At 45.0% G+C, this 144,179-nt stretch overlaps 1 protein-coding gene across 3 annotated transcripts; it reads left to right on the top strand.

The window, feature by feature from the left end:
* The first annotated feature begins 15,451 nt into the window (after window positions 1-15,451).
* LOC138303584 (uncharacterized) lies at window positions 15,452-75,226 on the top strand. Of its 3 annotated transcripts, XM_069242849.1 has the most exons (6): window positions 15,574-16,083; window positions 29,925-30,376; window positions 45,134-45,226; window positions 60,672-60,853; window positions 66,214-66,317; window positions 71,018-75,226. In XM_069242849.1, exons 1-6 carry the CDS (start codon window positions 15,650-15,652, stop codon window positions 71,127-71,129), a joined length of 1,377 nt encoding a protein of 458 aa, XP_069098950.1. In that variant the 5' UTR covers window positions 15,574-15,649; the 3' UTR covers window positions 71,130-75,226. The 3 variants fall into 3 exon arrangements, with proteins under 3 accessions (XP_069098952.1, XP_069098951.1, XP_069098950.1); XM_069242851.1 differs by lacking the exons at window positions 66,214-66,317; window positions 71,018-75,226 and adding an exon at window positions 65,742-66,048 and having other exon boundaries at window positions 15,452-16,083; XM_069242850.1 differs by lacking the exon at window positions 45,134-45,226 and having other exon boundaries at window positions 15,561-16,083.
* The last annotated feature ends 68,953 nt before the right edge of the window (window positions 75,227-144,179 follow it).

The following is a 144,179-nucleotide window of genomic DNA, read 5'->3' on the forward strand; positions in this document are numbered from 1 at the left end:
ATCTTTGCTACACCAAGTGGATTGCACTCGGTCTCAGCTTACCTTCAGACTTAGAGGTTTTGAAGGAAAATGTCTGTGACTGTAAAGTTCAGCAGGGCAGTGGTGTCCAAGGAGGAAGTGTCATCACTTTGGAGCCAGTGGACAAGGTTGCAGTGAAGATTTGTTCTTGCGGCCTTTGGTACTTTTTTTGGAAGTTGAAGATCTCAAATGGTATGAGGCTGTAGGCTGTAGCTGACAAGAGCCCTAACCCACTGGAGGTTCTGCTGAATAGGAGAACATAAGCAGAGCTAATGTGGAGTCAGACTGAAAAATAATGCACTGCGGATGGATTTGGGAGCAGGTAGTTTTCGTTGTCCTGTCAGTTCACAGGCCACTTTTTAGCAGGAAATGTCCCAAGCTGAGTTTCTGGCTGTTTGGTCACTTTTATTACAATCTTCAAGGGTCCAGGGCAGGGTGAGCACCAATTGGAGGCCAGACCTCACATCAGGCAGGGTCCAGGTGCAGGGTTTAAGTTGTTGTCCTGGTTTCAAGCAGCAAGGCATGCCTCAAGCAGAAATGCAGTCCTTTCAAGTAAACAACAGGCTTCATGAAGCAGGACAGTCCTCTGAGAGTCCTCCACAGATCCAGAAATAAACTGAATAGTAGTTCTGAAGGTCCTAGTTTTGTACCTGATACCAGTTTTGAAGTGGAAGACAGTTCTGAAGTTTTCCCCCACGTATGGTTCTGGAATTCCCTTCCTCCCTTACCTGGTCCCAAGACATCTGAGCTGACAAAGGGCTACTGTGAAGTCCTTTGTGAGAGTGCTGATGCAGCTCTTTTGAAGTGTAAATGTGACTGTGCACAGCTGCGCCCCTGCCATCCTTGCTACTCCCACTTTCTCTCACTGCCACTGTCTGGGAGAATTACAAAAAGCCCAACTGCCAACTACACTTAGAAATGTGACCCATGACCCATGACAAATGGTTAGGACAAGAAAATTCAATCTTTCTAAAAAATAAAAGTGGCATTTTCAGTATGGTGACTTCAAACCTGACGAATCCATTAAAGAGGATTTTAAATAACAATTATTTAGAGATCAATCAGGATATTTCTACCTGTTATAAAAAAAGGTTGCCACTTACTAAATTTAATAATAAGGTAACCTAATGTTATACTATGGGAGAAGTGGGCCTTGCAGTAGTGAAAAATGAATTTTTGAGTTTTTTTTCACTACCAGGACATGTAGAACTTAAAGGTACATGTTCAACTTTTTGAATACATTGCATCCTGCCCTAAGGGCTGGTTTGGGCCTACCTAAGGGGTGACATATATGTATTAAAAAAGAAGCTTCAGGCTTGGCAAAGGGGATAAGTCAAATTAGCAGTTTAAAACTGCAACAGGCTGCAATGACAGGCCTGAGGCGTGGTTTAAAGGACTACTTAAGTGAGTAGCACAATTAGTGCTGCAGACCCACTAGTAGTTCTTAATTTACAGGCCCTGGGTACATGTAGTACCACTTTACAGGAACGTATAAGTTGAGTACAAAGATGCCCTAAGAAAATGATGAATTGATAATTGTGAAGGGAAGGGGGAGGGAGGGACCAAACAATGGTGTAAATAGTGAGTGGTGCAGACAGCATATCACATTTTTGTCTCTGTGTATATTGATGTTGAGACAGATACACTGGAGCTACATTGTGCCCAAATAAAACAGTATAAGAGTACCATGTTGTCATAATACAATACAGAGCTGCGCCCATACTGCACTTTTATCGAAGCTCTACAACAAAGGCAGTATCCCCTGCGATCAAAATTTACATAGCCAAAGTGCAGGGAGCTGCCTTGTATGGGGCAGAAGTATGGGGATATAGCAATTGCAGCAAGATATCAGTGGGTGTAAAACTTTTGCGAGGGCACTAATTGCATTTCCCCGTAGTACACCTTTGATTCCTCTTTTTTATGATTTGGGGTTAAATCGAGTAGCCGATATAGCTGTTTTAAGACCTCTTTTATACTGGATAAGGATATGGACAACTCCCAAGTTGGAAATATATAAGGTTTCATTACTTGATCTACTAAAAAGCCAAAATGTTGCTATAATTCCATAGATCAGACATGTGTCCCATTGGTTCCGTGTGTGGGGACTGGGTGATTATTGGGAAAATCCGTATAATTTAGAGAGACGTCATGAAAATGTTCTAAAATCAGTTTACTGGTCCTGTGTAAGGGACAACTACATAATCAGCAAATCATATGGTTGTTTGACGAATCTTTATACTGATTTTAAATGGATTCTGCAATATGAACCTTATTTAGATATTATACCAGATCTGCAGGGTTTGGAACTCTACCATTGCAGTCCTTAACCAGTACCTGGGAGCCATCCACTCTTTCTGATACATGCCTTGTATGTGGAGGTGCCTCAGAAACTGTTGCTCATTGTATGTTTTTTACCCCACAGTCAAGATGGATTCATAAAATTTGTCGAGATATGGGATTGAACAATTGTAGTTCTGCATTAAGGATTTTAAATAGTCACAGTTCATATGATCTGATCTTTGCAGTTAGCAAGTTTTTGGTAGCTGCGTGGCATATACGTCGCTGTTTTTTAAAAACCAAGGATTTATGAAGATGACTTAGATGGAATTCTCAGGTGTATCTTGATTTTGTTTAAATGTATTAATGTTTTATACTGATTATAGACAATGGTATTTAATTGTGATTATTTATTGTACTGTGTTGCTTTGATGGTCAAAGGACCGAATAAAGCTTTTCTATTCTAAACAATGCAGCATATCACAGTCTCACTGCACTCTCCAATGAGGCATGAGAACTGCTATTCGTCTCATGACACATATGATTAGAAGTAGGAAGCCATGAGACAAAAACTCAGAAATGCACAGCCAGCGCTGTGTGTTGGGGCACCAGACAGATGTCTGCCCCAAGAGAGACCACTGTGGGTGCTGGAAGGGGTCTGGTATCCAGAGTCATGTTGGACTGGAAGGGATGATACTTCATTACACATGGTGCCTTAGTAGTAATTATCATAAGGGGACTTTGTGTGTCATGGGGACCTTAACAGCCATGCTTCACTGCATCGTAAGGACGATATGCTGGAACTAGGTTCTGCAGTAGAGCTGTGTGCCCTCAGTGTATTATTTAAAAGTGACCAAACCACAGAGGACATGATTACATCATGGTGGTGAACCTTCAGCAGGCCATCACATTATATGTATGAGATATAAGGGGTGTGTCTCACTGTACTCTGCACCTTTCGCATAACTAGGACCAAGGCCTTGAGGTACATCAATTCCCAGTGTCATGTCCAGTCCCTTGGAGAAATGTGTCACAAATATCCTCGGATGCGGACAGTTTATCACTAATCTTGTATATAACAGGGTTATTATCTGCAGTGCTTGCCAGTCATGAGAGCCATTCCTCACTCATTGGGACGGTGATTCCATCTAATTCAGAGGGATGCAAATCTTTGCTGCTGCCAAGGATGTCACCTGTAACATCAGTCCTCAACAGTTCAAGCAACAACAGTAAATCAGTTGATGTTTTTGCTGAAGCGGTTCCCAGACCTCCTTCAACTGTCCCTTATAGATTTATGCTGCATTATGATAGGTTTTGCTCTTTTAGTCCTAGTCACTAAATTGTTTATGTTATCTTTTACTATATTGTTCGATTTTGAAATGTCTTTTAATGTGTTTTAAATATGAGAATATCTCTTTGCTCTTATCTGTATTTATTACCTCTCCTTCTCTGATTTTCCCCAGAAATTTTTTAAGAGACTTTAATTGTATTTTTCAATATTTTCATTTATACTGTTTAATACTAAGATAAATATGTTGCGATTTTCTATGTTCTTCAAAATAATTCAATAAAGTCTTTCAAACACAATGGTAGGTATTGTTTATGTTTAGTGCTCACAAAGTCATGTTTTATAATCTTTCATTTCAGTCCTTTATCTAATTTTATATTGTGCTTCTCCTTCCTACCTCTTCTTTTTCTCTAACAATTATTGTTATGTTTTTTTAAATTCTACCTCACTTATGATACATTTTGTATTTTTTATCTGCTCACTCGAATGACTGCACCATTTTTATATTATCTTTCATGTGTTCAATAGCATTATGTTACCTTGTTACTACTCTTGATTATCTTTTCAATAAAACATGCTTAAACTAAAAAAAGAACATCCTATGAAAGCCTTTGTCCTTCACTGTGGAACATGTTTCACCTTTTTTTCCAGTGAGATGCTGCTCTATTCACGTGGTGTGCTGCACATCACAATCAAAGATGGCGTCTGAGTCTTAGCTGTCTTAAGTTGGCAGAAGCGCACTTTCTACTATCTACATTTATCAAATATTAATAAAACAACTATATCAATCCCCACCCACTCTGTTCTGACCCGGAAGCAGCTGCTGCAGATGGAAGTGAACTGTCACCCATCATCTGCCCACTTTACCAAACAAACCAGGGGCCCATTGCTAGTTCGCTGCCTAACTCTACATCTCCACTTTTGGGTGGGCTCCTTCCCAAGAGCATCTCAGAAGCTTTCCCGGGGAGATTCTCACCAGGAGTGGTCCGGTGATAAGGTGTGGGTGAACTGGACAGAAGCAGAGATGCCTCTGGTTCGCTCATGTAGCTCCCCAGTGATTGGTGGAAATGTGCCCTAAATGAGATACCGCAGGGACCCACTATTACGTCAATTTAGAGAAACACGGAAATACCGCTGACATCAATTAAATACTGTGAATGGTTTCGGAGAAATAAAGGCTGATGGAAACAAAACAAAAAAATGTGCAAATCGGTATTGTATGGCGGGAGGTAATGACAGTTCTTGAAAAGTATGGTTCAGCTTTTTTTGTAAGGTCTGGTGTCAGCCAAGACCTATTGATTTCTCTCAACCATTGATCTGTAGTTGTGACATTCAGATTTGTTTCCACCCACTACAGCAGGAGAGAAAGGGTCAGCCCATTTCTGCAACTGGCTAGCTTTACTGTGAGTAACACCTTTCTACTCTTTCACAAGGAGCTCTTTCACAGGGAGCACTTACACACACACACTCTAGTTCTTCTCAGTGACAAAAGTACTACAATGCATGCTGTTTTAAACTTTTAGCTAATGTTTCCATTTTTTTATAAAGATAAAAGGCCAGCAGGTCCCCCAAAAATAAGGGTTTACAAAAAAAAAAAAAAAAGACAAAACAAGCATTGCCAAAACCAAAAGGTTGGCACCCAAGGCCAAACCTATAGTTGTTTTCAATGCTTGTTTGTTTCTGAACTCTAAAACTAAGGGTTCTATCTCAGCTCCATATTGCAGTATTATATTTAGGTATGACACCCGAGTTAAGCATCCACCCATTGACGAGCACCTAAATCTTGCACCCGAATAGGCCTGTAAGAATAAGCTCAAGAGATTAAGGTCAGCCATGGCTCGATTTATGCCATCACCTAGATAGTTTTCTGTTAGTTTGCATTTTGTTTGTGTCTCAGTGGGCTTGTGAAGCCTATTCTCTGGTTAAAGGTTTCAGTGTGACTTAGTTCACCTTGGCTGTGGCGGGCAGATTTTTTTACTTTCTTATTCTTTGTTTAAAAAGCAAAATTAGCTGAAACAGAACAACGTTTAATTTGATTTGTGCCGTTCGGCAGTATAGCCTGCTTGCCAGCTCCTTTTATTTAACAGAAGTCTGCTTGCTTTTTCTTTCTTTGCCAAACTTCATAGGAAATCTTTTTCTGTTTCTTCTACCAGACAGAGGCCTTCATTACGACCTTGGCGGTTGGTGATAAAGTGGCGGTAATACCCCAAACAGCCCGGCTGTAACTACTGCCAAATTATGACCATGGCGGAAAGATCTCCGAAAGACAGCCAATGTACCAAACTGACCGCCAGGTCAGAACCAACAGGGACCACAGGGGTAGCCGCCTACAGCCAGGCAGAAGTCAAAGTTCCGCCCACCATATTATGACCAGACAATCTGCCACCTTTTCCGGGGTAGTATCAACGGCATCCAAAGCCTGGCGGAAACACTGCACAGAAGGGAAAGGACTCACCATTGGAGACACAGGGAAGAACCACGACGTCATGGAACCAGAACTGTGAGTATTTCTGATGATCTTCTACGTTATGCTCCACCACCAATACCAACGCCGGCGAAGACAACGGTGAGTACAGCCACCTAGCACACAAGGGGGGGGAGAAAAACACACCTGCACCATACACACCCCACACACACACCATACACACAACCAGCTGCACAAGAAAACAAGTTAATCCCCCTAAAACGGCTGAATAGTGCAAGGACAACAGGAATGTACCAAAGTGATTGTAATAAGATCAACACAGTATAAATAATAATTTAGCCAATGCTACAGAAAAAGGGACACTGCCTAGTCCTCAGTTCGGGTGGGCCACAGGGCAAAGTCCAAGGACCCACTTGTCACCTGCATCAACATGGAGAGAACACTGCAGGGGCATCAGTTGGCAAATAGGGAGGCACCTCAAGGGGAGTGGGGGCACCTCAGCAGGAAGCGGAAACACAACCACTGGTTCTAGAGGGGGGCAACATGCCATGTGCTTCATCCTGGGGAGTAATAGGCCACAGTTTCACTCGACTGGGTGTCTTCTCCACTGGCTCTGGAGGGGACAGGCAGCACAGCAGCCGAAGGAGGCTGGATCACATTGCGTCCGCGGGCGGTGACGGCTGCACTGTGGTGGTGCTGACCGTGTGGTGGGAGGCTCCTGCACAGCCCCTGCACTCTCAGATGGCTGCACGGTGGTGGTGCTTGTGGTGGTGGTGAGAGGCTCCTGCACAGCCCCTGCACCCTGTGATAGCTGCACAACCATGGTTGGTGGTGGGGGCTCCATGACAGCTGCTGGTGCAGGCTCCTTCCCCTTCTTGCATGCTGGTGCAGGCTCCTTCCCCTTTTAGGTGGAAGGTGCAGGCACCTTCCCCTTCAGTATATGTGGCCTGGAATCCTTTCCACCATGAGTAGGTGCGGATGGAAGTCGGCCCATGGACTGTGTGGCTGGGGTGCTTGGCTGGATGTGTGATACCCTGGCCATACGCGCAGGACGGGGGGCAGGGGTAGGGAAGAGGTCAATGGTGGAAAGGAAATCCTTTTATGGGACATTGGGGTGGAAAGAGGCAGAAGTAATGGGAGAGGAGGATGAGGGAGCGGTTGTTGGAGGTGTCCGTTGGCTGGATCTGGGTGCAGGTGCATGGGCTGTATGCTGTTGTGAGGTGGATGGCTATTGGGTGTCTGAGTGCATGGATTTGTGTACTTTAGGAGGGGGGCATAGACACAGTGGGAGAGTACACAGGGGACGTGTGCATGGCTGTTGTGGAGGTGTCTGCCAGTGAGATGTGTGTTCTGCTTGTTGTTGTGATGATGCAGGTAGTGGATGATGATGTAGTGCATGCAGGTGTGAGTGTGAACGTAACTAGGTGGGAGGTGGATGAGGAGGAAGAGGGGGAGACAGTGGTATTAGTGGATGTTGTTGTGTCTGCAACTGGATGGTGTTTGTGTGAGTGCCTGTGGGATGAAGTATGGTGCTTGTGTTTCCCTGTGACACTCTTGGGTATTGTCTTGTCTGCATGCTCTTCTGCTGTGTGCTTGGGATGGGTTGGGGTTGAGGGGAAGGGGGTGTGGTAGTTGAAGGGGGGACGGTAGTAACAAGGACAATGGCTGCCATCAGAGAGGAGGCCAGAGCCTGGATCGATCTCTGTTGGGCCGCCAATCCAGTGTGAATGCCCTCCAGGAATGCATTACATTGTTGCATCTTGGCTGCCAGCCCCTGGATGGTATTCACAATGGTTGAGTGCCCTACAAAGATGGATCTCAGGAGGTCTATAGCCTCCTCACTTAGGGCAGCAGGGCTCACTGTGGCAGGGCCTGAGGTGCCTGGGGTGAAGCAGCTGCCCATCCTCCTGGGTGAGCAGGCAAGGATAACTTGGTGAGGGGCTGTTGGGATGGCGGTGCTGGTACGGGGAGAAGCAGTTGTACCTGTAGCTGGGGTGGTCACGGAAGTGTCCGCCACCACCAGGGAGCTTCTGTCAGAGGAGGTACCTGATTCTGAAATGTCCCCTCCAGTCTCCGCCGTGGTGCTCCCCTCGCCCTCCATCCTACTGGTGCCCTTAGTGTCAGTGGACTCTGCCTCCTGGGTCCTGTGGGATGCAGCTCCCTCCGTCGCCAGTGCCTCTGCTTCTCCACCAGATGATGCTAATACACATAAGGACAGGATGACAAAACAAGAAAGGGGGGGGAGAGAGAGAGAGAGAGAGAGAGAGACGAAGGATACACTGGGTCAATGGCTGAACCTACACCACTCTTGGCGTACACAGCACCCTCACACACAGAACAGGCCTACGCACTATGCATTGCACCACCACTGACATTGCTAGCCAGCAAGGCATGAGGAAGGGAACACACCACCAACTGAAGCAAACCTTGGACCCATGCAGCCCTTACCAGTAGTGGATGCTTACAAGCTAGGTAGGCAGGATGATCCCTTCAGAACCCTAGCCACCAGAGGGCCTGTGCTGCTATGTCAGGCCTGGCCTAGGGGCACCCCATAACACACATCCACCACCCGGATACCACCCCACAAGCCGTAATTTGTAATGATAGCCACTGTACTCACCCCCTTGTGGCTGCTGTGATGCCCTCAAGTGCGCATCTAGCTCTCAATAGGCCACTGCCAGAATGCGGGCCATCATGGGGGTCAGGTCCGACAGGCACCCCTTCCTTGTTGGGAGGTCATCCCCAGCTGGGCCTCCGTGGTGTTCCTTCCCCAGAGTCTCAGGTCCTCTCACCGTTTGGGACAGTGGGTGCTCCACCTGCCATATACCCCCAGGGTCCGTACGTCCTTGGTGATGGCACGCCCTATACCTTTTTTTTGATGGGCGCTGGTCCGCAGAGGAAATACACACAGGAAAGCACTGTTATACAAACAGTCCAGCCAGTTACACATATGGCCCACCATACCTGTTTATAGCACTATTGGAACACACATAGCCCAGCACCCAATGTGTACCCAGCCAGGCGGACATCCCCCCCCCTTACACAGAGCCATCACACACACCCCCATACATGAATGCCACATACATCGTGCCCACGAGTACTCACCTATTGGTCTGGAGGCCCATACAGCAGTCCGTACTGGGGTAGGACCCCATCCACCAGTCTCTCCAACACACATGCAGTGTAGGACCTCTACTATGGAAGGTCAAGTAGCAAGTGAGGAATCAGATAGAAAATGGCGGTCACGTCCGTTGTGGTGCATACCATCACCACCGGCGCAGATCACCATTGGCCACTGTAACCGATAGGGCCCAATATTAGCCAATGAGGATTTGCACGGCGGTACCCAACCGCCTCCTGCCACAGCGAACAACATCAGTGGAATTACCTCACTGCCACCTGAAACCTCCACACAGGACCAGAGGACACCATTTCATGGGGGGGCGGGGCAGACCTTTGGAATCATGCTGCGTCACAGGAGAAATAGGCACATACTGGACAAATCACACTGACCCATTACATGTTTACAGAATGCAAACTACTGTTGAAGCGCCAATGTTCAGTTTGTGACAGCCTCCTCACTCTTGTGTCCCATAGATACCTACCACTGTGGATGAATAGGAGATGGAGACACATCCCGGTGAATAGACCCCTGGTGGACTTTCCTATACTGGAGGACAGGCACATTATCCTCACCAATAGACTTGACTGGGCCACAATCACACAGCTGTGTGTCCAATTGGAGCCTGACCTGATATCTGCTATCAGTCAGACCACTGGCATCCCCCCTCTTGTGCAAGTTCTATCTGTACTCCATTTCCTGGCAACTGGTTCTTTCCAAGTGACAGCGGGCTTGGCAGCAGGAATGTCACAGCCAATGTTCTCAATAGTGCTGACAAGAGTGTTGCCTGCTGTGATAAAACACATGTGCAGCTACATTGTTTTCCTCCTGGTTGAGGATTTGGCCACAGTGAAGGCCGAGTTTTATGCAATGGGACATATCCCCAACATAATTGGGGTGATTAATGGTACACATATTGCATTTGTCCCCCCACCGGCAGAATGAACAGGTGTTCAGGAATCGTAAGAGTTTCCACTCCAAGAATGTTCAGATGGTGTGCTTGGCGGACCAGTACATATCCCACATCAATGCTAAGTATCCTGGGGCAGTGCATGATGCCCTTGTCCTGAGGAATAGCAGCATCCCAAATGTGATGGGCCAACTACAGAGGCTTAGGGTGTGACTAATATGTGAGCCCTGGTTCCCACCCAGTATATGTTGGTGTATGCCTGTGGTGTTGGCCATATAGGATAGTGTGTGGCTAAATGTTGTCCCTCCATATTTGCAGGTGACTCTGGTCACCCAAACCTATCATGGCTGTTGACCCCTGTGAGTAATGCCAGGACAAGGGCAGAAGAACGTTATAAAGAGGCACATGTGCGAACCAGATGAATTATTGAGAAAACTTTTGGCCTCTTGAATGCCAGATTCTGGTGCCTCCATCTAAAAGGTGGATCCCTGTGCCACTCACCCAAGAAGGTCTGCCAGATAGTAGTAGCATGCTGCATGTTGCACAACCTGTCCCTCAGACGCCATGTCCCTTTTTTGCAGGAGGGGGAGACTGGAGATGCCCCTGTGGCAGCAGTAGACCCTGTGGACAGTGAGGATGAGGAGGCGGCGGATGAGGATGAGGACAATAGAACATCTGTGATCCGTCAATACTTCCTATGAGACACAGGTAGGACAGTGTAACTTTACATTTCAATGACTTTAGTTATAATCTGCGTGGGAATGGCATGCTGATATTTCCCACTTCTATGCCCACTTACTGTTCCCTCTGGCAATTCATTTTACAGATGTTGGTTATTTGACAAATACTCCTGGTGTGATCAGTACAGCCAGCTACAAGTCATTAATCTATGCTCATTCTATGTAAAGTTCATTTGCAATGTTTTTACCTGTTTAAAAAAATACATATTTGATATACATGACATACTCCAAATGGATTTTTTCATAGGGTGTTTATTGAAGTGCTCCAAAACACTAGCAACCAGGAAGAAAGAACATAGAAATTGGGCGCTCACAATGAATCCACAAGGTAATACATATACATAGCAAATAGGGCACGGTGCTCCTGGCAAGAGGATCCTCCCTAATCCTCTGAGGTTTCCGAAGAGACCGAACATGGATAAATTGGAAGTCAGGGCACTCATGAATCAAAAACAATTACATAAGATGTGTTTAGTGTCCATAGAATCCTGATCGAGAATTTCGTTGTGAGACCGGAAATCGTGAAAAAAGGAATCTTTAATTTATTCTTGAAAGATAGAATACATCACAGTGATGAAAGAACAATCCTTAAGGTCAACAAATCCGTGACCATAGCATCCGAAACGTAATCAGGTAACAAAACGCCGAAAGATAGGTTACATCACAGTGATGGAAGAACAATCCTTAAGGTCAACACATCCGTGACCATAGCATCCGAAAGGTAATCAAGTAACAGAACGCCATCACGTGTTTCGTCTTATGAGATATAAATCTCCAAGACTTCATCAGGGCTGAGCTAAAAATCGATAATTAATCAGTAATGGGACTCCTGAGCCATCCCAGGAATCTGAAACTTGGATAGATAGCGGTAGATTAAAGTAGAGAAATCAGTACCACCGAGAATCCTAATCCAAAACGAAAATAGTAGAGGACGGGAGACCGCGTTCAGATAATTGCGCGGCGTCCCGTAGTGTCCGGACCATGTGTGAGCAACCAAGTTGCTCACCTATAGGGGGGAAAGTGCAATGGGGTGGGGTGATGATGGAGGAAAGTCCAGGGTATTGTTCCAGTCTGTTTGTAGCACAGGTGCAGTGTCTAAGTGGAAATAGGAAGGGGAGCAATGGTAGTTCAAGGTGGACAGGGTGGACAGGGTGACTGAGTGGGACACAAGGGGGACAATCAGGAGAGTCTCATTTCCTGGCGAGGGTCTTGGCATGTGTCTTTGGCTTCTGTCTGGATCACAAGGAATGTTTGCGGGGTGGTTCACCTTCTGTAGGGAGAGGGGTGGTAGTGGCCTGTGAGTCCTGTGGTGGGGCCTCATGGCCACTAGCCGCAGCAAACGTGGAAGGCTGTTCATATGTCTGGCTAGTGGCAGAGGCCCGCTGGTGTGAGACTGCCTCCCTCATAATGTTGGCCATGTCTGCCAGCACTCCTGTTATGGAGATCAGGGTGTTGTTGATGGCCTGCAAGTCCTCCCTGATCCCCTGGTACTGTCCCTCCTGCAGCCGCCTGTTCTCATGCACATTGTCCAGAATCTGGCCCATCGTGTCCTGGGAATGTTGGTAGGCTCCCAGGACCTCGGAAAGTGCCTCCTGGAGAGTCGGTTCTCTGGGCATGTCCTCCCTCTGGAGCACAGCACTCCTCCCAGTTTCCTTGTTGGCCTGTGCCTCTGTCCCCTGAACTGTGTGCCCAGTGCCACTCACCCCAGGTCCCTCATTGTCTTGTGTGTAGAGGTGGACACACTGCTGATTGACTTGACCTAGGGACAGAGGTGTGGGTACGGTGGGTGGGTGCTGTGGTGTTGTTTCCTGATGGGGGAGGCACCGTGGTTTTCTGTGACTGGGCTTGGGTAATCAGCTGTCCAGTGGTCCCTGATGGGCCAGGTAGATCATCCAGATCCTGAAGTCCAGAGTTGGGGGACTGGGTAGTGCTGGCACCTCCTCTCGGGTGACATTGGCTGGGGTACCTCTGGGGATCTAAATGATGTGTTATGGTTTATGTGTATGACATATTGTACATCCCTGGCTTCCCCTCTATGGTTGGATTTGTCCTGCCAGTTTTCACTTTTGTATGTTAGTGTGATGAGTGTCCATGCAGGGCTGTGAGGAGTGTCCATACGTTGGTATAGCATGCAGGGCTTGCCATTGGGATAAGTGTGATGGGATGGTGGAGTGTGTAGGATGGAGTGGAGTGATGGGAGTGAGGGTGAGGATATGTGATGGCATGCAGGTATGGGGGTGGTAATTGTTGAAAGTTGACTTACCAGAGTCCAGTCCTCCTCCAACTCCGGCAAGGCCCTCAGGATGCAGTATTGCCAAGACTTGCTCCTCCCATGCTGTGTGTTGTGGGGGAGAAGTTGGGGGGTCCACCGCCAGTCCTCTGTATTGGGAGCTGGTATCTTTCTACAATGGAACGTACCTTCCCCCGTAGGTCAGTCCACCTCTTCCTGAAGTCATCCCTTGTTTTGGGGTGCTGTCCCATGGTGTTGACCCAGTCCACGATTCTCCGACATAGCTCCATCTTCCTGGCTATTGATCTCTGATGCACCTGTGCTCCAAATAGCTGTGGCTCTACCCTGACAATTTCCTCCACCATGACCCTTAGCTCCTCTGTGAAACGGGGGTGTCTTTGTGGTGCCATGGGTGTTATGTGAGGTGTGTTGGTGAGGGTGTGTTGGGTAATGTGTTAGGGTGTGTGATTTGGAGTGCGTGAGTGGTGTATAGGTGTGAGTAGCGTGTGGCTCTAGTTGTGTAAGTGATCTTGTTGTGTCTCTGGTGGCAATGACTTGTATTTGTAAAGGGTTGTGGGTAATGTGGGTGAGTGTTTTATAGTGGTCTGGGTGTGTGGGTGTGGTTAGTGTATGGGTGTCAGGTGTATGTTGTTTGAATTGTCCAATGTGGTGTTGTTTTGTATGTGGGTGTCCATTGTGAGCATGGCGGTATATACTGCAAATGGTTTACTGCTATTGAATGTCCGCCGTGGTGATTCGTGGGTCATAATGTGGTGGGCATTGTTCTGTTGTCGGAACGGTGTGGGTTTTGATACCACCACTTTTTCACAGACCTTTGGACTGGCGGATTTGTGTATGTGGCTGAATTCTGTCAGATTGGTGTGTGTGTGGACAGATGGTGAACGGATATCCGCCGCCTCGGCAGTAAGTTGGCGGTCATCAGCGTGGCAGTAAATGGGATTTACCGCCAATGTCACAATGAGGGCCAGAGTTTGCCTGTTTGGTTGCGAAAGACCTCTTGTGAACCATAACCAAAACTAACAGTGGGCTTAGACCCCGTCCATGGTTTACCATTGGTTGGTTATATTGTCACTCTCATATTCTTGCTTCTCATTTGATGTCTTGCCTTCCTTGTCTTGTTTTCCCTCCCCGGCTCCATAGCAGCTTTACCATGTTTTGATTGGACACCCTTCATTCTTTCACTACCCACATCCTGGGAACTACTTTCTCTGTTTCTTTGAACTCTCTGTGAGAGTTCATGTGTTTTCTAGATCTCTCCCTTATGCGCTGCTTCCCCCTCCAAATTCACCCTTTCGCCCCCCAAATGTGTGTTATTTCCTACTCCTCCTAGCTTTCCTGTTAAAGTGCAATAACAAGTATATTTTACCTCCCCTCCAGGGCCATCTGTGTTCTATACAGTATTTATTTTCCCCGGGTCCTAGGGTTACTGGGTAGCTCCTGAATTGTTCACAAACATATTACATGAAAGCACATGCCTTGGCAAACAAGGGCTTTTATGATTTGGGGGAGGTGCTGCTCATGCAGTCACTCAGCTGGAGTTTCATGCAGAAGGTGTACTTAGCATGACTAAAAGGGAGATGTCTCTGCTCCTGGATGCCTGTAGATCTGCTCTCTGGGCTAAGGATGGGCAGCAAATGGCTCTTGTCTTAGCTCCACGTCTGAGCCCCATGGAACTTAAATTAGGCATTTGCAAGCGCTTCCCTTTAAATTCAGACAGGGCCTTCCCATTTTTAATATTGTTCAGTTTCCTGAGTGAAAGGTATTTGAATGATAGAATATACCCTTTATGAAGGTTGAACATAATGGATTCCACACATACTTCAGGGATCCCTTAAAATAGGTGCTTGCTTTTCCTCCAGATTTGTTTTTGATTTTTTTTTTATCATTTACTTTTGTGAAACAGTGCTTTACAACAGTGCTTTAAATGGTCCGGAACTGTCCGGTACAGAGTACCTGCGCACCTTTCATTTAAAGGGAAGGTACCTGCACTTCTCAGTACCGCTCCAAAGCATTCAATGAGAGAGTACCAGCACTTCTCGGAGCTAGCAGGGTCTGTGGATAGTGAGTGCTTCCATGTTTCCATTTAAAGCACTCCTTTACAATAAGCATTGGTAAAGCCAATAAATTGGTACTCATGATGAAGGCGAGACCTACTGACTTTGTCAGTGCTTGTCTTCATTCTGATATTTCTTGTCTCGCTGGTTAAGACCCTGAACTGTACCAGATGTTCACAAAAGGAAAGGGAAACTTGAGAGCTCTGCGTGGGCTTTACCAGGGAGTGTCGATTCCTGCAAGAGGCGGTCACTGCTGTGACGTTGTCTGCAGCGGATTCTAAGGGTCGAGGCAGAGCCGAAAAGCTCCTAGATACAGGCACTGTCAGGGGCACGAAATAGTGCACGAAACCGGTCAAATGAACCCCGAACATGAGCAAAAGGCGGTCTTCTTATCCACTGAAATACGAAATAAAAACAGAAAATTCCAATCGAAATTATTTTAGAGCTGTCCAAACTATTCCTAAATAGTTAAAAAAGAATAACCACGCCCCCCGCCAGCACCGCCCCCCGTCCCAGGAGCCATAAGATTGAAAGTTGTTTTCTAGAAACTCGAGTTGCAGCTAAAATGGAAGGCACGGAGTCAAAGTTGGATGGTGGAGCCACTAAAATGGACCCCCCAGAGCCCACCGGTGGGCAGAAGGCGATGCCACGGGCCCCACTGAGGGGGGCTGAAGAGGCGGACAGACAGCGGCGCTTCTGCAGGCTGAAGGATGAGCTGGACAGACAGCAATGGACCGTGTCCTTTAACCTGCTGGCGCTTGCTCTGATGGCCGTGAAGAATGCGCTCTGGCGCAGCACCCACATGTCGGACAGGAAGGCGCTATGGTCGGAGGTGGTGGTTTGGGTGATGGAGAAACTACTCTTCAGAGAACCTCCATTGGAGAATGAGATACAGGAGAAGCTGCTGCCCGGGGGAGAGACGCACTATGGACGGACCATTCCGCACCTCCTTGAAGCGCTGCGCACATTGTCCGCGGTCCTGAAGGACCTCTTCGCCAGGAACTGATAGAGCGGTCCGCACTAATAATTTACCTGTCTTCGGACGCTCTTTAGGCCGATGAATCTTTTGACTAAGTGGAACTCTCTGTACTCTTATATCGATCAATTTCATCAAATCAATAATCAATAACGAACATAAGCAATACCTTGATCAACATAATACTTGACGATTAATCCAGAATACATTTCAGCGAACCCTGACCTTTCAGTCAGGAATAACCACACCAGTTTATTGCAAAGTTAGTGAATTTATTTCCCTATATTAACAAAGCTAGCACAATATAAATGTGTCTCAACACCAAATGATAAACAAATATGAACATTAATAGCTGTCCATAGCGGCGAAACAAGTGCAGTCTATGTAGCATTTGAATCACAAGACATTCGATAATAGCAATGCAAATCACTAATACGATAATCTGTAATGAGCTAATTGCATACATTTAGTCAGCATAACAAGGTCTCAAATTGCATCGTGCAACAGAAGGAATCCTCACCTAACCTCAAATTAGCATCGGCATGTGGGACTTCATGCGAAAACAATTTAGCAACATTAATTTAGAAAAACTCCTAGCTAGGGATCTTGTCAAAAATCAGCAGTTGGTTACCTAAAAGAAACACAATGCAATTGTACAATTTCCTTTCATATTTACCAATTACGATCAGCATACAAGGAAGTCTTCGTCTCACAGGTACCGTTTCTCGATCAGCATGGGTACCGTTTCGATCAGCATGGGACGGCAAAGGGGCAGGGGTGGACGGGGCAATTGCCTCACGGCGGCAAAATAAAACTACTACTTCATGCAAAGGGATCAAAGTTAAAGTCTCTAGGGCAAGAATAATTTAAAGTCTCTTTCTCTCAATTAGAGAAAGCATCAAAGTCTCTTTCAAAATGGCGTCGCAGCAAAGTGTGCCATAATAGCTACGAAGTCTGCAAAATGGCGGGTATCGAGCTGGTAATGGCTGCAAAAGGCTTGTAATGGCAATAATGGCTACTTTCTTCTCGTGCACCTGGTTTTTATAGACAACAGTTCAAATCCAGTAGGGTCTTCCATTGGAGGGTTCATAGGTTAGCTTCAAATTGTCCAATCAAAAACGACAGTTCTCAAGCTTTTACTTAAGCATACATTATCCTTGGAGATGGGTACGCAAGTTGCAACATTTTATACCAATTAGCTCACTTTCAGAGCCTCCATTGTCCGCACCTGCAGATCGACCTTGGAGTAAAGAGAAAATATGCCAGGCTGGCACGAAACCTTAAGATAAGCATGTGAACGATCTCAGTGGAAAAGTACAGCTTCAAGCAAAAATACACGTTTATTAGCACATTGGAAAAATACGAGCATCTAAACCGTGAGACCAGGCAACTAGGCCAAAGCCTCCACTAAAGTAATGCTAAGCTAAAACATTTCAACCAAGCAAATCGTAGCATACGTTTATGATTATGTCGGATTAGTGCAATTCTAATACACCACGTTATATAAAGCACGCTTATAAATGTTGGCAAACTACTCTAAGGGCACATTTTGTCCCCGTACAATCTTCATTAGTTCGGTTAAAGTCACACATGATTATTTCAACACTACATTTAAGCGCTAATAAATGTAAAACCTTCATTTCTGCTTCATCAATCCCTCCTCTGATGACTACTAGTCATCACACAAATCATGCCCACAAATTTTATTCCATTAAAATTCTGTCAGTTCTCTTTTCCTTTTAGTTCCCCTAGTTTTCGCTTTGTATTCTTCTGCCATTCTTTTCATTATTTTCTCTTCCTTTCTTCTTTTAATTCTTTCTATAATCATTATTATTCCCCTTTTTATTCCCCAAATTCCAAATATGCAAATCATTACAATTAATATTCCCTGTATTATTTTTAGTAATATTCCATTCCAAATTCCCCCAAGCCAATGTCCCACTGAAGCAAGTCCTTTTCCAACCTTCTCCCACACTCCTGGTTCTTTCAGTTCCTTCAAATCTGCACTTTCTTTTGTTAGATTAGCAAGCATAGTTTTAATCTTCACACTATTGTCAGGAATATAAGTACAACAGTGTCGTGCACCAAGCATTTTGCAAACGCCGCCATCCTTTGCTAAAAGAATGTCTAAAGCAAGCCTATTTTGAAGAGTCATAGCTCTTTCCGCTGCAAGTTCAGCATCTATCAGGATTATAGCACCTGAAAACTTTGTCATCATGTTATCCACTATAGTAGACAACTTTCTTATTTTGATGGAATTCAGCACAACTCCCAATGAAGGAATCATGGCTCCAAATATATCTCCTACCACAGCAGCTGCGGTCTCTCGTTTCTGGATACGATGGGATCCAGATGTCTTTTGAATCATCGATAGGTCATCCAGCTGATAAACCTTTGGGAACACTATACCCAAATAACATCTCCCCCACCATCCCTTTGGAAGACGATAATAGGCATTATACCCACAAATGTAATATACACCTGGAATGACAGGGTCAAGTCCATTCATCATGAATGTCCATTTGGCCTTAAAGATAAACGTATGTTTACACTCACTCGCTCCTACGAAAATGTTATCATAATAAGATTCACCTCGATATATACAAAATTTCCCTACATGCCAAGCATCTAAAGCAATTCTCCCTTGTGTCTTTATTGCAGCAAAATCATAATTATCTACTGAAGTCCTCTTATGTAGCTCCTTTTCTAATTTTGCATTCATTTGTGCCCTTCTATCATCTGTGCGATCTAAAAAGCTTATTTCTACTGCAGAGAGCGAGCAGGTAAGATTTTCCCTATGAGCGTGAGCCGTTTCAAAAGGTAGCATTGGCTCGAAAAATTCCCTCATTATTTTAGCATCCCAATCTTTAGCAATCTGGCTTAGCTGCGCTATTTTAGGAACATATGCAAAGGTAACATCATAATTTGAATAAAAATACTGTATGTTAGTTTGACCATAAAATCTAGACATTACTATACTACATGTAATCCCGTATGTAAGAGGCATGTGGTGATAAGTCACCCCTTCCTTTACTGATGTCGGTATCTGTGTACACACATAACAATCTTTCGCATCCATAGTCTCAACATATTCTGTTAGCAAGCGATAGAAAACATTATATGAAAGCTCCTTCTTATCATGCAAGTGTCTCTCATCTAATTCTTGTCTTTTCAATGCGGTTAGTTCAGTGATAGTAACAGGAGCAAAAGTAGAAGCGTCAATTTTCTCATTCTCACCCTTTCCATGCATTGCAAGCACTATTGCCATTATTATTAGTACACATGCAATTACCAAGCCTATACACACATATTTACAATATTTCTTTCTACTGTTTTGCGTCATTGATCTGTATAGAATCAGAGAGCTAGAAGCACCTATAAATGAAACTATTTAGCAATTCAGTTACAAAGCTGAACGAGCGCAATGTTCACACAGTTTTCTTCAAGAGGCCAGTCACTTATCGGTTAGCAGCATTTGTCTCAATTCGGCAATAACTCAGTCTTTATCGGTTTAGCAAATATCTCCTCCAGTTTAACAATGTCTCAGCTGGTTTTATCACTCTAAATTTTAGCAGGCAATATAATTTATCACCCTTTCAATCAACAGAGTCCATAAAACTTTTCTTTTCTATTGGTATCTCTTCTTCTTCGTTCTCGATGCTTAGAGATACAAACTCGTCAGTCCAATCCTCATTGACTGCATATGCCCATTCAGGACCGGAATATCTTCTGTTCGGTATCCTTTTCTTTTTCAATTTTGCTTCTCTTTTCGATTCTGCTTCGCTGGTACTCTCCTCTTTTGTCAAGTCTTTTTCTTCACTCGAGGTTGGTACCACGACAGACACTTCCTTTCTTTTCTCTTTCACTTTTGGCCTTTCTCCGTCGTTCAAACCTTCTCCAGTCCTTTGTTTAACTGGTGATATACTTAGTCTCCTCTTTGCACCGTGTCCATTTGATGGACCTGCGACCTTTTCTGTGGAAGCTTGAACTGTTTCGTTCTGTTCTGCCTTGTCCCCTCCTTCTGGGGAATCAATCACGTTCTCTTTTTCTTTTCCTGTATCGTCTGCTTCTGGGAAAGCCCTCCTCTGATCAGGCTCTCCTGCTTTTTCACCTTTTTCGAGCCCTTCGTCACTGTTACTTTCGTCAGGCTCTGTATCACTTTCAGCTGCTTCAGGTTCTTTGTCACCTTCAGCTGCTTCAGGCTTTTTGCTACCCTCAGCTGCTTCAGGCTCTTTGTCACCTTCAGCTTCTTCGTCGCTGTCTGAACTTTCTCCTTGGTCTTCTCCAAGTGAGTCGGACTCTTCGCCCTCCAATAATATCCCTCTCTCTCCTGCTTCTGCCTGTTCTCTTTCAGTTCGGTTTTGTTCTGTCTCAGCACTCAGCACTGTTTTATCAGGCACTGGCAGTTTCAGCGCTTCAACTTCCTCATCTGTGGGACACAACACTTTCTTTGTGTGACTGCCGTGAATCCAGTTGGGAACCCCCGCACACTTCACGGCGGTAGTTGTCGTCAGGATCACTTGGAAAGGGCCTTTCCAACGGGGTTCCAGACACGACTTCCTCACGTGTTTCTTTACCACGACCCAGTCACCTGCTTTCAGTGCGTGTCCTGGACCTTGGATCGGTGGCAAGGTGGTTGCTTCCACCTGGTGAGAGAAAGAGCGAACCACGTCAGCCAGACCCTTGCAGTAGTCTAACACCATATCATCTGTAATATTCAAAAGCGCGTTTGCGGGAACTGCAGGAAGTCTCATAGCCCTGCCCATGAGAATTTCGTGCGGAGACAATCCAGTCTTTCTATCAGGGGTGTTTCTCATTGACATTAGCACCAAGGGCAATGCGTTAGGCCATTTCAAATTTGTCGATGCACATATTTTCGCCATTCTTGATTTCAGTGTACCATTCATCTGCTCTACCAGTCCTGATGCTTCAGGGCGATAGCTACAATGCAGTTTTTGCTCAATGTTCAGCGCTTCGCAAAGTAACTTTATCACCTCGTTATTGAAGTGACTTCCCCTATCTGATTCTAAAGAGATCGGGAATCCGAAACGTGGTATCAACTCTCTCAACAGTAGCTTTGCAACTGTAAGGCTGTCATTTCTACGTGTGGGGTATGCTTCAATCCAGTGAATAAAAATGCACACAATCACCAACACATACTTCAGACCTCCATGCACAGGCATCTCAATGAAATCTATCTGCATTCGACTAAATGGGCCACTGGCTCTGCCAATGTGGCTCGCATTCACAACCGTTCCCTTCCCCGGGTTCATCTGCTGGCAAGTGACACATCGATGGCAAACTGCTTCTGCAGCTTGACGAAATCTGGGGTTAAACCAATCAGTTTTGAACAATCTTATCATGGCATCTCTCCCTAGGTGAGCTTGCCCATGATAGAACCGCGCAAGCTGTGACAAGAGACTGTTTGGCAAAACAAATTTTCCCTCATTTGAAACCCATAACTCATCTGGTCTCTTTATACATTGTGATTTAATCCAGGAATCTCTCTCATCCTCCCTGACGCTATTCTGCAATGTTTTTAGTTCATCTATTGTATCTACGACCTTTAAGGCAAATGCTTCAGCTGGTTCGAGTTCTGGCTCACTTATCGAATTCCATTCATCCCTGAGTAATATACAGTTCAAGGCACAAAATCTTGCGACTTGATCCGCATATGCATTTCCCAGAGAAACATAGTCCTGTCCTTTCGTATGAGCACTACACTTTACCACTGCAACTTCGGCTGGCATTTGAATGGCGTGTAACAATTCCCTTATTCTCTCCCCGTTTTTCACTGGGGATCCTGAAGAAGTCAGGAAACCTCTCTGTGACCATAGTTGTCCAAAGTCGTGCACAATTCCAAACCCGTACTGACTATCAGTGTAAATGGTGACTTTCATCAATGCAGACAGTTGACATGCTCTTGTAAGGGCTACAAGTTCTGCTACTTGTGCGGAATAGACTCCTTGGAGCCAGGATGCTTCCAAGACACCTGTTACAGTACATACAGCATATCCTGCTTTCAAAATTCCCATCCCATCTCTTAGACATGAACCATCAACGAAAACAATTTGGTCATTTTCATCAAGCTTAGTATCCTTAATGTCAGGTCGAGGTTTTGTGCAAAATTCAGTCACCTGAAGGCAGTCATGCTCGACGTCTTCAGCGTTCTCAATTTCAGCATTTTCACCAGGAAGCAAGGTTGCTGGATTCAACGTAGTGCACCTTTTCAGCTGCACGTTCGGTGAGCCCAGAATTATCGTTTCATACCTTGTGAGTCTTGCTCCGGTCATGTGTTGCGTTCGGGAGCGGGTCAAAAGTATCTCAACTGAGTGAGGGACCATGACTGTTACTGGGTGTCCCATCACTATTCCTTCACTCTGAGTGAGGCTGATACCAACTGCTACTACGGCGCGCAAACACCCTGGAAGTGCTGCTGCGACCGGATCCAAAGTAGCTGAAAAATACGCTACTGGTCTGTTTACGCCACCATGGGCTTGAGTCAAGACAGACAAAGAACATGCATCACGTTCATGACAAAACAATGTGAAAGGCTTTGTGTAATCAGGCATACCTAAAGCTGGAGCCCTGCACATGCATTCCTTTAATTCAATAAAAGCATCCATCTCATCTCCTTTCAGCTCAATTTGATCCACGGCATCCTTCTGGGTCAGTTTCAGTAGAGGCTTTGCTAGAGTTGAAAAGTTGGGAATCCACTGGCGACAATAGCCCACCATTCCCAAAAACTTCCTCACCTCCCTCCTTGTCTTGGGTGGACTCATTTGAAGTACACTTGTTATTCTTTCCTTCATTATTCTCCGTGACCCTTTCTCTATTTGGTGACCCAAGTATTTCACTTTCTTCTGACAAAATTGCAATTTGGAAGGAGACACCTTGTGTCCATTCCTTCCCAAATGGTTCAACAGAGCAATGGTATCGGCTGTGCAGCCACTTTCTGTCTTTGATGCAATCAGTAAGTCATCAATGTACTGTACTAGAGTTGACTCGAATGGCAATTCTAATGCTTCTAAATCTTTCTTTAGAATCTGATTGAAGATTGACGGTGACTTTGAAAACCCTTGAGGAATTCGACACCAACTGTACACCCTGTCTAAGAATTTGAAACAAAAGAGGAATTGGCTGTCCTCATGGAGAGGCACCGAAAAGAATGCTTGTGACAAGTCGATGACTGAGAACCACTCGGCATCGCAAGGGACTTGAAACATTATCACAGCTGGATTTGGTACGACAGGGCAACACTTGACTATGATGTCATTTATTTTCCTCAAGTCCTGCACAAGTCGGACCTTTCCACTTGGCTTTATTAGTCCCATTATTGGTGAATTACATGGACTGCTTAACACTTCTTTCAGTACCCCCTGTTTTACAAATTCGTCAATAAGTTGGGCAACCTTCATGAGGGTGTCCTGTGCCATGTGGTATTGTGGGGTCTGGGGAAAGATCGCATTGGGCTTTACAGTCACTTTCACTGGTTCCACTCCTTTCATCAATCCCACCTCTTTCCCTGTCATATCCCACACTTCTTTTCCGACTGTTTCCCGTAATTCGGCTGGAATATCTTCTTCAGTTATCATCGGGAAAAGACAAATCAGAGGATATTCTTCATCGACAGTTTCCATCTCATCCCCCTCTACACTATCCTCTTCTTCCCCATCACTGCTCGTCTGTATTGTTATTCCTTCGTTCGAACACATGATCGAACAACCCAATTTGCACAATAGGTCTCTCCCTAACAGTGCTATCGGGCTTGAGTCACATATCACAAACTGATGCACCCCTTGATAGTTACCGATGCTGACTGGTACCGGATCTGTTATTGGGTTCGTCAGGTGCCTGTTTGCTACTCCCACCACTTGAACTGTCCTCCCTGAGAGTGGCAAATTTGGTACTTCACTGCTCTTAACAGTTGAACGTGTGGCTCCTGTGTCAACCAAGAATGAAACACGATGACCCATTACTCTTCCCTCTACGTACGGACCCTTTTGATCAACTTCCAAGGATGCTGCAAGCACACAATCTCCTTCTTCTTCTGAACTTTCACTCTCCCATACATTGTTTATTCCACTCTCACTGTGTAGTGGGAACTGTTGTACTGTGCCATTTGTACTCATTACCTGACCCGAGACCTGTGGAGGAACCATCACTTGCTGCTGACTCATTGGTGCCAAAGGTATTGGCATTTGCTGATTAGGTACCATGGGTAACTGCTGTTGCATTGGCTGCATTTGCGTCATCTGCATACGAGGCATCTGCATCTGCTGCGGCTGCATAGGTTGTAATCCCTGCAACTGATTTACGGTCTGGAAATTTGGGTTTGGACCTCTCATTTTCGGTCCCCTCATTGTCTGAAATGCATTGACATCATTGTTTTGCTGACCAACACCTGCACCTGCACCTGCACCTTCCTGCACCACCATCGGGCACTCGCGTTTCCAATGACCGACAATTCCGCACACGTGACACGGCATCACCTTCTTCATTGCCTGCACACCAGTCACAACAGTGTTCAAATCCGGACCATTATTCACAAAACCTCCTCTGCCTCTGCCTCTCGCCTGTGGCTGAAACACCATATTTCCCTGCAACTGCGGCTGCGGTTGCGGTACCTGCTGTTGGAACCCTTGCATCCCTTGCAAACCTTGCAGACCTGTCTGAGCTGCTTTAAGTTGCATCATCATCACCTTCTCTTTCAGCCTTTTCTGTTTCACCTCAATTTCGTCGCTACAGTATTTCGCATAATTCAACACCTCATCGATCGGTTTCGACTGCCAACAAATCAAATGCGACTTTATCATCTGACTTATTTCTGGTCTCAGCCCTTCCACAAATCTGAACACAAAATGAAGCATGTCCTTCGCCTCTATTGTTTCTGTGCCACTGTAGTTCTTAAACGCCTTCAACAACCTCTCATAGTAACTATGAATCGACTCTTTAGCCTCTTGGGCAGTTCGATCGATCTTCTGCCAATCCACATTTTTCGCGGCAACTTTCGTCTTCAAATGCTCAATCACCTTGTAGTACAGGCTCATTACCATAGGTGATGGTGCACCCGTCTCCCTGTCTCTCTCTGGTTCACTTGTCGGCCAACCTACAGCTCTTTTGCAATCCTCCCACAAATCCGCTGGAACCACAATCTCAAAGAGAGTATTCAGGTCTTCCCAGAGACATTTTGCAAGCTTCACAAACCTATCAGTCTGTTGATACCATTCAATCGGCTTCTCTCTCAGTTTGGGAAAATCATCCGTAAAGGACTGAATGTCGCTTCTGTGCCATGGTACATGTATTAATTTTCCCCCTGCTGTCTCCCTCATTGGTAACATGGTTACTGCCTCGCTACTCTGCGGTCTTTTCTCGTTGAGTTCCGTAGCACTGTCCCTCCTCTTTTCCTTTCTCTTTACCCACCTGCTTTCCCACTTGTCTAAGCACCTCCACACTTGTGCACTCTGCAGCAATTCTCTAAGGTGCGCCTTCATGCCTGCTGACCTCATGTGTTCAAAATCTGTGGTCCCAAAATCCAATCTGTAGCTCCTGCTCAAGTGTTTTGTCTTGTCTATATCAACCCCGTTTTTGTCAGCTACTTCCTGCAAACTTTTGTGTACCTTGTTCACTTCTTTTGTTATCCTGGGACATAGATACCTCAGCTCTTCTTCCGAGTAGGACTCTAACCTATTCACACCCATAGTCCCTTCCACCAATTCCTGTGCTTCCATGTTCAACCTGACCCTGTTCAGATAATCTTCTCCCTTCCCACTGGCTGAACTTTGTGTGGAATTTAGACTGTTGAACCACTGTGTCAGCTGTTGCGCATTCAACCCCATCAGTGTAGCGTTCACATCGACTGCCATCGACGGTTGCGGCAACTTTTCAATATTCGATGACAGCGGTATCACCAGTGGGGGACTCGACCTCACCAGTGTTGACTGAGCACATATGGGACTAAACTCCATCAAGGTCCCAGATCCAGTTGGCTGAGCCGCTATCGGAGTTATCCCTGGAGTGTTTTCTATGCACCTCCTCTCTGTCCCATTCTGCAGCATTGATCCCTGACCGCTCATACCTAAGTTAGGCTGACTGTACAGAGGTACTGGTGGACCTACGGTAATGGGTAGTGATATCGCATCTGGGTTTTGTCCATTCCCCATGTTCTGAGGCATGTTCATTCCCACACTATGGGTCATCATTGCCGGCATGCCCATCTGACTCCCCGTCATCTGAGCATGTGCATTTCACCCTTGCATCTGCTTTTGAGGCATCAGAAACTGAGTTGATTCAACTTGTGCCAATGTCGGGTTGTGACCATTCTGTACTCCCCTTACGGTTGGATCTAGAATCATTCCTGCACTGTTGTCACTGCTATAGTATCCTGGGATCTGCGGCTGATAATTTTCTGCTGGTTTCAGCATGGGCACATCTGGATATATTCTCCTAACCTGCGGTATCTGCGGGGTGAACAGTAGACTCGGGTCCTTAGATCCCGATGATGCTCCTGAACTCTGAGTTTCACCGTTCTGTACCGATGCCAGAGGGGCAGAACTGGTACTTGGACCTTGTCCACTCTCTGCATAAGGTGGTGGACGGTCGTTCAGCAATTGCATTATTAACTTCTCATCCTCTAACTCCTCTTCTCTTCTCAACTTTTCCTCGTCCTCTCTATCCTTGGAACACCTCCTGTTTGTCTTACAGGTAGCTTTCTTACCTGTCTCCTCATCTTTCTTAGTAATTGCGGGAAACAGTTTTATTCCCTGCAATACATCTGACCTCCACACCTTCTGTGCATTATCCCACCTAGCGTCCGCTAGTGTCTTTTCTACCTTCCTTATCCTGTTCTCGAACTTATTTTGCTGTTGCTGTCTAGCCATCAGTTCCCAAATTGCTAGAGCCTCAAGCTGTGCTGGCCTTGGAGGTACCTTCATGTCGTACATCGTGAATCTCAAATTCTCTAGTATCCTTATATTGAATGTCCCATGGATCGGGAATGCTACGCTCCCATGCTTCTCTGTCAACTTGTGCCATTGCTTTAGCCAAAGGCACGGAGCTACCCCTTTTTCCTCCATTACAATGTAAGCTGGTGTACCTTCGGGCGGCATCTCCTCTCCTACGCTCGCTTTAATGTAAGACTCCCCCTTCATCGCACTCCTTAATGCTTTAAAAAATTTCATTTTCTCGTCTTTTATTTCACAAAATTTGTAATCAATAGGTGACTTTTATTCCCGGAATACTCTTCGCTTGCCTTTCCCCTTCCAATCGAGCCCCACGGACTGCGTCCAATCCGTGCGCGACCCTTCTCTCCAACCAACCTATCCCAGCGCGGCTCCTAGTGACGTCACACTCACACACACTGCGGCTGACAAAGCCTCGCGGCTAGTCCTCCTTCACTCAGCTCCTCTTGTAACAACTCCTTGCATGTATCGCGAGCTACCAAAAAATAAAACAGATCTGTCGGTTTACTACAGGAAGGGTAACACAGTCGCTTCAGGACCTTAGGGATTTTTCACTAGCCTCGGTAGTTATTCCATCTTTCTCGGTCCCCACGTTCGCAAGCAAATCTGACCCGCAGACCTACTCTCAACTTGTCAATGATCTATTCTAGTGCACTTAGAATCTTGTCAAAGCCCGAAGTCGAAGTTCCTTTCACTCCCTAACACACGTACCGACTCGTTGACCACGCCCGATCAACCTACTAAACCGCCCACACCACAACATGGATCAACATACTCCGGAGTCTCTTGACCTCGCATGGCCCGTCTCAACAACAACAACCACGTGGACCTTTTTATGCACAAAGCGCCACACACACATGAAGTTCGACGACTTCCCTACTCTCACACTCGGAGTCGCACCTCCGCTATTTCTATGAAGTTCGACGACTTCTCTACTTCTACACTCGGAGTCGCACCTCCGCTATCCTCTGAAAAAGAAAAAAAAATTCTCGCAACCTTTTCACACATCTGCGGCAGTAAGCTGTGCAAGCGCAAAACCCTAGCTTCACTCATACCATCACTAGTACCGCCAACGCTGATTCCACACCTCCATTCTCTTCATTCGCAAGCTCCGAGATCCCGGGAAAGTCGCGGTGGACCTAGCCCATCATCATTCTGTCAATCTATTTTACCCAAGAAAAATCTAATTCAACTTCTCGAATGGGGTCTCAAAGGGTGTAACCGTTAATTCAACACCATGTACTTTAAGAGTACGGGGTCCCAAAAGACGTAACCGTCCTCTGCTACCATCTACTGATAGAGCGGTCCGCACTAATAATTTACCTGTCTTCGGACGCTCTTTAGGCCGATGAATCTTTTGACTAAGTGGAACTCTCTGTACTCTTATATCGATCAATTTCATCAAATCAATAACGAACATAAGCAATACCTTGATCAACATAACACTTGACGATTAATCCAGAATACATTTCGGCGAACCCTGACCTTTCAGTCAGGAATAACCACACCAGTTTATTGCAAAGTTAGTGAATTTATTTCCCTATATTAACAAAGCTAGCACAATATAAATGTGTCTCAACACCAAATGATAAATATGAACATTAATAGCTGTCCATAGCGGCGAAACAAGTGCAGTCTATGTAGCATTTGAATCACAAGACATTCGATAATAGCAATGCAAATCACTAATACGATAATCTGTAATGAGCTAATTGCATACATTTAGTCAGCACAACAAGGTCTCAAATTGCATCGTGCAACAGAAGGAATCCTCACCTAACCTCAAATTAGCATCGGCATGTGGGACTTCATGCGAAAACAATTTAGCAACATTAATTTAGAAAAAACTCCTAGCTAGGGATCTTGTCAAAAATCAGCAGTTGGTTACCTAAAAGAAACACAATGCAATTGTACAATTTCCTTTCATATTTACCAATTACGATCAGCATACAAGGAAGTCTTCGTCTCACAGGTACCGTTTCTCGATCAGCATGGGTACCGTTTCGATCAGCATGGGACGGCAAAGGGGCAGGGGTGGACGGGGCAATTGCCTCACGGCGGCAAAATAAAACTACTACTTCATGCAAAGGGATCAAAGTTAAAGTCTCTAGGGCAAGAATCATTTAAAGTCTCTTTCTCTCAATTAGAGAAAGCATCAAAGTCTCTTTCAAAATGGCGTCGCAGCAAAGTGGGCCATAATAGCTACGAAGTCTGCAAAATGGCGGGTATCGAGCTGGTAATGGCTGCAAAAGGCTGGTAATGGCAATAATGGCTACTTTCTTCTCGTGCACCTGGTTTTTATAGACAACAGTTCAAATCCAGTAGGGTCTTCCATTGGAGGGTTCATAGGTTAGCTTCAAATTGTCCAATCAAAAACGACAGTTCTCAAGCTTTTACTTAAGCATACATTATCCTTGGAGACGGGTACGCAAGTTGCAACATTTTATACCAATTAACTCACTTTCAGAGCTTCCATTGTCCGCACCTGCAGATCGACCTTGGAGTAAAGAGAAAATATGCCAGGCTGGCACGAAACCTTAAGATAAGCATGTGAACGATCTCAGTGGAAAAGTACAGCTTCAAGCAAAGATACACGTTTAATAGGAAAAATACGAGCATCTAAACCGTGAGACCAGGCAACTAGGCCAAAGCCTCCGCTAAAGTTATGCTAAGCTAAAACATTTCAAACAAGCAAATCATAGCACACGTTTACGATTATGTCGGATTAGTGCAATTCTAATACACCACGTTATATAAAGCACGCTTATAAATGTTGGCAAACTACTCTAAGGGCACATTTTGTCCCCGTACAATCTTCATTAGTTCGGTTAAAGTCACACATGATTATTTCAACACTACATTTAAGCGCTAATAAATGTAAAACCTTCATTTCTGCTTCATCAGAACCCCCCCTTGTCCGCCGCCCCCCGGCTGTCCGACGGGCCCTGGCTGTGGTCTCTGCTGCCCCCGCAGCAGGAGCTAGAATGCGCGTCTTGCCCGCCCGCAGAGGATGATCTCCAAGAGCGCCTCGATCTGTGCGAGGAGCTTTGTGCATTCAGGAAGAAAGCATACGAGGAGCTGCGGGACGGGGTCCTGGGTGACCCCTCCGACCTGTATCAGGAGTTGGAGGGGCTGACACAGCGCTTCAAACTCCAGACCAGAGAAGTGCTGGCCAGGACCAAAGGAGTACTGACGGGCACCCGGGGGGTCCTGGACAAAGTGGATTCAGCCACTGAAGCACCAGAGCGGACCCCGAAAACCCACGGAAATTCTGCCTCGGAAGAACAGATCTCACTGTCGATAGATGGAGAGCGCGGCGCTGAATCCAGGTGTGATCATCCTTCATTCTTGCAAGGTTGGTAAATTAAGGACCATTGCTTTGTGGAAGAATAACACCCATTCTTTACAGCGCATAGAAGCGGCGGAGGCCTATAGAGAAGCGCTACACTTTAGCATTCTTATTAAAGTGTCATGAATTCAGTTTGGATTACTGTTACAATTAGTGGGGTTGATGGAGACGGGCACAGGGCAGACAATGCGAGGAGGCGCTATGAGCATGCGCCGAGAAACTTTTTTTGTGAGTAAAAGTTGGACTCGATAACGCTTTTTTTTTTTTCCCTCCTAGCGCGATTTTGAGTCCCAAATAGGTACTTTCCGAATAATGGCGCTTGTCTCACCCTTGGTTGTTTTCGCACTCACTGAAGAGGTTGCACAACCAGACCATGTCGTCCGGTATCCCCACCTTCGCTCTCCAATCGGAGGGCAGTGACGGGGGTGGTATGACTGGGGGGAGAGCACGACACCCCCCTCACTGGCTGCCATCCCGGACAATAAACAAAGTTATCAGCCGCCCCTTCCGCGACTGACTGGGTTTAAAAGGCGGGGGTGGAAGGCGCTGCTCTAGTCCAGTTATAAATAACATTAAAACGCAGTCTGTTTGTGACAAATTAAGGACGAAGGAATGGCTCTACTCTCACAATTTATGTAGGAGCACTTTCTACAATTAATGTTGAAGTACAGGCAAAGTTTAATTAACTTGGCTGCTCATGACGTCTCCCTCTTTCCACAGGACACAATTAAAAACAAGCATTTGCAAAGCAATAGTTCTCCATTTGCCAGAGTTAGAGCTCTTGGCTTTGGGAAGGACAATGTTTTTTACCCATGCGTTTTGACTGTGCTTTGCATAATGGCATGTTTGAGCCGAGTAAAACTACATGTCCCAGAATGCAACCTAGTGTTGTTTAAGGCGTCAAAATTGGGTGAAGGTGCTGAAATGTTTTCAATTTCAAACATGTTAAACATTGTGATCCAATAGACAACACAGTGAGTACATCTGAACGCCCCGTTTACAATGTCCTTCCCCAAACAGTCAGTGTTCGGTGTGCTTTTGGTAACTCCGAATATGGCCATGTAACATTTCTAAGATCATGGAATTGTCCCCCCATGCCAAATCGGATGTTGGGGTACCACTCCCATGCATCCCCGGGGCTTCATTATGGACCCCGGGTACTGCCAAACCAGCTCTCTGGGGTTTTCTCTGCAGCTACAGCTGCTGCCACCCACAGACACGCTTCTGCCCTCCTGGGGTCTGGGCAGCCCAGTCCCAGGAAGGCAGAACAAAGGATTTCCCCTGAGAGAGGGTGTTACACCCTTTCCCTTTGGAAATAGGTGTGAAGGGCTGGGGAGGAGTAGCCTCCCCCAGCCTCTGGAAATGCTTTGAAGGGCATAGATGGTGCTCTCCTTGCATAAGCCAGCCTACACCGGTTCAGGGTACCCCCAGTCCCTGCTCTGGCGCAATACTGGACAAAGGAAAGGGGAGTGACGACTCCCCTGTCCATCACCACCTCAGGGGTGGTGCCCAGAGCTCCTCCAGTGTGTCCCAGACCTCTGCCATCTAGAATCCAGAGGTGTGAGGGCACAATGGAGGCCTCTGAGTGGCCAGTGCCAGCAGGTGACTTCGCAGACCCCTCCTGATAGGTGCTTACCTGAGTAGGTGGCCAAACCTCCTCTGAAGGCTATTTAGGGTCTCTCCTGTGGGCTTTTCCTCAGATAACGACTTGCACGAATTCACCAGAGTTCCTCTGCATCTCCCTCTTCGACTTCTGCCAAGGATCGACCAGTGACTGCTCCAGGATGCCTGCAAAACTGTAACAAAGTAGCAACGAGACTACCAGCGACATTGTAGCGCCTAATCCAGCCGGCTTTCTCGACTGTTTCCTCGTGGGGCATGCTCTGGTGGCTCTCTGCCTTCACCCTGCACTGAAGCCGAAAATAAATATCCCGTGGGTTGACGGAGTCTTCCCCCTGTTAACGCAGGCACCAAACTTCCCCGTTCTCTGGGTCCCCTCTAATCGTGATGAGCGTGGTCCCTGGAACACATGTGGTAGATCCAAGTAACCCCGACAGTCCAGTGGTCCATCTGTCTAAATTTGGAGAAGGTAAGTCCTTGCCTCCCCCAGCCAGAAAGTAATCCTGTGTACTGCGTGAACTGCAGCTGCTAGGGTTTCTGTGCACTTCTTCAAGGAATCCTTCGTGCACAGCCTAGCCCAGGTCTCCAGCACTTCGTCCTGCATTGCTCAACTCGCTGAGTTGACCACCGGCTTCGTGGAACTCTCCTTTGTAGTGTTGAGATGACCGCGGTGCTCAGTTTTCTTGAACCCGTGTTCAAGTACTTCTGCGGGTGCTGCCTTCTTGTGTGTGGGATCTCTGTGTTGCTGAGGGCCCCCTCTGTCTCCTCTTCCAAGTGTTGACCTCCTGATCCTTCCTGGGCCCAGGCAGCACCCTTTTTCTTCAAATGCGACCTTTGCAGCTAGCAAGGCTTGTTTGTGGTCTTTCTCCAAAGAAACAACTCTGCGTCCTCCAGCACGCCGTGGGACATCTTCTGTGCAAAGGAGAAGTTCCTGGCACCTTCCGTTGTTACAGAATCTTCAGCTTCTTCCACCCGGAGGCAGCCATTTTGCACCTTCATCCGGGGTTTAGTGGGCTCCTGCCCCCCTGGATACTTTCGTGACTCTTGGACTTGGTCCCTTTCCTTTACAGGTCCTCAGGTCCAGGAATCTGTCTTCAGTGCTTTGCAATCTGTTGTGGTCTTTGCCAAATCTCCTATCACAACTTTAGTGTGTTTCTGGGGAAGTAGGGTCACTTTTCTCCTACTTTTCAGGGTCTTGGGTGGAGTATCTTGGACACCCTTAGTGTTTTCTTACCATCCCAGTGACCCTGTACACACTACACTAGGCTAGGAGTCCCTAAGTGGTTCACATTTCACTTTCATAATATATGGTTTGTGTTGCCCCTAGGCATATTGCATCCTATTGTATTCTACAGTGTTTGCACTACTTTTCTAACTGTTTACTTACCCAATTGTGGTTTGTGTGTATAGTTTGTGTATTTTACTTACCTCCTAAGGGAGTATATCTTCTGAGATATTTTTGGCACATTGTCACTAAAATAAAGTGCCTTTATTTTGAGTAACTCTGAGTATTGTGATTCTTAGATATAGTGCTATATGATATAAGTGGGATAGTAGGAGCTTTGCATGTCTCCTAGTTCAGCCTAAGCTGCTCTGCTATAGCTACCTCTATCAGGCTAAGCTGCTAGAACACTACTAATCTACTAGTAAGGGATAACTGGACCTGGCACAAGGTGTAAGTACCATCAGGTACCCACTATAAGCCAGGCCAGCCTCCTACACATATTGGCTGCTCTAGCCAGTGAGGAAGCAGCAAAGAAGAGCGACACTGCAGTTAACCTATGATAAGCAGCAGGCCGATTCAAAGTCATTTAACTGACTACAGCAGGTTTGGCAGACTGCGCATGGACTGCAAAGGCTAAACCTAAAAAAGGCCATACAGGCTTGTGTATTTTATATTTTTTAAGAAACAATAGCTGGGTGAGGCCATTAAAGCTGTCTCAAAGGCCAGACCTAAAAATAAAAATAATTACTACATAGCATACGAAATCCTGTATGCAGCCGAAGGAGTGACATCGCAGAAAATTGTCACAGTCCTAGCAATTACCTCAATTCACAGCGAATAGCCATATTTTATTGTCAAAGTTGAGCTATTTTTATTGTGACATGGGACTGTCAATATAGGCACACAGTAAATTAACTTCTATATTTACACCTCCTTGTCTCATGCACAACACTGAAAGATTTCGCCTGCAGGCAGAGCTCATGCGCTATCGCTTGGCGACAATCTGTTGTGTCTAAAAAAACCACACTAGCATGGCTGCCTTTCAGCATGGATAAAGGTTTGTGGCATAGAGGAGAGTGGAATGGAGTAGCGTGGAGTAGCATAGAGTGGCATAAGGTGATAGAGAGTGTCAGACAGTGAAGTGTTGTAGAGTGGCGTGTCGTAGAGTGTTGTAACATTGTAGAATGCAGTGGCATAGATTCGGAAGGTGCAGAGCAGAATAGAGTGGCCTAGAGAGCAGTGGCAAAGAATGCATTGCAGTAGGGTGCAGTGGTTCACAGTAAAGTAGACTGGCACACAGTGTAATGGCATAAGGTACTGTAGCGCTGAATGCGGTGATGTGGTGTGGAGTGGTGCACAGTGCAGTTTTGTAAATTGGCATGGAGTAGAGTGGAGTCCTGCAAAAAGCATTGATGTAGATTACAATGGCATAAAGTGATGCAGTGCAGTGGCCTGGAGTGTCTTGGTGTGGATGGAAAACAGCCTAAACCACAAACCCCGAACAACGAGGTGCGTTGTCCGTGAAAGCGGAACAACGCTTTTGTGAACAATGACTCTGTTGTTCTCTGTGTTAACCACACATTTCCTGAACAACGAATATGCATGGCTAAGGCAGAGGAAAACAGACTAAGGATCGAAGAGGACGCGGTCAAGTAAGTGGGGCTGGGATAGGGTTTGGGGGGATAGTTTAGGGGCGGGGTGGGGGTAGTTTTAGTTTTTAAGAATGGGGTGGGGGGGGTCGGGGTAAATTTAGTTTTTTAGGGGCCAGGGTTGGGTGTCGGGGTAGTTGTACGTTTTAGGGGTGGGGCATCAAGGTAGTTTTAGGGGCAAAGGTGAGGGGTCAGGGTGGTTTTAGGGGCAGGAGTGGGGAGTTGGGGTGGTTTTAGATTTTAGGGGAAGGGGTGGGGGGTCACGGTAGTTTTAGGGGCGGGGATGGGGGTCAGGGTATTTTTAGTTTTTAGGGGCGGGGATGGGGGGTTGGGGTAGTTTTAGATTTTAGGGGCGGGGTGGGGGATCGCAGTAGTTTTGGGGGTGGGAGGTCAGGGTGATTTTAGGTTTTAGGGGCGGGGTGGTCACAGTAGTTTTAGGGGTGGGGGGTCGGGGTAGTTTTAGGTTTTAGGGATGGGGTCAGGGTAGTTTTAGTTTTATGGGGCAGGGGTGGGGTGTCGGGGTAGGATTGTTTTTAGGTACAGGGGTAGGGGAGTCAAGCGGGGGGTTAGTATGCTGGAACCATGCATGCCGTTCCACGCATGCCTTTACCAGGCATGCCTTAACAATGAAAATTTGGTGTTAAGGTATTCGTGGTAAAGTCATTAGTGGTAACAACGTGGTTGTTGTCCGGACTGCGTTGTTCAGGCATTTTTGGTTCTAGCATGCGTTGTTCCATCCTATATTCGGTGTAGACTACAGTAGAGTGGCGCAGAGTAGAGTGGCGCAGAGTAGAGTGCAGTGGTGTGGTGTAGAGTGACATAAAGTGCAGTGGTGTAGAATAGAATTCTGCAGAGTAGAGTACAGTGGTATAGAGTGCAGTGATGCAGAATAGATTGGCGTAGAGTGCAGTGGCATAGAGTGCATGGATTTTGAGTGCAGTGGAGTGGTGTAGAGTGCATTGACGTTGAGTTCAGTGGTTTAGCGTGGAGGGACATAGAGTGAAGTGGCATAGACTAGAGTGGTGCAGAGCAGAGTAGCATAGAGTGCTGTGCATAGAGTGAAGTGGTGCAGCATAGAGTGGAGTGGTGCAGAGTGGAGTAGAGTGGCGAAGAGTGAAGTGGTATAGTGTGGAGTGGTGCAGGGTACAGTGCAGTGGCGTAGAGTATGCCACTGTACTCTATGCCACTCTGGAACAGAGTAAAGTGGCATAAATTGTAGTGGTGCAGAGTAGATTAGAGTGGCATAAAGTAGAGTGCATTGGCATAGAGCACAATGGCATAGAGTGCTGTGTTGCAGAGTAGTGCAATGTGGGGAGGCATAGAGAAGAGTAATGCGGATGGAGTGGGGTGGCAAAGAGTGGTGTGGCGAAGAGTGGAGTGGTGCAAAGTAGAATGGAGAGGCCTAGCTTGCAGTTCAGTGCAGTGGAGAAGAATGCAGCAGTGCAGAGTGGAGTAGAGTGCATTGGCATAAGGTAGAGTGGTGCACAGTAAAGTGAAGAGGCGTAGAGTGAAGTGGAGCAGAACCCAGTTGCATAGAGTCCAGTGGTGTAAGTCGAGTGGCGCAGACTACTGCACAGTGAAACAGAGCGGTGTAGCATAGAGTCGAGTGATGCAGAGTAGAGTGCAGTGATATGGAGTGGTGTAAAGTGAAGTATGCCTAGTGTGACCGCATACTGCTGTTACAGACAACACATTTCTAATTGAAATTACTATTACATTTGCACAGACACAGTTTTCCTAATAAAAGTATACTGTACACAAATGATAATGGGGGTTATTCTAACTTTGGAGGAGGTGTTAATCCGTCCCAAAAGTGACGGAAAAGTGACGGATTTACCACCAGCCGTATTACGAGTCCATTATATCCTATGGAACTCGTAATACGGCTGGTGGTATATCCGTCACTTTACCGTCACTTTTGGGACGGATTAACACTCCTCCAAAGTTAGAATAACCCCCAATGTGTGGAAATGTCATCACCTAGTGTATCGATTTGTTTCGATCTTATATAAATATTTCTTTCCACCACACTTCAGAATTACAAAAAAAAGTGCTTTATTTGTGTTTTCCTAATTTTGATATATTCTGAAATTTCTGCATAGTTCATTACAGACATTTAGGCTTTGTTGTGTGCTAGAAAAAGCCAGATTGTCACATAACCCCTCTCACTTTGAAGCCCCCAAAAGCAAAGTAAATGCTGAGCGCCCTCGGGAGACAGAGCCTGACATTTGATCTCTGTCTTGGAATGCACAGCAAATGTGACAAGATAAGAACACGATTTAAAGTCTGGTTTACAGAAAGGGAGCACTCAGAAGGATACAGTAAATAAGGGATGCTCTTCGCAAGGGACGAACTCCAGCTGGACAGCCAAAAAGAAATAAAGCCAGCAACTAGAAAGCAAGCACATGTGAGTTACAAACCACAAAGGCAATGATGAGCAATGGGTGATGCATTCCTAGGGAAGCTTTTCAAATGTTCCCAAGATGTCTTTAGCAAACCAGAATGCTTGACTGTCTGGGGGGCTTTGACCTAAAAAACTCTATAAAAAGGAGACTTTAGCCTGCCCATCCTTTAACATTCATTGGTAGATTATTACTCGTCTTTGTGGCTCCCTAATTTGGCAAGGGTCTGAGCAGTGCTTAATTTGTATGAAAATAAGTGCCAGAGCCCTCAAGAGGGCAGTGCAGCCTGCACCACACATTGCCCCTGGCAGCACTGCCAGTCACAGTACCAACACAACTACTAACCCATACACTCCTACAAGTGCAACAATTCGGATTATTCCAGGCAACCAAAAGCCATAAGGATTGCTTGGGCAGCAAATATTCATCATTTTAAATGTATTTTGAATTAATAAAAGCTGTTGTTTCGATCACCTCTAAATTAGGCAAATAGCACCACCATGTGGCAGACAGTCAAAAGTGCCAGTGTTGCCAATTAAGTGCCGGTGCCGAGCACCAGAAACCACTGGCTCAAATTAAGCACTGGGTCCAAGTCATCACTTCCAGCGGTGCATGAACCAACTACAGATTGATTTAGCTCAATTAGTGAGCATCCACTGATCGCACATGTGACTGAGGTTCTACTTATTCTTTTTTGTCATTTTTTTAATATAGTGCAACAACCCAACCCAAAGGTATTGAAGAGCTTTAAATGAACACAAGTTACATTACATAAGTTCAGCTTCATTTTTGACACAGAGATGTTAAGTGATTTGTTCAGGAAGCTGCGCCCACACCCAGACTCAAACCTGGGTTACCAGTTCCGAAGTTGGCAGCTCTGGCCATTATGCCGCATATGTCTTCACCCTCTGCTCCTATTTTGCTTTTTAGGACTTCTTGTGCCTTATCTTCCACAGTGGCTCTCGATCACAGCAGGTGGATTTCAATGCATTGCCTAGCCACCAACAATCCAAGCTGCACTAATTTCTATTGGGGTTTATTAATCCCGGCTTTGGGTATGAGCCTCAGAAGACAGTGTAGGTTTGAATTCTCAACATTGTTCGGTGTGAGTCTTCCATCTGTGAGAATGTACTGTCTTCTTCATCAAATTGAGGGCAAGAGGAGGATATGTCAGGGTCAGTTCTCTTGAGGAGTCATAAATGTTCTGTGTAAAAAGTTAAAAGTGAATTCATTTAAAACTGGTATTGCTTGAGACTTCCTGTAGCATGGAGCACACATTTTCCCCCCATTTTCCATCTGACAAAGGAATTTAAACTTCTCCTCCCCATGATTGGCTGGCCAATATCAGAATTTTAGTTTTCTTTAGTTTTAGGGCTTTATTGAGATTCAAAAACAGCATCCTCTCCTTTCACAATGTTAACACTGGCTTTAGTGTGACTGGGGTGCTAGGAGTTCCAGAAAATCCCACTCACGTCTCCCTTGCTGTCCTTACTAGTTATGCATATTGGATGAACTGCCCTGGTCCCACACTAAATGTTTTGTGCTGCTGTAAGGGTGATACGTTTTTCATCTGGGTACAGATTTCTCAGTGTATTGCATCTCCCTTCTCTCCATTGGACCAAAGACTTGTCAGTACTAATTAGTCTAAAACAGTGGTTCATAATCTTTTTATTTTGTGGACTACCCACTTTATCATTGCTGGAACCTGGGCACCCCCACTGAATCATTATTAGAGTCCAGGGACCCCCCACTGAGTAATTACTGGAAGCCAGGGACCCCGGCCTAAACATTGTCAATTATTTGAACCTAAAAAAATACACAAAAAATACAGCATAAAACATTAATCAAACACATACACAAATGATAACACATTTTTTAAAATTTGCAAACACATATAAATAAAAAAAAAATGAATAGGAAGGTTGGAGCTTTTCTAAATTTAATTAACGCCACACAAACTTTATCAATCTGGGGACACTATTTTAATTTGTATCCTCCAATTTCAAATTCCTTGACATTTCCAGTATGTTTTCAGATTTTCAATTCTGCAAATAGCCTCTTTATTTATATACACTTTATTAATCAGGTAACGTTATTTTATTTTCTAAGCTGTCACAGACCCCCTAAGGTGGCTTCGGGGACTCCGAGAGGTCTCCGGACCACAGTTTGGGAACCACTGGTCTAAAAGGTTGTAGCAACTACATGCCCAGCTTTCTCATGAGAGTTGGGAATCTCTCATCATATTCATGGTTGTCTCACAAGCTGACACCATCATAACGACTGTGTGTGAGTAATGGTCTCCCAGGCTGCTGCCCCTCACCGGCACCTGAGGCAGGGTATCATCCTCCAGCAGGCCACCCACAACTTTCTTTTCCCAATTACTCGCTTTGTTTCACTATTTTGATGTACTCTGTAGTTGCACTGCCAAGTAGTATAATATCAGGTCCGGCATATCAAGACTGCCCTCTTCTCCATATTTTTAAAGATTTCTAATCAGACTCTACTCCTATTACCTTTCTCTAGGGATGTGAATAGCCAGCAGGGAAGAAATAGCTGTTTTGACACTGTTATTTTCCTTGCCATTGACAGGAGAATGGTAATCCAGAATCATACTAATCAGGTCTCACCTACACAGTGCATGCATTGCAAGAGATATTGTTTACAATTCAGCACGCTTACAACCTTCCACAACATAGTAGTAGTTGATTTCCTTGTCACTCTCATTTGCAATCTTTCAATTACTTAGCCCCCATAGGCTTCCATTTCTTTCTTGTGTGAACTCCTCCCTATGTTCTTCCCCGTCTTTTTGCAATGCACTTTTTGTTATTTTTATAAGTGTTTCGGTATTACTCCTGCACATGTAGCATGCTTTCCTACTTTTAACTCAGACATACAGCTTCTTATTTATGTTGCTTTCACCATATCTGCCATCTCTATTGATGATTTAGTTACTTACACCAACAACTGTATTACTCTACGCCACTCTACTCTACTCCATTCTATTCCACTCCACGTCAATCTACACCACTCCATTCTACGCCACTCTCCTCTATTCCACTCCACTCACTTCTGTCACTCTTACTACTCCAATCGGTGCCACTCCACCCCACTCTGTCACTCCACTCCACAAAATGCTACTCTACAGCACCATCTGCCACCGTATCCTACCCTACTCTATGCCCCTTCATTCAGCCCTATGCCACTCTATTCCACTCCACTTCACTCTACTTCCCTCCACTCATCACCCCACTCTACGCCACTCCACTCTGCGCTCCACTCTAAGCCACTTCACTTTATGTCCCTCTCCTCCACCCCACTATACTCCCTGCCATTCTATTCCATGCCAATCTACAACCCTCCACCCCAGGCTATTCCACTCTACTCTATGCCACTTTATTCTACCCCACTCAACGACCCTCTACCACTCTCTATCCCACTATACTCCACTTTACGCCACTATACTTTCCTCTACCTCACTCTAAGCCACTCTACTCTACACCACTGTACCTCACTGCTCTGTACACCATACAGTGTTATTCTATGGTTCTCCATGCCTCTCCACTGTATGCCACTCCACACCACTCCACTCTGCGCCACTCCATTCTGCACTACTCTACTATAAGCCACTCCACTCCAGTCTACTCAGTGCCACTCTCTGCCACTCTACTCTGTGCCACTCTGCTCTATGCCACTCCATTCTACTCTGCGCCGCTCCACTATGCTCCATGCCACTCCACTTTGGAAAACTACTCCACGCCGCTCCACACCATGCCACTTTACTACATGCCACTCAACTTCACGCCCCTCTACTCTATGCCAATCCACTCCATTCCATGCCAGTCCAGTCCATCAGATGCCACTCTATGGCACTCTGTCATTCTACTCTACTCTACTTTCTGCCACTCTACGCCACTCTCCTCTATGTCACTCTTCTGTCACTCTACTCTAAGCAATGTCATTCTATGCAATTCCATCCTACATCACTCTAGTCTAGTCTATAAAGCATTGTTTATTGGATGTCTGACAGGTGCCTCCCTGGCCAGCTCTGTGTAGGGGCCTCCTGAAGGTGACCTGAATAAATCTTTAGGCATCCTGTTGTAACAGTTGAATAAACATTTACACATGATAACTGTGAACACAGTTACACATCTTGGAAACAGCACCGTCCACACAAAACGTTTTGGTAAATGTCGATTGGTATGTATTGGACTTGTGACTTTAGTGAAGCTGTTTATTTTGTCCCATTCGCTGCCTGAGTTAACGTTTTTCTGTGTCATGCTCTAGCGAGTGAAAGTGCAAAGTGTAATAAACAGTAGCAGATTTTTGGAATATCGTGATGCAAAAAATAATTTCTATAAAATAGATAGGTATCTGCTAATAAAGCGATTGTATTCCTGTGATTGGTTTAATGTGGTTTTAGATAAACAAAGAGAGAAAAGCCTGAGTTTCCTATACATTTACTTGGATCCCCACATTGGAACCTACATATTATCCACAGCTATTCGTCTTCAGTCTTCTGTTGTGAATGAGTTGTCCCCAAAATGATCTTCCTCAGCCCACTTAATGCCTTAGAGCAGCTATACATGAGCAGAAGAGATATGGGTTAGACAGGCACAACATGGGTCCCTCTTCCTCAGTCCCACTTCCTCTTGCTGTACTTTAAAAGTATTTATCTTGTGCCTGCCACCCACACCCTGGCCATACTCCACCCTGTTCAAATATTTTTTTTGAAAAAAATACCTGGCATCTTGCCATCTTCTCCACCACCTGTGGTAGTACTCACCCCTCACCTCACACTTAAACAATCCTGGCATTCTGCCATTATCCTTCATCACGGTCTTGCCTTTTTGTACTGCCAGTGTTCGTAGCTACCCCCACACTTTTCCAATAACAAACTAAAGATCTACCACATTGCCACGTTCCCTTACTGCCCTCTGAACCTTTCTTATCTCCCACTTACCATTAGCTGAAGACCAGTTCTTCAGTGACTCGAGGAAAGCCACTGAAACCTCATGACACATATTGGCGCTGTCCTTTGAAACTCTGGAGCGTTATGTTGCTATGAACTTATCCAGTATACACATGGCTCCTCTCTGACTTTTATGAGATTGTAGAGTTGAATACTCCTGATTTACATTTTGAGAGTGGAGTGGGGCAGAACATTTAGTTCAGTTAGTACTCCTATTACTTACAATAATATATTATCAAGGCAGTGCTTTCCAAAGCTGGATGGTGGTGGAATGGGACTGTCCCCTTCAAGGTTATGACCACTGCCCTGAGCGCTGGACAGAATAGTAAATACAGACTTAGTCTAAGCCTCTCACGTTATCTTGTGTCTAACGGTGGAATTAGGTGTTTGTGCCTGCCTATCGCAGTGAATTGTACACCTTGTTGGGGGAGCTTTGTCATGAATTTTTTTTATTGCACTTGCTACCTCAACAGTACCTGTTTCTTGTTGCCCCTAATATTTACAGATAAGAGGCTAAAGGCATAAGGAGATTGTGAAACCTTAGTTTCTATTTCATTCTAATTAAATAATCAAGTTAAGACTTTTGCACTCTTGACTCGCAAACAGTAGCTATAGCAACCAGAGAGTGTGTGGTAAAGGGAAACGACTCATACAGAATAACAGTGTATTGTCAAATATACGACTCTTGTAGTCACTAGAGACTTAATTTAGAAGGCAGTATGGAATAAAACCCTAAAAATAACTCTGCAAATCTCTATGCAGATCATGACGTTATTCACTTCCCCTATGCCCGCCTTCCACCTGCTGGCCCCTGATGAAGCAGAAAAAGAAAGACTAACAAACATTTATATATCATGTAACAAAATCGTATAAGACAATGTGATTTTAGCAAAGAAAAATAATGTATGTAGAAAATGTGCCAACGTAGCAAGTCGCCATTAGTATAAACAAGCTTAATTAATCATGAAAACCGACCAATGTATCAGTGTGTCATAATTGCAGCTATACTCTATGATTTTCTTGTTAAACTGTTATATGCTTAGCTTAAATTTAGCAGAGGCTTTGGCCTAGTCGCCTGGTCTCAATTTTACTGCGTAGTTTTCACTTGTATTAACAAAGACGTGTTTTAAACCTCTATAATCTGTATTTTTCCAGTAAAATGACTAATACACTTATCTTAAAGTTGCGTGCTAGGCAACTTTCATCCCCTTTGAAGCAAGGTCAGTTTCTGAAGGTGCAGACAATGAAGACACTGATGCAGAATTAATTGGCAACTTTGTTGCTACTGTATTCCAAACTCACGGGACACCTTATGCGTAGATGAGGATTAAGAGAAAAGACACTATTTATTGGTCAAAGAGAAACCACCCCATCAACCCTCCAATTGAAGAACCTGAAGAATTTGGAACTTTTCTTACTTAATCCCACTGGACGAAGAGAAGCCAGCCATTTTTCTTTGATGCCATTTTGAAGCCAGATTCGAGAAGCCATTTTGATGACACTGATGCTTTTTCTCTATCCCAGAGAGAAAGACTTTAAAGAATTCACACCCTAGAGACTTTAACTTTAACTTTACCCCATCTTGCCCTTATAAAAACTCTTGTTTCCCCCCCCGATTTTACTTGCCGCTGCAAGGAAAACTTTACTTAAACTCTGCCCCTTGAAGCCTGCCCCATGCTGATCGAACCGGTACCTGAAGGACGAAGACTTACCTTGAATGGTGATTGTATTTGGTAATTATGAAAGGATAATTATATTATGCATTGTATTTTCCTCCTTAGGTACCAATTGCTTATTTTTGACAGAGCCCACGCTAGAAGTTTTCTAAATTTATGTTGATCAAATTCGTTTTGCATGAAGCTCCACATGCCAATGCTAATCTGAGGTTAGTTGAGGTATTCATTTGATGCACCATGCTGAATTGAAATCTTGTTATGCTGACAAATATATGCAATTAGCCAAATTCAGTTACTTTTATTAGTGATTTGCATTGCTATAGCCGAGTGCATTATAATCCAAGTTTTGCGTAGATTGCGTTTCTTTCGTCGTTATGGACAGGCAGTAATGTTCATATATGTGTGCCATTTGATTTTGAGACTTACTTATATTGTGTTAGCTTCATTAATATAGGGAAATAAACTCATTAACTTTTAATAAACAGGTGTGGTTATTCATGACTGAAAGGTCATGGTGTGTCTAATTACTGATTTTCTGTTTAACTAATTTGTTGATTGATTACTAATCTAGTATTGGTTATTGATTATAGATGATTATTGATTTGAGGGATCCGACAATTCTTTGGATGAGGAGAGCTCAACCCGGTCAAAAGGTTCACCGACCTCCGGCCTGTCCAAGCATAAGTAAATTATAAGGACTGGACGCGCTATCACCCCCACTCTGCCTGCATCAGTGTGGCCTTCAATCACACCACAGACCATACTTTTTGGCCCGTGGGAAGATGTCTGAGAGTACCCATGATCTTAACTAAATAATGAGAAACCATAAGACCTGCAAGATGTTTTTGATTTCTTCACAAGCTAAACAAATAAAATGAATGCCAAAGTTGTCCAATCAAACCACAATGCATGTTTGGGTCTTCTTCTGCCTACATGCCTCAACCTTGTGGGATTAATTCTGAGAACTGTATCTAACCCGTTCGTAACAGTGTTGCATCCCAGTGTAGGAGGCTGAGCCTTTTATCTTTTTAAATTTGATCGACTGAATAAAATAGAGTTGGGTAATGGCTACTGCATTGACAAACGGAAGAGGATTTATAAATTATCTACAGTGTTTCCTTTGAGACTGTACCTAAATTAGCCTTGACAAGTCTCTGGAGGCCTTTCTTGCAACCAGTTACCGACCAGACATGCCTGACTGTCTGTCCCTTCTCTTTTTCAGATTTCTGGAAGAGCAGCCTCTTATGGAGAATTCCAACATTTTTTTTCTTTGTTCTTTCTGTTGCCGAATTTATTCTCCTGGCCCATTGCCTTTGTAAGTGTCCGAGAAGATCACCTACCTGCTTACGTAGTTTCAAATATCTGTTATGTAGGAATCTTACGTTTTCTATATATGGGCATTTTCTTCAAAACTTGCAAAGTTAACTTATTTGCATTGGGTACACTTGTAACACTATCACATGTTTATGCATCACTGTAGTGACTTTTACATTCCAACTCTTCTGATGGTAAGAATGCCTCACTCTCAGTGTTGTAGACACTGTCCTATTTTTATTCTCTTTTTCTTGTGTTATAACATTTATGCTTTCACCTTCGTATTAACTCCATTATTGGGTATGGATGAAGAAATCACTCATTGATTATTGTGTATCTCTTTGATTGGGCTCCAGAAGTTGATAAACAAGTTTCAATAGTTCCTAAAAGTTATCAAATGTGTTGTTTACCATTCACAAGTGTAGAAAACATTGACTTCACTGTGGCATTTTTGCACTTTAACCATAATCCGGATTCTAGGTGGGTCAATAATGTCAAATTTTAGGATGATTATTTTTTACCCTCCCTTCACTCAGTGCCATCTTCATTAATATATCAACAAGTAATGTGATAGTCGGTGAGCAGTGTATTTGGGGTTTGTGTTTTGTAATCTTCGTCATTACTTTTTATCTACTTGTATCTCTATGCACCTACTCCTTACTCTGCAAGGAAGCATCCAAATCTTACTTCCTTCTCTGCAATGTGCACTGTTGCAGATTTTTCAGACAATGTGGTGCTTATTTCAATGTCCTAGCAAGAATGGTCTGCCTCCTTCCTTCTGTAGTTTCCTAGATTTCATTTGAAATTTCAGGTTGTCTAATTTTTAGTACCCAACCTGCATTTGTATTTCTGAGAATGCCTTCTTCCTAGAAGCCCTTTCCTGAAAGCTGTCCATCAAGTTTCAGTACAATACTCCTTAAGTACTAGCTTTGACATTAGGACACTAAGGGCCTCATTATGACCCTGGGGCTCTTAAGCCCCCCGGGTTATGGTGTCGGTCTAACCACCACCAAAGCGGTGGTCCGATTGCTTTGGCGGCAGTCAGATGTCACATTATGACCATCACTGCCAGTTTCCTTCCACAGGAGGGGCTCGCAGTGCCAGTCTTCCTGATCCACCAGGGCAGTGCTGCATGCAGCACCACCCTGGAGATTACGAGTCCCCTCTCTACCACCTTTTACCTGGCGGTTGCACTGCCATGTAAAGGCTGTCAGAGACGGTGTGCGGGGGGGCGTGCATGGGCAGTGAAGGGGACCCCATGGCCAGCCCGTCACTCTTTTCACTGTCTGTTTTGCAGTAAGAAGTGTGATGGGTGGTGGTGCACCCTACGCACCGCAACATTGCCGCCAGCTCAATTATGAGCCAGCATCAATGTTGTAGGCTGTTTCCCGCTGGGCCAGCAGGCGGAAACTGGTGGTGACCTGACAGCGGGACTTCGGCGGACGGGCTTTTCCATCCGCCAAAGTCAAAATGAGGGGCTAAATGTTCCTCTATCTTGTTGAATGGATCTGGAATTCAAGGGCCTTACATGAAGAAGCATCATCAGGTGAGGTTATAGAAACCTCTTTTTTTCCCTCCAGTTCTCCAGAGGTGAGACTTGTTCCTGCTCGCAGACAATGACCAGTCGACTGGACACACTGGTGGTTCTATCACCCACATAACAGGGACTTATGGAAAGGATCCCAACCAACCTAGGAGGGCCTAAACTAAGTAGTCTCATAAGTTCAGAACCACTGAGGTTTGTATGGCATATACAAGGGCGGACAGTGAAATGGCCCATGTTGTGTTCTTTTATACATCACTGGGGAGTTTCCAGAGGCACACTCTAAGCCTTGTACTATCCTCTTAACTCATAAGAATCATTAGAATTCCCTTGCTGTGAGGCTGGAGCAGTGCCATAAGCAATATTTACTGGTCCCCTCACAGTGCTGCTCACTTAGGAGTATGTCAACAAAGGATGGAAAAAGGAGAAAGTCAAACTCCATTTTGCCTGCTTGAGTAGGGTCCTTAGTAAAGGCTGTCATTCATGGATTTAGTGGTGAGAAGGGAGTGGTTGTCTTGTTTCAGTGTTTCATGGAGCATGAGTAGATAAGGCACAATGGAGGAAGACCCCTACAATCAGAAGAATAAGCAGTCATTGCAAAATGGTGTCTGTTGCAAAGTAATCTTTTTGCCCTGTTCACCCCCATTTCTTTTATTCCTGACTGATGGTACTGATGGTAACTGACTCTGACTGTGCCCTGGGCTCTGTTAGCCAGACCCAGGCTAGTGCTATGTTAAAACACACACATGTTGTAGAGTACACTAGGTATTAGGGTACCCTTCAGATTGGTCCGAGAAACCCTGTAAGACCCTAGTATATACTAGGTGTTGGAAAATGGGTTATTGGTAGGGCAGGTAGGTACCTACACCTAGCAACAAGCCACTAACCTCCACATAGGTACAGTTAGGTCTCAGTAAATTAATCCCAGCTCAACCCTTGGTAGCTTGGCAACGAGCGTCAAGGCTTAACTTAGGAGACAAAGTGTAAAGCATTCAAATATCACAAAACAGTAATTAAATAAAACACAGGAAACAGTTTAAAAATCCAAAACCAATTTATAAAAATAGTTTATATTTTTATCTTTAAAATGACACAAAAACGATTAAAATCGGTTCAGGGGAACCGGAGATATGAATTTTTAAAGAATTATTACTTTTCTAGCGCTTAGAAACAAAAAGCACCAATCGGGTCCTCTGGTTGCACCTCGACCGGGGCAAAGTCAAACTTTCAGGCCGACCGCGATGGAGCCCTGCTCGGCTACAGGTCGCGGGAGGCCTCGGTTAAAAAGTTACCTTCTGACTTAGTCTTTATTTTGAAGTTTTTCTTCACCGGGATGAACCCGCCAGTTGAATCCGACCTCCTGAAGCCCTTGTCCGGATACGCGATGTGGGTTTCCTCGGTGGAGACTTTTACCTTCGGACTTAGTCGTTTTTTCGAGATGAAAATCCTTCGACCGGGGTAAACCTGGATCTTGATCCGACGTCCATGGAGCCCTTCTCGGATACGATGGCTGGGAGGTCCCGGTCAACTTTTTACGTTCGGACTTAGTCTCTTTTTTTGGATGTTTTTCTTTACCAGGACGAACCACGAAGTCAGGCCGGGTCGCGGTTGAGGCAAGCCGGCTAGAATTTCCGCAGCGGGTCGGTCCCTCTCTGGAGCTTTTTTCCAAAAATTCTCAAATCTTTTCCAAACTTCTGGGGCTTCACCCAGATGTTCTTTTGGGGTCCACAGCTCACCCCAAGGGTCCAGAAGTTCTGGGATGGTCCTTGGGGGGTGCGGACTTCAACTCCCAGAATGCACCTGGCGCAAACTCCTTTTTGGCCATTGGACAGTGGTCAGCTGGTCGCTTTCTTCAGGAGTTGGTGCAGGGGACTCTGGTTTAGCAATTTTTCACCTGTAGCAAACAGGGAGTCCCTCCTTGAACCAGTTGAAGCCAGGCAAAGTCCTTCTTGTGGTGAAGCCCAAGTGTGCAGTTGGTGCAGTCCTTCTGAGTGCAGGTTCCAGGTGCAGGCCAGGGGTCCAGCAGGGCAGTCCTTCTTCTTCTTTAGTTCCTTTCTTGTTGAATTCTGGAGGGGATCTGAGGCGTGGGTGCAGGTCTGCCAGTTTTATCCTTGCTCCTGGGTGAAAAGCAGGGGGGTCCTGGTCCTCCAATCAGGTACAGGGTCGTCCCCCTGTGATGACCACTTCCTGGGAAGTGTGGCAAAAATCCATCCCAAAAGGCAACAGTCTCCAAAAATCCAACATGGCTGAATCTGATTTTTGGAGGTTACATCTGGCTGAGCCCACCCACTGGTGTGGCTAAGAATCATAAACACACCCCTCTCCTGCCCTCTCCTAATCTAATCAAGGGGGCACCTAGTTGTCTGGGGTTGCAGGATGTGGGGGTGTTGCTGGGTGCTCCAGATGTCCTTCTCTGCCTTTGAAGACCAGTTTGGCAGCCCTCCCCCTTCCTGCCTCACCATCTGCTGAGGGGAGATTCTCTCCCCCAAGCACATTCCTTTGTGTGAAGCCAGGCCACTTCACACCTAATCAAGGCAGCCTGGCAGAAGCTGCTGCAGGCTGGCCAATCAGAGCACAGCAGCAAAAACAATGCAGAGCTGAAATTGGCAACTTTTTAGGTAAAGTCTAAACTTTTTACCTGAACAAGTTATATTAAATCCAACAACTGGAAGTTGTGGGATTTATTACAACAATTAATTTGATACCAAATTCTTGGTATGTAACATTTAAGGAGACTTTAAAATAAAGTCTGCCCATTCTAGCCTATGAAGGCCATTTACTTCAATGAGGGAAAAACTAATTTGGCTGTTTTTACCTCACCAGGGCTTATAAATCTATTTTTATAAAGTCCCTGCTTATAGTTACATGGCACCCAGCCCTAGGGGCACATAGGGCACACCTTAGGGGTGACTTATATGTAAAAATAAGGTAGTTTAAGACTTTGGAAGTACCTTTAATTCCAAAGTCGAATTTGCATATAACTTTAATTTAAAAGCAGCCTGCAAAGCAGGCCTGCCTTTAAAATGACACTGGGCACCTCAGCAGTGCACCTAGGTGTGCACCACCTATGCTGTGGTCCCTAAACCTACATGCCCTACCATATACTAGGGACTTATAGGTAGGTTGACTTAGCCAATTATAATTAGCCTAATTTGCATATCCATTTTACACAGAGCACAGGCCCTGGGACTGGTTAGCAGTACCCAGGGCACCATCAGAGTCAGGAAAACACCAGCATAAAGTGGAAAATGGGGGCAAAAAGTTAGGGGGCCTCTGCAATCAGCCCTGTTTTCCCACACAACCCCCCCCCCCTCAGCCCACACGCCCAGGAGACTCAGCCCAACCCTGGGAGAGTCTTCCTGGCTTGTTAGGCGAGGAAGACAGTGAAGAAAACTGGCTGTCCCTTTGCAGGGCCTACTCTGCCTTACATCCTCCTGTCAGGGTCACTCCCTCTGGGTAGTGAAGCCATCCCAACAGTAAAAGGACCCAATTCAAACTGAAACTTCCCTCTAGGGGGGTCTTCCTCCTCTCTCTCTGCCAACTTGGGTAGTGAGGTGCCCACCTCCCCTACTCCAAACTTTGCTAGGGCAACACCTAGCTTACCCAAAGAGGTCTCCCAACACTTGAGCAACCCCACCATGACCAATAGGGTCAGGGGGCCTACTTTGCTATTGGCCCTGGGGTCTGCCTCCCAGGCCAAGTACAGTGCTGCCAGGAAGGCTAGCACCCAGCAGAGGCTACTGACAGCTGTCAGTACCCAGAACCACACCCTAAGCTCTCCACTGACAGATGGCTGAGCTGCTTTAGGGGCATCTTTGGGGTCCTGGCACCCCTCTTGCTGTCTAGAGTGGGGGGCTACCACCTCCTGTGGCAGACACCCTCCTTCCACTCTCCCTTCTGTCAGTGCAGGGGCAACACCTTGCATCTGGACAGCTGCCTGACTACTCAGGACTTCCTTGGGGTCAGGTGAGGCCTCACCAGTGCCAACTCTGGGCTCCCCCCCTACTGGGGAAGAAGGCCTTTGGCTCCCTGGAACTCTCTTTAAGAGTGGCCTACCCTTCCTTTTCTTCTTTCCTTTTCTTGGGGACCCCTGTCTCCTAACTGTAGGGACTGACTCCCCAGGACTTTGGGTTGGGGGGGCACCCTGGGCGACCACCCCATCTGTGACCAGACTCACCTCTGGGAGGTCATTGCCCAGGATACAATCTAGGGGAAGGTCAGCACTGACTACCACCCTAATCCAGTCCAGGATACCCTCCCTCTCTAGGGGCACTATGGCTACAGGTTTGGAGGTGACCTCCCCTGTGGCTATCCTAACTTTCTTTGTCTTTCCTGGGACATACATGTCTGGGGTCACTAACCGGTCACTCACTATAGTGTGACTGGCACAGGTGTCTCTCAGGCCAGTGGTAGGGATCCCATTCACTTGAATGTGGTGGAAGTGCCTACTCCCACCCTCAGGGATCACCAGCTTACCATCTGGTCCTGTCTCCCAGCTCAATGCTAGGAGGACTTCATCATCTGAGGAATCCTCCTCTATGGCTACACTGGACAGCCCAGTGCTAACCACCTTCTTTGGACAGGCTGCATCTCCTCTGAAGTGACCTGTCTGCTGACAGTCAAAGCAAGCCCTACTGTCCAAGAGCTTTTTTAACCCTGGGTCTAACTGTCTCTGCTGGTCAGAGTGGGATTTACTCTCCTCCTTCTTAGGGTTCTGGGGTACAGAGGGAGTCTCTGTGGTGGGCTTACCACCTCCCTCCTTAGTTTTTTGGGGACCTGTCCCCCCCCCTTCTTGGAGTCTCCCCCCTGGGACTTGACAACCACCCTGGTTCTCAACCACTCATCAGCCGCCTCCCCTAGCTCTCTAGGGTTGGTCTGCTTAGAGTCCACTAGATGCTGGCGTAAGCTTTCTTGGGTACAATTGGTCAAGATGTGCTCTCTCATGATCAGATTGTATAACCCCTCATAAGTATCTACTTTGTTACCAATAATCCAGCCCTCTAGTGCCTTTAGTGAAATGTCCACAAAGTCAACCCAAGACTGGGTACTGACCTTCTGGGTGTCCCTGAACTTCATTCTATATTGCTTTGGGGTCAGACCAAACTTCTTGGCTAAGCACCTCTTCATACTAGGGTATGAATCTGCCTCCTCCCCCCTTAAGGTGAGAAGCCTATCCCTCCCTGAGTTGGGGACCAACTCCCACAAAAGGGAACCCCAGTATTGAGGCCTAACCCTTCTCATTTGGAGTGCCCTCTCAAAGGCCCCCAGCCACTTATCTATGTCATCCCCCTCTACATAAGCAGGAACCACCCCTTTGGGTAATCTGGGGCAAACTCCCCCACCCATGGACACCTCAGCTTCTTTATCGCTGCCTCCATCTCTTTTCTCTTTGTATGCCCACTTTTTCTTTTCTAGGGCCAGCTTCTCTGCTTCCAAAGCTATGTATGCTAGCTGGGCCTCCAGCTCTCTTTCTCTGATGGATGGGTTCTCTCCTCCTGAAAGGACCCCCTTCCCACCACTAGCTTTGGATCTGCCCCTAGTGACTGTGTTTACTGAGGACCGCTCTTCCTCATCCTCACTTGGGCTCAGATGCCTTCCCTCCCCTGAGTGGTTAGAGCTTGCATCCTCCCTTCTTTCTCCCTCCTCTGGAGCTTCTTCTGACTCTACCTCTTGGGCCTCAGCCCATGCTGTCAGGGATGTGATCAGGATTTGCTTCCTGAGATCAGTGGTTGCAGGCAACCCTCTTTCAATACAGAACCCCCTAAGCTGGACTACTGTCAGTGTGGGTAGGCTAGCCAGATCAAGCTCCATGGTTCCCTAGTTTTGTGTCAACAAAAACTTTTTGCAAAAATTGGAAACAAGAATTTAGAAAAATTACAAAAATTCAATAATTGAAATTAATCCAAATTAAAAAAAAAAAAATTTTGCACTAGGACAATTTAAAGGATTTTTAATTTGTTTTACTCAAAACTGTAACGTGATATTGAACACAAGTACAGGATCCCACCGTTGCCACCAATTATGTTGGAAAATGGGTTATTGGTAGGGCAGGTAGGTACCTACACCTAGCAACAAGCCACTAACCTCCACATAGGTACAGTTAGGTCTCAGTAAATTAATCCCAACTCAACCCTTGGTAGCTTGGCAACGAGCGTCTAGGCTTAACTTAGGAGACAAAGTGTAAAGCATTCAAATATCACAAAACAGTAATTAAATAAAACACAGGAAACAGTTTAAAAATCCAAAACCAATTTATAAAAATAGTTTATATTTTTATCTTTAAAATGACACAAAAACGATTAAAATCGGTTCAGGGGAACCAGAGATATGAATTTTTAAAGAATTATTACTTTTCTAGTGCTTAGAAACAAAAAGCGCCAATCGGGTCATCTGGTTGCACCTCGACCGGGGCAAAGTCAAACTTTCAGGCCGACCGCGATGGAGCCCTGCTCGGCTACAGGTCGCGGGAGGCCTCGGTTAAAAAGTTACCTTCTGACTTAGTCTTTATTTTGAAGTTTTTCTTCACCGGGACGAACCTGCCAGTTGAATCCGACCTCCTGGAGCCCTTGTCCGGATACGCGATGTGGGTTTCCTCGGTGGAGACTTTTACCTTCGGACTTAGTCGTTTTTTCGAGATGAAAATCCTTCGACCGGGGTAAACCTGGATCTTGATCCGACGTCCATGGAGCCCTTCTCGGATACGATGGCTGGGAGGTTCCGGTCAACTTTTTACGTTCGGACTTAGGGCCTGATTCTAACTTTGGAGGACGGTGTTAAACCGTCCCAAAAGTGGCGGATATACCACCTACCGTATTACGAGTCCATTATATCCTATGGAACTCGTAATACGGTAGGTGGTATATCCGCCACTTTTGGGACGGTTTAACACCGTCCTCCAAAGTTAGAATCAGGCCCTTAGTCTCTTTTTTGGATGTTTTTCTTTACCGGGACGAACCACGAAGTCAGGCCGGGTCGCGGTTGAGGCAAGACGGCTAGAATTTCCGCGGCGGGTCGGTCCCTCTCTGGAGCTTTTTTCCAAAAATTCTCAAATCTTTTCCAAACTTCTGGGGCTTCACCCAGATGTTCTTTTAAGGTTCTTTTGGGGTCCACAGCTCACCCCAAGGGTCCAGAAGTTCTGTGATGGTCCTTGGGGGGTGCGGACTTCAACTCCCAGAATGCACCTGGCGCAAACTCCTTTTTGGCCACTGGACAGTGGTCAGCTGGTCGCTTTCTTCAGGAGTTGGTGCAGGGGACTCTGGTTTAGCAATTTTTCACCTGTAGCAAACAGGGAGTCCCTCCTTGAACCAGTTGAAGCCAGGCAAAGTCCTTCTTGTGGTGAAGCCCAAGTGTGCAGCTGGTGCAGTCCTTCTGAGTGCAGGTTCCAGGTGCAGGCCAGGGGTCCAGCAGGGCAGTCCTTCTTCTTCTTTAGTTCCTTTCTTGTTGAATTCTGGAGGGGATCTGAGGCGTGGGTGCAGGTCTGCCAGTTTTATCCTTGCTCCTGGGTGAAAATCAGGGGGGTCCTGGTCCTCCAATCAGGTACAGGGTCGTCCCCCTGTGATGACCACTTCCTGGGAAGTGTGGCAAAAATCCATCCCAAAAGGCAACAGTCTCCAAAAATCCAACATGGCTGAATCTGATTTTTGGAGGTTACATCTGGCTGAGCCCACCCACTGGTGTGGCTAAGAATCATAAACACACCCCTCTCCTGCCCTCTCCTAATCTAATCAAGGGGGCACCTAGTTGTCTGGGGTTGCAGGATGTGGGGGTGTTGCTGGGTGCTCCAGATGTCCTTCTCTGCCTTTGAAGACCAGTTTGGCAGCCCTCCCCCTTCCTGCCTCACCATCTGCTGAGGGGAGATTCTCTTCCCCAAGCACATTCCTTTGTGTGAAGCCAGGCCACTTCACACCTAATCAAGGCAGCCTGGCAGAAGCTGCTGCAGGCTGGCCAATCAGAGCACAGCAGCAAAAACAATGCAGAGCTGAAATTGGCAACTTTTTAGGTAAAGTCTAAACTTTTTACCTGAACAAGTTATATTAAATCCCACAACTGGAAGTTGTGGGATTTATTACAACAATTAATTTGATACCAAATTCTTGGTATGTAACATTTAAGGAGACTTTAAAATTTAAAATAAAGTCTGCCCATTCTAGCCTATGAAGGCCATTTACTTCAATGAGGGAAAAACGAATTTGGCTGTTTTTACCTCACCAGGGCTTATAAATCTATTTTTATAAAGTCCCTGCTTATAGTTACATGGCACCCAGCCCTAGGGGCACATAGGGCACACCTTAGGGGTGACTTATATGTAAAAATAAGGTAGTTTAAGACTTTGGAAGTACCTTTAATTCCAAAGTCGAATTTGCATATAACTTTAATTTAAAAGCAGCCAGCAAGGCAGGCCTGCCTTTAAAATGACACTGGGCACCTCAGCAGTGCACCTAGGTGTGCACCACCTATGCTGTGGTCCCTAAACCTACATGCCCTACCATATACTAGGGACTTATAGGTAGGTTGACTTAGCCAATTATAATTAGCCTAATTTGCATATCCATTTTACACAGAGCACAGGCCCTGGGACTGGTTAGCAGTACCCAGGGCACCATCAGAGTCAGGAAAACACCAGCATAAAGTGGAAAATGGGGGCAAAAAGTTAGGGCGCCTCTGGAATCAGCCCTGTTTTCCCACACTAGGGCATGAAGATTAGATGCCCAGCAGAATGTTTGCACTTGCATGTATGCAATGCCGTGTGTTTTTATCCTTTTAAATGCAGACCTGCCTTGTAGCTGCATTTAGAAGTTAAATTCATACAATTTGCATGACAGCTCCTATAAGTCCCTAGTAAATAATATGGCAAAGGGGTGCCAACTGCCTGTAGCAACCTAGTACATAATAGGGCATGTTATAAAGGCCCAGCAGAAATGCTGCCATTTGCATGTGGGCACTGCTGGAGATTGTTTGTCATTTTTAAATGCAGCCTGACTCTGCAGACTGCATTTAAATGAAAATGGTGTTCCAATTCGACTTTGGTGCTATGGGCACTTTAAATGTGATGATCTACCTTATTTTTTACATATGAGGTACCCCCAGTGGGGGGGGGGGTCATGTAACTGTAAGCAGGGGCCATTTCAAAGATATTTTATAAACCCTGGTGAGGGAAAACTGATCATTTAACCCCCCCCTCCATTGTAAATACTGGGCTTCATAGGCTATCATTGCAGTATAGTATTTTATTGTAAATATAGTAAAGACAAATTTAGAAAAGTAATTCAAGGACTTAAAGATTTGTTTTGATACGTCTAGCTATTTAACATTGGTGTCACAACTTGTACAGAAAGTAACTTGTAAGCCGAAATCCAGCCTTCAGAAGATCCCCTCTGACTGGTCACTGCTAACAGAATTAGCAGAGCTGCTTGATTAAGTGGCTGTCCAGGGGAGATCCTATCTAGTGAAGGGCAGCTCTGGGGCTAAACAGGAATGCCAAAGCAGGGTGGGGGGGAGAGTGATAAAAATATACAGCCTTAAAGTAGTGAAGGGCAGGAGGGAATGTCAGATCACCTAACCCCCACCTTCTGCACCCCGTCAGCCGGATACCTGGCTTAAGGAAGGAATTTGCAGATGTTAGGAGGAGGAGAGCTATGGAAACGAGCCACACTGGGGAATGGTTTAGTCAGCTCTTACTGCTCTGCTGAAATTTCAGCCATCATGGAGTTTGGAAGAGTAGCGCATTGTGTGACAGGAATATGCCAGACTTTGGAGGAAGTGGTCATGCATCTGGGTGTCACTCTGTGTTCTATTGGTTGGGGTGCTCCCCTTCCTTATGCCCAGGTCTAGGAATAAATATGTGAGAGGTGCATAGCCTCTCAGGTCTGCTGTCTGAAACTACAAGAGAAAGAAGGATTGTCCTGCTGGAATTTGGATCGGTACCCTTGGCTTGCACTTCTGAGTGAATGGCACCTGCAGCACAATCTGATACTTCAGCCCTGGGGACAGTGCATTGCTTCAAGAAGGACTCAGGAGTGGACCCCCTGCAGTTACAGGTTAACAGAGCTTCACCTGCATCATCACCAGCAAGAGACCCCAGCCTGGAGTGCATCCAGTGGACCTTTAAGGATTTGGGAAGGTGCATTGTGAGAATTGTGGTCCAACTTTCCAAAGACCATCCAGGAGATTCCTGACCCTTGGATTTGTGTTTTGTACCCTTTGTGCCTGCAAGGAGGACTTCAGGAAACACCTTTTGAAGTTTGGAGAAGTTTGAGTAATTTTGGTGAAATTGACGCTTTGTGTTCTAAGCACTAGGAAGTGTTTATTTTTTTTAATTAAAAATAAATAAATCATATCTCTGGTTCCAAGGACCATCCAGGAGATTCCAGACCCTTGGATTTGTGCTTTGGACTCTTTGGACCTGTAAGCAGAACTTCAGGAAACGCATCCTGAAGTTTGGAGAAGCTGGGTTTTCATTCTATACCAGGTATACAGCAATTCATTTGCTGAAATTTGAAGAGTGAAAAATAGGTATCAAGAAAACCTTTGTATTTCCAAAATGGCCTTAAGATAAGGTGTTGAGAAGCAGTGGTTATTTGCACATCTCTGAATTCTGGGGTGCCAATACTAGCATGTGAATTACAGGGCATTTCTCAAATAGACTTCTTTTTTACACACTGTCTTACATTTGGAAGGAAAAAATGTAGAGAAAGACAAGGGGCAATAACACTTGTTTTGCTATTCTGTGTTCCCCCCCAGTCTCATGATAAAAATGGTACCTCCCTTGCGTGTGGTAGGCCTTGTGCCCGCAACAGGAAATGCCCCAAAACACAACGTGGACACATCACATTTTCACAAAGAAAACAGAGCTATTTTTTGCAAAGTGCCTAGCTGTGGATTATGACCTCTAGCTCAGCCGGCACCTAGGGAAACCTAGCAAACCTGCACAGTTTTGAAAACTAGACACCTTGGGGAATCCAAGATTGGGTGACTTGTGGGGCTCTGACCAGAATCTTTTGCAAACCTCAAAATTTGGTCAAAAAACACCTTTTTCTCTCATTTCAGTGACAGAAAGTTCTGGAATCATAGAGGAGCCACAAATTTCCTTCCACCCAGCGTTCCCCCAAGTCTCCTTATAAAAATGGTACCTCACTTTTGTGGGTAGGCATACTGCCCGTGAAAGCAAATGCCCTAAAACACTTATCTGGACACATCAAAATGATCAAATACAAAACTACCTGTTTTTGCTGGGGCAGCACCTGTTTTTTTGGTCCTGGGCTCAGCAGCCATCTAGGGAAACCTACCAAACCCAGACATTTCTGAAAGCTAGAAACCTGAGGGAGTCCAGGGAGATGTGACTTGTGTGGATCCCCCAATGTTTTCTTACCCAGAATCCTCAGCAAACCTCAAAATTAGCTCAAAAATCACATTTTCCCACATTTCTGTGTGGAATCCCCGCATTGGGACAAATTTCATACCACCCAACTTTACTCTCAGTCTCCCGGTAAAAATGATACCTCATTTGTGTAGGTGGGCCAAGTGCTTGTGAAAGGGAAGAGCCAAAAACATGTTGACATTGAGGGGGAACCAAAGGGGGTCCAAAAGGGCAGTTTGCAAAAAAAATATGTTTAGGCTGACAAGTGCAGCAGAATTTATATTGGTATAGATGAGACAATGCTTGGTGGTAGGAATTTTGTGGATTCCTGCAGATTTCGGAAGGTTCCATCGCAAAAACGTGGGAAAAATGTGTGATTTCCAGCAAAGTTGGAGGTTTGCAGGGCATTGTTGGTACGAAAATGGTGCTGGGTGCATGTGAAACACACCACCCTGGAATCACCCAGATGTTTAGTTTTCAGATGTGTCTAGGTCTTGTGGATTTTTCTACATTGCAGCATCTGAAAGTCCATAAAGTGCAGCCCTCACCATTCCAAGTGGACCAATTTTGAGAGTTAGCCAAGCTCTCATGGCCCAAATGTAAAACCAAAACCCAAAATAATCAAATGTCTTCTTGCTTGCTGTGGGATAAGATGTTTTAGTGCGGGGGAGAGCTGAAAGACTGTTACCCCCTTCAGTTGGGGTGGGGGCATAACCATGCCCATACTGGTTGGTAGCCACCACCCCAGTATATATATTTTTTGTAATTCCCTGGCATCTAGTAGACTTTCTGCCCCCCCCGGGGTGTGGATCAGGGGTAATTGCCCCATGTGCCCTAGTGGTCAGAACAACTTTGGTCCCATTTATTTGGGGTGGGGGTATGCCCTCTAATTTTGGAAAAAAACTTACCCGGTCTCTGGTGGGCTTTCTGCCTCTCTCGGGGCAGATGGGCCTTCCAAAAATAGGCCCATCTGCCCCAAAGAGGGGCAGATATGGCCAACAGTAATGTGCCCCCATGGGGAGCGACCCTTACCCAAGGGGCTGCCCCCTTAAAGAAAACACACACATACACACACCAATCCCTGGTGCCTAAGTGGTTTCTCCCCCCCCCCCGAGGGCAGATCGGCGTAATAGAAATATGCTGATCTGCCCCCAAGGGGAGCAGGAATGGCCAAAAATAAATCCCCCCCCCCACCCCCAGGGGAGCGACCCTTGCTTAGAGGTCGCTCCCCACCTCTAAAATACAAAGAAACAAAATAAAATGATCCCTGGTGCCTAGTGGTTTCTGAACCCCCCCCCCCCCCCGGGGGCAGATCGGCCTAATAACAATAGGCTGATCTGCCCCTAGTATTATTTCTGGTTGGTTTCCCGTATCTTTATACTAGACTAATTATTTTATAATATTTAATTGTTAATGGACTCCTTTAAAGTTATTTAACACAAAACCTTTACAATTCTCCTAATTGTTGGCACTGTAATTTGGAACCAGGATCATTAGGACATATGCTTTATGATTGTAGTATTATTTCTACATTTTGGAAAGAGGTTTGGAATGTTATTTAAAAAATGTATATATATCAGATAACATCTCATATGAAATATTGATTTGTAAGTCATTTCTCTTTACCACAAATATGTCAGATTCAAACAACAAACATCTAGATTTTGTAATCTCTTCTGCTCTAAAATTAAATACTACAAGTTGGAAAAAAATGTTTCATTGTTATCAATCCAAACCTGGTGGTCTTGGATAACTTTTACTAGAAGAGGTGCAAATCTGACTCTGTTAGGTGTAGTTCATAGTACATCTTCTTATCTTTCTTCCCGGAGACCGATTCATAATTGTATAGTGTTATATTTATACCTAAAGTATGGACTTTCAGGTTATAGTAAGTAGCTCTATTACATATATTTATAAAGAAATTCTTTATTGATTCCTGCTTTTTTATTTCTTGTTTACTTTTAATATTATGTTAGACCTATCATTACATGGGTTGGGTGTTACATTTATTATATTAATGTAATATTGAAATTTATAGGTACCTTTTTAGTGCTCTTTTTTGTTTGTTCTATTGTTTTCTCATAAAACTCAATAAAATATTTTGAACACAAAAAAAAGCATTTATTCTTCCTGGGAGACCTAATCATCTTGGCACATAAAGCTTCTAACACTTGTACTGATGCAGGTGCTTAAGATAAGGACCATCTTAGTTTTCTCAATCGAGAGGACAGCCACCCGGCACTGGGGGTCTCTGAGTTGGCACCTCTTCTGCACAATCCCTTAAATTTGTATTGATGATTGAACAAATGCTATTCTAAGCCAGTATGAACCGCCATAGAAAGCCACTATTAAAAGCATCAACTGCTTCTAACATGAAAGAATTTTCAGCTCAAATGAAGTGTCATCTCAAGTTGCCGATTTGGTTTCATAATTAAAATGTTTTATCAATCCCAAATTGGTATTTAAGCCGTTTTCTAAAAATCTCTATTTTGTATTTCAATGTATGTTTACTAATAAAAATGATTACAACTCTCTCTGTATTTGTAGCTTCCCATACTCCACCGTCTGTGCCTTCAAGTAGGACAGATACCCTGAATTGTCGTGAGGACTGGATGCCTCGTCTGAATAAATACTTTTGGAGCGATGTGGAAACAACTTGGGACATCTCTTCACGGTTGTGTTTAGAGAATGGCGGTCGCCTTGCAGTGCTCCATGATGAATTGAAAATGGTGAGCTGGAACAGTTCAGTCACACTGTAGTCTGTAATTTAATATGGCTGTCACGTTTACAAGTGTGGCTTGTCTCTGCATTGATTGAGGTGCTAAGATTCCCATTATTTTGTTGGTTTTATGGCTCAGTAAGCTGGATTTCTTTTCCTTTGTCTGCGATCCATCAGATTAAAACAGTGAGGAAGTAGATATTGGATCCTCGGAGATAGAGTAATCTCCATCTGCAATTGCTAACAGGTTATTTCTTTTAATTTAATCCCTGTGACTCGAGCCAGGAATGGTTCCTGACATTGCCATCCTGCAAATCCATCCGTCCTGCAAATCATTAATGTTTGTTTACTTTACTCAGTCTGTCCCAGGCACCCCACACCTTAGCTAGTGTTTTCTAAGAGAAGTGACCTGAACCCTCCTAAAGGTGCGGTGAATAAACATGTTACTTACCTGTACATGTAGGTCTTTGAACCTTGGTGTATTCGTGTCTCTTATCCAATCAAACATCCTTTTTAACATCATTTAAGATGTACAGTCCTTTGGCTGGTCTAATCAGAGAGGAGCATCCCTGGAGTTTTTGAAACATGTGGGTTAAATTTGTGGATGTCAGAGTGCTTTGAGAGTTAGGATGATTTGCACCTGTATGTACTGCAGGTACCAGTTAGGACACACAAGTCCAATTGTACAGAGGTTTTGCGTTGGGTTTTCATTACTTTTTTGACACAGTCCTGGTGCATTCTGCAATACACATACATGGAAGAAATAGATAAAGTATAGTTTGTGTGCAGGAAGGGACCACTTCCTGCACAACAACTGTGCAGTTCTCAATGCAGGCCTCCTTGCAGTTTGGCCCAAGGGTGCCTGCATTAGTGCATGACTGTACAAAGAATGCCAGAGCATGGAGAGAATAGAACTGCACCAGTTCATGCAGTATAGCACAGAAATTTTTATTTGCTGCCCTATTTGGGGGAACGGTTAGTAAATCTGGGCCTCAGTATATTAAATTGGTTATTACTTGCTGCTAATGTTCAGATTAATTTCAAAGCGAGGCTACATGTGCTTCTGTGAAGAATAGATTATTAACTGAGTTGCATTATTCGTAGAAGTATGTCCAGTCCTCTGTCAGTCAGAATCTAGGAATGTTCATGGAAAGGCACAGATTGAGAAATTGAAATCCTAGATCCATGCACAGGGCCACCACAACCAATCACTTCTTATGGTCTTCTTCACACATCTGTTTACCAGTCCTCGGGCAGGGTGGCAAGAATAATTTTTGAATTTCATTACAAGAATACATTGACGTTATATGCTTACCACGGAAATTGAAAAGGACAGCCTTATGTTTCTTGGTAAATTATGCAAAAGTAACATTTAGCCCAATTTATGAATATCTGTTTGCAAACCATATATGTGAAGACACGCAATGTTCGATGTGACCTATTTACAGACAGATTACATCACAAATTGCCCATTCACAGATTGCTGCAAAATAATCTGCCTAATTAATTTTATTGAGAGAGGTAGGTATTTGAAACTGCATTTGGATGGGTGACAATGCAGGGATGGTGACATGCAAAGGACAACAGACCACTGTACCGTCACCTATGTTCCTGTTTGTATATATGTATGTATGCTTATGGAAGTGTTATGGAAAAATTACAACAGATGCGTAGAGTTGTATGCCTGTAGATCTACTGGCTACAGTCAAGGACTGCCTCCAGTCACCAAGTGGCACTCACAGAGTCATCACAGCCCCAGTGCTTCAGTCTGCTTTCCACATTTCATATTCCATTATTAAGGAACGTGGAATCTAGAATAAAGCATGGATCACCACCCCACCTGCCTCTTATTACATAACATTAACAGAGCAGAATAAACATAACTTTAGCTATAACAACTTAAACATTTTAAAAAGCCAAACTTCTATCCTTAACAAAGGAGAAACACAGCTTACTGATCTACAATATTGACCAGAGGCATAAAACATATTTTCATAATTAAAACACACTGTGCAAGAGTACCAAGTGACATTGTAGAATTACAACATATTAAATCAATCCTTTAAACAGTAATGATACCATGATACCTCACTGGTTTGGTTGTAAAACGTAAACTTTGGTGCAACACTGGAGGGCTTATCTTACCCACATCCGAGCTTGGCTTTGATCTGGAACACTCAAATTCAATCTTAGAATCATCATTCATTTGCCCAGTATCTGATACTGTCACCACTCTACTTTTATTCCACCATTCATGTTTTATGTGCACAGCATTCTTGGTCACCGCAACACCTTCTCCGGGGACCTGAATATAGACATACCTTTGAACACATGAGTAGGATTGTTGACCCTTGCACAGTCTCCCACCTTAATATCATACCTTAATTCCTGCACCTTGTGCCTAGCACCTTACCTCATGCAGCACACAATTTAGATGAAGAAATACGCCCCCTCAAGATTTCAAAAGGACACATTCAGACAAGTGCGATGGGGCCACAACATACTTTTAACTTCATCACCCAACTCAGTTTTATTTTGAACGGTCCACGGAATACATTCCACCAATGTGTGGTTCATTTTTTACACAGGGGCCTTAGTTTGGTGGTGATAAAGGGCAATGTGCTTCTGGATTATCACATTGCTTTCCAAACTGTAACTGTCCCCGATTTTCCATTTAGTAATAGTTTGTCCCAAGTGTCCTTCATGTTTGCATGCAATTTTTTTCTTCTAAACCAGTAGGGGGAATAAACTTGTCCCCACACATCAACATTCCACCCTTCTTTACAGATAACTTGCCTGCAACCATGAAAAAGATTTTATATTTACAAGTAATGTTTCTCTTTGGGCTACCCCTATTTCACCAATATCTTCACAACTCAAAGATCTTCTTCCTGTGACATTTCTACCATCCACTCATCTTCAGTGAAAATATTATCCTGACAAAGATCAATAGTAGCTATCAGACATTCTATATCCTCATAACTCATAGTCTTCTCCTGATTAATCCCTAGTGTACCCGACAAGTAATCGGCTCTGATGTGTTTACCTCCTGGAATATGTTCAACACAAAAATTATACTGCAATAGTTTTGAATTTAGTCTAGCCAATCCAGGGCTGTTGTCTGTGATCGCAGTGCCTCCAAGAATATTAACCAATGGCTTGTGATCAGTTTTAAGGGCACATTTCTTCCCCCAAAAAAACATTTGAATCATTGTACTGCCAAGCAACAGGTTAAGAGTTTTTTCTCTATGGCTGAGAGATTTTCTCATTTTCTTTCATTGCTTTAGAATGAAATCCCACCACATTTCCATCTTTTGTTTTCTGAGCAAGAGTGGCCCCACAATCTATCATTGGTTGCATCCACAGTGATAATGGATTCCTTTGTTGGATTAAATGATGCTAATATGTCAGCAGACACTATGGGACTAATTACGACTTTGGCAGTCTGACCATCAGACCACCAAAGCCGCGGGGAGGAGGCCACCATCAAGCCGGCCGCCTCCCCGTCATATTGCGTTGTTTCCATCTGGCTGACCACTGAAAACGTTGCAGTTACGACGTTTCCACCGGTCAGCCCGGTGGAAACAGTGCAGCGGAGTAATTGGCCTCGGCTTCCTTAGGCTGATCTGCCTCCCCAAGGGGAGCAGAAACCACTAGGCACCAGGGATTTTTGTTGATATTATTTTTTCCAGATGGGAAGTAACGCCTTAAGCAAGGGTCGCTCCCCATAGGGGAAATTTTATTTTAGGCCATTTCTGACCCCCCCTTGGGGGCAGATTGGGCAATTTTTGTAAGGCCCATCTAGCCCACTAGACACCATGGAAGATTTCTAGTTTTTAAAAATGTCTGGGTTTGATAGGTTTCCCTAGATGGCTGCTGAGCCCAGGTCCAAAAACGCAGCTGCCCCGCAAAAACAGGTAGTATTTGATCATTTTGATGTGTCCACGTAGTCTTTTGGGGGCATTTCCTGTTGCAGGCACTAGGCCTACCCACACAAGTGATGTACCATGTTTATCGGGAGACTTGGGGGAACGCTGGGTGGAAGGAAATTTGTGGATCCTCTCAGATTCCATTACTTTCTATCACCGAAATGTGAGAAAAAACATGTTTTTTTTGGCCACATTTTGAGGTTTGCAAAGGATTCTGGGTAACAGAACCTGGAGAGAGCCCCACAAGTTACTCCATTCTGAATTCCCCTAGGTGTCTAGTTTTAAAAAATGCACAGGTTTGATAGGTTTCCCCAGGTGCTGGCTGAGCTAGAGACCAAAATCCACAGCTAGACACTTTCCAAAAAACACGTCAGATTTCAATGTAAAAATGTGATGTGTCCATGTTGTGTTTCCTGTTGTTGGCGCTAGGCCTATCCACACACGTGAGGTACCATTTTTATCGGGAGACTTGGGGGAACACAGAATAGCAGAACAGGTGTTATTGCCCCTTGTCTTTTTCTACATTTTGTCCTTCCAAACGTAAGACAGTGTGTAAAAAAGACATCTATTTGAGAAATGCCCTGTAATTCACATGTTAGTATGGGGACCCCGGATTCCAGAGATTTTCAAATAACCACTGCTTCTCAACACCTTATCTAGTGCCTATTTTGGAAATAGAAAGGTTTCCTTGATAGCTATTTTTCACTCTTTATATTTCACCAAATGAATTGCTGTATACCAGGTATACAATGGAAACCCATTGCAAGGTGCAGCTCCTTTATTAGCTCAGGGTACCTAGGGTTCTTGATGAACTTGCCAGCCCTTTATATCCCCGCAACCAGAAGAGACAAGCAGACATAATGGTATATTGCTTTTCAAAATCTGACACCGCAGGAAAAAGTTAGAGAGTAAAATGTGGAAAGAAATGGCTCTTGTTTTCACCTCAATTTCAATATTTTCTTATTTTAGCAGTTACTTTCTGTAGAAAAACACTGAAGGATCTACACAAATGACCCCTTGCTGAATTCAGAATTTCATCTACTTTTAAGAAATGTTTAGCTGCCCGGGATCCAGCATTAGTTTCACACCCATTTCTGTCATTAACTGGAAGGAGGCTGAAAGCACAGAAAATAGTAAAAAATCGGGTAAGTCCCAGTAAAATGCCAAAATTGTGTTGAAACATTTTGTTTTCTGATTCAAGTCTGCCTGTTCCTGAAAGCTGGGTGATTTTAGCACTGCAAACCCTTTGTTGATGCCATTTTCAGTAAAAAAAAACTTGAGCCTTCTTCTGCAGCCCTTTTTCCCATTTTCTTTTTTTTTTAAAGACATTTTCGCTGTATTTTGGCTAATTTCTTAGTCTCCTCCAGGGGAACGCACAAACCTCTAGAATCCCTAGGATACTGAAAAAAAGACAATGAAGTAAATCATTTTTCTTTTGCAGGATGAGATATTTAAAGAATTTGGCAGACGCTACCCTTGGATCGGTCTAAGCAAATCTGAGGAAGAATTTCAGTGGATTGATGGCTTCCGTTTTAATGAAAATATGTAAGTTGCCATGTCATTGTTTCACTATGGTAAACCTTTGGTAAACAATGTTGAATACACACATCATGTGAAATGTGTGAAGACCTGTCGTGGGCACAGGACACGTTTAGGAGCATCTCGAGCAAAGTCAGAAGATGAAACATTTGTAATAGAATGCAGCAATAAGAGATTTCCAAAAAGCAGGCATGATCTGCAGCAAATCATTTCTTTGCTTTTCCTTAGAGTCGTGTGTCTCACCTTCCACTTTCCTCCTTTTAGACTGGATTCCCGGCAGGCAAAGCACTGCTCATGCCTTTACTGCCTATTCAGGAGACCCACTACCCTACCTTTCAAGTTTCTCTCTTTCAGGTTGTTGGACACGCTTAGTTTGTAATTCCCCTTTCCACCATGTTTTTATTGGTCAAGGTAGACTACAGTTCTGGTTTGTTGTACAGAAGCCCAGAAAAAAAGGTTTCCCAGAGACCTTGGGTTAGTAGACATTGGTTAAATGGGCCTCCTGAGCAAATGATATGTTATTTCTGGGCTTACTGTCCAGAAAGTCTTAGTTTTGTCAAGCTTCAGTCCATTTTGAGTCTGCTACACCAGACATAACTCTGAGCTGTGTTACATGCTTAACATGCTGTAATGTGCCTACAGGTGCATTTGCCAATCCAGTTACTTGGATGCCTTCCAAAAACATTCATCCCAGGAGACTCTGTTTTGACGTACATTGTAGGCCTACTTTGCAAGAAAGCTTGAGGCCCACATAAGTGCAATTCTGCTGATGGCCAGTAGTCTGAGTTGTCCATTAGATCTAAGTGTACCTTTACTGAAAGACATATAAATAGTAGACATATTTAGTTCTAGACTGCTTCTTTCCTTTGCAAGTTCGATCAGCATTCCAAGTCTGACTCCGTGACTATTGTCAGTGTACACTCAACTGTACCTGCAGTAATCAGTGTTTGAACATAGCTACTCAACAGTTGCTACTCAACTCAAGTAGTTTTATTAATTGCCTCGGTTTGTTTTCCACCAACCAGACAGAGAGTGAGAGGATAACAGCTAATTCATCCTGCTCAAGGAACGTGAAAGTACATGTCCTACCTTTATCAACTAGGACCGATTGCCAGGAGATCTCTGGGATGTGGTGTTTAGACAACATTACTGCAAATAGGTTGGTATAGCCTTGGTATAGCCTCTCACAAGACCCAGGGTCCAGATGCTATATCGCAGGATAAACCAAAAATGGTTTTCTACCCATCTACCTGGGTCTACATTATTAGCAAGAAAGTGGTGAACTTTTCAGTATGGATCCGTATTGTTAGTGTTGCCTGTGTCCTGCTGCTAGGTTCTTTTAAGAGAGGCCATCTGCAGCAAAATCCAAGTCTCACTGTAGGAAAAAATCTGACCCCATTTAATATGGTCCTCAATTGTAAGACGTTAAGAAGAATTTGGAAGTAGAGTTGGGTTCTTCAAAAAGACTGTAACATCCTAAGCTGCAGAAAAGAAGTCTGTCAAATACATTTTAGTGCAGCATATAATTAATGACAGACTCTAATCTCAAGATACCTTCTGACTTTTTACCTATCTAATCTGTGAATTGAACCCTTCCACAGTATCTATCTCCCAAAGGTGGGAGTACACACCATACTTTTATTGAAGATGTATGACACAATGTCTTCCTGAAATAACCTTAATTCATTCTTGTTAATTATCACAAATGCCTACTTTGAGCAGGATATTGTACCCAACTCATTCACAAGTGGACCTGCTAAGCCACTGCTTAAAAAAGCAAACAATGATCTGCAAAAACAAGCAGCTAAACATCCTTCCATTCCTGGCCAAATCCTCAAACTGAGAGACAAATCAATTGAAAAATGCCTACCAGAAGGTAAACTAATAGGCAACTTTCAGTCTGGTTTATGGGTGGGTCACAGTTGTGAACAACTACTCTTTGGAAAGTGTGTACCAACCCTCTGCATCTTTAGCCATGATGAATCCTTTCTCTTCGTATTTATGGTATAGACCCATTATAATGCATTCACTCCTATGGATGTTAATACAACGCATGGCATGGACTACAATGCATGGCCTTACCACGCAGGTATGTTTTAATACATTTGTAATGGCCATCATTACAACGCCTAGGGCACTACTACAGTAAGTATATCTTTTTTTTTTTTACATATATATATATATATATATATATATATATATATATATATATATATATATATATATAAATGTATATTACCTAGTGGCAGTTGCCACTAGGTAGTTATAGTTAGGACCATTTTTCCATAGAAAAAGCGTTTTTTGGCTTGCCTATATCTTGGGCGCCGTTTGGTGAATCTTTACAAAATATTCCCAAGAAAAGTGCTGCAGTGATTCCTGTTGCGCAAAGAAAGTTTCAGGGTGATCCATCAATCGGGGCCTAGAAAAAAGGGGTGTCAAAGTTGTGTTTCCCATGTTAATTCCCATAGGACATTTAGACATGACTAGAGCCCAATTCGCTGGACCGAATTACACCAAGTTTGGCAGAATGCTAGCTTTAGGTACGCAGATTGTGATTTCCCTTATTTGGTGTAAATCCATTCAGTAGTTTTTTAAATATTAAAGGGAAAACAAATTTGTATATCTCTGGCCGCAGCGCCTTCACGATTATTTAACAAATATTTCACGAAAATCCACAAATTGTCGTGATTAAGCATCCAAAAAGAAGCCCTGTAATTGACTGACCTGAGTAGAAAGTTGTGGCCGCCATTTTATTTCACAGGACACGATCCCCGGGGTTGAAAATTCTAATTGAAAGTGTCATAAGGGGGCAGGGTGACGGTACCCTGACCCCAGAGGTGTGGTATAGGTGTGCTTTAGGGGCAAATTATGTGTTTAAAATAATTTCGTATCACCAGACCCTGTGGCCATCCTGCACAGCTCACGGCTGAAGGCAGTGCATGGCGGGAGTTGGAATAACATATAGTAATTAAAATTACTTTCTGTTAAAGAACCATGGGCCATATATACGAACACATTTTCCCATAGACACAGAATGGGCAAAACTGCTGCTACATCTGGCACCATGTAAATTCACTGAAAAAATACAGAGTTAATTACCCCACATATTATATCATTGATGAGATCTTGCATGGCATCTTTGATATTATCACTGCAACATTTGCAATACAATTTGGTGGTACTGAGGAGTTTTTAGGGTGCATGAGTGGGTATAATTTATGACTATTAATACACATTCAGGTTCAGAGATGGGTGGTGATTAGGGGAAGAAAGTATATTAATGGTATTAGAGGGGGAGGTTTTAAAGTTTTTTTTGTTTTTTTTTGTTTTTGGGGATTCAAGGTAGATAGTAATTTGTGTTACGTTTTTTTTAGGGCTAGGGAGTAATTCGAGGGTTAAGGGTGTTAGAGAAATATATGTAAATCAATTACTGTATAGTTATGTTGGTTCAAGAGCAGTAGTAACTTTTAAATGATTGGTGGTAATGACTTATGTTGAAGTGTCTTGCATGGTAATGACCTACATCTGTCCTTTCAGGTCTCTCTGCAACATTTGATAACATTGACCACAACCTTCTCCTTGCCACAATGTCGGGCTATGTACCCTTTACCACATAGTAATTACAACATACATTTACCTCATTGTCATTCTATCTCCTAGTACCTTGTCGTGCAAGTCGTTACAATGCATTATTTCACAATGCAAGTCGTTACCACACATTAGTCAGTGAAGTTAAGTACAGGTAAGTCAGTTTATGGTAAGAGTTAACAAGGGTGTTGGATGGTAGGTCAGCTGTAGTGTTTTGAATTAAGGGGTAAAAGCAAATATTTTAGTGGTTTCTAGTATGGTATTTAGGGCATTTGTAGAGTTCTGGGTTAAGTTGTAAAGATGGGGGTTGGAGTGGGATGCAAAGGCTTATATGGTAAAAACCACATTGTAAACCGCCCAGGGGGTAAAATTATGCATGGCACCTTCTGACATTCTCTGCAGAAGAGACTTGTAGTTGAGAAAGCTGCAGTGAAGGGGTTCAAGTCACATCTCTCTAAGAGGCAATTGGAGGAAATCTAAAGCGCATCTTGGTGGCCAATGTGCCCCTGCCTACCCTACTACATAACTTTATTATTTTATTCTCTTATACAACAGTGCAATAAGTAATGTTTAAAATTATTATTTAATTGGAATCCTTACAAGCTGGGTCACTGCCCATTCGTTCTCACTATTTAGAAAGTTTGTTTAGAAATCACAAATTTTGTAAGTCTCTGAAGTAAATTCTATAGACATTCTGTCTTCTTTCGTTATTTTATGTGCCTTGATTGCATATTTGATATGAGTAAGATGTTGTCAATGCTCTGATTCTAGGGGCTGCACCATTTTCTGGTCCAGAGGAACGGTTCTGAAAACCTCAGGATGATTATGGCCATGGAGTTGACGATAGATCTCCAACGCCGCTCCTGGAAGGCCTGATCCAATCCAGATTTTTAAGATAACTACATGTATCTGAATGTGGATAGATCTGGCCCTCCAGGACCAACATTGGAGATCCCTGTAAGTAGTTTGAATTATTGAAAACGTTTTGAAGTACTTGTAAGATGCTGCATTGAGGCCAGTCATGGACAGTACAAGATAGCGCTATAGACATGATCCTTTCTGCTGTGTAAGTCTACATGCAATAATGTACTTTGATGTTTATGTTCTTCTCGTTACAGGACTCCTGTGTACGGTTTTGGGGAGTGTGCTTATTTGAGGAAGGATGGTATATTCTTGAACGAATGCAGTATGAGGAGGAGTTCCCTTTGTATGAAAGAACCACTCGACTAAAGGCCCACAGTGACGTTTTCTTTTGACACATACGGGGTTTCAGCAATACAACCGTAATATCAATGACTTGGTTTGAGGACAGTGGTCCATCTCCAGAAAAGTAGTTTATGATGTAGTGAGCTCATCAGCATGGCTGCGTAAGAGACCGAGAAAGCCACACAGGCTGAAAGAGACAGAGGGTGGGTAGCAAGAGATGCCTAGAGTGGGTTGCAAGAGACACAGATGGTGGACAGCAAGATTCGTTGAGATTGGTAGTGAGAGCTGCTGAGGGTGGGTAGTGAGAGCTGCTGAGGGTGAGATCTGCTGCGGGTGAGTAGTGAGAGCTGCTGAGGGTGAGATCTGCTGAGGGTGGGTAGTGAGAGCTGCTGAGGGTGAGAGCTGCTGAGGGTGGGTAGTGAGAGCTGCTGAGGGGGAGTAGTGAGAGCTGCTGAGGGTGAGATCTGCTGAGGGTGAGTAGTGAGTGCTGCTGAGGGTGAGATCTGCTGAGGGTGGGTAGTGAGAGCTGCTGAGGGTGAGAGCTGCTGAGGGTGAGTAGTGAGTGCTGCTGAGGGTGAGATCTGCTGAGGGTGGGTAGTGAGAGCTGCTGAGGGTGAGATCTGCTGAGGGTGAGTAGTGAGAGCTGCTGAGGGTGAGAGCTGCTGAGGGTGAGTAGTGAGAGCTGCTGAGGGTGAGATCTGCTGAGGGTGGGTAGTGAGAGCTGCTGAGGGTGAGAGCTGCTGAGGGTGAGTAGTGAGTGCTGCTGAGGGTGAGATCTGCTGAGGGTGGGTAGTGAGAGCTGCTGAGGGTGAGAGCTGCTGAGGGTGAGTAGTGAGTGCTGCTGAGGGTGAGATCTGCTGAGGGTGGGTAGTGAGAGCTGCTGAGGGTGAGAGCTGCTGAGGGTGAGTAGTGAGTGCTGCTGAGGGTGAGATCTGCTGAGGGTGGGTAGTGAGAGCTGCTGAGGGTGAGATCTGCTGAGGGTGAGTAGTGAGAGCTGCTGAGGGTGAGTAGCGAGAGCTGCAGAATGTGAGTAGCGAGAGCTGCAGAATGTGAGTAGCGAGAGCTGCAGAATGTGAGTAGTGAGAGCTGCTGAGGGTGAGATCTGCCGAGGGTGAGTAGCGAGAGCTGCAGAATGTGAGTAGCGAGAGCTGCAGAATGTGAGTAGCGAGAGCTACTGAGGGTGGGTAGTGAGAGCTGCTGAGGGTGGGTAGTGAGAGCTGCTGAGGGTGAGTAGTGAGAGCTGCTGAGGGTGAGAGCTGCTGAGGGTGAGTAGTGAGTGCTGCCGAGGGTGAGATCTGCTGAGGGTGGGTAGTGAGAGCTGCTGAGGGTGAGATCTGCTGAGGGTGAGTGCTGCCGAGGGTGAGTAGCGAGAGCTGCAGAATGTGAGTAGTGAGAGCTACTGAGGGTGGGTAGTGAGAGAGCTGCAGAGGGTGGGTAGCGAGAGCTGCAGAATGTGAGTAGCGAGAGCTGCAGAGGGTGGGTAGTGAGAGCTGCAGAATGTGAGTAGTGAGAGCTGCAGAGGGTGGGTAGTGAGAGCTGCCGAGGGTGAGATCTGCTGAGGGTGGGTAGTGAGAGCTGCTGAGGGTGAGTGCTGCCGAGGGTGAGTAGTGAGTGCTGCCGAGGGTGAGTAGCGAGAGCTGCAGAATGTGAGTAGCGAGAGCTACTGAGGGTGGGTAGTGAGAGAGCTGCAGAGGGTGGGTAGCGAGAGCTGCAGAATGTGAGTAGCGAGAGCTGCAGAATGTGAGTAGCGAGAGCTGCAGAGGGTGGGTAGTGAGAGCTGCAGAATGTGAGTAGCGAGAGCTGCAGAGGGTGGGTAGTGAGAGAGCTGCAGAGGGTGGGTAGCGAGAGCTGCAGAATGTGAGTAGCGAGAGCTGCAGAGGGTGGGTAGTGAGAGCTGCAGAATGTGAGTAGTGAGAGCTGCTGAGGGTGAGATCTGCTGAGGGTGAGTAGTGAGAGCTGCTGAGGGTGAGTAGTGAGAGCTGCTGAGGGTGAGTAGTGAGAGCTGCTGCGGGTGAGTAGTGAGAGCTGCTGAGGGTGAGAGCTGCTGAGGGTGAGTAGTGAGAGCTGCTGCGGGTGAGTAGTGAGAGCTGCTGCGGGTGAGTAGTGAGTGCTGCTGAGGGTGAGATCTGCTGAGGGTGAGTAGTGAGAGCTGCTGAGGGTGAGAGCTGCTGAGGGTGGGTAGTGAGTGCTGCTGAGGGTGAGATCTGCTGAGGGTGGGTAGTGAGAGCTGCTGAGTGTGAGTAGTGAGTGCTGCCGAGGGTGAGATCTGCTGAGGGTGGGTAGTGAGAGCTGCTGAGGGTGAGTAGTGAGTGCTGCCGAGGGTGAGTAGCGAGAGCTGCAGAATGTGAGTAGCGAGAGCTGCAGAATGTGAGTAGCGAGAGCTACTGAGGGTGGGTAGTGAGTGCTGCTGAGGGTGAGAGCTGCTGAGGGTGAGTAGTGAGAGCTGCTGAGGGTGAGAGCTGCTGAGGGTGGGTAGTGAGAGCTGCTGAGGGTGAGAGCTGCTGAGGATGAGTAGTGAGTGCTGCCGGGGGTGAGTAGCGAGAGCTGCAGAATGTGAGTAGCGAGAGCTGCAGAATGTGAGTAGTGAGAGCTACTGAGGGTGGGTAGTGAAAGAGCTGCAGAGGGTGGGTAGCGAGAGCTGCAGAATGTGAGTAGCGAGAGCTGCTGAGGGTGAGATCTGCTGAGGGTGAGTAGTGAGAGCTGCTGAGGGTGAGATCTGCTGAGGGTGAGTAGTGAGAGCTGCTGAGGGTGAGATCTGCTGAGGGTGAGTAGCGAGAGCTGCTGAGGGTGAGATCTGCTGAGGGTGAGTAGCGAGAGCTGCTGAGGGTGAGTAGCGAGAGCTGCTGAGGGTGAGTAGCGAGAGCTGCAGAATGTGAGTAGCGAGAGCTGCAGAATGTGAGTAGCGAGAGCTGCAGAATGTGAGTAGCGAGAGCTACTGAGGGTGGGTAGTGAGTGCTGCTGAGGGTGAGATCTGCTGAGGGTGAGTAGTGAGTGCTGCCGAGGGTGAGTAGTGAGTGCTGCCGAGGGTGAGTAGCGAGAGCTGCAGAATGTGAGTAGCGAGAGCTACTGAGGGTGGGTAATGAGGGAGCTACAGAGAGTGGGTAACAAAAGCCACAGAGAGTGGTTAGTGTGAGACACAGTGAGAGTGGGAAGCGAAATATGTGCTCAGAGTGTGTAGAAAGACATGTACTGAGAGGGTAGAGAGAGCTGCACTGGGAGTGGGAAGCAAGAGACTCACCCAGAGTGGGTAGAGAGAAAGAGATGCACTGGGTAGGTGGAGCGAGAGCAACCAAGTATGGGTAGTGGGGTGGTGAGAGTCACAGAGTGTAGGCAGAGAGAGAGACTCACTGAGAGGGGGTTGAGAGAAAGTATTGAGAGTTGGTAACGAGAGATGCACTGGGAGTTCGTAACGAGAGATGCACTGGGAGTTCGTAACGAGTGATGCACTAAGAGTGGATAACGAGAGCTGCACTGAGAGTGGATAGTGAGAGCTGCACTGAGAGTGGATAGCGAGAGCTGCCCCGAGAGTGGATAGCGAGAGCTGCCCCGAGAGTGGATAGCGAGAGCTGCCCCGAGAGTGGATAGCGAGAGCTGCCCCGAGAGTGGATAGCGAGAGCTGCCCCGAGAGTGGATAGCGAGAGCTGCCCCGAGAGTGGATAGCGAGAGCTGCCCCGAGAGTGGATAGCGAGAGCTGCCCCGAGAGTGGATAGCGAGAGCTGCACTGAGAGTGGATAGCGAGAGCTGCACTGAGAGTGGATAGCGAGAGCTGCACTAAGAGTGGATAGCGAGAGCTGCACTAAGAGTGGATAGCGAGAGCTGCACTGAGAGTGGGTAACGAGAGATGCACTGAGAGTGGGTAGCGAGAGATGCACTGAGAGTGGATAGGGAGAGATGCACTGAGAGTGGGTAACGAGAGATGCACTGAGAGTGGGTAGCGAGAGCTGCACTGAGATAGGGTAGCGAGAGCTGCACTGAGATTGGGTAGCGAGAGCTGCACTGAGATTGGGTAGCGAGAGCTGCACTGAGATTGGGTAGCGAGAGATTCACTAAGAGTGGGTAACAAGAGATGCACTGATAGTTGGTAACGAGAGATGCACTGAGAATGGGGAACGAGAGATGCACTGAGAACGGGTAACGAGAGATGCACTGAGAACGGGGAACGAGAGATGCACTGAGAACGGGGAACGAGAGATGCACTGATAGTTGGTAACGAGAGATGCACTGAGAGTGGGTAACGAGAGATGCACTGAGAGTGGGTAACGAGAGATGCACTGAGAGTGGGTAACGAGAGATGCACTGAGAGTTGGTAACGAGAGATGCACTGAGAGTGGATAGCGAGAGATGCACAGAGTGGGTAGCGAGAGATGCACTGAGAATGGGTTACAAGAGATGGTCTGAGAGTGGATAGGGAGAGATGCACTGAGAGTGGATAGGGAGAGATGCACTGAGAGTGGATAGGGAGAGATGCACTGAGAGTGGATAGGGAGAGATGCACTGAGAGTGGATAGGGAGAGATGCACTGAGAGTGGGTAACGAGAGATGCACTGAGAGTGGGTAGCGAGAGATGCACTGAGAGTGGATAGGGAGAGATGCACTGAGAGTGGGTAACGAGAGATGCACTGAGAGTGGGTAGCGAGAGATGCACTGAGAGTGGGTTACAAGAGATGCACAGAGAGTGGGTAACGAGAGATGCACTGAGAGTGGGTAGCGAGAGATGCACTGAGAGTGGATAGGGAGAGATGCACTGAGAGTGGATAGGGAGAGATGCACTGAGAGTGGATAGGGAGAGATGCACTGAGAGTGGATAGGGAGAGATGCACTGAGAGTGGATAGGGAGAGATGCACTGAGAGTGGGTAGCGAGAGATGCTCTGAGAGTGGGTAACGAGAGATGCTCTGAGAGTGGGTAACGAGAGATGCACTGAGAGTGGACTGCAAAAGAGTGATCAATGCCCTGAGGGGTAGATGGGGAGTGCGAGAAATGCAGATTACAATTGTGAGATACAGAGAGAGCATCACAGATGCAGATATAAACAATTGCTGAGTGAAAGGGGGTGAAGGAGCAGGTTTAGATCTGAAAAGCATTGAGAGATGAGTTCCCATTGAGTAAATAATTTTGAAAACAACAAAATTAAAGCTGATATTATCATTACAAAAGAGATTTACACTACATCTTTGAATGTCAGGGTGAGTCCTACTGCAGGGTTTAGTAGGCTAGATTAGGGGGTTTGGGGCTGAAAGCAAGTGTCCTAGACATAATCCAAGCAACTCTAACTCCCATATTGGAACCATTCCTGGACCCTGCACCCGTCTCTGCCCCTGCATCAGTGTTGACACCACTAGCGATACTTAGAGCTCTGACTTGCATCAAGTTAAAATTGTTCACTTGGACATCGCCTTTTTTGTGGGTGGGGATCCTCGGTCACTTTGGGTGGTGGGTTTTTGGGTACTGTGGTAAATTAGCGGCAACCTGGTCAGACTGACAGTAAAGACATTTTGAAAGAGATGTGCCTGGGCCAGTCCTCTGGATAAGAGACTGCTTTACTGTGACTAGTTGTAAACAAAGACCTGTTTTTACAGAACAGCATTGACTTTGTGTCCATTATTTTCTAAGTCTGTGTATTGTTTCAAACATACCAGCCAATAACTGGTTGCTCCGCCCGCTTCCCTCAGAGCTCAAAGTACTGTAGCTGCAGCATGGGAGCTTAACGGTAGGGAAGAGTACCCCCCCCCACACACACTTACTACAAAGGAAGGGATGACCCCAAAACCTCCATAAATGCCACACACATTGTGCCAAAATGTACAAATCTGCATTACACAGCTACTATCCACTCATTCTCACTCGTAGCAGAGTACGTAGGGTCCCAGTTTTCGCTTGACTTCTGTGATGCCCCAGTGTGTCCACACTCCTAGTTTCAATACTACACTGTGCCCAAATTACCTGTTCCCAGTAAGTCTATTTCCATAGCTACCAGGCAAACACATGCCCAAGTTTCCTAGATCTTTTTGTGCAGACAGTACCAACTTCTAGGTCTCAGTAACCCCAAAACTTCTCATTTCAGCATTTACCCATTGTGCATGTTGGTCCGCCATGAGGCCTTCACATTATCTTGGGCCTATAATTTGTCTGGGAGCTCCTGCAAGCTTTTGCTCAAACCATTCCCCAGGCCATGACACATATCCTACCTTTCACGAGGCAAAGGGAAACCAGTGGCAAAGGGAAGACTTAGGTTGCAAAATCTTCTTAAAATAGAGAAATGTAAGCGAGGTCTTAGTAGGTCTGTGTCTGATCCAGTTTCGCATTGCTATCCTGAATTTATCAAAAGGAAGCAAGGAGTCATACAGGATGATTTACTAGGGGTATCACTAAAACTCTAATTTTGATGAATGGGCATTAATGTTATCCAAAAAGAGGACCCTACTGTCGACCTTGTAGCAGAGGGAGCAGCATGGTTTGGTTCGGGAAGGGAACTGACTATCTTGGTTGAACCGTGTGCCCCATAAATTGTATCAAAACCAAAATATCGATGGGACACAACATATTGAGGGCAGAATATTGAAAATAAAATATCAATAGGTAAGTAAATTTACATTAACTGTACCAAACTCCACATATATGTACCTACATGGTGCACACATCTTCAAAGTACGTAGATGTGGAGTACAGAGTAATAAATCTATACTTCCCTATGTATGCGAGCCTTTCGATATTTTGTCCCTGAATATTCTGGCCTCGATATTCTTGTACCATGATATTGTTCGTATTGAATCGTCACCTAAGCTGGCATACGATCAAAATGCCAATATCACCTTTATAGTTCCAGGTAAGGTAGAAAGGGGCGGAGCTTGAATCATCCCAACAGACCAACCGTCAAGGATTTTGTAGAAGAAATCGGTATGGAGATTTCGCTCTTTAAAAAAAAAAGTATTTAAAAAGAAAGTAACACAGGCATTTGCAATGTAACGGGTCTCGCGTGTGCTCAGGGTAGAGAGATTAGCACTGTAAATTTGTAACTGGACTTTTCTTGCTGCTTAAATTGAAAATGAAAAGTAAAACAGTTGACATAAGCAAGCCGTTTAAAAGCACCACCGCCGCCATGAGCGTGAAGGAACGACACAAAAGGAAAAAAGAAGTTCCCTCGCAGTCAGACGTATCAGCAAATGTGCAATTATCCATGTAACAGGTTCAATGGCCAAGGCAGTAACAAAACTGCCCCAAGGAGGGACAAACCCTAAACCATTTACAAATGATGATAAAGGATTTTTTAAAGGCAAGCCCACGAACGAGTGACAGTGATGGGCGTGCAGTGGGCGTGGTTAAAACCCACAATACCTACAACAGGTCAACTCACTTGCGTTCTTGACCCAATGACAAAATAATGAAGTAATACTATAGCAAAATGTGCTGCATAACCTCCCCTTTATTGCCGCATAATTTACTCAACACTGCAGCATAATTTGACCCTCCCAAGCAGTATAAGGAATATATCTGGTAAGTAATGCAAGAATATACTTACATGCCTAGTTTTCCGGCCTCAGGCGGTATAGCCTCTAAAGTTAACCAAATCTGTTTTATGTGAGGAAACAATATTTGTTTGATAAAGTTTCTTATAAAAGCAATAGCGGGCGGTTGATTTTCTCAGGATAGTATGGTGGAATTTAGCATATGTGCTGAGATCTGTGTGTATCGTATAGTTCTTAAGCTCAAGATACTTGCAGGGCTGATGCTGCCTTTCATTCTTCTAGGGCAGGTAAAATGGGTGTGGCTAATCTTTGTCCTAATAAAAACACTTGGGATGTACAAGGCTAAGAAGCCTAGCGCCTACAGCCGGCAACGCTACACCAGCACTAAATTGTTATCATTACCATGGATTTCCATTTATCTGGAAGGCCAGCAGTGGTGAGTTCAGGCCGTCATTGGAAATAAATCAATTAACTGCTCACAACAGATTCCTGCCTCACAAGGAGGCCGAGGAGTGGGAAAGCTGCCAAAAAATAATTTACTCAAAGCAACGGAAGCCTGACGGGCATCACAAGTGTGCTAAAGGCGACTTTCAACCAGCATCTCTGGCCTCACTAAACACTGTGCAGAAAAAAAGAACAGAGGTGTTCCAGCATCTCAAGCGCTTAGAAAAAAAGTATTTGCTTGCAAAAATCCACTAGATGAATACAGTGACTAAAATTAACTCCCTGAAGCTATAATGTTTACAAAATCATACATGCTGAGATAATCGCCGAAAGCAACCAGATTTATAGAAACAAGATTGCCAACAAATAAAGCCTTTTGTAGCAAAATAGGAGTTGTGTAGAATTACGAGTACCTTCTAGCAGTAAAAAAAGAAAAACTTTAAAACATCAGTTAAATTATATTTTTATGGTTTCTTTTTTAGGCCTGTAAACTCTAAAAGAGAAATAATTGGCGTGGCATTTTATGCCGGGATCAGCACGTGTTAACGCCAATTAGACTCAGAAAAACACTAAAAACACACGCAGGCAAAAAGTACATGAGCTAAACATTGTAAAAACATGATCCATCACCAGAATGTAAACGCTTACTTTCTTTCCAAAACACAAACAAAACAACAGAGAAGCCCGGCCTAAAGAATGTGGAAAATTCTGTTAAAAGCCGGGCGTGGGATACAGTGAATTTACTTCTAGTTATACAGGTCAGAGGTGGTAGCAAGCACCCTACACATATCTGTTCGTAAGCAGCAAATCTGAAATTCTGGCTTAGCCTTTCATCCTACCGAGGTCGATTAGACACGTGCCACTGATTCGGGTAATTCCAACACCCCTTACTACAGCCAAAGACAAGCCACCGGGGTACCAAACACCATGGAACAGACCAGGCGCTATTCCTGCAGTATGGAAGGGCTGGAGTCAGTGCTAGGGTGCAAATGGCAGGCTCGTTACTTTTCTGCTTACTGTGGCTGACACGAAGGGGCATCATTTAAGCCAGGGCCTTCATGTGAGAACAGCACTGCTCGTTTTACTGCAATTTCTTTCTCAGTTATTAAACATGTTTCTGTACAACGCAGACACCTGCTTATGCAGCCACTAAGCACTTCACTGAAATTAAATTGGTGTAAAAAAATGCATCACTGAATTTCAAATACGAAGCGAAAACGGCTAGTTAAACACGTCAAAAACTTCATGTTTTTAAGCAGTACTAAGAAGACCGTGTGAAAATCAGGCCTGATGTGACATTTGAATGTGTTCAGGGGTACAAAGATCTGTTCAGCATAAAAAAAATCTCTGAGTTTATTTGTGTGTTTTTTCAAAGGCGTGGCAAGAAAACCTATTGGCAAAAGTGCAATTACCTATGGAACAGGTTTGATGTCATGCAAAGCGCTCGACTTCTGCCCAGCGAGATCGCACTGCGAAAAAAGAGAAAACGTAGTCAAGAAACCAGGTGGAAAACATCAAGCCTCGTATGTTTTCAGTAATTGGTTGGTGCGCTCGTGGAGGGCTAAACACTGGAAAAGGCATGACGTACACATGCCTTTCACTAATGTAATCAAGCAGATTTTAAAAGGCAAGCCCAGAAACCAATGAAAGAGACTGATGTGACATGGGTGTGGTTTGAAGTCCAAAGAGAGATTAAAACATAGGACGGATCGCTTTGTGCTCGACCCTAAACAACTGTGATGGGTTATCCCACTAATGAAGGTATAAAATGGAGGGTTGCAGCAGATTGTAAACTCAGGATGTTTTGACATACTCATTAATAATTAATTCCCTTTTAACGGAGTGTCTAATAGCATGTGTTTCTCCACGCCAAAGCTAAGGAAGGGTGTTCCTTTGAAACTAGGTGCAGCAATAATGCCCTTCAAGCACTCCAGAAGAATTTTTTTTTTTTAAAGTAATAAATACTTCAGTATTGGAATCTGCACCCACCGGTCCTGGTCACAAACGTTTTAATGTGTTGTTATTTTATGGGGTATTTCTCTTGGATAGTGCTTTATTTTCAGATGGTACAGTACAGAAACAGAAAGAGACCAACCTTAACCATTGAATTATCTGAGAATAAAGCATAACTCAGCTCTTTACTAAATGGATGAAGGTTAGGGAGGTTCTGATGAATAACTCCTAACACCATTCCAATCCTTCAACATGGAGGACAAAACCAGGATAATGTACGAAACTTGTCGGTCGGGTTTCTGAAGCTGGAATAATTTGACTTCTACTGTATACTTTACAAGTAAACAAAACAAATAAGAAATAGCTTATAGTATGCTCCATTGCAATTTACTTTATCAGCCAATGCCAACCAGGCAAATGGCATGGCAGCTGAGTGCACCCTTAATTTTTGTTAGCAAATATGATGAAGGTGCAAGTGGGATCATGATGCCATGTTATGTATTGCATGATTGGAGAAAATGGTTCATTGTTCCCCTTTGAAATGGGAATCTAATCTGCATGTCTAATACTCAGTAATTTCGATGCAAATGATCCAGGTATCATTTTAATAGCACAGAATCTCTTAGAGGCTATTGACTGAACTACACATCCTTAAACAGGTCATGGCCCTCAGGCAGACATGGACAATCAGAGGGTCATAGGGATTCTCAGGAGAGACCTGTGGAAAACTGAACTCATGTCACTAATCATTTTTTCAGCCTCAGCAAGAAGAAAAGGCTATCCAGGAAGATAATGACACTAATCAACACCCACAGGCATCGCTAGTGAGCACAAAGTGATAACAAAACCATCTTAAGTGTAATCTTAACTGTTGGTTCAGTGGCATTTGTGGCTGTAGCTATACATGCTCTGCTTGAGACCGCCATCTAGTGTTGAGTCCGGAGTGTTACAAGTTGTCTTTTCGTATCTCGTGATCTAGTGACTCCTCCTCTCGGTGATACTGCGCATGGGCATTGAGTCTTTTGTTAGGGTGTTTCTCTCAACGGTCAGGTTCCGATGTGTGTTCCTCTCACTCCGGTATTCCTTGGCTCGGTCTATTCTGAGCTGTTCTCTTCTGTCTTTATGTCTGCGACGGTATTGTAATTTGATCGTATCTTCTCAATATCTCGTATTAGATTAGAATTTCTGCACAGGTGTCAGTTCACTGCCCTTCAGGGCACCCACGCTCGTCTCGGGCCTACTCCTCCCTGTGGTTTCGGGATATGCAGGGCTAATGGAACTGACTTCATTTCAATTTTGCCCTTGAGGCCCTTTGAAATTCCCACACACCAACCAACACCTGGTGTGTAACTTGAGTCTCTCCCCGGACCACAACGCTTGCCGTTCATTTTGATCAAAGAAGACACTCTGGGACCGAAGAGCATGTCCATTGGAGATGATGTTGAGAACACCAGATGACACTTTGGATATCTTCGGGGAAGAGCACATGCAGGAGGAACAAGAATAGGAGGAGGCCTTCTCCATAGAAGACTCGGAGTCAGACGTCCAATCCAACATTGAAAGTCAACCTGTTATCTCCGCACAGCCTATGAGTACAACAGCCCAACACCCCATACAAAGACTTTAAAAAGGCCCCAAAGACTGGTCACCGGACCACACCTGCCTTCGGGCCATGGTCGGATCTAAAGAATACCTTCAGAAACCCTGCCCTCCGGCTCAGTAACGAACAAAGCCAAGACCAAGATGTCTTCTGCATCGACCTCGGCTCGGAAACATTCCAGACAGCCTCAGGATCAGGCAGACCCACCGATCCGAGTGTTTCGGCATCAAGCAAAAGCCAACCAGACCGGCTTTTGAGCAGACGGCTTCCACTCAACACAAGGGTTTGACTCCAAAAATGTTGGAACATAAGACTGCGCCTTACAGAGACTCCAGTCAGTGCCAACTCCATATTTAATAGGGAACAGAGAGAATAATTGCTTCACTCCCGTTCCAATCAGGAGGAAGCTTGCATTTCAGGAAGCGGTAGACACTGTTCCTCCACCTAAAAAGTTCTCCAAGGATAGGATGAGGACAAGTCTCCAGTTCGATCTCAGCCTTATATTCATCACTCTTCTGTGCTTCCTTCAGTTCCCTCCACTACCTCCCCATTATCCTACTCCTCTTACTGAACCACAATCCTCCCCACAGGCTTCACCACCACCTCAGGGAGATGATTTTGAGGACATCCCACAGGACATTGACCCCTGGGATTCATAAGATCAAGACCCATTCTACCAAATGACCCTGATCTAAATCCAGCATGCCCATCACCTCCAGAAGACACAGCGTCATATCAGCAGGTCATAGCAAGGGCAGCTGCATACCACAATGTCCAAATGCACACTGACCCTATTGAAGAGGATTTCCTCTTTGACACACTAACTACCCCACATAAAGAAGGTCAGTTTTTACCTATGCTACCTGGCATGCTTAGAAATGCCAATGATATTTTTAAAGAACCTGTTAGGTCTACAGTGATCACCCAAAGGGTAGATTAAAAAATACAAAGCTCCACCTACAGACCCTATATTTACACATGCACAAATCAGTCCTGACTCAAAAGTAGTCAGCACAGCACTAAAATGTGCTAACGGCTAATCCACAGGAGATGCACCTCCTCCTGCTCAGGAGAGCAAAAAAATTGATGCAGCAGGGAAAACGGTGGCTGCACAAGTTGTTCGCCAATTCGCAGGCACTTTTAGCATGTTATGACAAGGCCCACTGGGACGAAATGGAGGATCTTCTCCAGTACCTCCCAGAGGAATACCGAAAAAGGTCACAAGAGATAGTTTCTGAGGGTCAAACCATGTCAAACAATTCCATTAAGTGTGCAACTGATGCTGCAGGTACCGCAGTACCCAGTATTAATTCTAGTATTATCAACATGCCTTTCGATAGAGAATATTTGTTTGAACAAGAGGTTTTCATCACCATAGAGAGGCTCAAGAAAGACTCTGATCCATCAAAGGCTCCAGAGGCATTACTCAACACACCTCAACTGAGTAATTTGTGTCGCCCACAATTCAGGGGGGCCTTCAAGCAAACTTATCCTGAGCCTTCCGCCTCACAAAGTAAGAAATGCACCCATTTCATAAAAGGGGTTCCTTTAGAGGCTTCTGTAGAGGTGCAAACAATAGAGGCAGAGGAAAGGCATCCACCTCCAGTGGATTGGTCTCCACTGCATGCCAGTGACTACTTCTACCTTCCACCACCTCACACCTCTCAAGTAGGTGGGAGACTGAAAGATTTCTTCCTACAATGGTACAATATCACCACAGACCAATGGGTTCTCTCAGTTATCCAACATGGTTACTGTCTGGAGCTCATGTCCACCCCTCCAAATATCCCCCCTCGGATTCACAAACTCTCACAAGAACATCTTACTCTTCGAAGAAAAAAAAAAAAGGTACAATCCCTTCTTCTCAAAGGGGCTATACAACCAGTTCCCCTTTCACAGCAGGGGTTAGTAGTATACACCCTATACTGCCTCATACCAACGAAGGATGGGTCACTCAGGCCTATTCCTGATCTCAGCCCACTAAACCTCTACATTCTCCCAGAGCATTTCCATATGGTTACTCTCCAGGATGTTATTCCATTGTTACAGCAAGGCAACTTCATGACAGCTCTAGTGATGAAAGACCATGTGCTTTCATATTCCCATTCATCCAGCACACAGAAAGTATTTTTCATTGCAGGGAAACCATATCAGTTCAAAGTTTTACCATTTAGAGTAACTACCACCCCTAGTGTCTTCACAAAATGTCTAGCAGTAGTTGCAGCATACCTCATATGTCAGCACATCCATGTCTTCCATGTCTTCCCCTACTTGGACAATTGGCTCATTAAAGACAGTACCACGCAACACTGTCAGCATCACACTTAGGTCACAGTAGACCTCCTTCATATTCTGGGATTTACAATCAACATCAACAAATCACATCTCCAACCTTTACAGATACAGCCCTATTTAGAATCAATTTCAGTAGTCAGTTATGGTGGGCATATTCAAACCCAACTCAAATCCAAACTTTACAAACTTTCGTCTCCCAGCAACAGGAAAATCAAACATACACAGCCAGGACAACGATGCAGCTATTACGGATGACGGCATCTTGTATTTCCATCATTCAGCATGCCAGACTAGACATGCGTCCCTTACAGCAATGTCTGTCTCATCAGTGGTCTCAGTCACAGGGTCATCTCCAAGATCTAGGGGGTCATTACAGCCCTGGCGGACGGTGTTGAAGCTGCAGTAATACCGCAAACAGGCCGGCGGACAAAAAAGGGAATTATGACCGTGGCGGAAACCGCCAACATAGATAGCCACTTTAACACTCCGACGGCCGCGGCGGTCACCGCCAACAGACAGGCAGAAGACAATGTACCGCCCACAGTATCACAACCCGCCAATCCGCCACCTTTTCCGGGGCAGATTCACCATGGATAAAAACACAGCGGAAACAGCTTTTGCAATGGGAAAACGCTCACCTCAACACACTCCACGAGGAAGGAGGCCACCATGGAGCCCGAACTACAAATACTCCCTGCGCTTGTCTTCCTGCTCCTCTACGAACACCAGCAACGTAGGCGCCGAAGACAACGGTGAGTACTGCACCTACGACATAGGGGAGGCAAAAGTCAGGGGGACACACACGCAACACCCCCACCCCCAACCCGACCCTCACCCACTACAACATACACATTAATGCATTTCCTAACAGCACAGTAACAACCCACAACCCCCCCGGAAGAATGCAAAGACAAAAGGAAATCAGTTCAAACATTGTAATGTTTCAAAATACAGTAACCAAATATATACAGATATATATAAACATTTGAAAATCATACATCACGATTAGTACTGCAGGTATGCACATATCAATGTCCGTGGACCCCTGGGCCCAAAATGCATGGGCGAGGCCCACACTAGATACTTGTCCACAAACGGAGAGAACACTGCAGGGGCATCAGATAGAAATACAACAGGCACCTCAGCTGGATTACAGCACCATGCCAGATCCACGACGGGGCTCCATGCCCATTGATGTAGCCTGGGGAGTGCAAAGCCACAGTCTCTCAAGTCTCTCCAGTGAGTGGGTTGCCCACTGCTTTATCCTGGGGAGTGCAAAGCCACAGTCTCTCAAGTCTCTCCAGTGGGTGGTTTGCCCACTGTACCATCCTGGGGAGTGCAAAGCCACAGTCTCTCAAGTCTCTCCAGTGGGTGGTTTGCCCACTGTACCATCCTGGGGAGTGCAAAGCCACAGTCTCTCAAGTGGATGCAGGTCTCCACTGGCTCTGGAGGAGGCATGGTACCCAGAGTGCTTCATCCTGTGAAGGACAGACAGAGTGGGTGCAGGTCTCCACTGGTTCTGGAGGGAGAATGGTGCCCAGAGTGCATCACGATCCCCGTGACGGTCCCAGTTCTGTCACTGTCCCAGCTGCACATGGGCTAACGATGCTTGATTTGGCGGTCTTTGCCCTGTTCAGCGGTCTTCACCATGGCAGTCTTTGTCCTGTTCAGCGGTGCTTTGCCTTTGCTGTCTTTGCCCTGTTCAGCGGTGCTTTGCCCTGTTCAGCGGTCTTCACCATGGCGGGCTTTGCCCTGTTCAGCGGTTCTTCACCATGGCGGTCTTTGCCCTGTTCAGCGGTGCTTGCCTTTGCTGTCTTTGCCCTGTTCAGCGGTGCATTGCCCTGTTCAGCGGTCTTCACCATTGCGGTCTTTGCCCTGTTCAGCAGTGCTTTGCCTTTGCTGTCTTTGCCCTGTTCAGCGGTGCATTGCCCTGTTCAGCGGTCTTCATCATGGCGGTCTTTGCCCTGTTCAGCGGTGCTTGCCTTTGCTGTCTTTGCCCTGTTCAGCGGTGCTTGCCTTTGCTGTCTCTGACCTGTGCAGCGGTGTGTGGCATGACGGTCCCTCAGTGCCCAGCGGGGCTGTGGCTGCCGGGGCCCTCCAGGTCACGGACGCCGGCGGTGGTCTGCAGACCAGTGACGATAGTGCTGCCCTCCAGGGCACTGACTCTGGCGGTGGTCTCCGGACCAGTGACGAAACTGCTGCCCACCAGGGCACTGACACTGGCGGTGGTCTCCGGACCAGTGACGATACTGCTGCCCTCCAGGGCACTGACTCTGGCCGTGGTCTCCGGACCAGTGACGACAGTGCTGTCAGTGGCGTCCCGGCCGGCGGGGAGGATAGCGGGCTTCTCTGCCGTGCTGCTCTTACCAGACTTTGGAAACTTCTTCTCCCCCTTCACCACCTTGGGAGGAGTCACAGCTGACTCAGCACTCCCCCCGGGACCCTTGTGAGCTGTATTGCCGGCAGTAGTCTTCACCCTCTCCCGTCGTCCACTTTCCAACTTAATGTGCTTTACAGGGGGTGGACTGGCAGTGCTTTGGCTCCGTGTCACACTGGCTGCCCTGGAGGCTGGTGCACTCCACACACCTTTAACACGCACCACTGGTACCAGAATTATTTTGGCTGAGGTGCTACTACGGGACCTATGAATTGGAGGGGTGGAGGTGGCGGGAAAGAGGTCAACGTTGCTGAGGAAGAGTTTCTGACGAATACTGGGATGGGTAGCTGGAGGGGGTCTCGGAGTGGAGGAAGAGCAGGTGGTTGTAGGAGGTGTAACTTTAGATGATTTGGGTGCAGGTACTGGAGGCTGTCGTGAGGTGGATGGATGTTGGGTGTCCGCGTTTGTGTACTTTGGGAGGGGGCGTCACAGACACACTGGGAGTGGACACAGAGGACGTGTAAATGGTAGTGGGGGTGGTGAGTGCAGGTGAGTGGGGTGTGGTGCTGGGTGTTCTGGTGCGAGTCCTAGTGCCTGTAGATGTAGTGCATGCAGGTGAGAGTGTAGATGACACTGGGAGGGAGGAGGCAGACGACGAGGAGGGGGACACAGTGGAGGCAGTGGATGTTACTGTGTCTGTATGTGGGTGATGCTTGTGTGAGTGCCTGTGGGATGTGTGGTGCCTATGTTTGCCTGAGCTACTTTTGTGTGTTGAGGTGTGTGCATGCTTGTCTGATGGTGTGCTTGGGATAAGCTGGGGTACAGGGGATTGGGTCAGGGTGGAGGAAGTTGGAGGGGGGAGGCTAGAAAGAGGGACAATGGCTGCCATCAGTGCTGAGGCCAGAGATTGCAGGGTTCGATGATGGGCAGCCTGACCAGAATGAATGCCCTCCAGGAATGCATTAGTGTGTTGCAACTCCCTTTCTACACCCTGGATGGCATTCACAATGGTAGACTGCCCAACAGTGAGTGACCTGAGGAGGTCAATGGCCTCCTCACTGAGGGCAGCAGGGGTGACAGGGGCAGGGGCTGAGGTGCCTGGGGTGAAGGTGATGCCCACCCTCCTGGGTGAGTGGGCACGGAGCGAAGGCTGAGGGGCTGCTGGGAGGGTGGTGCTGGTAGGGGGGTGGCGGCTGTACCTGTAGAAGTGGTGGCCACAGATGGTGTCGCCACCACAAGGGAGCTCCCATCGGCGGATGAGTCCGTGTCGCAGTTTGCTGATCCGGTGACCAACGTGAAGCTCCCCTCGCCCTCTGTCCCACTGGTGTATTCAGAGTCTGTGGTGTGGCCCTCCATGGCCATGTGGGATGCAGCTCCCTCGTGCTCCGGTGCCACTGTACCTCCGCCTGATGATGCTGATGCACAAAAGAACAGGCAGAGCACAAAAAGGGGGGGGGGGAGACAGGTTGAGTGCATGGCTTACGGCTACCGTTGGCGGACAATACAGACACAGCAGCCCCCTGCACTATGCCGTGCTCTTGGCCTCTACAAATGAAATTCATGGGATATGGCCTACATGGCTATGAGTGTCATCTGTCCACATAGATGACACAGGGGCATGTGTACCTGTACTTGGCACTCTACAGAGGTGGGGTGGAGGGCCACAGGGCCATGCCTTACGAAGGGGCCTAGCCTACGTAATTCGCCCTGGCCTAGGGAAACCCACAGACCTCCTCCCCTACCCAGATCCCTCCACTGCGCGCAAAGTCCGCAGAATGAGAGTGTACTCACCCCCTTGTGTCTGCAGTGATGCCCTCAAGTGCCCATCCAACTCCGGGTAGGCCACCGCCAGGATCCGGAACATCAGGGGGGTCATGGTGCTCCAGCGGCGAATGTCCTCCCATCTTTTATGGCAGTGGGTGCCCCTTCTCTGGTGGACCCCCAGGGTCCGTACGTCCTTGTCGATGGCACTCTAAATGTCCTTCTTCTGGTGGGCGCTGACCTACATGACATGTACAGGGGAAGAAGAGAAGTCATTACCAACTGCACCATCGAAGTGAGTGTTTCCCATCCCTACCCTTGCCATGTGGCACATGCATTCACAGTCCTTCATGGTCGCACAACTCTTCCCCCTTCCTACTGACATCCAGCCCTCTCTACTCAGCATAGCCCACACAACGTGCTCCCTGTGTACTTACCTGTTGGTCTGGAGGACCGTAGAGTAGCGTGTACTGGAGGAGGACCCCTCGACTAGCTTCTCCAACTCCTGAGCAGTGAAGGCAGAGGCCCTTTCCCCAGACGCAGCAGCCATTGTCTCTTCCAGACCAAGGTCACAGCAGCACTTGCAGTGTAGGTCCTCTCCTGTCGAAGATCAGGTATCGAGTGATTGAACAGATAGAAAATGGCGGTCATGTCCACGGCGGTGACGTCCGCAGCGGTGACGTGCGTGGCGGTGCGTATCATCACCGCTGGCGCACTTCATCATTGGCTCCTGGGACACATAGGGTCCAATGTTAACTAACGCAGCATTGCGCCGCGGTCTACGACCGCCTACCGCGATGGTGTACAACGCCAGCGCAGATACCTCACACCCCAATGTCCCACTTTAGAGGTCAGGCAGCCGCCATTTCAGGGGCCCGCATGGCTTCATTTACTACTGCGTCACACATATCTAAGCCTACACTCAACACACATACAGGAAGAGTTTTGTATGTGGTGTCGTGTTCTGTGTAGCTGTGGGTACATACCTGAGAATTTGTTGACTCTGTGGTCGCTGTTGTCCTTCTTAGGCACCGTCAGCTGGGACATTTGAGGAGATGGCGGAATCCTCCGGTGTACCGACCGCTGGTGGACCTGTTAACAATGGAGGAGCGACATTGGATCATCACCTACAGGTTTGACCGTGCCACAATCCAGGAACTGTGTACCCAGTTGGAGCCAGACCTGATCTCACCAATCCGCCATCCCACAGGAATACCCCCTGAAGTTCAGGTGCTATCAGTGCTCCATTTCCTTGCAAGTGTATCATTTCAAACAACTGTGGCCATGGCATCAGGGATGTCCCAGCCTATGTTTTCCAACGTGTTGTCCAGAGTGTTGTCTGCCCTGCTGAAACACGTAAGGAGCTACATCGTTTTCCCTCAGGTGGAGGATTTGGCTACAGTTAAAGGTGACTTCTATGCCCTGGGACATATCCCCAACATCATAGGTGCTATTGATGGCACCCATGTAGCTCTGGTCCCCCCACGCAGGAGTGAACAGGTGTACAGGAACCGGAAGAGTTATCATTCGATGAATGTACAGATGGTATGTTTGGCAGACCAGTACATCTCCCAGGTAAATGCTATGTTCCCTGGCTCTGTGCATGACGCCTACATCCTGCAGAATAGCAGCATCCCAAATGTGATGGGCAACTCCAGAGGCACCGTGTGTGGCTATTAGGGGACTCTGGTTACCCCAACCTGTCCTGGCTATTGACCCCAGTGAGAAATCCCAGGGCAGAGGAATGCTACAATGAGGCCGATGGGCAGACTAGGAGGGTGATCGAACGCACCTTCGGCCTCCTGAAGGCCAGGTTCAGGTGCCTCCATATGACAGGTGGTTTCCTATTCTACTAACCAAGGAAGGTGTGCCAGATCATCATCGCCTGCTCGATGCTTCACAATCTTGCTTTGCGACGGCAGGTGCCTTTTCTGCAGGAGGATGGTCCAGATGACGGTGTTGTGCCAGCTGTGGAGCCTGTGGACAGTGATGAGGAGGAAGCTGAGGAAGAAGACATAGACAACAGGGAGTCAGTCATACAGCAATATTTCCAGTGACACACAGGTGAGAACAACGTTTTAACTATTACATACACTTTCACACTTCTACCTCTATCCTGTCTGTCAATTTGAAGCAGTATTTGGTAACTGAGTTGTACATTTCCATTACGGTTTCACAGGTGTGGTTACCAAAGTGTGCCATCTGCTTGCAACCTTCATGGACTTGTGATGTGTGACATAGGTATGTTGACATTACTATTGTGAACTGATTTTTTCATTGTTATAGCTAATACACATTTTCAAAATCACAGACTGACTGCAGATTGTTTTGTGGTTCAAGGGTGTTTATTGAAGTGCTAATTATTGGAGGGGTTGGCAAAATGGTGATGGGTGATGGTGGAGGAATGTCCATGGCAGAATCCAGTCTATTAGTCTCACAGGTGCACTGCCCATATGGTCATAGGAAGTGGAGCTGGGGCAGTTCCAATCTGGACAGGGTAACAAAGTGAGACAGTGGGAGGACAATCAGGGTGGTCTAATTTCCTGGCGGGGGTCTTGCCATCTTGCTCTGTCCTGTTCCTGGATCTCAGGGACCGCTTGCGGGGTGGTACTCCATCTGCAGGGGGTGGGGTGCTGGTGTGGTGGTCCTGTGGCGGGGCGTCCTGTCCACTAGCGCCAGCGGAGGTTTTGGGCAGTTCATCGTCCATGCTAGTGTCAGGGGCCCCTTGGAGTGCCACGGTGTCCCTTGTGGTCTTTTGTATGTCCTTCAGCACCCCTACGATGGTGCCCAGGGCGGAGCTGATGGTTCTGAGCTCCTCCCTGAACCCCAAATACTGTTCTTCCTGCAGGCGCTGGGTCTCCTGAAACTTGGCCAGGACCGTAGCCATCGTCTCCTGGGAGTGGTGGTATGCTCCCATGATGAAGGAGAGGGCCTCGTGGAGGGTGGGTTCCCTTGGCCTGTCTGCCCCCTGTCGCACAGCAGCCCTCCCAGTTCCCCTGTGTTCCTGTGCCTCCGTCCCCTGGACTGTGTGCCCACTACCACTGCCCCCAGGTCCCTGTTGTTGTTGGGGTGGTGGGTTATCCTGGGTTCCCTGTAGTGGTGGACACACAGCTGATTGACGTGTCCTGGGTACGGAGGTATGGGCCCGATGGGTGGGTGCTGTGCTGGTGTTACCAGAGGGTGGAAGGTCAGTGTTGGGCTATGCCTGTGCAAGGGGAACCGACTGTCCCGAGGCCCACAATGGTCCGGGCTGGTCATCTGGATCCAGTTGGCCAGAGCTGCTGTCATCACTGTGGGCCTCTTCTGTGGGTGGAGTGGAGATGTCTGGACCCTCCTGTGTGGTGACGTTACGTAGTGGTCCTGCAAGGGTGGAAAAGCATGATTATTGCATCTGTGTGCGTCATGGTGTGCAATGGGTGGGTGAGCGTGTACCCCAGTGCTGGCATTCCTGTGTGGGGGCTTGTGTGATGATGGTTGGGGGGTTGTTATGGGTATGTGCAGTGAGCATGCTTTAGTGATGGGTGTCCATGCTTAGTTGTGTCATGCAGGGCTTGGTGTTGGGATGTGTGGTTTGTGTTATTAGTACATTAGTGAGGAGTTGGAGTGATAGGGGAGGGGGTGAGGGTGGGTGTGTGTGATAGCATGCAGGTAGGGTGGGGGGTATGATAGTTAAGATTTGACTTACCAGTGTCCATTCCTCCACCGACTCATCCGAGGCCCTCTCGATGCATGATGGTCAAGACCTGCTCCTCCCATGTTGTTAGTTGTGAGGGAGGAGGTGGGGGTCCGCCGCCAGTCCGCTGAATCGCAATGTTGTGCCCTGAGACCACAGAACGCACCTTCCCACGTAGGTCGTTCCACCTCTTCCTGATGTCCTCCCGATTTCTTGGATGCTGTCCCACAGCGTTGACCCTGTCGACTATTCTTCGCCATAGCTCCATCTTCCTTGCAATTGAGGTGTGCTGCACCTGTGCTCCAAATAGCTGTGGCTCTACCCGTAAGATTTCCTCCACCATGACCCTGAGCTCCTCCTCGGAAAACCTGGGGTGTCTTTGGCGTTACATGGGCTGGTGTAGGTGATGTGTGGGGTGGTGTATGTGTTGATGAGTGTGGTGATGTGTGGTGGTGTGGGGTGTTTTGAGCGTGGATGTTGTATGGGTGATGGTGTTGTGTGCCTCTGTGTGGTGGGGTTGTCTATTGCTGTAGTCTCTGTCTGTCACCTTCGTCTTCAGTTTTTGGTCGTAGGGGTTTGTGGGTGATGTGGGTGTGTGTTTTATATTGTGTTGAGTGTGTGGGAGTGTTGTTTGTATGTGTATCAGGTGTGTGTATTTTGAATTGTCCAATGTGGCGGTGTTTTGGAGATGTGTGTGTATTTTGAGCGCGGCGGTGTGTACCGCCAGTGGAGTACCACGGTTGAAAGACCGCCGCATGGATTCGTGGGTCGTGATAGCATGGGCGTGTTTCAGTTGGCGTGACGGTGGAGGTTTTGTTTTCGCCAGTTTATCACTGACCTTTGTTGTGGCGGACTTGTGTGGGTTTCTGAATTTAGGCAGATTCCGTGCTGTGGGTCATAATAGCTGTGGCGGAATTCCACGGCGGTGTATTGGCGGTCTTCTGCATGGTGTTAAGTGCCTTTTACCGCCAATGTTGTAATGACCCCCCTAGTGTTGAACTGCCAGACGCATTGCTCTGCAATGGTGCCATCCCACCAACCTTTCCATGGGGCAGCCCTTTCAAGACCCTGTGCCTGAAATCACTCTGACTACATATGTATTACAAACTATTTGGGAAGCTCACCTCAACAACCTCACCATAAAAGGAATATGGGATCCCATTCAACAAGCCTCCCACATAAATTACTTGGAGGCAGTTTTCCTAGCAGTCTAAGCCTTTCTGTCACAACTCTCCCACAAAGTGGTTCTATTACACATAGACAGCATGCCAGCCATGTATTATCTGCAGAATTTGGGGGGGGCGGGACACACTCTTCACAGTTGTCCCATTGTGCACAAACAATATGGAAGTCGGCAATTGACCACCACATTCATTTAGTGGCAGAGTACCTCCCAGGCATGGACAACCAGTTTGCAGACCTCCTCAGCTGGATGCAGCAAAAAGACCACAAATGGGAACTCCACCCACACGTTCTTCACCAGTACTTTTAAAACTGGGGAACACCTCAAATAGATCTGTTCACCACCTCAGAAAATACAAAATGCCAAAACCTTGCCTCCAGATATCCTCACCCTCAGTCCAAGGGCAATGCTCTATGGATAAATTGGTCAGGGATATTTGCTTACGCTTTTTCGCCTCTCCCACTCATTCCTTCTCTAGAGCGCAAACGGAGACAAACCTCACTCACCATGATCCTTGTAGTTCCCAACCTTGGTTCACATAACTTCTGAATCTATCCATAGTTCCCCATGAGAAACTCCCCAACAGGCAGGACCATCTCACTCAAAATCAAGGTTGGATCAGGCTTCCAGACTCCATAAAGCTCAACCTTGTGATATGGCTCCTGAAGTATTAGAGTTCTGTGATTTAAATTTACTGCCAGAATGTATGGACATTTTTAAAGAGGCACAGACATCTACAACAAGACAGGGGTATGCTGCGAAATGAAAACATTTTTTATTCTACTGTATGCCTAAACGCATTACCCCTCTCAAAGACTCAGCCAAAGACATTGTTATTGGCTGCATTTGCAAAAGGCAAATCTAGCATACTCGTCTATTCGTCTTCAGTTAGCAGCTATAGCTGCTTACCTCCAAAGCAAACAACAAATCCCTTTATTCAGTATTCCAGTTATCAAAGCCTTCACGGAAGGCCTAACAAGGGTCATTCCACACAGGGTTCCTCCAGCACCGTCCTGGAATTTAAATATTGTACTTACTAGGCTCATGGGTCCACCTTTTGAGCCTATTCATGCTTGCACCGTACAATTCCTTTCATGAAAAGTACTTTTGTTAGTGGCAATCACTTCCCTAAGATGAATGAGTGAACTCCAGGCTCTAACTTTAGAAGAACCATTTCTCCAGTTGCACAGAGAAAGGGTAGTTATCTGCACAAACCCTAAATTCCTTCCAAAAGCAGTTTTACAATTTCACATCAATCAATCATTTGAATTACCAGTCTTTTTCCCACATCCAGATTCAGTTGCAGAGAGAGCTCTTCACACACATGGTATAAAAAAAGTTCTCATTTATTATATTGATAGGACCACGCAGTTTAGGAAATCTAAACACATTTTTATAGCATTTTCAAAGCCTCATATAGGTTAAACAATATCAAAAAATGATATAGCAAGGTGAATAGTCAAATGTATGCCAAAGCCAAGTGGCAGTTAATTGTTACCCATAGAGCACATTCCACCAGTAAGAAAGGTGCTTCTATGGCTTTTTTAGGTAACCTCCCAAAGCTGATACTTTGTCTACCACACATACATTTACTAGACACTATTGAGTAGATGTTTTAGCATGACAACAAGCCAATGTTGGCAAAGCAGTGCTCAGAATACTTCTTCAAGCAACTCCAACTCCTCAGGCTAGCCACCGCTTACTTGAAGGAACTGCTTTACAATCTACACAAAGCATGTGTATCTACAGCCGCACGTGCCATCAAAACTGAAAATGTTACCCAGTAGACACCTGTTTGTGGCATGTAGTACTGTAGATTCGCATGCACCCTACCTCTTTCCCGGACGCATGTGGCCATTGCAGTTGCATTCTCATGTAAATATTGTATATATTTGAATACACTGCATGGACATCCCTTTTTTTTTCTTTACTCTCTATGTACTCTTTACCTCACCCGTCTGCGTGAAAACAACCTAACAAAGGACTTGATGCCCATGCGCAGTATCACTGAGAGGAGGAGTCACTCGATCTTGTGACTCAAAAATATTCTTTTCACTAAAACAACTTGTAACACTCTGGACACAACACTAGATGGCAGACTGATGGGTACTTGGTAAGTAAAATTTTTGCTTTCCTGGGCAAGCCAAGCGCAATGTTTCCTATTACAAGTGAAAGGGGGGTAGAATGCAAAAGGTTGCCCTTTTGTATTCCCTAAGTTTGGTTGGCTCTCCCCACCCAAAACACAGAGGTTCTGCCAAGTTGGGCACATCCTTACTGAGAGGAATATATAAGACTTCCTGCTAGAGCTACGACCCTAGGAATTGTATGAGACTGATGTCACACAGACACAATCACCAACTGTGTAAACACCTAACAAGGTAGGCCTGGCTCTACCCCTAATACCCATCTGACAAGGGGAAACTCTGCCCCATTGTTGTTGATTGGGATTTTACCCATTAAGGATTCCCTGGAATCGACTGTCAGTGGGTTTATGCCCAAATGTCAATGATCAGAGAAAAGGACCACTCTATCCATCAATACCACCCATTATCTGATATCATCCACAAAGCCTGTTAGTTTATATGGAGCAAATCACAACAAATGAAACACATTTAATAAAACACATCCCAATTATATCCACACAAGCTTTACTATAACATAAACATCACCTAAAAGTGTCTAAAACATATGTATATCATGTGGATTTTGTAATCTTTTGTCTGAATGAATTTTTACTAACAGCCTATGAGGTCCCAGAAGAGCGATATGGTCTGTTAAATAGATGTTATCCCAGTGTGGTTCAGCTTGTCTAGCCCACAGAGTAGTGAGACTCCATTAGGTGATATCCAATCACGTTCTGTAGATTATGAAACATTTTCTTTAGAGGTCACATTTGATGAATAAAAAGTCATAGGCATCTAGATCACTTAATCGCTGTCTTTGCATAGACCAATCTTAAATGGCTATCCTCAAAATCTGACATGGATCCTGCCCTTGTCATCCCATGTTTTTTAACCGTGGACCTCTAGGGTGTCTGAATTTAAGTATTATAAAACAGGTTTTTTTCAATTGAAGTTAAGCCAAGGTTTTTTTCATTCTGTCCTATGTAATAACCTTTGGGATCCAGATTCTCAAAAGCTTGAGGCATTTCATATCATTTCATCTCCTGAATCTGTTTCCAGCAGTTGAGAGCAAGAAGTTATTTTCTCACATAAATGTACTGTTTTATTAACTTATTCTGGGGATGACCAATCCTTACAACAGTGATGAGCAGAGTTAAAGCCAGTGCTCTTTTAACTTTTGGTTTGCTTAGTTTTGGCACTCTGCTCCAGAGAATATGATTAGACATTGCCAACCTTTACCCTTGTGACAGCCGCCTGAAGCCACACTTCAAGTCTTGACAAGGCAAGAAAAGAGAGATCCTTGCAATTGGTATTCCTGACAGAAGGTAATGGGAACTGGTTGCCGTGTAGTCTTACTAAACAAGTGACCATGGCAGACACTCGGCAGGCTTGCATCAGTCAGATGCGATGAGGAGATTAATGCCTGTACCACCTACCACCAGGACCCTCACCACTTTCTGTTATATACCTGGAATTTACAGCTGCAATGAGAACCAGAGGGGATCATGTGTTTGTGTCCTCAGAGATGTCCGGACACAAAAAGATCAACATGATAAGGAACTTTTATCCAGCCATACAGGATAAATAAATAGCAGAAACACAAACTTCCATTGATTAATGGTGTAAACCGGTGATGAAAAAATGACAAATAAAACAAATTGGATTGAAAAATTAAATTAAATAAAACTTAATTTGAATGTGGTATGATGTGATTTAAGGACTTTAATTTAGGATTTTACTAGAATGTATAGGAAAGAGCTAGCTTATTTTTACATCTATGCCTTCATTCTACCTTCTGTGGGAATACCCCGGGGAAAAACATTACTCCGCATTACGTTTTTACGCAGGGCGATTTTATCTCTCCAAGCCGAGATAACAGGCAAAATTACTGCCCCAGCTCGAGGTTGAAAATTATCATGTTTCTGGTTCCTTTGGGGGTGATGAATCAACTTTTTCGAAGGCTGAACTCTCAAGTAGATCACTTGTTAAACCACCAAAGTATTTAGAAGATTGTCACTCATTCTTTTTGTATCTTAAGGTGGCAATTTTAAGGCATATACTTGTGTCCCTCATCACTTGTCTGTCAATCCTTACTGTAATTTGTAATTTCTTTCATTGAACTCTTCAATCCAGGTTGTAGATGCTTTTGATAGTTCACATCAGCAGAACATTCAAATATGTTTCTAGTGCAAGAGCAACAGCTCCCTTGGTGGACGTATAGATACTAGGGCATATTTATAAAAGGCTTGTGTTGGTGGAGCGTCATTTTTGTTTTATGCCCCGGCGGAGCAAGCCTCTCAACCGTACCTATGAGGCCAAAGCAGCTCAAGTCACTGTGTTGCCTTACTCTGCACCAGGGAGGCGTTCCATGGGCGGTGCAGTGGGTTTTCCCACACATCACCCATGGATTTTTGACCGTGCCCCAGATTTCCAAAAACATGTAATCCTGGGGCAGCAGGCGTAATGAGGAAAAATATTTTCATTTCTCCTTGTTTTTTCCTCTTTCCATGTGAGCTGCATTCTGCAGCACACATAGAAAGAGGACAACGCCTCTCGGTTTTTTTTTTGTGCAGGAAGGTGTCCCTTCCCCATAAATAAGGGCCACTGTTTGCTCATCATATTTTTCAGCATATCTATACTATCGGGCTTTTTTTTTTTTTTAACAATTTGATTAAAAAGAAAAATCTTAAATTATCACTTCAGCAGTCCTGAAAATGGCAGGCTTTGCCAGTCCTCCACCCCAGGTAAGTTGTATGTAATTTTGGAAATCACAGTCATAAATGGCAGGATATCTGCAGGATTTAACCCTAGGTTGTGCAAGGTCGGTCCACGACTGTCGATGCCATGCCAGATTTTCAGGATATCAACTTAAAATTAATTTAGCACACAATCTGAAACAGCAGTACTGTAGTTATGGTTTGCTTACCCCTAAAATATGCTTTTGGTTTTGCTAATGGCGTAATAGCTCCGAGGAGAGACCACTGAGGCGCTAACTTTAGACTACTCATGTACCTAGGTGCGGGGCATGATTGGAGGCTTAGCTTGTTCAAACACAATTACATGCTAGAAGCAATGTCTTTTCTACCTAAGCATAAGTGAAATGGAACCCTTCGGCTTAAACATAACACCAACTCATGCACTAGTATATGCAAGTGGAGTCCCAAGTGACACTCGCAAAGAGTTTGATTACAGGCCAGAGTTTGTCGTGACATACATACACACAAAACAAGAAAACTACTCCTTGCCTCTCACGGCAAGTGCTTTGAAGCGCTCACTTTGCCTTTAATGCCAATTCAAACTTTTGATAAAACCACACCTTGCATGCCACTAAACAGTTTTTTAATATAGGAAACAAACTCTAGTTTTTAATTTCTTTTGGAATAAATGTTTGCTTTCCTAGATGTTGAAAACATTAATTAGCTAATAACTTTGATTGCCGTTTTCTATATCTGAATGAAATTTGACAAAATTTTTATTGAAGTTTAAGGGGCATATTTACAAGCCTTTAGCGCCACCAGAGTGTCACTTTTTTGTGACGCACAGGTGGTGCTGTGCCCTGCACCATATTTACAAGGCAGCGTTAAGCCACATTTTGTGGCTTAACACCGCCTTGTAAATTTGGGCCCGCCGAAGCAGTTTTCGTTGGCCGAGGGGGTATAATGTTTGTTGATGTGGGCGTACCCATGCAACTCCCTTTGCTTTTTGACACTGTCCCATATTTACAAGGAAACACAAATCTGAGGCAGCACAAGAAAACTAACGCCTTCTATGGCACACAGAGGAAAAATATTTTCATTATGCCTCTTTTTTGCTTTTTGTGTGTGTGCTGCATTCTGCAGCACACATAGAGCAAACACCATGAATGATTGTTAATGTGCAGGAAGGTACATCTATGGTGCAAGAGTGCCTGCGCTGGTCCTAGGCAGCTAAATTTACCCCCAGCACTAGGGAAACACAGAAGTGCACCGTAATTTTGTAAATATGGTGCATCCCTGCAGTTCTGAAGTGACGCAGCTCGGCGCTGCCAATTTTGGTGCAGCGCTGTGCCACTTCCTTGTAAATATGCCCCTTAGTATTTCAATCTTCACTTCAGTTCCGTGCTAGTTTTAAGTAAATCTCATTGAGTAGCAAATTTAGTTGCATTTGACCTTTTTAAGTTTAATGTAGAAGTGTTTGGCGAGAGGGACATAAAATTTGTGATTTACATTTTAAAATTTGCAACCAAAAACTGCTTTTTTCGTTCTCTTTGCACAAAAGTTGTCAGGAAAGAACTGCAGTCAAAATGAACGCTAGTGTTCATTTGGTGTACAGCTGTTCAGGACTTATGAGATATTTATGTTACTAAACAACACCGTCTGCATTTTTGAAAAAATTATCTGATAGAGAACAAGTGAAAATATATTTTTTGATTTGCTTGCTAACCAGCGCCAGTTGACGAATCTGCACCAAAGAGTCAGTCGCGGCTCGCAGGAGTGAAAAGGGGTGGGGGGGGGGGGTGCGAGGGGGAAGGATGGGGGGCACACAAAAAAATGAAACACCACTCCATTTGCTCTGGTTCTCAGTCGCTGGCTGCAGGCAGGCACAGGCTAGCAGCCTGCCCTGCAACCAATCCTGACGCTGCTCAAACTGCAAAACTAGCAAAGGCTTTCTCACTTGTCTTGGGGTGGATAACACTGTGCCAATCCAGCTTAAAAGGTTTAGGTAGAAAAATAGCAATTTGGGATAGGAAGAATTAGTGCGTCGCTAGTACCAAGGAGCAGCTCTCCACCTGAAGGCAGGGAATCACCTAGCTGGCCATTTGTATAAACAATGCGGCTCTCTAAGACTGTGACAGTTTGGTTTTGATCTATCTCTCCTTCTTCCTCGGTCTCTCTCTCTCTCTCTCTATATATATATATATATATATATATATGTAGAGAGGGAGACACACACTCACTCTCTCTCTCTCTCTCTCACACACACACACATTTAAGTTTTTGTTAGGGAGAATGTGCTAATATTTAAACAATGTTTATATTCATTAATCAAATTTTAAAACCTAAGTTCATTGTAAGGAAATTAAAAAGGTATTCTAAAATATTCTTTTCTTTTGTAGTACACAGATACTGTAGAGTAGGTTTAATAAAACATATCTAAAGAAACAAAATAAAGTGCAATGTGGAGCAGTGTATCGTTTTGCTGACTGTGTTCTGCATTAGAGTTTTTATTTCCACACACTGGGAGGGTTAACTGGTGATGCTTGCATCAAGGATGGGTCTGCACGTGTGAGCTTTCCAGGTGTGCCTATTAATGGTTTAGCAGAGGTATTTGTATAATGAAAGCCTTTTTTTATGAGCACTGAAAGAAGATCGGAATGTTTTAGCAATTTGAAGAAGGTAAATATCCCACAAATGAATTCCGCAGACCGGATTTCGGGAAATAATTTACAGTAGGGCCTCTTTTCTACTGAAAAGAAGCTTTGAAACCACTCCCAAACAATCCAAAATATGGCTTACCGATGACATAGATATGCTAAAATGAAGTAGGGAACCCAGGGTAGATCACAAGTTTTAGGCGGAGAGCAGCCCCTATATATGACACACCCAACAACACCAGCGAACCTCTAAATCTGGTCGCCTGAAATGCCTGTTTTTCTAGCAGAGTTTTTAAGCATAGGATTAGTGCATTGTCATGCAAGCCGAGCTAGAGAGAGACTCAGCCTTCTACCATTTTTGCAGCAAAGTGTTTAAACATACGACTTGCACATTGCTGTTGTCGTTGAGCAGTGTATATATGTAATAATTTCTTCATTTGCATTATCATCTTTCATCACGTTTCATGTACCTGGGAAATAAAGCCATCTTGCTGAAACCAACCTCCTCAGACAGGCATAAAGATGCTCATCAATTTCTAGTTTCTCTCATTGCAGCAAATTGGAGATACATGAATTAAAAAAAGCGCTCCTAGAAGGGATGGAACAGTCTGAGCTGCCACAGTCCAGACCTGCCAACCTGCAAACACTGTCGGCTTGTGAGGTGGGGGGGTGGCCTTGGAGGGGTTGGGGTATTATGCCAGGAATGTCCCAAGAGGGCCCTCTGCCTTTGTCCATTGTCCCCATTGACGACCTACTTGCATGAAAAACAAGCATTTGCAATGCAACGGGTCTCGCATTTCTCCAAGTTAGAGCTATTAGCAGTTGTAAACTCCCAACCGGACTTTTCTTGCCACATTAAATGGAAAAAAAGAGTGAGATCACGCTGCTAGAGTTCGCTCGTAGTGAAACCTATCGGCAAAAGTGCAATTATCTACATAACTGGAAAAAGTGCAATTAACTATGTAACAGGGTCGATGTCATGGAAAGCGCTCAACTTACTGCCAAGCGAGATCGCACTGTGAAAAAATATAAAAAGTGGTCCACAAACCGGACGGAAAACAGCGAGCCCGCATGTTTTCAGTAGTTGGTCGCTGCGCTCGAGGAGGTCTAACCACCGGAAAAGGCATGACTTATACATGCCTTCCACTAAGGAAAGCAAGCAGATTTTAACAGGCAAGCCCACGAACCAATGAAAGGCACTGACGTGACATGGACGGGTCTCTGATCCCTTTTCTAACTACTAAAGTGTCTCGCAAGCGACCCTAAAAATGTATGTCAGAGAGGGGCTATGGAGAGGGAGAATGAGGTCATGGGGTGGGGAGGGGCACCAAAAAGAATGCTGCACCAGGGGCCACCAGCTCTAAAGCTGGGCACGAGTGAAACGGAATGTTTAAGTACAAAACTGGCGTACATTCCCCTGCAAAGCAGAGCTATGCAGGCCACCACTTAAGAATCATAGAAGGGTTTGTTGCAAAAAAAGTTGGAAATGTAATGTTCACTTTCACTTGCACTGGAAAGGGATGATTAAGAACAATAAAAAATAAATATATATGAAAAGTCCCAGTTTAAATAGTACACTAATCAGTCCTTTTTGGGGATTATGCGGTGAGATTTTGTCTGCCTGGTGCGTATGTAGGGAACATCATTGACTCCTGCTTTTATTCATCTAGAGATGCTGCTCGGGAGGGCTCTAAACAAAGGGGTTTTATCTTGGATCAGAAGAATGCGTCTGTACCCCGCCCTGATGCTAAATACTTTCACCAGAGTCCACAGAAACAAAGACCATTGAAAAGTTAAATTCTGCACAGATGATTTTTTCTCCTAGGTTAAAATGCTAATTCTGAATGTTCTTCCGGATAAATGTTGAATGGTAAGCCTGGCAAAAATGTGTGTCCCTCAGATAAGAAAAGAAATGCTTTCTGAGGAAAGATATGCCGATGAAGCTTGGAAATACCAATTCATAACGTACTGGTATCATGTGTCAGCAACGGATAACAAAGAAAAGAGTGAAAGAGAAATTGCTTTTACCATTTCTGGATACTGCGATTATGTTTTTGCATGGAGAACGAAAGAAGATTGTGCTAGAGACAAACACAAACAAACAGGAATACATTGAGGGATCAATATCGAAGGTGATGCACAATCTCATGATAAAATAACACACCCTAAATCATTGTTTTACAGATTTGCACAGCATCATGCAGACCTTAGATTCAGTACAGCTAAGGATCTGGCTAAAACCTCTGATCAGTGTTAAGGAAAGCCTTTTGGGGAGGCATGAAGGATGGTGAACCAGAACAAAAGGAGTCAAACCAGGTAGTAGGAATAAACACCAGAAATAAACCTTCCAGGTCTACAACACCTTTGTAATAGAGTGGCCAGCCTTATAACTCCCTGGGTGAAATCCCTTTGATAGCTCTAGACTTAAGAAACAACTAGAAGTGTCCATCAGGGGATAGCTAGTGTAGGGCTATGCAAGAAGAGTGACACATGGATTCTGAGGGGAAAGTCCAGTGCACTCTCATTTCAATAGGAAGGCTGGAAGTGGACATGGTGACTGTCAATAGTGTAAGTTGGTGGTATCCATGCAACTGTGACATACGGGTGCCAGTAAGACTATAGTCAAGGTTAAGCTTGGGCAGACAGGTGCACAAGAGGCCTGAAATGGCAACTTACACTGCCTACAGTCCTGAATGCGCCCAACTTGGAAGCTTGGCAGGACGGCCCTGGCCTGAATTCAGTCCAGGGTCGTAAACAGCTACGGGGCAGGACGGGGCACAAGAGGCCGCAAATGGCAGCTTTCACTGCCTACGGCGATGGCCTGAATTCAGGTCAGGGCCATAGACAGCGAAAACTGCCATTTCAGTCCTTGTTTGTGCACCAATGTGCACAAACAATGACAAAACAAAGAAAGAGGCGAGGACTTACATGGGTCTTCCCGGGGGTCCTCCTCCCCTCGTCATCCAACGGTGACGACGTGTGCTCACCACCAGCTGCCTCCCTCCGCTGCTTTGGTGCACGCTGCAGTCCAGTTATGGGCTGCATAGCGCAAGGGCAGACTGCGCTAGAACAGTGCAGCCCATACTGGGCTTGCAGCACGCACCAGGTGAGCTCCGCTTCGCTGGGGGGGCTAGCGGAGTTTTTTGGATAACTCCGCAGTCCAAGCAGAGCATGGAGTTCCAAAAACTCTGTTAGCTCCACCAGCGTAGCGGAGCTCCCAACACACCGCTCTGCAAAATGCAGTTTTAAATAGGCCTCTAGGAGTGTTAGCATTTCTGCAGCCTGTGGACTCTGGGTCCTGCTGACCAGTCCCAGAGAAACATTCACTATGTTTGAAACTTGAAGCTATGTCAGTGCCCTAGTAACACTGTCCTGGGTTAGCCTCTGTCAGGTGGCTGGCACTGGACAAGGAATGAACCCTAAATAACCCATATGTAGAAGTCTGGCCATACCGAGGCAAGTTCTATGTCTATGAAATGTCTTGGCGAAGGAAGAAACACAATGTCACGCTGCAAACATTGATTGTTAATATGCACATTGTTTCTGCTGTATCTGCGACACTTGTTTTTATTTAGCCTTCTCGACAGCAACTTTTCCTAATTCTCTGGCTCCCTCTTGTGGTTTCATTTAATGTCTGCGCTTGTACTGTGCGACAGATCATTTTCATCAACGTTCTTAGACTGGAAGAAATGTTAAAAGGTGTTAAATAACTGTGGGGCACTAATGCGTGCTTTGTAAATACTTAGGCTTACACCATTGAACTTGCAATTTACTGTGTCTCCCTTTGCTAAACAGACTAGTTAACCTAGTTAGAAAGAATCACCCTAAAGAACCTTTGTAGTCAGACATTTAGAAATCAGGCTTAGGGGTCCCAGAACCAGAATATCACCCTGCAGAATGCACCAGTGAGCCCCCACCTGTACCAGATGTACACCTGAATGTTTCTGCAGCATCTGTGTAGCTGATTAACATTTGTTTTGTGTAGTATTACATTTTGGGGTGTGAAAAAGTAGTTCCCTTTTCACGAAGAAAAACACTGGGATATGCAGTGCTTCTTGTGTCTTTCAGTTCACTATTGAGTTCTGTGGCCCATATTTATGGTGATTGTGGTGCAGGGCGGTGCCACAAGTCACCTTGCTGCGCTGCTCTGCATCAGAGGGAAAGGGTAGGACTGTGCTGTATTTATCCTATTTGGCGCATTCCTCCCTTTCCCCTGCCAAGGCACCCTTTTGCCAGTCTAACGCCAGCATAGGTATACTATCCTCACGGTGCAAGGGAGTGGGTTGAAGGTGTCTTTTGACTCAAGACTGGGGATTTGTTTTAGGTTGGTGTGTAGGAATCTGAGGGTATTGGGTTATCTGAGCTAGTTTTAAAGGTGCAGTTGATTAAATGATGAACTCTTTTAGGGGTCGGATAGGCCTAGGCGGACAACTCAACTGGGTGTTTCTTGGGGCCAGATGTAGGTAGAAAACATTTTGTGAGGTGCAAATTGCGAGTCCTAGCGACTCGCAACTTGCACCTCGCAAAATGTTATGGGGAAAGGTGTCTCAGACACCTTCTGTGACTCGCTATGGGGTCGCAAAGCCCCACCTCATAAATATTAATAAGGTGGGTCGCAGTTTGCGACCACCTAGCGAGTCTAGGCACTCACGGGGATGGTGGCTTGCTGGAGACAGCAGACCACCATGTCCGTGATTGCTTTTAAATAAAGCAGTTTTTTTTTTTTTCTCTTTGCAGCCCGTTTTCCTTAAAGGAAAACAAGCTGCAAATAGAAAAAATACCGAAACCTTTTAGTTTCGGTTTTTTTCAGAGTAGGCAGTGGTCCATAGGACCACTGCCTGCTCTGAAAAAAAATTATTGTGAGCATTCACAAAGGGGAAGGGGTCCCATGGGGACCCCTTCCCGTTTGCGAATGAGTTACCATCCACTCTAAGTGGATGGTAACTGCGAGTTGATTTGCAAACGCTTTCGCGGTCCCAAATCAACTCTACATCGCGATGCGACTTGCAAACAGGAAGGGAACGCCCCTTCCTATTTGTGAGTCTGAAACACATTTTGCGAGTCCATACCGACTCGCAATATGTGTTTCTGCATCGCGTGAGGGCATTTGCACCTCGCAAACGGTGTTTTTCACCGTTTGCGAGGCGCTAATGCCTTCCTACATCTTGCCCTTAGTTCCTCTGACAGGACCCGTCAACCAGTTCTCACCATTAATTTCCCAATGGGAATGAATCTGACCTCCTTTCTTCCTCTCATTAGGATCTGTTGCTCGCCGTGCCGTGGTCAGTAAATATTGCTAGCCATCATGGCCCTTGTTCTGTAACAGAACACATCCAACCTGCCTATGTTGCCTGACAATCAATTTATTGTGCAAAGCAATGGTTGCTTCGTGATCAGGTCTCATCATTTATACATACACATAGCCCACCTACCAAATCCATACCCGCCTGCTGCCAGTGTCACGCCACTCTCTCATTGGTTGAATGCATCTGCTACTCTGCTATATTCACTTATATTCGGAAAGGTAGGAGTACGTCACAGTTGCACTACCCCTCTTAATGTGGTAATCCAGCTTCAAAGAGGAAATAATGTCTGTATAACCCTAATAGTCCCGGTTTGGCAACAGACCCTCTGCACACCCTTATATGTTACTTTCACTGCTCTCAGAAAAGATTTAGGCCCATGTTTATACTTTTTGAGCACCGCATTTGCGCCACTTTTTGACGCAAAAGCGGCACAAACTTACAAAATGCAATTGTATTTTGTAAGTTTGCGCCGTTTTTGCGTCAAAAAGTGGCGCGAATGAGGCGCTAAATAAGTATAAATATGGGCCTTAGTGCACCAGGGATTGCTATGGACTTAATTGCTTCTAAAGGCCTTTCTATTCATTTACAAGCATTCGCCACATTCCACACCACATTCAACCCATGATCAACGCAGCTAAAAGTGTTTTATCCTCTTTCTATTAAATTTATAGGCGAGAACACGAACCTCTGCAGTCCAGTTGCATGTTTTACAGGGTACACGGATGACACACAAATTACACTGAAACTTGCCAGTTCCCACAGAGGTCTCCATGGTGGCCCTCACCACATCCATCACTGGAGGGAGGGAGGCTACAAATTTCCTAAAGCTCAACTCATCAAAAACGTTGTTACTGATTGCAAAAAACGAGGCTAAGAAGTGGAACCCGTGTAGTTGGCAAGAACTCATGGGGTCGCCCGCTGGCCCTTCTGCATTTGTAACCACTAGACAGATACATACACTTCCATCTCTCCATTGAGCATCAGTTCTCTAAAGTAGCCAGGTTGTGCTTTTGTTAGTTAAAAGTACCCAAGGAGGTCTGCCCTGTATTATCCAAGCCCTCCACACCGCTGTTTTGGAAACTCGTGGAATCTGGGCTCCCGGACAAACTCATCAAACGATTAGGAATGGAACAAAGCAGGGCCTGGCTCATAATGGACACTGGTCAACGGGGCCACATCTCCCCTCTCCTTGCACCCTTCCACTGGCTGCCCGTTAGATAAAGAGTGACTTACACATCTTTGTAATTACCCGCTGTGCCAGTCCTGTTAGTTCCTCATGTTGTCACTTTCAAGTTGAGTCTCCGACAGTGACACCTACATGACACCTGATAGTCGTTCTCAGTAGCTGCTGCTAGGGAGTGGAACATACTTCAGTTTCTTTTCGTTTAGTGCCTTCCTTGTACTCTTTCCTTGATGCACTGAAAGTTCTTTGTATCTAACCTTTCCTATTTATCCTTTCTTCTTTTGTATTATTATGTGAAATGTCTTGCTAAAGGGCCAAGAAACCTCAATGAATGAGAGCTTTAGAATGACATGATGTACTATACCATGACGGAAAATAACAAAGCATAACATTTTACACAACACAACATAACATACAGCATGACATAACATAACATATGCTATGACAGGACATAACTTAACATGACTTGATGTAGCATATAACATAACATAACATATAACATGACATAATATAACATAAAACATGACATAACATAACATATAAAATGAGAGGACATAACTTAACAAGACCTGTGTAGGAAAGTGCCCTCTTTTTGCCATGGGTACCCCCATTATCTGCCTGATGCCAGTGTGCTTGACTGTGTTCACTGGGGTCTTGCTAACCAGGACCCCAGTGATTATGCTCTCTCTCTCTCTCTCCTCTCAATTTGGTTTCTGTATACTGGTAACCCATTATTTCACACACAATTGGCATACTGTCCCTAGTATATGGTACTTAGGTACCCAGGGCATTGGGGTTTCAGGGGATCCCGATGGGCTGCAGCACATCTTTTGCCACCCATAGGGAGCCCTGGCAAACACTTCTGAAGGACTGCCATTGCAGCCTGCGTGAAAAGGTACATGCACCCTTTCACTGCCAGTTACACTGCACCAGGGCAGGGTGCAAAGTACCTGTGTGTGAGGGCACCCCTGCACTAGCAGAGGTGCTGCCACGTCCTCCAGGACCATTTTTCATGAGTGAGGGGATGCCATTTTATGCATCTACGAGACATAGGGCTCCCTACCTCGGTCTAGTACATAATGGTAACTCCGAACATAGGCATGTTTGGTATCAAACATATTGGAATCATACCCCAAGGCTTTTGCAAGCATTGGTTGTATGATTCTATGCACTCTGGGTGCTCCTTAGAAAACCCCCCAGTATTGTCATTTCAGCTTTCTGAGGTTTTCCAGGGTGCCCCAGCTGTTGCCTCCCCTCAGACAGGTTTCTGCCCTCCTGCTGCTTGAAGAGCTTGAGTGCAGGAAGGCAGAAACAAAGGATTTCCTTTGGGAGAGGGGTGTTTCATCGTCTCCCTTTGGAAATAGGTGTTACAGGCATGGGAGGGTAGCCTCCCCAAGCCACTGGAAATGTTTTGAAGGGCACAGATGGTGCTTTCCTTGCATAATCCAGTCTACACCACTTCAGGGACCCCCAGTCCCTGCTCTGGCATAATACTGGACAAAGGAAAGGGGAGTGACTCTCCTCCAGAGGGTCCCTGGGTTCTGCCATCCTGTTTCCAAGGTTGTCAGGGAACTCTTAGAGCATCTGAGTAGCCACTGCCAGCAGGTGACGCCAGAGCCCTCCCCTGGTAGGTGCTTACCTGTGTAGCTAACCAGTCCCCCTCTCAGGGCTATTTAGGGTCTCTTCACTGGGTGGGTCTTCAGATTTGGATTGCAAGACTCCAGCAGGAATACTCTGCATCCTCCACTTCACCTTCTCACTGAAGAAACTGCATCTGGACCCTCCAGGAACTCTACAAACTGCAACAAAGAAGCCAGGATGACTTCTGTAAAATGTTATCTTCAGCCAGAAACTGCAACTGTTTCACCGGTCATGAATCCTCAGTGGACAGCCTGTCTTAAGCCTGCACCAGAAGAGCGAAGGACTCTCCCTTGGGGTGAATGAGTCTCTCCTCTGCTTCATCAGGCACCTACTGCATTGACGGCCGGTGGCTTGGATCCCCTCTCCCACCAAGCTGCATGGATCCTGCATCATAGATGATGGATTGAAGTGGTTGTGATGGTCCTGACATCCAGTTGTCCAACTTTGCTGGAGGTAAGAGCTTGCCTCCCCACCCGACAGTACAACCATGCACTGTGTGTTTTGCAGTTGCCAAAGCTTGTTGGCATCCTTCCACAACGTTCTTCATTCAGCATGCAGCTGCTGCCCCCAGCACTCCTCCCTGCGATGCATAGCTTCCTGAGTGCTTCTCCGGCGATGTGGGAGCCTTTGTTATAGTGCTGCATGGGCCTCTTTTTGCACCTTCTTTGTCCCCCTGCTGTGGGGACTCCTGTGCATGCTGTATGGTCTTCTGTGTGCTCTCTGAGTTGCTGAGAGCCCCCTCTGACTCCCTCTTCTGTGTGGAGTCGACCTGGTCCTTCCTGGTCCCAGGCAGCCCCATTTTCCTCAGACCAAGAGTTTTGCATTTGCCAAGGCTTGCTGGTGGACTCCAGAAACACAAACCAGACTGCAATCATCCACCCGGCGTGGGACATCATATGCACCAAACAGGAACCTGCATCCATCTTCTTGGGTGAGGTACTGACTGTTGTTCTTCAGCAGTGGTCCCATTCTTGCACCTTCATCCGGGTTAGCAGGGGCTCCTGTTCTTCATCGACTCTTCTGTGCTTATTGGACTTGGTCCCCTTCTTCCACAGGTCTTCAGGTCCAGGAATGTTCTGTTGGTTTCTTGCAGTCTCTTCTGGTTCTTGCATTATCTTCTTTCTTGTGTTCTTGCGTGTTTTAGGAAAGTTCCTGTGATTTACTCCTACTTTCCTGGGCTCTGGGGTGGGTTCTATTACTTACATCTGGTGTTTTCTAATACTCCCACTGCCTCTTTATACTCTACACTTACCTAGGTGGGAAACCGACATTCACATTCCACTTTTTTAGTATATGGTTTGTGTTCCCCATAGGCCTATTTCTAACAATTGGGATTTTCAGCAATTGCACTGTTTTCTGGCTATTTTCCTGTCTATTTCTGAAAACAACTGTACATAATTTGTGTATTACTTACCTGCTAAGGAAGTATTGTCTCTAGAGTATCTTTGTTATTTATGACACCAAAATGAAGTCTGAGTATTTTCTTTCATGTGTGTGAGTACTGTGGGACTACAGTGGTTTGCATGAGCTTTGCATGTCTCCTAGTTAGGCCTTGGCTGCTCATCCAAACAACCCCTAGAGAGCCTGGCTTCTAGACACTGCCTCATACACTAATAAGGGATAACTGGACCTGGTATAAGGTGTAAGTACCACAGGTACCCACCACAAGCCAGGCCAGCCTCCTACAACTTGACATAGCATGCAACATAACATAGCATAACATATAACATGAGATGACATGACATAGTTTAACATGACAACTTAACATAAAACATAACAAAACATAACATAAGATAATGTAACATAACATGTAACATAAAACAACTTGCTTTGTACAAGTTTGCAAAGGCTGAATTACAAAATAATATGTGTTCCTCTTCATCGATATTAACATCATGGACGAAACTAAATGTAAAATGAGGTGGCTACATATGAGGTCAGCCTCACCAGGAGAAAGGCGCTAATAATCAAAATGCAGTACTTCCTGAAAGGTACATTTCCTTGAAGATACAAGAAGCTCAGCTTCTGACTGAAGGAACAAACACTGCAGAATCTACCAGAAGCAGAAGCTGCATCTCTGAGAGGCGAAAATGATGTCAAATCCCTGCTTGCTCTTTAAATGATCAACTTCATGCCTGCGATGATGGCAAAAATGTTCAACCTGATTGGTAGTTTCATGGGATGGGTCACAGCAGCAGTGAACTGCACTCCTGGTACTTTAATCCATCCAGTCTTGCTCTCTGCAACCTGAAGCACCCAGGTCTTTCCTTCTTTTGCTACCAAGGACATTTTCCCCTTAAGTCATATGTTGTCTGAGGCTATGGTTTTGTCAGTTCCGAACTGCTCGACTCATTGATATTTGGGGCCCTTTCCCAGACAAAACCTTGCAGTAAACTTTGAGTATAGCCCCTAATCTACAGTTCCTATCGAGGTTAGGCATGTGTTTCCTATCCGCCTCCCCATCTGTTATTGTTTCTCCCCAACTCTTTCATATATTCCCTCACCACTACTTCACACTTTCACTGTTCCCTCCTGTTTTTCCCTTCGAGTCTGACACCTTTCCTTTACCCCTGTTTAGTAGGAGTTTTTCTAATGCTGCAGGAGATTCTACTGTCCATTGAGCTCCTCTACCCAAAGTTGTTATTGTAAGAAAATGGTCTATAGTTAAAAGGAGTGAAAGCGCCTAATAGAAATTGGGTCTTTGGTTGGCAGTCTGGCTACCCCCTGTCCAAGCAGTGCAAAGGAGAAACACACCTGGTTAACCCTTACTCATCCCCTTGGTAGCTTAGCACGAGCAGAAACTCTTAACCCAGAAGCAACTGTAAAGTATTTGTTCCAACACACAAAGTAATACAGTGAAAACACTACAAAACGGTCACCACACCAGTTTAGAAAAATAGGTAATATTTATCTAAATCAAACAAGACCAAATACGATAACAATCCACACCATACAATAAAAAATGTGACTAGCAATTCAAAACACAAGAACAGCTCCTAGAAGCTCCAATGCTACAATCAGATGTTTAAGCGGCGTCGTGATGGAGTTGTTTCCCGCAATGCAACACCACTGGCCGCGTTTAGAGGACATTAGCAAAATGGGTGGCAAACAGGCCGGTGCACCGAGTCGGGTAGTGAGGCGTTGCTGGATTCGATGTGGCGTCAGTTCCGGTGCTGCAAGGTGAAGGAGTGGAGGCATCACAAAAAGGCGTTGGGTCTTTGCTGTGGAGTGGAGGAAGTGAGGCAGTGTCAGTGGCAAGGAGTCAGTCCCTGGTACCTCCAGCAAAGTCGAAGTCCGATGAAGTCACAATGCTGCGGGTGACCTCACAGAGTCATGGTCACATCGCAGGGTCACAGCCGCTGCAACGGAGTTGGGTGTCATGAAAGTCAGGTTAGGACACTCCGATCTTACAAGCTCTTGGGATGTCAGTGGCGTTGGTGCCCACAGGCCGGTGATATCAGTGGGGTCATCACGCTGTGAGGTTCACAGCTTCAGGTACAGACAGCATTTTGGGTTCCGTGCAGCGGTGTCCTTATGATGTTGCATGGCGTCGTTTGATGTCGTTTTACTGGAATTTCATCAGAAATTCAATTCCAGGGGCCCAGAAACTGGAATGCCACCCTCTGGCAAGCTAGAGTCTGCAGCATGCAGACTCAGAGACTGGTTGGTGAAGCCTTTGCTGTCCCTGAGGTTTCAAAAACAGGAGGCAAGCTCAGTCCAAGCCCTTGGTGTTACCTCTATAGCAGGAATGCACAAAAACATCCAGTCTTTGTCCCATTTCACAGGCAGAAGCAGCATCTGCAGGATAGCCCAACAAAGCACAGTCACAGGCAGGGGCAGCACTCTTCTTCATCTCTTCAGTTCTTCTCCTGGCAGAGGTTCCTCTTGAATCATTGAAGCAATCTTGAGGTGATCTAAAGTCTGGTGTTTTGGGTCCACTATTTATACCCCTTTCTGTCTTTGAAGTCGGCAAACTTCAAAGGAAAGTCTCTGTTGTTCACAAGATCCTGTCTTGCCCAGGCCTGGCCCCAGCCACACACCAGGGGGTTGAAACTCCCTTGAAACTCGACTCCCAAGCCTGCTGCTAACTGCAGGCGGACATTCCCCATTGCAAACCCACACTTTTAGTGGGAGCAACAGCAGGAAAACACACAAAGGACAGAAGGAGTGATGACCCCCAGCTTGCACCACCCCTAAGGTTTTGCATACGAGGTGACCCCTCCATTTCATTTTCCTCCATCTTGCATGGAAGGAAAATAGCCAATCAGGTGTAGGGAAGTGACCTCTGCCCACAGGAAGTGGTCACTTAGTGGGTATAGCCGCCCTAAAGTAGATGACCCATTGGTCACTACTATGTACTCCCCTAAATGCCCATTAATGCAGTATTTAGTGAGCACCCCTAGACCAGAGATTCAGATTCCAAGGGAACAAAAAGACCAGCAACAAAGAAGACCCTAGGCTTGAGAACTGTATTCCTGCTGCACAAACAAAAAGGTACCCAACCCTGTCTGCTACACCCAGGACTCGACAATCCTCACTGAGGGGTTGCTTGGACATAAGACGGATTCTAGAAACTCTCCTGATGATGTGCAATCTTTGAAAATTGCCAAAGATCTCCATCTAGAGGGAAGGCATCACTCTCCTGTAAAACGGACCAACAAGCCAGTGAAGTCCAGTTCGCTGACTGGCTGATGAGCAAGGAACCGGGCATCACAGCTAAACCATGAGAGTAGAACCTGCAAGTGTACCAAGTTTGGTGGCACTGCAACCTCCAGTGACTTGAATTGTACAATAGCCCCAGGTACTGGTCATCTCATGTTGGACTAACAGAAGGACAGTCAACTCCGGACTGAAAAAGGACCAGGAGAAATCCCCAGTTGAGAGACTTCAGAAAACACCCGGAGCTCCCACCAGAGTGCCTCTGGTGACCTGCAATCGACCCTCAATGCAACTTACCTCCTGCTTCCAAGGGCACCTTTGCGCACAGCTCTAGGCCCACAGATTCGCTCTGCACCTGGCCGCCATAAGCCCTGCACTGAAGAGTCAGCTCTGTTCTAAAGGTCTCCCACCACTAGTGACCTCTACACTCCAAGGGCACCCACCAGACTTACCTTTAAGTCCACTTGTGCATTGCCTTTCCAAGTGGTCCCCCTCGGTGGCCTTGCACCAGCTCCAAAGAGTTTTCTGCAGCTGCTCCCGCTGAAACCAGAAGCTGCTTGAACTTCACTAGCTGGTTGATAGAGTCCATTGATGACCTCGACTTATCTGCAAAAGGAAACATTGGTAAAGGCAATGCCTGATTTTAAATGCATTCTTAAAGTTTTTATCCATTGATTTCTGTGGTGCGCAATTACACACAAAAGGCTATTTTTGCCAAACTTCAAAAATGTATAACTTAAACAGTACTTACCTGATTTTGATGATCTTGGTCTTAAAAATGTTATCAAAATCAGAAGTATTTTCAAAAATTGGTCTCAAATTATTATTTTGCCTGTGTGCCTTGCTTTATTGATGCTGTGAGTGCAACACATGCTTTGCACTTCTTCAAGATTGGCTAACTGCTCGACCAAGCTACCATAACAATTAGTGTATTAGGTGGTCTAGTTTTTACATCTGTAAATCAACATGTGGTTGCCCGGACCCTCCGCACAGTGTGCCTGGTTTTGCACACTTCATAGAGGGCCAGCCTCCTACACATACTTAAACTATAATTGGTGGACTTTGGAAGCTCCCACATTATCCTCTCCTTGACAAAACAGGACTAATGGAAACAACAGAGCTGCTTTACAGGATGTCCTGACTGACAAACAGCATGTGGACATAAGGCCCTTGACCCATCCCACAGACTAAGACTATGCCCTTTTCTCATATGCACACAGCACATCTTCTAGGATCAACTATGTCCTTGTGCATGGCTCTTTGCTTACAAATGTTCAGGAATGTGGCATTTTGATGGTCAGGGGAGAGGCCATCCTCTGGACCATCACTTATTCCCATTCTGAAGAGGAGACTAGAAGAACAAAGGGCCACATGCACGAAATACAGGTTTTGCGACTCACAATTTGCGAGTCGCAAAACCTTATGTACAACAGTGTCAATGACACTGTGTGCGATTCGCAAGGGGGTTGCAAAGGACCTACGTGATGAATATTCATGAGGTAGGTCGCAATTTGGGACCCCATTGGGAATGGCCGCCCTCACAGGTATGGTGACCTGCTGGAGACAGCAGTCTACCATGTCTGTGACAGCTTTTTAAATAAAGCAGCTTTTTTTTTAAATGCAGCCCGTTTTCCTTAAAGGAAAACAAGATGCATTTCAAAAACAAAAAATTAAACGTTTTCTTTTCCTTTTGTCAGAGCAGGCAGTGATCCATAGGACCACTGCCTGCTCTGAAAAACAAATTTTGCTGCCATTCACAAAGGGGTGATGGGTTTGAAACTGGTGCTAACTGCAATTGTTTTGCGACCGCATTCGCGTACACAAAACAATCATACATGTGACTGCGACTCGCAATTAGGAAGAGAACACCCCTTCCTAATTGCGACTCGCAAACCCTTTTTGCGATTTGGTAAATAGATTACCAAATCACAAATATGGCTCTGTACATCCCAAATAGCATTTTGCACATCGCAAACGGCCCGATTCGCCATTTGCGAAGTGCAAAATGCTTCGTACATGTTGCCCTAAGAGAATAAGGGTCCATGGAGTGTAAAGACCAGAACAGGAATGGAAGGGGTCCCATCCATCATAGAACCCAAAAGTACTTCACATTGATCCCCACAGTGAGTCGCTACATGACAGCCTCAAGAAATTACCACAAAGCTGTAGCACTGCAACATCTGAGAGTAATGAACAGTACAAGGATAGTATGGAGAAGCACCCCCACATGCATGAATCCTTGCTCCGAGCAACCCTAAAACTGCATCAACTATATAGTTCTATATGGGAAACATGCATATGGTGAATTTGTGTCCATTATAACTTTGAGTGTCAGAAATCTATGGCTCCTGATGCCCAATACAATATTAGACAACAGACTAAGGAAAAATCATTAACAAATAGAAAATAGGGTATGCAGTTCAGTTGAGTCGAAAACAGGTGTGGTCAAGAACAAACCTCCCCCAAAGGTCCTGAAAGACCTGGAACTTATCATTGGGTTTATATATCCCCCTTTCAAATCCCGCTATCCCATGCATATTTTCTAGCCAGTCACAGAAAGTCACAGAAACATTGGGCTTCCAATGACGAAGAATTTCCACGTTAGCTATTTCCAAAGCTCATACTAGACATTATTCACATGAGATGTAAGGGTGTGTAAATCAGAGGTGACATGTAGCAGCACCAGGCAATTAATGAGGGCTACTGAAAGGTTAAGTTAGCTTTCGAGACACTTCTGTATCTTCTTCCAATAACCATCCATATGTTTACACTCCCACAAAATATGAACTATTCAACAGTCCAGCTCCCGACATCTCCAACAATTGAAGTCTCTACTAAGCTTTGCACTGTACAGTTTATCAGGAGACTATAGCCATCAGTGAAGAATGTTGATGAAGCCATATTTCAGACTAGACCATGGGTCTCCAACCTTTTCTGTAGGAAGAGCTACTTCTGATCATTGGAAATCATTGTGAGCTACTCAAGTCTAAGCAACATCTGCATTGTTACCAGGCACCCACAAGCCCAGCTTCATTGACTTTAAGCCTACTGTCCACAGAGACATAAGAACCCTGGTTTGAAAAAATACTTTGACTAGGGGCACATTGACATGGCTGCCATGTGAGAGTGTTGTCTTCAGGGATGTATGAACATGTGTGCATATGAATGGGATATGCGTGAGTTGGTGACTGAAAGCCTTTGTCATATGTACTTGTGGTACAGGAGATACCGTTTGCCATGTGTGGCATAGTTACTGTATACCACAAACATGCAACCATTTTTTTTTAATGGGAGAAGTTTTAAGCACAAAAATGTTCATAACATGGAAAGTTTTTGTGCACTTTAAATTTCTCCATTCAAGAAATGACTGTATTTTTCAGTTATAACTATGGCAGTGTTCTACTGGCCACTGGGAGTAAGAGACCTGCTGTTTGTAAATGCAACACTTTGAAAAAAAAGAGAAAATTAAAATAAAAAGTTAACTTAATCATTAAGATAACTTTTCACTCTAGTTTTTTCTAATTTAAAAGCATTGAGAAACATAATTTTGTTTTCACCTTCAATACTGAGTTAACAAGGACTTTTGTTCAAGAGTTATATACCTTAGTGGTTTAATTCTTCATCTATATGCCTCACCATGGGTCAAAAATCTGACTCCAGCACTGCTCATTATCAGGCCCTGCTATCTGCAGCCTGATGAAAGTAATATAAAATCAAACACAGCCTTCCCTTAACGTTAAAAGGGAAAATGTCACCCTGTGCTATTTAAAAATTAAAAATGAACTCAAGGCTGTGAGCTACTCTGAAGGTGTCTGGGAGCTACTGGTAGCTCGCTATCCACTGGTTGGAGACACCTGGTCTAGAATCTGTAAGGCCTCTCTTATAGTCAACAAGTATTTCTCACCCATCCCCCTCCTCAAGGTGGGTATATAATTGTGTTGCCCACCAGCCACGCAGTGATGCTGAGGTGGTCTGAGAGACTCAGTGATTGTTTAGTGTGGCATACAGCCCTATTACTCCTCCCCAAAGCCCATCCATGTATGTATACACTTTGCTCTAAGGAATGTATCAAGCATTGCCAGAGATTCCTCCAACTGTCAAGACAATGCATGTCAGAGTTGGAACTATTTCCATCTTTGTGTGAGAGACAGTCAAAATCTACATTGTATTTATATGAATGTTTTCAGGGAGCCATTCTTCAGGGTATCATCAATGTAATAGATCTTACACGCCTTCCAGAGAGACTAATCAATCTCCTTTCCCCCCAATTATTATCCTTCATTTTGCCATAACGGCGCTTTTTAGTGAGCAAAACCTGACACTTTTATCACTGTATATGGTCAGTGCCATGTGTATTGAGAAGTAAAAATGATAGGGTTAGTAAGTGGTGTCAGTCTGATCCTCCTTGTATAACATACAGCAAGATCATACCCTGTATTGATGATGTGGCATTCAAGGACAGAGGGGTTGAACAGCATGTTTTCATTATGTATACTGAGTGAGCCAACTGTTGCGACAACCAGTAGCTTTCTATATGAAGTCAAGAGAGTTCCACTTTCTCCATGGCAGAGAATTGTTTTCAACTCTTCAACTGAGTTATGGTTCCACTGAAAACAAAACAGATGATATCATGATCTGTATCCCAGAAGACAATCCATAGAAAGGGGGGAGGTAGCACTTTTTGTGGTATTTTCATTGTGTTACTGTATGAGTTACTGCACCAATACTTTACACATTGCCTTCTAAGTTAAGCCTGACTGCTCTGTGCCAAGTTACTCAAGGGTGAGCACAGGATAATTTAGGTTATATTGTGACTTACCCTAGCTAGGACTGTGTCCCTACTTGGACAGGGTGCATACCTCTGCCAACTAAAGACCCAATTTCTAACAATACCCATCAGTTCCATTGTGTGGAATAGCTACCCTATTCTACCTGTTTAAATGTTTTTTTGAATTAAAAGGTAGGAGAACTTTCACATCTAAATCATCCCTCAAGTGTCATATGATCTGGGTAAGTGAATAATGGATGATCTACGTGCCACAAACCTGACCTGGGCAGGGGGAACCAAGGGGGGAAAAACCTTTCCCAGATGAATTGCTCGAACATTGGCCAGTATCTTGATGTCTGCATTATTAAGGAATGTTGTCCCCTAACTAGGACACTCCAGGGGTGTCCTTACCTAGTTTTAGTATAACCAATATTTTTACTCATAACAAGTTATCATTTAGAAAGCCCAAACTTGTTGCACCCTGGAAAGCTGCTACCAACAAGGAGACTATCAGTGGTTTAGCTATTTTATAAAATTCTACCAGAAAGCCATCTTCCCTTAGAGCCTTGCCAGTCACCATGTTGTCAATTGCTCGTGTTGATTCCTTTGAGGATATTTTGCAATCTGAGGAGTTGCTTTGTTCCTGCATCAGTGTTGGTATGTTTAGTTGGCGTAAAAGGCTGTTTTGGTAGATATTTGGGTTCCTGGGTGAGAAGGATAGGGAGATTCATATTACCTCTGTAATTCAGCTGTGATGTTTGAGGAGTATGTAAGGAGGTTCTCCTCAGCATTAAGGAGAATGGTTTTTGTTCTGGAGTAATCCATCTTGCAAAGTTAAAGGCAAAGTTTAAGGCCAGTAACTGCCCTACCTTCTTGCCACTCTCATAAGTCTCTGGAAGAGAGATTTTTCCTTATCAGTTGTATACGGTATAATTTTTGACAATTTAGCCTCCAGTAAATCCTCAAAGTATCATGGGAAGGTGATCTGGAGTATACCTTGGTAAAATTTTGATTTACTTCTCTAGTTGTTACTATTAAAGGTTAGATTCAGCTTTGTGTTTTTCAAAAAACTTCATCAACATACCCCATATTGTAGCTTTCCCTGCCTCCCATAATATCTGAGCACAAGCAACTGCGTCTTTGTCATCCTTAAGGTATTGTTCAACATTGCAACATTGCAACACAGGTGAAGTTTATCTATGGGATCCTTATAGTGGGAGATGTTTGTCTGCCAGGGACCTTTCTCAGGTGGGTGGAAATCTAAATTGAAGAGGGTCATGATAAGGTATGGTGAGATGCACCACATGGAATGATCAGGGTGTTACGCAAATACTGTAATAGGTCATGAGCTGTAAGAAAATACTGCATTCAGGCTTGTATGCATTCAGGGCATAATGTGTGATTCTGCATTGTGTTGAGGAGGTCAGATCTATCCTTATTAAGACATGTCTGGTTTACCTGATCTATGTAGAAGAATATACATTGTAAGATTCTCATCCCTGCTAAATTTCACTTTTGTTTAGCCAAACGAGATGAGAAGCTGACCAAGCTGTGAGAGTATTTTTGACTTATCATCAACTGGTGCATAAATAGACTCTACGATGAGACAGACATCATGGATACAGATCTTAGCAAAAACATATCCACCTGTCACATCCATTACGGTTCTCTTGGGCTTACAGGTCAGAGATTCGTGTATCTTGCATGAATCACTTTCCCTAAGCAGTCCCAGATGGAGCCCCAGGGAGCTCAATGGCCAGCAATCCTTGGGGTCAGAGAGGAGTACCTCAATAGAATAGGATCCCGACTGGAGGGGAGGTATTATACCTATTATAGTTGCAATTAGCCCAGTGGAGTACTCACACAAGGTAGTCTTTATGAAATGTTGAGGAACCTTCCACCTCCAGGGTAAGGTTTATCTATGTGACAAGGGAGGTGCCAACGTATACCAAAATATACAAGGATGTAACAAAGAGCCAGGGAAACCAGAAACCCGAGGGTGGTATTCTATCTATGTCAAGGAATGATATACTGGAGAAAAGGGGAAACATCTCTATCCTTGGCAACAGCGATTAATTTTGCACACCATTGAAGTCATTAGAAACACTAATAAATGTTTTTCACCTGGTACAACTTACATTTATATGCCACATCTACTGCTATCTATCTGCTGTTAGAATCACAATAGACATGAGAGTGGATGAAGGAAGTTAAGAAAATGTGAACATCTTCACCAATATTAAATGTTCATTTACATCATGGATGGAGCACAAATGTAGAATGAGTTGGAGAAACCTGAGATCTTCTGAGGGTGGAAAGTGCTTGTAAATTTTAATTTGTATGTTTCAAACTGGTGATTTCAATAGGATACTATTCTGGGTAGAGGCTCATACACACTCCAAGTGAAGTGATAAACAGTGCACATACTACCAGGAGCTGCACTTGTGCCTCTGAGAGTTTGAAATGATGTCCCCATAAAGCATAGCTCTGCTTGTCCTTCACTCCACTGCCTTACAGTTTAGGCTGATGGGAAATGTGTTCACCCTGGCTGTGAATATAATTGGATGGATCAGAAGAAGCAGTGATCTCAGCTCCTGTGACCTCATCCTCTGTAGCCTCGCCCTCTTCCACCCAGGTCACCTTGTAATGTTCTTCCTGGTTTTTACTAATGATATTTTCCCTCAAGCTGTATTTTGCCTTACAAGTGGCTCGGAAGTTCTCCAATGCACTCTAATGTTTATTCGCTGTTGCAACATCTGGTTTGTTAGCTTGTTCTGCATCTACTGCTGTGTGAAGGTTGTGACCTTTACTCACCATCTCCTTGTTCGCTTGACTCGGGGATTCCTGGAGAATGTGCCCTGGCTGATCCTGGCCTCTGTTATTATTTTCTTGCTCACAACCATACCAGCGGCCTTATATTCTGAGGTCACCCAGCACCAAATAATGTGTCTAACACTTCAATTTCCAACACGTCTAATGGCTCTTTGAATGATTTTACATGTATTTTGAGATTTTGGATCCTCACCAAAGCACACCACACTGCATATATCATCAGTATAGCCATGATCCTGGCAGTACTCCTGTTCTCAGGTGTAGCAATCAATGTCACTCTCTGCAAACACATGGAGCAGATGCAGCAGAACCTAGACACCGTCAGGGATAATGTTCACATGCGTGCAATTAAAACTGTGGCCTTCCTCCTGGTTCTGCAATTAATTTTATCAGTGTCTTGCGATTTGTATAGGCGTCCTCAATCGAAAGCCCTGTAGTCTTTGTAGTGATCCTCTCGGTTAATTACTTTCCCACCTTGAACTTCTTAGTACCAATCTTGCGGATTTCTAAACTGAAGAAGTCACTGACAAGGATGTTAACACTTTTTTCCTACTTTGGAAGCAAACCTGACACTGTTGCAGTGTAAAACTAGTTGTTTAACACATACCTGGAGCATCTGCACTGTGTATTAGCAGTTAACCTTGAGTTACTCAATTGAGAAAATCAGAGTGTTTTTTTAATATCAACTTCATAGTTGAGGAGGGATCTCTGTAGTCTGCTACATTTGTGCCAGTGTGAGTTCTAGGCCGATAACTCCCTTGAAATTCCATCATTTTAGTGAAGTAGCCATTCCAGTATCTGAATCCTGTCTGTAGATTTTATTCCTTTGCTGAGTTATGAGTAAAAGTCAAATGTAACATTTAAAAAAACAATTTTTGAACTCTCAACAGAAAGAGTAGGTGCCTACCTGCTCCTGCTCTAGGGCACATGCAGACAGTGACTAGTTACGATCCAAAGGACATCACCACCTAAAAAGCACATCAGCCATGTACATACCTGCCATGGATTTTTTGGGATACAGAGGCAGATTTGAATATATACAGCATCCGATGTTTCTAATTAAAAAAAACTATTTGAATCTCTGGAACACACATTTGAAAATATGAGTTTAAAATGTTAATCTTAGAATATAGGACAGGTCTTTTGTGTTCAATGTTGGCCACAAGGGTGGGATTCATGACATATTAGCCACTGAATATGTAAATGATTCTCATGTAAATGAATTGTATATACATGTAACTGTACTGATATCTGAAAAGAATCAGATGTGGACCAGACTCTCATGGCCCAGGGTTGGATAGAGTGGTTGTAGTCAATGTGGGTCCAAGAACCTTTAAGAAAGGAGATCAGGATCTGAAAAAAGAAAATGAGTGGAGAAAGATTGAAAATGTGATTTTAGAAATTAAAAATAGAAACATTAACTGAGACTCTCAGTCACTCAAAATAGGCGGGTACTAAACAAAAGTCACTTGAACACATGTTGGGCCGCAATATTAAGTCGTCTGCTGGCAAACAGAATTTAGTAGACTACAAATAATGTCATTTTCATAAACTATTGCCTAGATTCACCAAGGTAAATTTCCATGTGTAGATCTACGCTCATCGGTGTAGACCTACAAGTCTCCAACCATCCAACAGCATAATGTATGAGTTTAAAATTGCTAACAGTAACTTTTCATCTGTTGGTGGTAATCTCCCAATGGGAAATATAGGGAAATGTATTAAAGTGTGTTACTTAAAATCAAATTAAAAACATACTGTATGCATTATATAAATGAAACATAATTTCTTAATATTAATGTGGAACTAATACGGGATTAACTGTTAGGTTAAAAGTTTAAATTCTTATTACATTGTCAAATTTTTAAAGTCACTTTGTAGATAACCACTACCGTAAAGGGCATCGATTTTAAGCTCTCCCAACTCTGGAATATCCTCCATTACTTGGAGCCAAACATCAGGTGTAGTTAACCAGATGACTGGTGATTACATGCTTGACCTTTAGCAGCTTTGGCTACACAAGACTCCCTAAAGAAGCTCATTGAATGGGTCCAAAATCAAGCATCCAGATTGCATGGTCTGTGACTATCCAAACATGTCAAACAGCTTTAAGGGCCCTACATTGGGATACTATGGATTAAAGGATCAACTTAAAAATACTCCGTACCATTCACAAAGTATGCAGGTGCAAAGAACCCAATTACCTTCATAACCGTGCACCAGATTATACCCCAGCAGAAGTCTGCATTGATCATCTCCAAACCTCATCATATATGAATCATAGAGGGAGATCAGAAAGGATGGAAAATTTATCTGTTCATACTGCTCTTACTTGACCTCTTCAGCAATGAAGAAAGTGTTTGAGGAGTATAAGACTACCCCCATCTAGCTCCTCTCTTCGGGTGAAGTTCCAGACTCTTGTCTACCTGCAACATTTGGAAGTATGTGAAAGAGACATGGAAACCTGCATACACATCAAAATAAATAAATACATGCATCCTTACATAAATATATTAAGGGTCTGTAGTTATGTCACTTATTTTTCCACAAGCAGAGATGGGATTAATGAGGACATTATGTTGGATGATTGAATTGAAGTGAGTCATCCTTTTACATTTGTAAAATATAGAGGAACCTTGTGTCTTCTCCTCTTGCCTAATTCATAGTGGTTGGATGCATAGTTTCACTTTAATGTATTTTTTGGCAAACTTTACACCCTCCCTGGTTCCATAGCTCCAAAAAGCCACTTTATCTCAAAATAGTGAAAAACCTCTCCTGTGGTAATAGCACATCCCCCACTGCAGGTACAGCAGGTGGACCACACAGAATAGATATGTATTGCTATAAAGGAGACACCAAATTATAACATAGCTGTGGTACCAAAGCTTAATTGAATATTCTGTTTGGTATCAATTCAGATTCAGCCTGCGCCTTCATCAGCAGTCATGGAAAGACAATTCAAATTTGACAGGTCATGTATATTGCACAATTCAGACATAGAGTAGAATGGGATGACCTTTTATGGATTTGTATTGTCTTTAAAACATATAGGCCCTCATTATGACATTGGAGGTGTTCTGACTGAACACTGTTAAAATGGCAGTAATACCACCAACAGGCTGGTGGTAAATATGGCCAAATTATAACCATGGCGGTGATAATTCCTTGACAGACAATGTACCACACCAACCGCCAGGGCGTTAACACCACTGACCACGACGGTAGCCACCTACAGCCAGGTGGAAGTCAAGGTACCGGGTGTTAGCAAAGCCATCAAAAGCCGGGCGGAAACATATCACAGAAAAGTCTTCCTGATGCTCTACCACGCCATGGGCGTCCAGGAGCACCAACGCTGACGAAGACGTTGATGGTGAGCACAACAGCGTAGCACACAAGTGATGGAGGGAGGGAAAGGCGAGTGACACACACACACACACACACAACACACCATACACACACACCACACAACCAGCTGCACAGTATATCAACAGTAACAGGACCCAGGAGCAAAGAATGCAAGGACACATACCTGTAGTACAACCACTGTAATTTGCTGCCAACAGCCACCATAATAAATAAATAAATAACAATATACATGTCAATGTACAGATTGGTCCAATGGCCATTCCAAAGTACCAAAGGGCCACATGGCCACAGGGCATCGTCCAAGCCCAGACTTGACTCCTGACATCATCCGGACGCCACTGTTCAGGGGCATCAGGTTGGAAATGGGCAGGCACCTCAGGGGGTAGGGGGGATTTGGGGGGCCACCTCAGCTGAAGGGGGCTCCTTGCCCACTGTCTCTGAAGGGAGCTCCTTGCGCACCGTCCCTGGCAGGGAGTCTTAGGCCACTGGTTCTTGGGGGGGCTTCTTGCCCTCAGTCTCTGGAGGGGGCTCCTTGCCTGCTGTCACTGGAGGGGAGTCTTTGGCCATTATCCCTGGAGGGGAGTCTTTGGCTACTGTCCCTGGAGGTGAGTCTTAGGCCACTGGTTCTGGAGGGGGCTACATGGCTTCTGGTGGTGGAGGGGGATCCTTGCCCTCGGGTGGTGGAGAGGGATCCTTGCCCTCAGGTGGTGGAGGGGGATACTTGCCCTCAGGTGGTGGATGGGAATCCTTGCCCTCAGGTGGTGGACGGGGATTCTTGCCCTTTAGAGGTGGAGGGGGATCCTTGGGCTCACTCCTGTGAGGGTCCCGTTGGCTTTTGTCATGCGACTTCTGTCCTTGCCCCCAGATTTAGAAGGTGCCTCCACTGACCCCGTCCGCTGCCTGTTAGTTGCAGCCACCCTAGACCTCCCTTTTTGGGGCGGAGATGCATACTTGCTGTCCTTTAGCAGTGGCGTTGATGCAGTGGTTCTGATGCAAAGATGATGTGATGGCAATGCACAGGTTCAGAGAGCGATGTGCCAGTTCAGTTCCTGCAACACATCAATTTTGCCTCTCGCAGTCAAGGATGCATCGGTTTCCACTGGACAAGCACCAGGGTCCACTTAAAATGGGCCAGGCACAGGAACAGGGTTAAAAACTTTGATGTCTCTGAGTCTTTGAAGAACAGGAGGCTAGTCAACTAGCCCTTGTAGTCACAATGGTCAGGTGATGAATTCCAATCTGAGGGAATAGCATGCATCAGAGATCACAACAAGACAGCAGTCTTCCAGAGCCACAGCCCAGCAATTTAGCATCCCTTAGCACAGCAGTTCTTCTTTGCAAGTGGGTTTTAGGTCCAGAGGTGTATTGAGTTGGTAGGGTCAGAGGTTCACCTCTGATACCCAGCTGTGCCTTTAAAGTGGGGGTGACTTCAAGGAAGTGTCTTTAAAGTGCACAGAAGCCCCTTTTCATGCCCTGGTTCTAGACCCACTACAGGGGGTTAATCAGCCATTTGTGTGCATGCAGGACACAAGCTATTCAGGTGTAAGTGTAAGGCAGGGCCCAGCCCTCTCATCCCTTCCTCCCAGGAAGATGTATGCAGTCATGCCCAGGTTCCCTTTGTGTGTGACTGCCCAGCTGTCAACAAGCCAAACCAGGGATCAGAGACAAGCAGGAGACACCAAATAGCTAAAAGCAGTTAAATGCATACTTTGCTAAAAGTGGCATTTCAAAAATAGTAATAACAAATCCAGCTTTACCATTAAAGATGATTTATCATTCCAATTCCATAGGTACCAAACATGACAGATCAACCTTCTCTCAATTAGGAATTTGGGAGTTTTTTTTTGCCAGGACATGTAATACTTAAAGGTTCAAGTCCTATCTTTTAGTTACATAGCACCCTGACCTATGGGCTACCTAGGGCCTAACTTATGGGTAATAAAAGGAGAATTTTTAATGCTTGACAAGGGTTTTAAATGCAAGTCGACATGGCAGTGTAAACTGCCCAAACAGGCTCTGCAGTAGTAGGCCTGAGACATGTTTAGGAGCTGCCTGAATGGGTGGCATGAGCAGTGCAGCAGTCCTACTAGTAGCATTTGATTTACAGGCCCTGGGCACACACAGTGCAATTTATTAGGGGCCTAAAAGTAAATTAAATATGGCAATTGTAGATAGCCAATTTTACCACATTTAAGGAGAGAGCACATACACTGTTGCACTGGTTAGTAGTGGTAAAGTGCTCTGAGTCCTAAAGCCAACAGAAGCCAGGTAAGAAAAAGAAAAGGAGGAAGGCAAAAAGTTTGGGATGACCCTTCAGAAAGGGCCATTTTCCATCACTAGTGGCACACATTTGCACCTCAAAATCACAACAGAATACACTGGCAGCAATGAACATCTGGAAGATATTTGATTATCTTAAAATGAAGCTATGATAAACTGGATTTATATTGCACACATTTTTTCATACAAGGCTTCCCATTCAAAACTGTCTTTCACACTTTAGCTGAGTAAGTATTACTAGCACCTCCAGTTTGATCTCCAAAACAATTTCCTATTTATGGTGTTCATTCTCAGAACCCAAATTAAACAACACATCAGGAATTGGGTGAAAGGTGCCCGCAAATAACCTTACCTTCTGGGGAGCGTGAGGAACCACACAGAAATTTCAGATTGATTACTGCTCACATGGATGCTGCAGGATGGAGGTCCTTGCCTGAGTTGCACCAGGAGTTCTGGGATAATTTCAAAATAATTGAGACCTACACCTTATATTTAGCTTGATGATGGTTCGAAAGTGGGGGAGCCTATTGTTGCAAAGCTACACCATGCCATTCAAAGTACCAGAAACGTAATGGGAGCATCTTACCAATTTATATTGTCTGTCCAGGCTGCATTTTTTGATCAAATCTTTTGTAGATGTAAAATTAAGCAACAGGCTTCGCCATGCTTGTTTAGGAGATACAGATTACCCAGGGTCATCAGAGCATATTGTCTTTATTGCCCTATACAGTTAGTGTCTTACCACAGCATTCTTGTATACCCAAATTCATCTGATGTTGGAGAATATCCCCATCTCTGCTTGCATGTCATTCTTGGCTGAAAAGTCTACTGAAATGACATTGAAAGACAGTTATCGTCATCTATCATACTTTTTTAATGATTGGAATCAAATTGTTCCAAAGGGAGAAAATACTTTTAGGAAATGTATTACTCAATTCTTGATAAGTTTCACAGTTTTTATTTTTCGCATATTTAAAACATTTTAGAGCATTTGTATTTATAATACTGTCTTTCTTCTCTTAAATTAGAAAATTGTGTGTGATGCTTTTGTCACTCTTTGCATTTTGATGCTGACATTTAAATCTTCTTGAAGAATTTTGATAACATATCTAAAATGAGTTAAGCTGAAAATATTAACTTTTACTCAGAACTAGTTAATGATAAATCAAGGAAAGCACTTGAGAAATCTCTACCATACCTTCATTTCAATATTCATTCAACTTTTTTAGGCTAATGGATTGATATTCATTTCATTTTGTTTTTGTTCCAACCATCTTCACTTATACCCCACATTTCTCTTCTTACTAGGAAGTCATTTCTCAATCTGCACAATACAACCCATCAAATGGTTTGTGTTATCTATTTCTTTAAACTCTGAGATAACTTGAATATCGATACATTGTGTTTGATCTGTTTTGAAAAATTATATACTCAACATTTATAAAAGCAAGTAAAATTTTAATCATTACGTTCCTCTGGGTTTCCATTTATGACAAAGTGTATCAACCAACATCCTTGTTGGTGCAGATGCAACGCCACATATAGTGCATATGATGGTTGTTTGATCACTTCACACACTTATGCTCTGATTTGTGAACTATTGTGTTTTTCATTGAAATTCCAACTCAAACTCAACTCGAATGTAAGCCTTGTTTGTGGATATTCAAGTTCATTTAGCCTTAGTCTTAATTTTCAGGAAATCTGACTCACATAGGCAAGTTGATCAGATTTAAGAGCCCCTTGGGCCTCCTTGCGCCACATTAGTGTCATTTTTTTATGATAATGTGGCCCAACAAGACCAAAATCACAGCGCCGAATTTACTTAGTGGCTCAGTGCATGCATTGTGGCACTTTGTGACCCTTTGCGCTACTTTGTGCCTGCAGCAGGCATAATGTATGCAAAGAGAACGTTCTCCTGTTGGGGGGGGCTGAATAAATGGAGCAAAGAAATCTAAGAGATTTCTTTGTGCCATTTTTTGGCACTTTTAATGCCGGCTCAGAGCAAGTGTTAAAAGGAGGCACACCATTGATTACAATGGGCCTCAATGGGCTTTGCAGGACTAGCATCAACATTTTGTGTGCTAATCCTGTAAAGTTCTGTACTACGGTCAAAAATGTTGATACTAGTCCCCCTAACTACCGCCGTAGTGCGCCATATCTTAGATACGGCGTACACATGGTGGTGGTAGGGGGGCACTAAGAGGAGCAAGAAAAGTGGTGCTGCACTGTGTGCACCACCACTTTTCTTAAATGAAGCCCTTAGTTTTTTCACTCCTCTGAATCATGGAGAGTTACCTAAAAACTCAGTGAGATTCCACAGAGTTCTGCCAATGGGTGGAAAATGCATCCTGTGCTGCTCGCGCTCCAGTTTCAGCACCGGTAGCGTGTTCCATGCTGAAAAATCTGTGCAAACAGCAACACGCTATCTTCAAGTTCATTTTGCTGCTGCTCAAGTTGAAAATCTACTTCAGAAGCAGTCTTCTGACCGTGACTGCTCATGACCACTGATGTCCGTAAAAGTTTGCCAGAAGTCCTCAAGGCGACTGGAAATCATGCTGAGGGATGCCAAACACTACTTGTGCTTGCCAGCTCACATTCTGAAGTCTCACTGTGTTCCTGTTGTCACTGCATTGCTCAAAGACAATTCTGCCATGCAGCAATTGGCAGAATTTGGCAGGAACTCTGAGTTATATGCGTAAATGCTCAGTTACCAAAATTCTTCAATTAAAATTCCGCCAAGCCTAGAAATTAGCATTGGTGGTTCTCTACATATCTGGCTTAACTATAACTTTTTAAAATGTTCCAATTTCTTTGAATTATCATTTTTACTCTTATGTTCAATTTATACCAACTATTTAAGTAAAACCTAAAGTGTGATACCATGTGCGTTACGCTCTGCTGATTACTGAGCATACTGTGAAAACCCCCTTTACAAACATTTCAGTTTCTCTCCTTTGGTATTGTTCTGAATCTACTTTAATTGGTTTCACTTTGAGAGAATTACCTATGGTATAGTTTATCTTGGATGACAACGTAAGAACATGTCACCTACAAAGCATTATTTTTGCCTGCTGTTCTGAAGTATACATCCTTTTTCATTGTGTGAAGAAATGGTAAACTGTTAAGAAGTGTCAGAGCCCTGTAACTCCTTTTTGCCTGCATTTAGATGCAATCTATGAATCTGTTCCATATCCTTATTTTATCTTTCCAACTCTTATTCTGTAGAATCCGGCCTGTTCAAATTCATGTACAATTTTGATAGCATTCCCTGGTACTATATTGCTTCCCTCTGATATTGTAATTTTTGCAAATTTTTCTTCAAAGCAGAACTAATATTGAAGTAGAATAGATTCTATTAATTTCTTCAAAAATATTTTCCATTTCCTCCTTGTCATGCTTATTTATGATTTCTTTAACCAATTTTGTAAATTCCATTTCTGAGGTATATGTTGTTAAATTTGATACAATGCTAATAAACAATATATCTTCCTCTAAAATTGAATGCCTCAGCAATCACAAAAGAGATAGTTGTATCTTTTAATACAGAAGGAATGCATTTCAAGAATTGCTGCAAACGGTGACCCATATGTTTTGCTAATTGTGCAGCAATCAAATCATGAGCTTGAACGATAAGTATCATAGGTTATTCCTGTAAACTCATGAGTACATGTGGAATTGTGCATAACACTTGTGTTGCTGGATGGCCCTGCTGCAAATATTAATGTTTATTTAGTCAACCCAAACCGATCTCTGTTTTCTATTAAAATGTTCAGGTTTTGGATTGTTTTACTGTCAATTACCTTTCGCTTTCCACACAGTCCTAGTTCTGTGTTGTTAGACTATTCAATAGATCTTAGCCAGTTTAGACCTTTCCTATCATGATAAAACACTATTGGCCTTTCATTAAGGCTTCTGGATTTTTTAACCAAGGATTTTAAGAACAGGTGCCACAGAGTTATCAAACAAGGGGCCTCATCTAGAGATTGGTGGAGCTGGAGCCCAGTTCAGACCAGTGGGGCTTCTGCTCTGTGATACCTGCGGTTTTCCCACCTCATTTAGAAGTGGGGGAACCTCTGGGTTTATTCGGTGGAGCCCGAGTTAGCTTCATCAGCATACCACTCAGTCTTGGCAGTCTGTCCACACTGGACTGCCTGATCAAAGACATATTCGCCTGCCCTATGACAGTCCCAGGCTGGAAATCAGACATCGAAAATCTTTGAATGCCAAGGCCAATTTCTTCATGTATTTTCAAGAAATTAATTAATGCTTTGTGTGTTCTGATAGCTGGCAAGCAGTTTTTATGGACGGAATATGCTTGATGCACACTTTCTAACATGTTTATTTTGTCTATTAACAATTTAAAAGTGTCCCAATAAAGCAAAGCATTTATTGAAGACTGGTAGAGAGGGCATTTTGACAGTTGATACTATACACACACAAAAAATGTTTCAATAGCATAGGGGAAAGAAAGTGTAGGGTGATAATGAGGTGGAAGAAACAGGCATAAAAGGACTTAGGCCCATATTTATACTTTTTCACGCAAAACTGCGCTAACGCAGTTTTGCATTTAAAGTATAATGCTGGCTTTCGCCATTCCACAGCGCCAGCCGGGTGCCATATTTAAGGAATGGAGCAAGACGGCGCTAAGGGTGGGCTAACGTCAAGGAAAATAACATTAGCCAGGTTGGGGGGGGGTGGTGGTATGGAGAAAGGGGGTTTGCACAGAAAAATAGCATTAGGCTGGTTAGAGTAAACCAAATGACTCCAACCAGCCTAGCGTCATTTCTCAATGCAAAACCTACCACATCACATGACTCCTGCCTTAGAAAATACAGGAGTCATGCCCACCACCCCAATGGCCAGCACAGAGGACAAGGTTCCTGTTGGCATGGCCATTGCACCCAGTGGAATTTAGGGGGCCCATTTCAGGGCCCCCAATGGCACTTTTTAAATATATAAAAAAAACTTACGCCATTATTTAGGCCCCCCTCCCTCCCGTGCACAATTTTAGCAAAGGAGGATAAATAAGGCACTAGGGCCTTAGAGTCATCTTTTGCCCAGGAACACCTACCTTGCATCTAATTGAGGCAAGGTAGGTTCTCGCTAGGAAAAAATTACTTTAACTCCAAAACATTCCCACTAGACGGGTCTAGCGCCACAGTATAAATATGGAGTTAAGTTTGCGCTGAATTTGTGTAAACAAAATGATGCTAATTCAGCGTAAACAGAGTAGTCAGTCAGTCAGTCAGTCAAAATAACTTTATTCGGCGATAAGCCACAAAAGTAAACATGCATACATAAGGATCATCATAAAATGCAGTACTTATAACGTTCATTAAAATGAATCTATTAAATCTAGGTTTGCCACCCAAGCTTGCTAAAACAGTAAAAAATAAGTGCTTATAAAAACATATATAACAATATAACAATATAGTAAAAAGGACAGTGCCTAATTTCTCTTAATAAATGATCATGTTACCAATTCATATCGATTTCTAATAATAATAGCGGATTTGATAAAACTGAGAATAGAAATACAAATTTGTTTGGTTAAGAGGCTTTGGATGCCAATCAGTCCTTCTTTGTAGGAAGAAGTGTGCAAATTACGCAGGATGGGTAATAAAAAGGATTTCCTAGGAGCCGAGTAAAGTTTACAAAATAAAATAAAATGGCAAGTACTTTGTTTTGAAAAGTTATCAGAAGGGCATGGAGGTAGTGTTTTTTCCCACACACATTTTATCGGAAACGCCACTCTAAAATGGATCAGATTAAATCTAAAAGATACAAGTAAAGAATATAAAGAAGGGGTCGGGAACCAAACAAAATAAGGTTCTAACGAGTCTGATGATAAAATTTGTGTATATGAATTAAAAGAGCTCAGTTTCTCTGCCGTTTGGTATCTAAGATTCATGACATACTCTTTATGTCGAAGTTTAACAATTTCTTTCGCATTAACTGGCATAAGCTCTGGTTTAAAATACATGAACTCCAAATCCAAATTTCGGAAGCCTTTGTGAACAAAGTTTAGCCATGGAATTTTGTTACAGTTTGATAATGAGAGACAATCTTTTACACAGTCATGTGTTAAGGTAGCCACCGTATTTGACCATACTTTTATCCATAGCAAGAGTGGGGCAATATCTATCAAATCTGTAATATAGTGAATTCCTAATTCCTCATGGCATAAAATGTTCGCTATGTTCTTAGGTACCATAAGTAGCCGATGAAGGAATTTATTCTCTGCAAGCTGCAAAACATTTGGACTAGTATATCCCCAAAGGCCACCCCCATACAACGCCGCAGAGACACATTTAAAATTGTAGAGCGTGAGGATCTGGTGGACCGGTCTATGCCCTAATCTACGGGCAAAGCAAAAGATTGCCTCAACATTTCTTATCAATTGTTGAAGCTTAAAATTCAGATGGAATTTCCAAGACAGAGTGGAACTTAGATACAGACCTAGATAGCAAAAGTCTTTTACCTTTGTCAGGGTATTCCCCCCCATTCTAAAACATCTGGTACGAGTATTTTTAGGGCTGCAAATCATGACATGTGATTTTTTAAAATTAACTTCCAAATCCAGCTCTCGTGTGTGTGTTAAAAAAAGATCCAAGAGAGTCTGTAGACCATTGGCTGTGCGGGCGATTAAAACAGCATCATCTGCATATAATAGAATTGGCAATTGTCTAGAACTCATCCTTGGAAAATCCTTACCATTTTTAACCAAACAATTGTGCAAGCCATTTATGTACAATAAAAACAGGAAAGGTGCCAGTGTACATCCCTGTCTAACACCTCGAGTAGAAGCAAGAGGATGCGACCTTTCACCATGTTGACCAAACTGGATTAAAATATGAAGGTCGGAATATAAGCGTTTGATCAAAATTAGCAAATCTTGCTCAATCCCCATTTTATCCATTATAACCCACAATTTTGCTCTGTTTACCATATCAAATGCACTAGACAGGTCTATGAATGCTAAATGGATAGATTCCCTTTTGGCAATTACATATTTACTGAGGATGAGATGTAAATTTAGGGCCTGGTCCACTGTACCTAATCCAGGCCTAAACCCATATTGAGTTGGCGATAAAATATTTGACCTTGCAACCCAATCCTCAAGCCGGGTCAGGATGACACTCCCCAGAATCTTTGCAGTAGAGTCTATTAAGGAAATGGGTCTATAACAAAAGGGGTCAAGCCTGTTACCCTTTTTGAAAATTGGAACAATAATTGCCGTTAACCATGAAGAGGGAATAACACTATGAATAGCACTGTTCAGAACATTTGTAATTAGTGGAACCCACAGATCAGGTAAAGATTTAAATAGATCAACCGGTATCCCATCAGGGCCAGGGGCTTTCCTTAGTTTCATTTTAGTTATTGCTGCACTAATCTCGTGTGCCTCAAGTAAGATGGCGCTCTTAACTGGGTTTGAAGTAGCCAAACGTGGGAGGCCACATCCCTCCTCTCCATCATTGGGATTATCTGCAGATTGAAATACGGATGAAAAGTGGTCTACCCAAACCCCCTCTGGTATCAAACAGTCATCTTCCCTGTTTTCCTTTCTTAAAAAATATGGGTGATTAACCACCTTCCAAAATTGAGAAGGATCCCGTAGTTCTGTCGCTGCCATAAGATCTTCCCAAGCACTAGTGCGTACTTAATTCTTTCTTTCTTCTAGGGCTGATTTATATCGGCCCCTGGCCTGCTTAATTAAATCCTGATTACGTGGAATGGTTTTAATCGCTAACTTTAGATCTCTATGGGCAGCCGTACAAGCAGAATTAAACCACTGTTGAGGTTTTGCGCCTTTAGGATGTTGGGCACACAACAATGCCTGGGAAATAGCACAACTTAAAGATTCAAAGGCATTCATAAGGTGGAGTGGGGTGGGTTGCAGGGACAAGCAAGTGTTTATGTCAGCCTTATTTTGAGTGATAAGATTCGTATGAAAAGTGTTAGAATTTACTCTCTCCCACCTTATACGAGGGCCGGAATTTCTTTTAAACACTTCTTTCCCTTTATGTGCAATCCTAGGTAATGTTACCCTAGTTTTAAAGGATAGTTTTATGCTCAAGGGGTTATGATCACTAGCACAATGAGAATCAATTTTAAAATCCACTATTGAACATGAAAGTGAAGAGTTAATCAGGATAAAATCAATAACGCTACCGTTAATACTTCCAGTATAAGTGGGTGTTTCTCTTGTCTGACTGTTTGCAATATCCCTTGCAAAGACAAGATCAAATTTATAAATAAGAGTGTTCAAGGCATTTCCTAAATTAGAATGAGTAAAATGAGTGAGTGACTCTCTGCCTTCTGTTGCGGTGCCACATAAATGAGGTAATTCATACTTACATAACTGAACATTAAAATCACCAACCCAAATTGTGTCAAATTCCCTATCCTGGAGTTTCCCGGCTGAGTCTAATTGGTCTATAAGCTCTTCAAGAATTCCTGACAAAGCCGCACTTGGAATGTTATTATAAAAGTTTAAAAGTACAATATCTTTCCGTCCGGATATTGATAATAAAACTACCAGAAAAAAAGCAGAAGACCAAATCAATGAAACCTCATTATTTGGGAGTAATAATGACACAAGTATCAAAAGTCCACCACTTGCTCTGCCTGCTCTAGTTGGAGTAGCTGGCTGAGATACAGAATAGTATCCGTCTAAAAAGAAGGGTGTCGTAAGCCAAGTTTCTTGAAGACAAATAATGTCAAATGTGGATATAAAATCCAGCCATTCCAAATTGTCAACTTTAGAACGCAACCCAGCGATGTTCCAACTAATTAAAGATAACAGTGCGTTACTCTGCTGGGGCTTTTTCCTATACTCCTCGATTATGGCCGTATCTGTTGTAAGATGTGGAAAGCTAACTAACTCATCAGGCCCTATGGATGATTGCAAAAGTGTACACACTCCCATCAGCTCTGGTTCCTGTAGATATTCATTTGAGAGCCCCAATCTCTCCGATTGTCAATCTATTGCATCGAGGGAAGAGTGATTTTGAGTAGCCCCAAAGTCAGAAATGGAGTTCTGTACAGGTACATTTGTTAAAATATTTTTACCACAAGAAACCCTCATAGGAGGAAGTGATAACGTGGGCGGCTTGTAAAAAAAGCTTAATGGATAGACTTTAATTCCACCTTCCCCTTTTGGACTCGATGGTAGAGACGCCAACAGATGATTAACACAATGAGAATTTGCAAAATTAATCACTATGCAATCACCTTCATATGCTTTTTTGGATAGGCCTAACCACTTCACCCTCCTAGCCATAATTATTCTATTATTTAAACCATCTTGATGTCTAAGCTTTTGGCTCATCCAATGTTCACATTTCCTTATTAGCGCATGAGTACCTTCCTTCTGAACGTAATCAAGAGGTGGAACATTTGCTAAAACTAAAACATATGGCAAGCTATCCGGAGGGAGCAGTAGAACCTCCTTTGTGCTAGTAAAAGATCTAGATTTAAAAACAGCTTCAGGTCTCAGTAAGTCAATCGCTCCACCAGCCAAAGAAGACCGGGAATCAGTTAATAAGTCATCATGGGGATTGCAGATCGATATGCGATGGGACGGGAGTTGGTTGCAGTTCATTAGACGGTTAGCCTGCTGAGAAGCAGTAGAATCAGACACCAAATTCGGAGTAAGAGGAATGGAGTTTAAACTAGATATTGGAGTAAGCTGCCGAGGCAGATGTTTAAAAATAGTTTCTTGTAACTGCTCGAATTTGGAATCAATAAGTAGTATTAGCTTCTCCTCTAAAGCCGAGAAAAAAGGTTTGAGGATTAAGTCTAAGTTGGTCGAATGAATGTCTCTTGGCATCCTACAATCTGAGCCTGGATCACCCAGTGTTGAAGTTTCCTTTGGAAGAGAGTCGGCCGGGATATCCGTTGGAGTGAAAGTGCGTTCCTTGACCTTCGTTGGATATTTAAGTAACTTACTACACTTACGGGATCCTCCAGCTTTCCTTTTTTTTGGAGGAGGGGGAGTATCAGCTAAGTAATCGTTGTTCGCTATGTTAGACGGCTGTAAAGAATGCGAAGCATTAACGTCATCTTCAGGCAGGGGCAAAATAAACTCACGGGAAACAATTGGAGAGACAGCAGACTGTGCATAAGTTGTAGGTTCTAAAGAAGTTCTTTGAGTCAAATTGTTTGCCACCCCAATTCTTTCTTCCACTTGGACAATTTCAGTCTCAATGGCCCCTATAACTGAAGATAAGTAACTAGTTATTGATGATTGAACGGGCATAGCGTGTACTCCATCGGCCCCAGGTGTGGTGGTCTTTCTTTTACCCATCGTCTTACAAGTAATAAAACACCAAACTGAGCCAATAAAATAAAATGCAGGGAAATGCAGGAAAGTAGTGACAGTATGAAATAGCAATTAGATAAATGGAACTGCTTCCTTAGCGGATTTTACTTAGATATAAATTTACTTAGGGCCTCCGAGCCGTGAAAAACCAACTACGAGGAAACAATCACAGAGAAGAAAAAAAGAGCGATACCTCTTGAAGCTGATAAGCCTGATCCAGAAGTCCCAAGTAAATTCTCAGGGGGGTGGCCCAGCCCAGCCTCTTCCGGGCGCTGACGGGCGAAGGACGGGCCCGCCCTTGGCCCGGGCTTCGCCCGGGCGCCGCCCGCGCGCGTCCCGCGACAGCGGGAGCGCGATTCAAAGTTAAAGGGCTCCTGCCCTGATGATCGCCTCTGCCCCGCCTCCTCCTCCTCGAGCAACGCGCTACCCGCGACAGCGGGAGCGCGATTCAAAGTTAAAGGGCTCCTGCCCTGATGATCGCCTCTGCCCCGCCTCCTCCTCCTCGAGCAACGCGCTACCAGAGTATAAATCGGGGCATTAGTGTGTGGCAACCTGAGGCCCTACTAGACATAGGGCGTACTTTCCCTGTTTGTGCCAGGCGCACCTTTAAATAGGTGTGTTGTGTGCAAACAGGGAAAGTGTGCCCTATTACAGTGAATGTGCTGCCCCAAAGGCAACTGCAAACTTGTGCTGCCCTGGAGGGGGCACAATCAGGTGAAATACAGAGCGGCTGCTACCAAGGTGCTCTGTGTTTCAATGTGCAAGTAGCATTTTAAAGAGGGATTACGGATCCCTTTGCAGGCGGGTGTAGTGAGTGACTGTACCCACCTGCATGAGGATGTCTGGGGGGTCCATAGGATCCCCTTTACCCCCTCCAGAGGGCTGCCATCGTTGGCACACTGACAGTGTGGCACCTTTTTGTGGTGCACTTTTAGTGTGCCTCCTGACAACTTCTTTGCCTTTGCACAAGCATACATAATACAATGCAGGCAGAGAGATAAAGCAATTCCCTTATTTTCATTGGGCAATGCATGTGCTACATGTGTGCCAGAGCTGTCTGTATTACACAAATAGGCCGCACAATCATCTCTCACCCCTTCTGTAATACCAAAGCACTCCAGGGGCGCACAAAGTGGGTGCACATGGCTGTTGCACTCTGGGACACTTTCTGGTTTAGGGCCCCTGGTATGCTACAGCACCGGTGTAGGGCTCCTAAGAAAATCTTTGGGCCCCTACACTTATGGTCTGTCCATGGAAGGACTCACTTGCGGTTTTTGTAATTCATTTTTTGCAATTATTTTCACTTATATTATGAATGTTTGTAGCAGGATTGGTGCCGAAGGTATATTGAGGGGCATATTTATACTCCGTTTGCGCCGAATTTGCGTCGTTTTTTTTCGACGCAAATTCGACGCAAAACTAACTCCATATTTATACTTTGGCGTTAGACGCGTCTAGCGCCAAAGTTCATGGAGTTAGCGTCATTTTTTGGCATGAACACCTTCCTTGCGTTAATGAGATGCAAGGTAGGCGTTCCCGTCTAAAAAAATTACTCCCAGGCATGTGCGTGGTATTTATACTCCCGGGCAAAAATTACGCCCGGGAGTGGGCGGGGCAAAAAACCCCGCATTTGCGCTGGATTTTAACGCCTGGGTCAGGGCAGGCGTTAAGGGACCTGTGGGCTCAGAATGAGCCCAGAGGTGCCCTCCCCTGCCCCCAGGGACACCCCCTGCCACCCTTGCCCACCCCAGGAGGACACCCAAGGATGGAGGGACCCACCCCAGGGACATTAAGGTAAGTTCAGGTAAGTATTTTTTTTTTTTTTTTGTTTTTTGTGGCATAGGGGGGCCTGAATTGTGCCCCCCTACATGCCACTATGCCCAATGACCATGCCCAGGGGACATAAGTCCCCTGGGCATGGCCATTGGGCAAGGGGGCATGACTCCTGTCTTTGCTTAGACAGGAGTCATGTTAATGGGGGTTGGGCGTCGTAAAAAAATGGCGCAAATCGGGTTAAGGCGATTTTTTTGCCTCAGCCTGACTTGCCCCATTTTTGGACGCCCATACTCCATTTTCCCCCTACGCCGGCGCTGCCTGGTGTACGTCGTTTTTTTTCACGCACACCAGGCAGCGCCGGTCGGCTAACGCTGGCTAACGCCATTCAATAAATACGGCGCCCGCATGGCTCTTCAGAATGGCGTTAGACGGCGCTAAATTTTTTGGCGCAAAACTGCGTTAGCGCAGTTTTGTGTCAAAAAGTATAAATATGGCCCTGAATGTCACGCAGGGACGTATGGGTCGGCGCAACAACACCCATCTGCCATTGCCACTTTTGACACACTCCTGTGTGTGCCGAGTACAGCAGGGGGCACAGGGATCCTCAGCGAGGAGCAGGTATTCATTATGCATGTGTGGTTGGCAGTGAGAAGGGGTTTAGAAACAGGACAGGCTGGTGGGGTTGTGTAGGTTTCAGGGGGCTGTAAGAGGCAGTGATGGGGTTTCCTGAGAACTAGGGGACGGGTAAGAGTCTGTGAGTGGTAGGGAAGGTGCAGAGGTTTTGGGACTATCTGTGGTTAAAATGAGCCGTGGGCTTTTGAGCTGAAGGGAAAGGGAGGAATGAGGTCGAAAGAAGGGGACTGAGTGTCTCTCCGTTGCAGTTAAAAGATGGAACTTAACATCTGTCTCTTGTCAGGACTGACTGCTTGAGACAGAGTGAACATTTAGTACTGGATTTAATTCAGGCCAGCAGCGCATTCCCAAACGCTAGGAAGGAGAGAGCCCCTGATGATGAGGAGGGTGAAGAAGGTGTTTTCTTGCCATCCGTAAAGAGATGTTGTTGGAAACTAGGGAGAAGGTGTGGGCGGATGGAGAGACGCTTGGGTAGAAGATGGCACTGCTATAAGCTAGCTCGGCTCCTAGCACTAACAAAACCAGGAAACGTCTTTAAAAGTAATCGAAGCAGACATCACAACCACAAGCTTTACCTGTAACAAAATCCAGACTCATCTCGACCCAGACCATGCAAATCACATTAACTTCCTTATTGGCAGCCAGCATTATGTAAATATTGCCGGCCAGACTGGATGGACAGGTGCAAGTACATGGGTGAATTCATTTCCCTGCTTCACTGATTCTGCAAAACTTCAAACACAGGGAAAAGCGATATCACAGAAATAAATCTCCTGCAAGAGCATTGCACTGTGTAATGCAGTTCAACCTATCAGCGCACACCACCATGTGATACACACTGAATGTGCTGAAGTTTGGAGATTGGAAAGTTGATAGAAACACTATATCTATGGGCCTAGTTAATAAATCATGAAAGGTTTATTTTAGCATCAGTTTAGTCCCAAACACATGTAAGCAGAGATCCTCTTGTCAAATGGCACAGCAGTAATTGGTATGATTATAATTATCCATTTAAACTGCTGCTGACGTTTGGCCTTGTTTGGGCCAGTGCTTAATTTGTAAGAGAATGAGTGCCGGTGCCCAAAGCTCTACCCAGAAACCCTGGTCCGGTTCTTTTAAATGACAGGGGCTGCGTAGTCTTGAATCCACCTTGGGCCTGTTTAATCCACCACCAGACAATTCCGGCCCTTTTTTTTCACTCTTGTGGGTTCCTCTTTTCTTCCTTTGCAACGTTTCTCCCCGTCTTTTTCTTTCTACATTTTTCACTTGGTGAGTTACTTCCTCTCTTGCTCTCAATCAATGTCTGATAAGGAAAAATGAGTGCTGCGCTCAAAGATGAGTGGCAGTGGGATCCACCAGCAGCCACCGGCTTAAATTAAGCACTGCTTTGAGCACACATAGGATGCTGCAAAAAATAACACATCAATTGTCACCTAGAATTACCTTGCCTGGATGTACAGTGCTCACAGTATGGGGGAGGCGCTGCAGCACTTGCTGCACTTCAAGGTCTAGCGCCTTGATGCCTTCGAGCGCATTCTCCCAGTCCTTGAGAGAGATTTACGATTGCAGCCCAGTGCTTAATTTGTAAATAAAAACATGCAGCTGCCCAAAGCCCTCCTCTTAAACACACGGCTGCTGCACTTAAATGTGCAAACACAGAATACTGAGGCAGCGTGATCCTGAAGCCATCACGGGCATCTTCAATCCATTTAAAGCCACTCCCTGCCCCTCCAGCTCGCTCTTGCAGCTCTCTGCTTTCTCCCTGTGTGACGCTGTTTCATTTTTCTCTTCCTCCGTCTTTCCCATATGTGTCTTTTGCTCGCAGCAAATGCTTGAAGCAGAAAAATAACTGCCGGCCCTCAAAAATAAGTGCCGGTGCCCCACACTGGAAACAACAAGCACAAATTAAGCTTCTAAATGCAGCCATCCTGTAAGAGCAATTTGTGAATGTCAGGATTCAGTCTGTGATTTTCTCGCAGGTGTAATAAAATTGTATTTGCTCATAAACATACATTTACAACGAGGTGTACCTTTGTGAATATTCCCCCATAGTATTTATCACACAATTGGTAGAACACAGGCAGCAGCCATGAAAGCTTCATACTGAAATATTAATGATACTTTGTGAATAAAAAACAGTCAAGCTTCCTTCACACACAGATCTGTTACAGTACTGGCAACAGCACACACACACACACACCCCTCCCCCCAGGTTAGTATCTTCCTGTCAGCACCCTTGCTCCCTCAGAAAGAAGTGCTCAGTTGAACTGCTTCCAGCAACATCATGATTTCCTCAAGTTCACAAACTTCCTGATGTGCCTGAAGCAAGATGGGTGCCACATCCTCACATTCATTATTCGGGGCTTCAACATCTTTCTAAACAGGGGGTATAGTGATGGAGATTCATTCTTGCAAGTTAACAAGCACCCCACGACTCCTATGCCTATCTCCTATGTGGCAGTGGACTATCGTCCCTGTCAGAGGTTAGCATATAGAGTGGGGGTGTCAGCGTGGCATGTTTTGTGACCCAGTAACAGTGACATACGTTTTTACGTGTTTCATGGCAGGTGCAGCTCACCGCCCCCCTTGTGTAAACTTCCACTGCTATAAGCTAGCTCGGCTCCTATCACTAACATCCCACGGTGTGTGCTTGTGTGAATGGGTGGGACCTGTGAAATATTTACATGGAAGGTGTGTGACTGAACAAGAGTGAAGTAGCCTGCGGGTTCCATTCCTAAAGCCACTGGTCTGTCCATGTGCACAAGATCAAGCTTAGGTTACTTTCCCAGACAGTAGAAGTGTATTGCTGACATTCCTAAGATTGGAGGGGGGTGGTCTTAGCATACAAGTAGAAGAAAAAGAAATCGCTCGTCCCTTAGAAGTTTGATCAGATCCTTTTGCTGCAGTGGGTTGCCGACGTGTCTTCCTGAGCACTTGGTAGATGGTGGGGTGGAGAGTGAGACTGCAGGCCCTGCTGTTCAGTGTGTGAAGGGTCCTTTACGTGAGGCCAGTCTTTTGTCTTTTTTCCTGATCAATGTCAGTGAGGCTGTTGATAGCCACCGGGAAATGCTCACACTTCTCTGTTCCACTTGTGTGGGCACTTCAACCTAGAGATGACTCTCCTGTGAGGAGCATCACTCAACACAAAGCCTAATTCTGTAAGTGAGCCTAAGAAAGTCACATGAAACTAGACCTGACCTAGTCTGTTTGGGAAAGGGCAGACAGAGAATGCACATCCACTGTTGTATGAAGGTGGGAAATGTAGACCCACCTGTTGTTCCAGTTCCGAGTTCTGGCTGACTAAGGAGGGGGTGATCCACAAAGTCTTCAGAGTATTTCTGTGTACCAGAGCTGGTGTCTGCCTAACTGCTAACATACCAGAAGTGAGAGTATATAACCTGGAAGAAGAGCTGTCTTTGTGTTCTTAGCACCTGGGAGTACCATTCTAGAGCGAGGAAGGAAGAAGTGAGCCAACTCTGCAGGAGGAGCTGTGGCCAAGGAGCAGCTGACCATAGGGCTGAGGTCCTGTCTGCCGGAGACTTTGATGAGACCGGCATGCTGCCAGATTAGAGCCTGCCACTCTTGCTGATCCAGAGGACCTGCAGCACCTACCCAAGTATGCCTAAGCAGGTCACGCTGCCAAAATCCTGCCTGCCATCAATGTGCTAGTAAACATGTGAATATTTAAAGGTGTTTAGGGGATGTTTACTTTGCAGTATACTTACTCAAATATGTTTACACTAACGTTGAGTGTTCAATTGGGGGGTGAAATGCTACTGGAGATGTTACTGGAGATGACAGGTGATTACTGACAAAGATACGAAAGCCAAACCTTTTAACCCTGCCTATGTAGCATAATTTCCCATGTGAACCAACCACAACAACATTGTAAGGTAATTCAATTGAGGGGAATCACAGTAAAGTGATCTTATGAAGCGCTGTGTGATCTCTGGAGGCGGGGCAGGAGCCCTTTAAAACTTGTTCGCGCTCCCGCCGTCGCGGGAAGCGCTGTGTGATCTCTGGAGGCGGGGCAGGAGCCCTTTAAAACTTGTTCGCGCTCCCGCCGTCGCGGGAAG

This window comes from Pleurodeles waltl, chromosome 7 (genome assembly GCF_031143425.1).
Source record: "Pleurodeles waltl isolate 20211129_DDA chromosome 7, aPleWal1.hap1.20221129, whole genome shotgun sequence".
NCBI classification, from domain to species: domain Eukaryota; kingdom Metazoa; phylum Chordata; class Amphibia; order Caudata; family Salamandridae; genus Pleurodeles; species Pleurodeles waltl.

Bases quoted from the DNA above. Each gene is read 5' to 3' on its own strand.
- LOC138303584 (XM_069242849.1), top strand. From the start codon at position 15,650: ATGGAAGGCACGGAGTCAAAGTTGGATGGTGGAGCCACTAAAATGGAC. The intron at 16,084-29,924 runs GAACTGATAGAG...TCTGCTTCATCA, and splicing joins CTGAAGGACCTCTTCGCCAG to GAACCCCCCCTTGTCCGCCG. The intron at 45,227-60,671 runs GTAAGTGTCCGA...CTGTATTTGTAG, and splicing joins TCTCCTGGCCCATTGCCTTT to CTTCCCATACTCCACCGTCT.